The 138,262-nt window shown below is 45.5% G+C and overlaps 36 protein-coding genes across 36 annotated transcripts; 22 read left to right on the forward strand and 14 right to left on the reverse strand.

Annotated features, from left to right (window-relative positions):
- Nucleotides 1-298: 298 nt before the first annotated feature.
- On the forward strand, nt 299-1,533 carry AOL_s00215g863 (uncharacterized protein; the record flags this gene model as incomplete). Its single annotated transcript, XM_011130065.1, has 4 exons — nt 299-601; nt 664-675; nt 740-1,311; nt 1,371-1,533. 4 exons carry the CDS (start codon nt 299-301, stop codon nt 1,531-1,533), a joined length of 1,050 nt encoding a protein of 349 aa, XP_011128367.1.
- A 744-nt stretch (nt 1,534-2,277) lies between these two features.
- On the forward strand, nt 2,278-5,436 carry AOL_s00215g864 (uncharacterized protein; the record flags this gene model as incomplete). Its single annotated transcript, XM_011130066.1, has 10 exons — nt 2,278-2,308; nt 2,391-2,813; nt 2,898-2,913; nt 2,961-3,028; nt 3,083-3,101; nt 3,174-3,412; nt 3,468-4,106; nt 4,164-4,824; nt 4,890-4,989; nt 5,107-5,436. 10 exons carry the CDS (start codon nt 2,278-2,280, stop codon nt 5,434-5,436), a joined length of 2,526 nt encoding a protein of 841 aa, XP_011128368.1.
- Nucleotides 5,437-5,838: 402 nt separating this feature from the next.
- AOL_s00215g865 (uncharacterized protein) lies at nt 5,839-6,414 on the reverse strand (the record flags this gene model as incomplete). The annotated part of the gene is made up of 1 exon (XM_011130067.1): nt 5,839-6,414. One exon carries the CDS (start codon nt 6,412-6,414, stop codon nt 5,839-5,841), a length of 576 nt encoding a protein of 191 aa, XP_011128369.1.
- A 2,201-nt stretch (nt 6,415-8,615) lies between these two features.
- AOL_s00215g866 (uncharacterized protein) lies at nt 8,616-9,298 on the forward strand (the record flags this gene model as incomplete). Its single annotated transcript, XM_011130068.1, has 2 exons — nt 8,616-8,817; nt 8,913-9,298. 2 exons carry the CDS (start codon nt 8,616-8,618, stop codon nt 9,296-9,298), a joined length of 588 nt encoding a protein of 195 aa, XP_011128370.1.
- A 346-nt stretch (nt 9,299-9,644) lies between these two features.
- AOL_s00215g867 (uncharacterized protein) lies at nt 9,645-11,192 on the reverse strand (the record flags this gene model as incomplete). The annotated part of the gene is made up of 2 exons (XM_011130069.1): nt 9,645-11,052; nt 11,137-11,192. 2 exons carry the CDS (start codon nt 11,190-11,192, stop codon nt 9,645-9,647), a joined length of 1,464 nt encoding a protein of 487 aa, XP_011128371.1.
- Nucleotides 11,193-14,431: 3,239 nt separating this feature from the next.
- On the forward strand, nt 14,432-16,566 carry AOL_s00215g868 (uncharacterized protein; the record flags this gene model as incomplete). Its single annotated transcript, XM_011130070.1, has 2 exons — nt 14,432-15,066; nt 15,123-16,566. The coding sequence occupies 2 exons, from the start codon at nt 14,432-14,434 to the stop codon at nt 16,564-16,566; spliced, it is 2,079 nt and encodes a 692-aa protein (XP_011128372.1).
- Nucleotides 16,567-17,574: 1,008 nt separating this feature from the next.
- On the forward strand, nt 17,575-20,511 carry AOL_s00215g869 (uncharacterized protein; the record flags this gene model as incomplete). Its single annotated transcript, XM_011130071.1, has 1 exon — nt 17,575-20,511. One exon carries the CDS (start codon nt 17,575-17,577, stop codon nt 20,509-20,511), a length of 2,937 nt encoding a protein of 978 aa, XP_011128373.1.
- Nucleotides 20,512-21,988: 1,477 nt separating this feature from the next.
- Nucleotides 21,989-23,305, forward strand: AOL_s00215g870 (uncharacterized protein; the record flags this gene model as incomplete). The annotated part of the gene is made up of 1 exon (XM_011130072.1): nt 21,989-23,305. The coding sequence occupies one exon, from the start codon at nt 21,989-21,991 to the stop codon at nt 23,303-23,305; it is 1,317 nt and encodes a 438-aa protein (XP_011128374.1).
- Nucleotides 23,306-25,588: 2,283 nt separating this feature from the next.
- AOL_s00215g871 (uncharacterized protein) lies at nt 25,589-27,454 on the forward strand (the record flags this gene model as incomplete). The annotated part of the gene is made up of 7 exons (XM_011130073.1): nt 25,589-25,743; nt 25,811-25,821; nt 25,881-26,322; nt 26,400-26,601; nt 26,675-26,783; nt 26,851-26,988; nt 27,048-27,454. The coding sequence occupies 7 exons, from the start codon at nt 25,589-25,591 to the stop codon at nt 27,452-27,454; spliced, it is 1,464 nt and encodes a 487-aa protein (XP_011128375.1).
- Nucleotides 27,455-31,121: 3,667 nt separating this feature from the next.
- Nucleotides 31,122-32,808, forward strand: AOL_s00215g872 (uncharacterized protein; the record flags this gene model as incomplete). Its single annotated transcript, XM_011130074.1, has 3 exons — nt 31,122-31,156; nt 31,268-32,504; nt 32,560-32,808. The coding sequence occupies 3 exons, from the start codon at nt 31,122-31,124 to the stop codon at nt 32,806-32,808; spliced, it is 1,521 nt and encodes a 506-aa protein (XP_011128376.1).
- Nucleotides 32,809-36,477: 3,669 nt separating this feature from the next.
- On the forward strand, nt 36,478-38,523 carry AOL_s00215g873 (uncharacterized protein; the record flags this gene model as incomplete). Its single annotated transcript, XM_011130075.1, has 5 exons — nt 36,478-36,792; nt 36,956-37,060; nt 37,121-37,589; nt 37,655-37,828; nt 37,928-38,523. The coding sequence occupies 5 exons, from the start codon at nt 36,478-36,480 to the stop codon at nt 38,521-38,523; spliced, it is 1,659 nt and encodes a 552-aa protein (XP_011128377.1).
- A 542-nt stretch (nt 38,524-39,065) lies between these two features.
- Nucleotides 39,066-40,124, forward strand: AOL_s00215g874 (uncharacterized protein; the record flags this gene model as incomplete). The annotated part of the gene is made up of 2 exons (XM_011130076.1): nt 39,066-39,520; nt 39,719-40,124. The coding sequence occupies 2 exons, from the start codon at nt 39,066-39,068 to the stop codon at nt 40,122-40,124; spliced, it is 861 nt and encodes a 286-aa protein (XP_011128378.1).
- A 5,498-nt stretch (nt 40,125-45,622) lies between these two features.
- On the reverse strand, nt 45,623-46,441 carry AOL_s00215g875 (uncharacterized protein; the record flags this gene model as incomplete). The annotated part of the gene is made up of 1 exon (XM_011130077.1): nt 45,623-46,441. The coding sequence occupies one exon, from the start codon at nt 46,439-46,441 to the stop codon at nt 45,623-45,625; it is 819 nt and encodes a 272-aa protein (XP_011128379.1).
- Nucleotides 46,442-55,730: 9,289 nt separating this feature from the next.
- Nucleotides 55,731-56,660, forward strand: AOL_s00215g876 (uncharacterized protein; the record flags this gene model as incomplete). The annotated part of the gene is made up of 1 exon (XM_011130078.1): nt 55,731-56,660. One exon carries the CDS (start codon nt 55,731-55,733, stop codon nt 56,658-56,660), a length of 930 nt encoding a protein of 309 aa, XP_011128380.1.
- A 1,191-nt stretch (nt 56,661-57,851) lies between these two features.
- AOL_s00215g877 (uncharacterized protein) lies at nt 57,852-58,609 on the forward strand (the record flags this gene model as incomplete). Its single annotated transcript, XM_011130079.1, has 2 exons — nt 57,852-57,945; nt 58,011-58,609. The coding sequence occupies 2 exons, from the start codon at nt 57,852-57,854 to the stop codon at nt 58,607-58,609; spliced, it is 693 nt and encodes a 230-aa protein (XP_011128381.1).
- A 2,051-nt stretch (nt 58,610-60,660) lies between these two features.
- AOL_s00215g878 (uncharacterized protein) lies at nt 60,661-61,657 on the forward strand (the record flags this gene model as incomplete). The annotated part of the gene is made up of 3 exons (XM_011130080.1): nt 60,661-61,158; nt 61,252-61,531; nt 61,599-61,657. 3 exons carry the CDS (start codon nt 60,661-60,663, stop codon nt 61,655-61,657), a joined length of 837 nt encoding a protein of 278 aa, XP_011128382.1.
- Nucleotides 61,658-66,338: 4,681 nt separating this feature from the next.
- Nucleotides 66,339-68,081, reverse strand: AOL_s00215g879 (uncharacterized protein; the record flags this gene model as incomplete). Its single annotated transcript, XM_011130081.1, has 1 exon — nt 66,339-68,081. The coding sequence occupies one exon, from the start codon at nt 68,079-68,081 to the stop codon at nt 66,339-66,341; it is 1,743 nt and encodes a 580-aa protein (XP_011128383.1).
- Nucleotides 68,082-70,216: 2,135 nt separating this feature from the next.
- On the forward strand, nt 70,217-72,464 carry AOL_s00215g880 (uncharacterized protein; the record flags this gene model as incomplete). The annotated part of the gene is made up of 2 exons (XM_011130082.1): nt 70,217-71,425; nt 71,481-72,464. The coding sequence occupies 2 exons, from the start codon at nt 70,217-70,219 to the stop codon at nt 72,462-72,464; spliced, it is 2,193 nt and encodes a 730-aa protein (XP_011128384.1).
- Nucleotides 72,465-76,010: 3,546 nt separating this feature from the next.
- On the reverse strand, nt 76,011-77,392 carry AOL_s00215g881 (uncharacterized protein; the record flags this gene model as incomplete). The annotated part of the gene is made up of 2 exons (XM_011130083.1): nt 76,011-77,105; nt 77,216-77,392. The coding sequence occupies 2 exons, from the start codon at nt 77,390-77,392 to the stop codon at nt 76,011-76,013; spliced, it is 1,272 nt and encodes a 423-aa protein (XP_011128385.1).
- A 1,170-nt stretch (nt 77,393-78,562) lies between these two features.
- On the forward strand, nt 78,563-79,695 carry AOL_s00215g882 (uncharacterized protein; the record flags this gene model as incomplete). Its single annotated transcript, XM_011130084.1, has 2 exons — nt 78,563-78,627; nt 78,714-79,695. The coding sequence occupies 2 exons, from the start codon at nt 78,563-78,565 to the stop codon at nt 79,693-79,695; spliced, it is 1,047 nt and encodes a 348-aa protein (XP_011128386.1).
- Nucleotides 79,696-80,507: 812 nt separating this feature from the next.
- AOL_s00215g883 (uncharacterized protein) lies at nt 80,508-84,740 on the forward strand (the record flags this gene model as incomplete). Its single annotated transcript, XM_011130085.1, has 4 exons — nt 80,508-80,786; nt 80,880-80,969; nt 81,029-84,442; nt 84,549-84,740. The coding sequence occupies 4 exons, from the start codon at nt 80,508-80,510 to the stop codon at nt 84,738-84,740; spliced, it is 3,975 nt and encodes a 1,324-aa protein (XP_011128387.1).
- A 1,764-nt stretch (nt 84,741-86,504) lies between these two features.
- Nucleotides 86,505-92,889, reverse strand: AOL_s00215g884 (uncharacterized protein; the record flags this gene model as incomplete). The annotated part of the gene is made up of 4 exons (XM_011130086.1): nt 86,505-86,841; nt 86,909-88,379; nt 88,431-90,927; nt 90,982-92,889. The coding sequence occupies 4 exons, from the start codon at nt 92,887-92,889 to the stop codon at nt 86,505-86,507; spliced, it is 6,213 nt and encodes a 2,070-aa protein (XP_011128388.1).
- Nucleotides 92,890-94,566: 1,677 nt separating this feature from the next.
- Nucleotides 94,567-95,471, reverse strand: AOL_s00215g885 (uncharacterized protein; the record flags this gene model as incomplete). Its single annotated transcript, XM_011130087.1, has 3 exons — nt 94,567-94,753; nt 94,811-95,028; nt 95,109-95,471. 3 exons carry the CDS (start codon nt 95,469-95,471, stop codon nt 94,567-94,569), a joined length of 768 nt encoding a protein of 255 aa, XP_011128389.1.
- Nucleotides 95,472-96,430: 959 nt separating this feature from the next.
- On the reverse strand, nt 96,431-96,839 carry AOL_s00215g886 (uncharacterized protein; the record flags this gene model as incomplete). Its single annotated transcript, XM_011130088.1, has 2 exons — nt 96,431-96,595; nt 96,672-96,839. 2 exons carry the CDS (start codon nt 96,837-96,839, stop codon nt 96,431-96,433), a joined length of 333 nt encoding a protein of 110 aa, XP_011128390.1.
- A 635-nt stretch (nt 96,840-97,474) lies between these two features.
- Nucleotides 97,475-98,317, reverse strand: AOL_s00215g887 (uncharacterized protein; the record flags this gene model as incomplete). The annotated part of the gene is made up of 2 exons (XM_011130089.1): nt 97,475-97,828; nt 97,955-98,317. The coding sequence occupies 2 exons, from the start codon at nt 98,315-98,317 to the stop codon at nt 97,475-97,477; spliced, it is 717 nt and encodes a 238-aa protein (XP_011128391.1).
- A 1,038-nt stretch (nt 98,318-99,355) lies between these two features.
- Nucleotides 99,356-102,509, reverse strand: AOL_s00215g888 (uncharacterized protein; the record flags this gene model as incomplete). Its single annotated transcript, XM_011130090.1, has 3 exons — nt 99,356-101,282; nt 101,343-101,688; nt 101,747-102,509. The coding sequence occupies 3 exons, from the start codon at nt 102,507-102,509 to the stop codon at nt 99,356-99,358; spliced, it is 3,036 nt and encodes a 1,011-aa protein (XP_011128392.1).
- A 1,024-nt stretch (nt 102,510-103,533) lies between these two features.
- AOL_s00215g889 (uncharacterized protein) lies at nt 103,534-105,049 on the reverse strand (the record flags this gene model as incomplete). Its single annotated transcript, XM_011130091.1, has 2 exons — nt 103,534-104,296; nt 104,364-105,049. The coding sequence occupies 2 exons, from the start codon at nt 105,047-105,049 to the stop codon at nt 103,534-103,536; spliced, it is 1,449 nt and encodes a 482-aa protein (XP_011128393.1).
- A 4,592-nt stretch (nt 105,050-109,641) lies between these two features.
- On the forward strand, nt 109,642-114,888 carry AOL_s00215g890 (uncharacterized protein; the record flags this gene model as incomplete). The annotated part of the gene is made up of 3 exons (XM_011130092.1): nt 109,642-109,763; nt 110,016-114,514; nt 114,569-114,888. The coding sequence occupies 3 exons, from the start codon at nt 109,642-109,644 to the stop codon at nt 114,886-114,888; spliced, it is 4,941 nt and encodes a 1,646-aa protein (XP_011128394.1).
- Nucleotides 114,889-115,840: 952 nt separating this feature from the next.
- On the reverse strand, nt 115,841-116,938 carry AOL_s00215g891 (uncharacterized protein; the record flags this gene model as incomplete). The annotated part of the gene is made up of 3 exons (XM_011130093.1): nt 115,841-116,403; nt 116,517-116,752; nt 116,841-116,938. 3 exons carry the CDS (start codon nt 116,936-116,938, stop codon nt 115,841-115,843), a joined length of 897 nt encoding a protein of 298 aa, XP_011128395.1.
- Nucleotides 116,939-119,290: 2,352 nt separating this feature from the next.
- On the forward strand, nt 119,291-120,409 carry AOL_s00215g892 (uncharacterized protein; the record flags this gene model as incomplete). The annotated part of the gene is made up of 3 exons (XM_011130094.1): nt 119,291-119,625; nt 119,721-120,188; nt 120,268-120,409. The coding sequence occupies 3 exons, from the start codon at nt 119,291-119,293 to the stop codon at nt 120,407-120,409; spliced, it is 945 nt and encodes a 314-aa protein (XP_011128396.1).
- A 1,544-nt stretch (nt 120,410-121,953) lies between these two features.
- On the forward strand, nt 121,954-123,433 carry AOL_s00215g893 (uncharacterized protein; the record flags this gene model as incomplete). Its single annotated transcript, XM_011130095.1, has 3 exons — nt 121,954-122,107; nt 122,268-122,734; nt 122,795-123,433. 3 exons carry the CDS (start codon nt 121,954-121,956, stop codon nt 123,431-123,433), a joined length of 1,260 nt encoding a protein of 419 aa, XP_011128397.1.
- Nucleotides 123,434-125,151: 1,718 nt separating this feature from the next.
- On the forward strand, nt 125,152-126,420 carry AOL_s00215g894 (uncharacterized protein; the record flags this gene model as incomplete). The annotated part of the gene is made up of 4 exons (XM_011130096.1): nt 125,152-125,467; nt 125,534-125,713; nt 125,785-125,907; nt 125,966-126,420. 4 exons carry the CDS (start codon nt 125,152-125,154, stop codon nt 126,418-126,420), a joined length of 1,074 nt encoding a protein of 357 aa, XP_011128398.1.
- Nucleotides 126,421-128,599: 2,179 nt separating this feature from the next.
- AOL_s00215g895 (uncharacterized protein) lies at nt 128,600-130,153 on the forward strand (the record flags this gene model as incomplete). The annotated part of the gene is made up of 2 exons (XM_011130097.1): nt 128,600-128,746; nt 128,819-130,153. The coding sequence occupies 2 exons, from the start codon at nt 128,600-128,602 to the stop codon at nt 130,151-130,153; spliced, it is 1,482 nt and encodes a 493-aa protein (XP_011128399.1).
- A 662-nt stretch (nt 130,154-130,815) lies between these two features.
- On the reverse strand, nt 130,816-133,077 carry AOL_s00215g896 (uncharacterized protein; the record flags this gene model as incomplete). Its single annotated transcript, XM_011130098.1, has 5 exons — nt 130,816-131,207; nt 131,282-131,552; nt 131,709-132,152; nt 132,239-132,619; nt 132,721-133,077. The coding sequence occupies 5 exons, from the start codon at nt 133,075-133,077 to the stop codon at nt 130,816-130,818; spliced, it is 1,845 nt and encodes a 614-aa protein (XP_011128400.1).
- An 892-nt stretch (nt 133,078-133,969) lies between these two features.
- Nucleotides 133,970-134,844, reverse strand: AOL_s00215g897 (uncharacterized protein; the record flags this gene model as incomplete). Its single annotated transcript, XM_011130099.1, has 2 exons — nt 133,970-134,676; nt 134,742-134,844. The coding sequence occupies 2 exons, from the start codon at nt 134,842-134,844 to the stop codon at nt 133,970-133,972; spliced, it is 810 nt and encodes a 269-aa protein (XP_011128401.1).
- Nucleotides 134,845-137,202: 2,358 nt separating this feature from the next.
- On the forward strand, nt 137,203-137,927 carry AOL_s00215g898 (uncharacterized protein; the record flags this gene model as incomplete). Its single annotated transcript, XM_011130100.1, has 3 exons — nt 137,203-137,264; nt 137,333-137,626; nt 137,687-137,927. 3 exons carry the CDS (start codon nt 137,203-137,205, stop codon nt 137,925-137,927), a joined length of 597 nt encoding a protein of 198 aa, XP_011128402.1.
- Between the last annotated feature and the right edge of the window lie 335 nt (nt 137,928-138,262).

A 138,262-nucleotide genomic window follows, 5' to 3' on the forward strand; every position in this document is an offset into this window, starting at 1 on the left:
AAAGGGTTAGTTTTTATCTTTGTATGGAATTTCTATGAGATACGCCGCTTCTAATGAAAAAAAAAATGGAACAAAACTCCTCTAACCAAATCTCACTGCTGGGACGGCGGTACCCTTTAAATATCAGGAGCTTCATCGGCCTGATACTGAAGATGCTCCCGCTGCGTTGCGTTGGATTAAAGATGCATTAACTTACAAGCTCAATCAAACGTTAATTAGCCCGGATACTGGATTCTCCTCATTAACTTCGATCCAAAATTTTCAAACGTTTAAACGTGCATAATAGGTACTATCAAATATGTCCCTACCATTTGTAGATGTGTCGCCCTTTCTCAAAAAGGGTACCCCACCCTCACCCGCCAAAGATACTTCGGCCAAATCACTCTTCGACGCCTGCCACGATGTCGGTTTCTTCTATCTTAAAGGGCATGGGATTCCGAAAGAAACATGCGATTTGGTCCTCGACACTGTGCGAAACTGGATGTTGACGGCTACAGACGAAGAGAAGGCTACTATCGCTAGGAAGGATGCCGGTGTTGGAGATGGAGACGGAGCACGGGGGTATCAAAAGATTGGCGAGAATGTAACGTTAGGGAAAAGCGTATGCATGTCTTATCTCATTCGACCGTTTTAGAAACCCGATTTTCTAACATAGAGCTATAGGACTTTCACGAGGTATATATAACTCTATAGTCCGGACCGAGATTTCATGGGACGGTTCCGCTCAGAGAAAAAATAGGCTATAGACCTCTACGCCACCCACCCCTTGGCTCCACCATCCCCGCCATATCAACCGCTCCACGGCCCAAATCTTTGGCCGAATCATTTATTCTCAGATATATTCACTAGTTACATTGACCAAATCCTCCTCCTCGGCGCCGCTCTAATGCGATGCATGGCCGTGGCCCTTTCCCTCCCAGAAGATCACTTTGAACCTTTCATAAACCCTTCCTTTTGGGTATGCCGGGCAATAGGGTATCCACCGCTTACTCCTGAAGCTATCAAAGCAAACCCTGGAGGGGTCGGTTGCGGCGCCCACTCGGATTACGGGTGTTGGACCTTTTTGTTGACGGATGAGACGAGAGGGGCACTGAAGGTTGAAGGGAAGGATGGGGAATGGATTGATGCAAATCCTGTGGAGGGATGTTATGTGGTCAACGTAGGAGATATGTTGATGCAGTGGACGAATGGGTTGTTTAAGAGTACTGTTCACCAGGGTAATCATCCTCCCACCCTGGATCTTCTACAACGGTATGACGGTCTTATGCTGACTTATATGGGCATAGTGGTACATTTAGGGAGCAACTATAGGTACAATACCCAATTGATATTCTGATGACGAACAGATTGCCACTAATAAAAGAAATTAGAGTATCCGTACCAGTCTTCTTCGAACCATCCTGGGAAGCTAAAATCAGCCCGCTAGAAGGCTGTATAGTCAAGACCGGTGGAAAGGCGCTTTATGGAGGAGCCACTTATGGAGAATACCTTTTGGGCAAAGTCGCTAGTAACTTTTATACTGAGAAGCAATAGTTCATGGATTCAGCTCATGAATATATGCATATATGGTCGGATCCGGACCTCATTTAGAAATATTTTCTATAGCTATACTCGCTCAAACATGCATAACTTGGCGCACATCGGAACATTTGTGTTATAACGTTACAGCTGTTGGATTTAGTTTCCCATGGGGCAGTCCTTATGCATATGTAGTATGCATGCCCCATACTTCAGTCGGGGCAGTCGATCTCAGCTCCGGGTCTAGTCTAGATATCGCAAAGAGAGCAGAGTTAATAGATCCATCACGGGTACCAAGTAGTATATGTACTTAGTACGCATACTATCGACATCCGGGTCTACTAGGTCTAGCTCTTAGCTAAGCTCGGCCTTATGCGCAAGTCGTCTGATCGAGCTTCAAGGATGTAAAAACAAATAATGAGGGCTTCTAAACTTAATCAAAGGGCCCTGCTAGCTCTACGATGTAAAGTTCAAGTTAGGGAAAGTTTGCAGGTTCCACAGGTTACCGTTTAACGGTTTCAAATCAGATCGATCCACGCGCGATGACGTTGTTGTTGTGCTTCGCCCGGATCCCCGAATCACCGAATCAGTGCTATCCGCGACCAACACCAAGCATTCTTCACGATATGGCCTCGCACATGCTAAATAAAATCCCACCCCTTTCTTTAGCACATTCCATGGTGTGGCGTAAACACTTTGTTCTCCATCATCACTTATTATGCTTCTACCATCACCAACAAGATCTTTAACGTCGCGGTCATGCCAGACATGAATACACTCTTCGTCGCAGGTACCGTACATACATAGAATTGCCTACATCTTTAAAATATGGTATATACTTTATAGATACTGATGAGTACTTTGCTATACAGCTGCGACAACCCCAACGGTGCTCTCCGTCGGTCTCTCCCATTACCTTACCAAATCGAAACATCGTGGAAAGCCAACCTATCACCTGGGTTACCATCAAGGTCTCGAACTTGTCCGCAAGTTTCTAGTTTACGCCTCTCATCAGACCGTTGAAGAGCTCCAAGCCTTCACGGCGCAATATGTCCCGGTTCCTACGTGGGTTCATGTTGAAGAAGCTATGATTCCTGATGAACTGCTTGAAGAAGCCGCTGCCAGAATTGTTGAACAACTTGGAGCCGATGGCGTCGAACGGGTTGGTGGGAAACGATGGTGGAAGTGGAGGGTCAAGGAAGTTAAAGGCGAATGGATTGAGATGAGGCGCCATTACCATGAGAGGCTTAAGCATAAAGAATGGGCTCCTAGGACAATCTTATATGTTCATGGAGGTGAGCATTCCGAACTCTATTATCCTTATTCTAAGTCAATATGGGGCTTCTAGATAAAGTAGAATAACTAACTTGACGGGACAGGTGCTTATTTTTTTGGGTATGTCACTGTAAAACCCTGTGGCCAAGATTGAGCTGACGGGATAGCTCGGTCGACGAACATCGTTATCAGTTGCAGCGACATGCAAGAAAGATGAAAGCTAGGGTCTTCGCGCGTAAGTAGCTTTTGGTTAGGCATTCCGGGAATACGCTAATATTTGTATAGCTAGATATCGACTGGCTCCGCAGGTATGAGCAACCCTCGGAACACAAGACTGCCCTCAGAGAGTGGATGAGCATAGCTGACTATTTGATTAATAGTTTCCGTTTCCATGTGGTATGTCTTCAACCCTCGTCTCGTCTTAACTCCTCTGACAATCGTCTAGGGCTGCAAGACATACTCGCATCCTACCTTTACCTTCTGTCCCAACAGGCTGCTTCAACGATCATATTTATGGGTGACTCGGCTGGGGGTGGGGCCGTTGCTTCGCTTCTATGCATATGCAGGGACCAGGGGATTCCTCTCCCTGCAGGCTCGATCCTAATCAGTCCCTGGGTTGGTGAGTACATGTCGAATCTTTAATTCGGAAATGGACAGTTATGCTTATTTCAAAGATCTTACACATTCCTTCCCCTCTGTCATTGCGGACAACTCTGGCGATTACATCCCCGCCCATGGGTTTCTTCATAAATCTAGTCCTGCATGGCCGCCACCGACAGACGAAGATATCGAAAAGGCGGTAGCGGAAGCTAGTGTTCCATCGCCAACCGGTGAAGGAACCGAAGGGACGTCATCACTTACCGCCAATATCAAAGAACAGTTGAAGTCTAGCATTTCTAAATCCAAAGATCGGAAAGAAGAAGTTCAAGGTTTTGACATAATCCCCCCTTCAACCCCTACACTTCGCAAACAGAGTACCGCCGCAGTTCCCGCAAAAGGTGTAATATCAGTTTTGATAGAAGGCCACGAAGTTCGCATCAAAGACCAAATTCAACTTTACACTACAAATGAACTACTTAGCCACCCACTTGTATCCCCCGTTTTACAGGGAAGTCTGGGTGGGCTGCCGCCTATGATGGTGTTAGTTGGTGGATCTGAAGTTTTAAGAGACGAGCAGATTTATTTTGCACATAAGGCAGCGAATCCGAGGAAGTATCCACCGCCTGGCCATGTTTCGACGGCGCAACAGCTAGCGGCATTGAATAGGTGGAAACATGGGACGGATGTCTATTTACAGGTTTTTGATGATTGCTGTATGCATGCTTCTTCAATTCCCTTCATTATGCAAATGGTTCTAACCTTGGGATAAGGTCACGTCACCCCGACCCTTTCTTTCACAAAACCGGCGAAGTATATGTACCGCTCGATAGCTAAATTTGGCGACTGGCTGTTCGCTCGAGACGCCCTTCAAGCGGCTGCTGTACTAGGGAACACAATCCCAGATACAGTCGAACCTGCCAACGCAATCAACCCGCACGATCCAAATGGGGTTGCAGAGCCGTTGCCCTCACAGGAAGGTTTACAGATCACCAGAGCGGAAACTTTGTCTAGGCCCTCCAGCTCATCTTCATCTTCATCTTCTGAATCAGATGAAGAGGACGCCAACGACCGTAACCATATCTCTAGGAAAATGACTAACGCGCAACCAGCAGCATCAACATATAACGTCCCGACCTTTACCAATCATATGGTTAGACAGCGAGTTGACCATAAAGGTAATATTCATACTCTACCGCCAGCTTCGGAACTAGAGTGTATGCAGTTGCCGATGGAAGAGATCGGATGTATCAAGCCTGAGCCGGTGAGGCGGTGGATGGAGGGAAAAAAGGTGTGGGATGGGAAATATGCAAAAGCCAAGAAGAGGGTACAGGAGCGGCGAGCAAAGGAGATTGCCGAGGGCGGCTATCTGGAGTTTGAAGATGATGGGAGCGGAGTTGCAGAGAAACCACCTGGAAGTGCCCTAGTTGGGAGGTAGGTTGAACGTCCTCTGTTCATCAAACATTTGTTAGAGACTAACCAGTGTTATATGAGTTTAGAAGAAGGAAGGAGGGAGAGACAGTACCCGGACGAAGCTTCAAACCTAGTTATGGTTTGAAACTGTGGAGCATGATCGGAGCAAAACAAGATGTGAAAACGGTGAGGACTACCTTCATTAAAGCCCATGTTTTGGGGTGTTTTAGGATGTGTAATTGTATTTTCCCCGAAGAATATTATTGACTAATACATTACTATCTTTTCTTTTGTGTGGTTTAGATGGAAATGGAGCAAAATAAGGAGGGGAAGGAAGGATCTTTTGGTATCACTGCTACAGTCCAAGCACCGCCAACTGCCCCTGTTGCCGCAGGTCATCTTTCAGAGATGGTGAAAGGGGAAGGCAATCTTTCGAATTCTTCTTCATCATCTAATATTGCTGCCGGGGGCACGACGCAGGGTCAGACTGATAGATTGGAGAAGATTGCGAGCGTGCCAGGCGCGGTGTTGGTTGGCAGCCCGCCGGCGACTCTCGATGTAAAAGAGCCATTTGATAAGCTTGTGATAGAAAATCAGGAAACGTTGAACGGAGGAGTAGAGGTTAAAAATTAACACGGGGAGTTGGAGTATTACCATAGATTTGGCCGCGAGGCGGGGTAGTAAACAAATATATTTATTAATTTTTAATTCTTTTGATGTCAAATATATCAATTAATATCAGATCTTCTTTCGTAGAACGGATAGTTCCCTTGCTTTTAGAGGTTGCATCTTAAAAGAGCACGTGCATATCTATTGGTTGATATATTTTGAACTTGTGCGCATTTAAAAGCGGGGTATTTCAAGCATATGCGTCGTATATTGTAGCCTGGGTATAGCTACTGAGTAGGTTGAAGGACTCTACTAATAGCTTCATCTCTGTGCAGAGCTGTTCCATTTCTCGGATAAAATCGCCTACATCAATATTAATTCCGTTAACAAAACACCTCTTCCGTAAATTTATAAAGGGTCAAGGTTCTAAACTCTACCGAAACCCCTCCGCGGGTCTGCCATATTCAACCCAGAGTCGGAGTCACTACATATTTCGGTAGTTTCCGTGGTAGTACTGTCTGTGGGGCTATCTATCCCTTCGATCCTAACGACCTGGCTCGCTGGGATTCCGTATAAAATAACATATTCCTCATCTTTTACATACTCTCTTAACTCCTCCGGTAATGTTACACCTGCGCCTTCAAACGCTTGTTTAAGATTATAAGCATATAATGGGCCGCTTAAACCTCCTGTCTTGATCGTCATTAGTCTCACCGCATTCCTCGTTTCAATATCTTTATATTGGTCTAAAGATCTAGCCCAGGATATTGCGTAAGACTTTGAAGATAGAGTAGAGATGAATCTACTGGGGATGTTGATCTTCCATTGCAGATGATTTGTGAGCTGAGATATTGTGGCAGGCCCCATTGTTATTAGGTCTTTGGCGCGGAAGCCTAGGATATTTGGGGAGAAGGCTGTCCAACTACGAGGGTAGTCGATTCTATAGAGGTATTCAGGGAGAGAAGAGGGAGGTAGAGGTGGGATGATTGTATCTTCGGACATTTTTTAAATTTTGTAAGTCGATGTATATATAATTTGGGCTGACATATGTCGGGAAAATCGTATAAATTGAGGAGTTAATTCGTGGCTTGTGAGGGCTGCGAGGGTTAATGTTGTGGGATTTTGGAGGGAACGAGAGCAAGTAGTTACTTGTAGGGATTTACAGGACCGAGTTTGGGGCCGTTTGTGGGGCTTAAGGCTTACCGACTAGTTAAAATGCTATAACGACATGGATGCATTTCAAGGGGTTAAAAACGCACAAGTATGACTCGAACATTACCAACGATTCAATATGCCTCTGTTCGAAATATGTCAAGTATCGATATATATCCTTTGTGGTTGAATACGTATACACAGGTTATTTCAATCCACAAAACAATTTGCACGGCCTTGCAGGAGTATAGGTATGCTATGATGTTATATGACTTTGAGGAATCGACTTGTACTCAGCCAACCTGGGAGTTTGTTGCATTTTCCCCCCCAATCCGTGTTGGTTATTGAAAACATTACTTGTCCCGCAAACGATTACTGCTTTCTTAAGTATATAGTGAACGGAATCACCCGTTCTTTAATATAATTTTCATACGGAGATCTTTCTAAAAGCCCTCTGTAGGCCTTCAGACTAAATCCAATTTTTTCTACGGCTAACGGTATGTGTCCAGACTGTATCGGCTCGCTGGGTGTTATGACGTTCTGACTGAAGTTAAATTTGTATTCGTGCCTGAAGTCATGTAGATCGGGGTGTGTGTGATAAAATAACATTTCATTTGGCCCCGACATGCATCTAATATCAATGAATAGGTGTGCATGTGAAGGGCAGTCTAAATATTTCTTTATATAAGAGTGATTATTTCGACAACTGGGCCTATCAATTTCTCCTCCTCTCAGCCCGCTAACTTGATATTGGTATATCATACAAATATAAACCCGAACGGATCATCTGAGCTCCTGCGTTACCACCACCAATACATACCTAGGTATACTCTAGGAGATCATTTAGTTCCCAAAAACAACTACCTCCTTTTGAGAATACCAATATTAACACGCCCCCAAGCCTCGGTGTTTTCGAAAACCCCGGCCGAATTTTTAATCATGAAACCATCCACGGTCGTTAGCACCTGCGTCATGATTTCGGTAGCCTCCGCAGGACCCGTAGCATATGGCATTTGTCAGGCAGGATGTGCAGCCGTTGTAATGGCCTGCTATGGCGCCGCCGGATTCGTCTGGGGTGCTACCTTAGCCATCGCGGCTCCGCCCGCTATTATTGCTTGTAATAGTGCCTTTGGGACTTGCCAGGCTGCTTGTGTCGCAGCCGGACTTATACCTTTCTCCTAAAAGATCTTGATATGTTTTTCTCTTTGATTTGGTGAATGGTGATTCCCCTGTATCCTTTGGGCCCCTTTAAGGTATATTCTTGGTCTTGTGGTTCCGTGTGTATTCAACTTCATTGGAATGGTCGTACTAACGGTGGCTAAGGCTATTACATACTTAAGTAGTTGATCATGGAACGAAACGAACCAAAAGAGAGTGAAAGGGCAATGAAGAAATTGGAAGGTTGAATATTCTGGTTGAGGGATTCTGGGTATCAATAGTCATATCCTATCAGAATGAACTATTGCTGTCGAATTCTATGAGGTTTTGATGTACTTCCAATCCACAATATGGCCAATCCAATATATATAATACAGAGATATTTGAATTAATCGAATTCATTTTATTGACGCTCTAAAATTTAAGATGTGTGCAAATAAGGGACGGCCTTGGTGTGATATTGGCTATTCTCCTTAAAGGGATGAGGGGCAATTTGCCGGATGAACCGTCTTGTCGGCCCATGGGTAGGATTTATTTGTAAATCATGTATATATATGGTCTCGTAATATATATACGTATATGGCGGCTGTTCTAGTTTCGAGACTGGCATATGGCCATGAGGAATTGTGTTGGTAGAGAACAACACAAGGCCCTCCAAAAATACCACAGTAGTTTGCCAGTCGCAGAAACCTTAAAACAAAAAAAAAAAAAAAGTTGCTCAAGCTTTCAAGATCCTGAAGTAGCTCCATATCTTATCAACGAAATCCTCACTATCAATTATCATTATCATCATCATCCATCATAGCTACCAACCTATCTACCTACTAGTATCTACACACGTACTGGCGACTAGAAATCTATCCATACCAAACCCCGCCAATATCTCACCTACCATGGCACAGCCAGCTCCCACAGCTCCCCAGAGCACGAACGCCCCGCTAACCCCCACACAAACCCCATATTTCGAGAATGGCATGACAATCCTCCTAAATACCTGGCCTGCGCTATCAATGGCTGTTGAGAACGAGTTTGGAGGACCGGATTCGGCTGATAAGCGGGATTGGATGTGTGGAGCTGTTGCCGACCTGTTTAACTGTATGCTTTTCCTCCTTAATAAAAAGAAAAACCCAGTTTATAGATCCTTCAAGAAGACACGGGTAACTAATATTTTTTTCTGAATAATTCAACAGCGGATCCAACCACCGACGCCGAAGATTTAGAAGACTTCCTTCTCCAAATCCTATCCGATGAATTCGAAACAGCGTTGGAAGACGATAGCGCGTATACAGTTTCTCAGAGGATATTACTCTTACGACGACAAGTAGCCGCCGATGACTTTTCGGGTGCAAATGCGCTTAATGAGTTTTGGGAAAAGAATGGGGGAAGGAATAAGCCGAAGGTTAAGGTTGTGAAACAGGGTGATAGTGATGATGATGAAGAGGAGGGAGATGAGGATGGGGAAGAAGGAGGGGATGTGGAGATGGATGAAGCGCCGCAGTTGGTTGCTGTCAAGGAACGGGTCGAGAAGGTTGTTGATGAAGACGGTTTCGAGTTAGTACAGAAGAGGAGAAGGTAGACTTGGATGGCTCGGGTTCTTTGGTACAGGTTTTCTTTGTATTTGATGGCATTTGCATGGTGTTTCTCTTTCCTGGGTAAAAGCTTTTTTTCTTTTTTTTCGAAATCTATTTTATGAGATGATAGACAAGACATTATTGCTATCTATTGATGTTTGCTTATATATAAGGAGTAGTAAAGAGAGTAAAGAAATAAAGATATCCACGAGATACCTATGATTAGATATTTGGACTCTGTGTAGGGTGACTTGATGTCAAGTTCGTCTCAACTTAGACTACTGTTAATATTATCCTGGCCATATGGCCATGGGGCCGGGGCAGGGGCAGGGGCAGCGAGAGAAGGAGGAACTACTCGTAATACTCTAACTCCATTCCCATGGCCTCACACTGCTCTAACTCAGAATACGTCTTCATGACCGCTCCCTCCAATTGCATCAACCTCACATCTTTTGCTCCTGTGTTTCCCACCGCTTTCTTCCATTCACCTTCTTCTTCAACCTTTGAGATAGTATTTAAATAACCTCTTGCCTCCAAGAAGCCCTTGTCGGGATTCGGATTCCCGGTCCTGACAAAGGAGGCCCAAAGGTCAAGCATCCATTGCATGAACACCGTATCGCCGCCGTTATCACGATCAGGCATCCCCATGTACCCCATTGTTCCAAATGTGTAAGGAAGTTCTCCGGTGTGGCATTTATAGTACTCTTTTGAGAAGTCTCCTAGCGGTTTTTCTGCAGTTTGGGGAGGGTTGCAAGGTAATGGTGACCAGAAGGGCAACATATAAGTTCGATTGAATTCATACATGTAAACGCTTGGAACGACCTTATGTTTAGCAAGGGAATATCCGGTCGACCAGGTAAGGCACGTAAAGCAGTAGTCGGTCATGATACGGGTACTGATGTTGAAAGCTGCCTCGGCCGCATCGACGGTTGGAGGGGCTGAGAAAATGGGGTTTTGGGCGAGATGGGACACGTCTTCGGATAGGAGCAGGGGGCCTATCATGTCGAAATAATCTTGAATGTTGGTGGTACCGTATAGCATCGAGGTGAAGGGGCCCATATCGTCGCGAACGATACCGAGAAGAATGGGGACGGGGACAGTGTAGCCAGGACCTTTTCCAGTAGTAGAGAGGCTGCCCGTTAAGAGACGGGAATCGACGAGAGGGTAGTTCGCATAGGCACTCAAGCCGATTCGATGGGTGGAAAGTCTTCTGAGGCAGGCTAGTTTATCTAAGATATCGAGGTTACCGCATCCGAGGCGTGTGACGATGTCTCCTGCTAAAGTAGCTACAGACTTCTGAAGAGAAATGTATTCAATCTCTCCTTTCTCCGGTGGAGCACCCCAAGCTCCGGATTGAATAATAGCGCCGGATACCAATCCCTTTGACTTCTTCGATGCTAATAATGCACGAACGGCGATAGCCCCGCCTGATTCACCCATAATGGTAACTTTATTTTTATCACCTCCGAAATAATTGATATTCTCTTTGACCCATTGAAGTGCCGTCTGCATATCCCCGAGACCGTAGTTACCATTGCCCTCACCAGATGGAACAGTAACGTTGTTAATACCTAACCACCCTAGATTCCCGAGACGGTAGTGTATTGCAACAAAAACCACATCGCCGCGGGAGGAAAACATGCCGCCGTCGGCGGCGGGTTCGTTGGCTGAGCCTTGGGTGAGGCCGCCACCATGAATCCAGAAGAGAACCGGTTTGAGGTTTTTGGGGGAAGCAGATTTACCGGGGAGGTAAGGGGTCCTTTTTAAATTTTGATAAGTAAGTTATATATACCTATAAGTACCAAGCTTGCAGGATATGATATTTGCGATATTAGGCACTCACCATATATTTAAAAATAGACAATCTTCAACCCCGGAAAGGGTTCCCGCATTGTTCATGTTTTGAAGACATATTGGTGGATAGTTAAGACTAGATATCTCAGAATCGTTTGAAGTATACTTAATCACAGAGGATTGAGTGAACCGTGCGGGTTGTGGAGTGTAGCGGAGCCCAAAAAATCTAAAACCTATTTGATCTCTATAGCCTTTGATTTCCGGTCCGTTTACCCCTATTTTCCTAGTGACATGCCATTGAGGGGAAGTATTATCCGTGAAGGTACCGTTAGATAAAGGGGCTGTATTAGTACAGAGCACAGGAAGCCGTTTATGACATGATACGGTGTGTGAATGGCCGAGGGTATCAATCGCGGTGCAGGATGGGGAAGCTATCCAGAAGAGTTGGGAAGAAGGATACTTCGAAAGGAAAGTCTGGTAGGAGAGAGAAATTTTTAGACCGGAAGAAAAGGAAGCTTGGGGAGTAGGTGACCAAAGAGATTCAGATATTTGGGCACAAGCGCCAGGGGCATCGGTGTACGAGTGGGTTGATTCAATTAGGACTGCTTTACTAGAGCTATTGTTGTGTTTGCCTGTTCATGAAATTATGTTAATTGAGAGTAGAACAAAGATCTATGTAGATGTGGTCTTGGATAGGACCATACCGGTAAGGTCATTGTCCGTGAGAATCGAAAGAGTAAGATCAAAAACCGACTGCGCCTTTTGAGTAGGGCTAGCAAGAACTCCCTGGGATAAAGAGAGAACCTGACTAAAGTTGAATGCAATTATTAGTGTAGAGATGATGGCCATGCTGATAAGCGTATTTGAAAGCTGTAAGGTGAGAAGGCTCACTCTTCTGTGCATATCCAGAGGATTCGTCGGTGTAGATAACCGTTTTTATAGTCAAAATGTACGCTTTATGATGGAAACTGTAGATTCGGCATATTGCAGACATGATCAGCTGCTAATTCGCTAGTGTACATGTACGGGAAGCATCATTTCTTGTATGGTCCCGGATATCACGAATAGGGAGAAATTCTAGGACTGGTTATAGTAGACGGCATAACTTTGCCCTTGGAGGTTCCTCGTATTCGCGCATCGGCCGATATCATGTGTAGTTGATATGATATAGCTATCTAGTCAATTATGTGGACTCGTTGAATTCAAGCCGTTGTTTAATTTGTTACATCTACTGCATATGCGTATCGATATTATCAGTACCTGGGATGAAAGGGCGGATCCAACGGACCAGAATCCCTAGATCGCATTACCGTCCTCCATCGATATTCGGATTGGCGAGTGAAATGCATAGAAGATTCGGGTTTCTCCATTGTCGAGATGCTCGAGATCCTTGTTCTGTGAAATGTTGCAACAAAGGCGTTGTGTAAGGCTTTCCTGTGCAAATACAGGCAGTTACTGGCAGCTATTGGCAGAAGTTAAGTACTTAGTTAGCTCAACGTTTAGACCTGTTAAACTAGACTACCAGAGCTCATAAATTTAGCCGCACGGGTAAACCAGAACACGAGAACGTGAGGATCGATTTTTGAAAAGGTGGATTCCTTCCACGGAATCCATCTGGCCGGACGTCCCAATCTGTTGTGGATGCAGCGGAAGGCTGGTGCGCGGTACAAATCTCGGCCGCGGGCGCATTTGCATTTGCATTCCAGGAAGATAGCCAGGCCAAGATGGAGCGATTCTAGAATGCAATTTCCACTGCAGCTCGGACTTTACTCTCCAATTACTTAAGAACTAAGTACTTAAGTAAGTATTTAAGTAAGTTTAAGTAAGTACTTAAGTAATTGCTCGAGTAATGTATGCTGCAGCGCGCTGCCAACGTGGGAAAAAAAGGCTCCTGCATCCACGCGGTAGATTGCTTCTGACAATGCATTCTGACTATCGAGCATCCGGATTGTCGGTTATGTAATCGACAAGTAGTAGCTACGTGGTATCTCTAGTTAGCAGGTCTATTCTTGAAGATTAGAAGGTAATTCAGGAAAATTGATCAAACGAGTGATCTGGGACTACTTACTCCATACTGTGTAAATAGATAATGGCCCTCGCAGTTAAATTTGATTGATTGATTGATCGTTCATTTGTAGTCAGCTGCATATTCGTTCTTGTGGTCAGATTTGACATTGTTGAGGCTCTTCGACAGGGGCATATGCATGGAGTATGAAGCAGAAGCACAGCACAAGAATGGGTTCAGCTGCCAAGCCAATTTCACCTTTTTTTTTTTTTTTTTTTTTTTTTTTTTTTTTTTCCCGTCCGCGATTCGATTAATTATGTTGACAAGTTTCTAATTGCCAGACTTTGCAGTACTTAGTACTTACCTCTTATTGTTTACCATCTGTATTGATTATGAATACCTCTCTCTTCTTATACACTTCTCGGTTGATTAATATTAATTAATTCGTAATATCAACATTGCATTGGCGGTTCCAGGTCACCTTCTCAGTAGGGCCGTAATAGCTCCCCTGTTCTTCCTCGTTGCATTGCAACCTCGTGCTTACCGGGTACTAACAACCACCACCACGACATACAACCTCTAACCAACAACCGTTAACTGTACTAACCACTGACCTCACCAGGTATATAAAAAATCATACCCACGGATTTCTTCACAAGAGATCTGACCTACAGACAGTCACAGAATTACTTAGCTAACGGTATCACCATGTTCTATGCAGGAGCTTCTCGAGACAAAATTCGCTGCCCACCTGCGGCTGATTCCAAGTCTGGCAATTTTCCACGGCCAAGCATCCACAAACAATCTGGGCGCGCCGCTTGCTGGAAAACAACCACATCGCCCTTTGGTGCCCGTCTACTTTTCTGGTCCAGAAGAAATACATCCTTCGTAAACGAACGACCTCGACGTTCACCTTTTAGTTTAGAAGTTCTGCTTTTCGAAGCGTCCGCTCCTTATCTTGTTATCGCCGTCTCCATCGTCGTCTCCAAGATCGGGGTTTAAACTCGAGCTAGCTCTGCAGCCAAGACTATTACTTCGTCAGCTAGTTACTCCTTTTTCACTTCAAACAAAACCGGCACTGTGCCCTTGCCTGTCTTGCCTGTCTTGCCGTGCTGTGGACTTGATCGAATCCAAGGCCTGGGCGGAAAGCAGCGATCTCCCAAGTGTCCTCTTTATACAAGCACTTCCTGTTCGGATATCGCTGCCGAACCTCTTTATCCTCTTCGTTGTCACCTTTTTTGCCAAACCTAGTTTTCTTTTCTCGACCTCTCACAATTAACTGAAGCTTTCTTGACATTCCAGGCCTAGGGCTTGGATTGGATTGGATTGGATTGTCAAAATGGTGGTGTTAAGCACGATGCTCAACCGCCGGCTTACTATGGTCCTAGCCGTCTGCATTGTCCTCCCCTTCATACTAGTCACATTAAGCCACTTTGGCAGCTCAGATCCCATTCCTCCCTCCCTTCCGGACGTCACAAACAACCGGCCATCTACAGACCAGACGCCTCCACAGCAGCAGCAGCCCCCTCCTCCTGCAAACAACAATCACAAGCAAGAATGGTCTGACATCCAGTTCAAACAAGATCAGGACAAATCCGATGGAAAGCCAGCCGAAAAACCTACACCATCTGCGCCGCCCCGTCCTGATCCTGAATTGTCGATAGAAGACCCCGTGGGGATGGTTCGCAATGAAACATTGGGATTCGGTGCTATCTTGTTGATATCGCTGAAAACAAGGACGGATAGGCAAGATGCTGTCACGCTCATCGCTAGCGAAGCTGGCCTCAAGGTTACCCATGTAATCAATGCCGTCAGAGGGGAGGACATCCATCAGAAGGCATACCCATACGGGCTGGCCCGGACAGAGCTACCGTTGCCGTACTTAGGCAGCTGGAGATCGCACATGGATGCCTTTAAATATATCGTCGAAAATAAAATTGAAACTGCGCTGCTCCTTGAGGATGATATCGATTGGTACGTAAATTTATCGACTCACGCGCGGCACCATGTGGGCTAACTGTTGTATACAGGGATATATACGTCAAAGAACAAATGACAGCCTTTTCTAAAGCCCTCCGAAACAGTCCGCTCCGGAAACCGTTCACCACCGATGAGCTCAAGCGAGCACCCTACGGTCTTGATTGGGATGTTATGCACCTCGGGACATCCAAGAACCTAATGGCCCCACCGCCTTATAATAACCTCTTCCACCGTTACAACGACCGATATAATACCCCGCGATCCCTAACATATCGCACCACACCCTGTGGCGATCGTGATTTCTTCTGCTGGAATGATATAATTAAACAGACACAGGCAGCAGATGATCAGCGTATAATCTTCCCGTCCTACCAACCTATCGGGCTGGTGGCACTGGCTGTAAGCTACCGTGGTGCACAAAAGATGCTATACGATCTCTCGTGGAAAGGATTGGACGCCTCCATGGACTTTGGTGTACGCGATGGCTGTAGACGCGGGTTCTTGAAAGGGTGGAGTGTCACACCACCTATTATGTCGTCCTGGAGAGTTAAGGGTGCTGGTGATTCGGATTTAAGGAATGGCGGGAAAGGAAGTCCCGGCGTAGGTGTCGGGAATATGCAGGGTGAAGGAATAGGGCTCGGATGGAGCGCTAGGAAGGCCATGCAACAACGGTTTGAGGGTCATGATTATTGGAAGGATGGAACATTCGGGTGGTTTGGGAACCAGGAAAAGCCGGTGCCGGATAATACTTACGTTCGGCTTGAGCCCGCGGAGAAACAGCTATCGGAACATGAGAAGGGAAGGCTGAACAGGGATAGCAATGCCCAATCGGCCCATCAAGAACCGGCACCTCTGCAACCTCCACAAGAGCAACCTCCCCAGCAGCAGCAGCAGCAGCCTCCTCAACAGCAACAACCGCCGCAGCAGCAGCAACCCCCACAGCAGCCCCCTCAGGACCAACCTTCCCAACAACCTACCCAGCAACCCCAGCAACCCCAGCAAGAGCCTCCAAAACAGGAATCTCCCCAACAACAGCCTCCACAACAGCAGCCTCCACAACAGCAGGAACCGCCAAAGCAGGAACCGCCAAAGCAAGAACCGCCAAAGCAGGAACCACCAAAACAGGAACCACCTAAGCAGGAACCACCTAAGCAGGAACCACCTAAGCAGGAACCACCTAAGCAGGAACCGCCTAAGCAGGAACCGCCTAAGCCTGAGGAGAAGCCACAGCTCTTAGCTGAGATGCCGGACGACCAGAAACAGCGACTAGCGACGGGTGAAGGCCATTTCCAACCTTCGGAAGATGACCAGGGGTCACAGGACCCCCTCAATAAGGTTGTTCCCAGCACCGGACCACCGAGAGAAGAAAAGGTCGCAGAGCAACCAAAAGAACAGCCTCCCAAAGGAGACGAGGGCAAACCTACGAAGAGTGATAGACCAGTCAGCGAAGATGATGCCTTTGCAAAGAGACGCAAGCGAAGACGGCGGTCGTGAATATGATGAGCATAAGTTTTCTTTCGTTCTATTTTTAAATATCGAGGTTTTAGACTGTTTTGGTTGATTTCCTAAAGAGAAGCGCATGATATGAAGCATACCTGCCTCCGTATTCCCTTTTTTACCTGTTATTGTTGATGATCAAAAAAAAAGCTTTAGCTATTAGCGCTGGTTTCCTCTCTCTTTCTACCTCCATATCTCCATACATCTCCAACCTCCCCTCTATGCTGATTTTTGATTGGTGTACACACGAGCAATGCATTGCCCTGGGCTTGGTTAAATGAGATGAAGCATAAAGATAATACCAGAGGGATTGTGGCATTGTTTTTCGCTTCCTGTTTTTTACTTTTTTCCTTCCTTTTCTTCTTTTTGCTGCTTTCGGGTTTTGGTATATTTGTTTTCTTGATGGATTCTCTCTTTCAACTTCTTGTATCCTATTTAATATTCTCTATTGTTTTGGTTGATGTTTAATGTCCTATCTCCTGATGAATGGGAATGGGGAGTAAAGTATTGGTCCTGGGCCTATGGGATTAGGCAATACAAACGATGTCTTGAAAAGTGTATATACGGATACTCTTGTTTCTTGTTTATTCCAGCCTTTTTATATGGAATAGCATCGCCATTCCTCAAATGTCTTGTTTGTCATGTCACGTATACTTATACTAAACGTATTATCCTAGGACCTTCATGAGCCGCCAACATGGATAATTTGTGGGGCTAGGTACTTGAGTATATATAGGCCGCCGTTGGTTTTTTAGGTTATCTAATGCGATGTGTCGATAAGACGCATGTCGGCTCGCTCACTAGCGCCCTCTACCTTTAATTTGGCAGGCCCCTCAAAAAAAATTTAGGCTTTGAATTTTGCTGCCCCGCCAAACCTTCCCCTCCACATAAACACCCTACCGATCTGACGTCGATTCTGGGCATCGCGGTATCGATTATAGAAATCGCAACTCCACCCACTTCCTAGGCTTCATACAGCGCATAATTGGAATTTGGTCGTCCAGAATGCCAGCTACAACTCTCCCGTCGAGTCTCCCTCTCGAACTGGCCCTTCTAACCTCAACACCACTCCCCACCACCCCACTCTCAACCCTCCAGTCCCACTTAACTTCCCTCTCCAACGGCGATTACCACAAAATCCTTACCAGTCCGCTCGCAGCCTCCCTCCTCTCCCCCGCCTCACTGTCCGGCCTCTCGCCTCTCGAAATCATCAAGACCTACAAATCCCACCTAAAAACCGCTATTCTCGAATCCACATGCCACCCACTAGAGCTATTAACCGTTGGAATCGCATCATTACACGCATACCTTCAGGCTACCACAACGGGACCCCCTTTACCACTTGAAGAGACAGAAATACTTCCGCAAGTTATATGCGAGGATAGAAAAACCTTGAAGGGGTTGAAGGAAGGGTTGGTTAGAGGGTTATCAGTCGATGGGGAGTCGGCTTATCATCTACTACCATATCCCGTGGTATTTACACTTGCTAAAGAGATTTTGACGAGTGATGCATTATTTAAAAACCGGGAAAATAGTGATGGTGATGGCGGGTTGATTACAGCAAAATGGTGGAGGGTCAGGGTAAATTTTGCCCATCAGCGGATCCTGAGAGAGGTGTCTAGCTCATTACATGAACAAATCTATGCAGATTTGGGAGACCTTGAGGGTCTGATTTTTCCGGAAGAAAAAGAAGGGCTGGGTGATAACGATCTGGCGACACAGGATTTGAAGGCGAGGTACTTGGTTGAACGATCGACGATTCACAGCTTCTATGGGTACGATGCTAAAGTAAGGAAAGACCTTGAATCTGCAGCAGCGATAACTGGGTTACAATATGCCATTACCGGACGATTGGGGAAGAGGACGAAATTCCAGGTTGACGATATTTCGCAGTTGGTGGTGTTGGCGAGGTCGACAGAGGAGTATGGGGGCGGGGCGGCGCCAAAGACAGTTTCTTATGTTCAGGATGGGGAGGTAAAAGCGATGGAAAATAATGAGAGCGAGGAAAGAGGCGGGGATGGAAAAGTTATGCCAAAGCAATTCGATTTAAATGATGATACATTACTTGAGGCTATTTCGTTTACGCCAGCTACAGCAGAAATTCTCGAAGCTGCTGCGTTACCGCCATCGTTATCGACTTTGGATCCGGCATCCCAACCGATGCTTCAACCTATCGATTCTATTATATTATTACACTTGGCCGAATCGATAAAAAATACGAACCCAGCAGATGGGTTGACGCGCGAACAGATGAGCCCTTATGCAGAACGAGTACTTCAACATTCTACGAATTGGAGCATCCACACAATGGGCCTATTAGTTCGTAGCAGATTAGAGGCCTATCGTTCGAGAACGGTGGAAAGAAGTTTATTACAACTGCAAGTAGTGGTGGATCAGATTGTTGCTGCTACGGCTTCCGAGGAAAATACACCTGATGTATCAACGTTTTTACCAAAGCCGAAGGAAGAAGAGAGTGCAAGTGTATTCGAACGGCTAGAATTTGCATTCTCATTGGGATTACCAACGAGATGGGGAGTTGAGGCGGAGCTTGCGGCGAGGTGGGTTGATATGGGGGGTCTAAGGACTGCGGTAGGAATCTATGAAAGATTGGGTATGTGGGCAGAAGTTGCGCTCTGTTGGGCAGCGGTTGAAAAGGAGGAAAAGGCCGTTGGGGTTGTAAGGAGAATGCTGTTTGAAGGAGAGATGCCGAAGGGGGATGACGACGACAATGTTGAACCAGAGGCTGTGGACGAGGACGAAGAAATAATTATTACAGATGACGATGAAGTCGAACCGGTTGAACGAGATCCGCCGCCACCGGAGGCCCCTAGGTTATGGTGTATTCTTGGAGAACTCGAGAAGAATCCCGAACACTTCAAAAAGGCATGGGAAGTCTCCGGGAGACGCTACGCAAGAGCCCAGAGATCACTAGGGGTTTACCACTTAAGGAGGAAAGAGTATTCAGAGGCTATTGTAGCGTACAAACTGTCTTTGAAATGCAATCCACTAAACGGACCGGCATGGTTTCAATGTGGATGTGCAATGCTGGAGGTGGCGGATTGGGATGGAGCTGTTGAAGCTTTCATGAGGGTTATTGGGATCGATGATACCGATGCTGAAGGGTGGAGTAATCTTGCAACTGCGCTTTTACGAAGGGGGAAGGTAAAAGTTGTAGAAGGTGAGAAGAATACCATCATTTTGGACGATGAAGAGGAGGTAACGGAGGAAGAGAAGAGCGAAGAGGAGTTGATGAACGAAGGAAAGATGCAGGCTCTTATGGCTTTGAAGAAGGCTGTGGGCCTGAAAAATACGAATTGGAGAATGTGGGAGAATGTACTTGTCATTGCAGCCTCGTTGAGGCCTCCAGTATGGGGAGACATGCAGATGGCTATACGAAGGATTGTGGAGATCAGAGGGCAGAAAGGAGGGGAGACGTGTGTAGATGTTGAATTATTGGAGATGCTCGTGAAGCATGTTATCAAGAACTATGAAAAAGAAGAGCTTGGAAGGCCCGGATTGGTTAGAATGGTGGTTGACTTGGTAGATACCAAAATTGTACCGTTGATCACAGGAGATGAAAGGCTTTGGAAGATAGTCGGAAAACTAGCAGAGTGGCGGGGGAAGTTTGTGGGAGTTATTGAGACTTATGAAAAGATGTTTAGGGTTGTGAATGGACGATATGATGTTAGAACCGATAAAAAGAGCTGGGGAGAACTAGTGGACGCTACAGAGGAGATCGTGGGGGTTTATAGGAAGTTTGGGGGCATGGAGAGGAAAGACGGGCTCGCGGCGGGCAGCGGGGCAGTAGTTATGAAGGACTGGAAGTTTAAGGGGAGAAGTTTGGTCAGGAATGTTTTAGCAAAGGGTAGAAAAGCCGGGTGGGAGGAAGATACAGGACTGTGGGAACGGTTGGAGGTGTTGGCAGAAGATTTAAAAAATTGAGTAGGGTCTACCTCTGTGTAACATCTAGATACTTCTACCATTATCATTATTTTATAGAATATAGGGGTACAAAGGGAAACGGACGGAGAAGAACAGCCTTCGTTCGTGATTCTCACGATTAATTGCTTAAGAGACTAGGTACTTAAGTACTTAAATAGAAACAGAACAGAATAGAATTTTTTTTTTAGATTAACACTTGTCTCGTACCCAGCCCCACGCAAAAAAATCTGATTAACACGTTAATGTGTCTGGGCACGAGACTAGGTTGGCTAGTTGTCTGCCGGCAACAGCTGAAACTCCTGGCAGTACCTGACTCTGTGTTTTCCTCAACTCTCTGTGAGTTGACGGCGGTAACTTCTCTAAGACGCCGCGGATTATATTACTCTGTACCTCGCCCAAGGACGCGAAAAAACCCTTGGTTTCCATAACGATTTCTAGGACGACATCTCGGCCGGTTTAAGCCTTCTGCGGAGCCAGTGTCTCTGGAGAGGGACCCTCTTAGTTTGGTTCAGCTCCGTTGTCGATTTCTTTCACTTCGAATCTCCTTGCGAGGCTTGTGAGGTTGTTTTAGGCTATTAAATCCCTCTAGTTACAATTGGAGATACTGGTGGTAGTGGCGTAGGAAGCATCCTCAGCGTAACTACAAGATCCTAGGAGCAGGAGGGGGTATGACAGCATCACGGATCTGGTGATGTGCAAGATTGGTGTTGACTTTGTTGGAGAATGTGCGTTGATTTTCAAAATTGCAACAATATCCTTTTCGGGAAGAGTCTTGGCATTCAAATTCCACCAGCACTCATGCATGGATATTATAACCTTCAGCTCCTAGCTTCTAGCTACCTACGAGCCGAAGAACGAATTTTGGCTTTCTCCATCCTTTGAGTGGAGTATCGGCTCTCGATATCTCGGAGAGTCTTTTCTAGCTCAAGGCTACCGATATTTGAAATCATTTTCATTTTGGTATGGATTTTTCTCCCCATCCCTGTCCTGACATTATATTCACGCAGCCCAGTTGATAGTAGACTCTTCGCCATCCGGCCATAGACGCATCGGTACACTTAATCGAATCTTTGGATTTAACTGACTAATTTTGAGATACCCGAGCATAAAAATACACTAAATCACAAACACCACCCTCTTGGCAATCATTTACTCTGTGCGCTTGAAAATACGCTTTGAGTCACCCAGACTGTTTCGCGAATCGAAGTGACTCTTCGTATATTTATCCTGGATTCGTTTCCTTATTTGGGAGAAAGCTGCATAAATTCCAACATTCAACACGAATATTCGATCGAAACATTGGCGAGATATTGAACGCTGAGTTGGGTATAAAAGCTTGGTTTCCGCCAGGAACCGCACACTTTTATGCTCCATGGCTGAGCAGTAACAGAATAGGTATATAGGCGCCTTTAATTGTTTTTTATGATACCGTTAGTTATAGCACAGTATACTTCAGTCAAAAAGGATATCTACCTGGATGGAGCGAAATAAAGAAAGCCAAAGCAGCATACCGCTGGAATACCCTTCCACCGCCGAGGCATCGAAATTGAAAGATACTCCTACGGTTCCCTCAGAAGCACCTACTACTATTCCGCAATCACTCAAACCCCGCATCCGCCCATCTTTCGCGACCCCTCTCCTTCAATCTACTCGCTCTCAAACTTTGCAATGGACTCTTCCAAAACCCTTCCAGCAGCATAAATTGATTGGGCGTTCTCGGGCTGCATGGCACACTTCTTTTCTCGTTCCATCTCTCAATGCAGTTCTTGATGCTGGCGTCCTAATCGATGACTCTCGGCCTCAAAACGTTTTTATTACCCATGGCCACTCCGACCACTCTCTTGCTATTCTGGCGTACTGTCGGCGCATCACACCTCCAGATGTCTATGTCCCCTCAGAGACAGCAATGCATCTTGATAACTATATTATGAGCAGCAAAGCTCTCAACTTAGGATTTTCAGTCAAAAGTTATCATAATTTTGACGAAGAAGGGAATAGGCATAGTTTACCAAATACGGTCGGCGGGAGATTGATTCCCTGGGGTGAACAATTCGACCGTCTTCGTTTAAATACCCCTTCGCCGAGCCGCAGGTCTAAGACTCCGAGTCCGGTCCCGCCGACGGATACACCTGCTGAGGCGGAAGACGATGATCTTGATGACGGCGGTGGAGACCCAGCGGATTTAATCTTGCCCACGCATCATATCATCCCAGTATCTTCATCTTCATCCACTATATTTCCTCTAAAAACCCATCCTACAATTAGTGTCTCCATCCTTCCCAGATCACACACTGTTCCCTCTGTTGGTTTCTTATTCACACAGACCTCCAATCGCCTAAAATCCGAGTACCGTTCGTTACCTGGTACCGAACTGAAGAATCTCCGTCAGCAAGGCGTAGATATAACGTACCAACACCGTACGCCCATCTTCGCTTTCCTTGGCGATGGGGACCATACTTCTTTACTCGGTGATCCAGAGTGGTTAGTGGGCAATGAAGATAAGGGTATTTCGGGGTGTCCGGTGGTCATTACGGAATGTAGTTTCTTGTACGAATCTCATAGAGCGCAGGCTGTCAAGACGAAACATACTATTTGGAAGGATTTAGAACCGATTGTGAGGAGGCACAGGGACACGACATGGGTGCTAATGCATTTTAGCAAGAGGTACGGGGACGGGGAGATTGTAGGGTTTTTTGAGGGGTTGGAAGAGTGTCCGCAGAATATTGTGGTGTGGGTAGATGGGGGGAATGAGATTTTAGACATGAAAGTGAAGAAGGACACAGGAACTATTTGATGTGTCACTACACTCCGACACGGGGAATCGATGTTTCTATAAAGACCTTTTATGCACGGACGATATAGTAATGTAGATGTTAGTTAAGAGGACCTTAAGTCGGACAGACTGGAGTTTGGGAATCCGGGTCGAATGTATTCACGAGCGATAGAATTCGAATTTCTGCTAAGCATGCTGGCTGCGTTGAATCTCGATGTGTTGTCGACTCGATGCTGTGCAGCTGTGAATCAGTTTGGTTACGAAACTGAGGTTAATTGGATATGGGGATTTAAATCTCGATCATCTTCTGCAAGCCGACTGCCGTAATCGCCTGCCGGCCAAATGACACCCAGCAATACAACCTTCAAAATGGCTGGGGCCGAAGTGCGACATGCAGAACTATCCGTTGATCTTTATCCCCATCTGCTGGTCATATGCGTACTTGTACTTACATTCGCAAACCCAATTCAACATCGTTACGGCTGTATACGGGTCAACATATTAGGTATCGATATCATCATCGCCGGTCTCGCAGCACTCGATGTCGCGATGGATAGCTAGGCTAGTATCACTGCGCAAAATTCGAAAATTCGAAAATGCCTCATCGGGATTCTGGAGTTGGAGGCCTTGAACGCTTAAGCACTATTTTCTAGAAGTTCAAGGTTTTCTTTTCGTGCGCTTCGATATCGATACAACAATGATACTTTTACGCTCTTATGTTACTTTTTTACCTTCAAATAACCATAATATCCACCACCTTCAAGATCTTCCACCAGTAGACTATCTGAAACAACTTCGTAGGGAGGTTCCGTACCGCCAAAAGGAGGTATAGGAAGGTTACTATCACGACCTTATCTCCCGACCTATTCCGGTTCTCATCCGACTTTTCCCTGGTTGATTCACTTTTCCACCCCGAATCCTTGATATCCACCAGATGCCTTAGATACTTAATTTGCTTGTTCGTTGCGTACAAATCAGGTAGCCACCCGTTTCGCCGAGATTTCATGTCCTTTGTGTAGCCGAGGCCGCTCACTTGTCTCCGGACAGGGCTTGCATGGAAAAGACTGGGGTGTGTGACGAAATGCCCAGCCCGAAAGCTTGTTCCCCGCAAGCCTTTCTTGTGCAGGTCTTGGAGACGGTCTAGTCTGACGTCTACAACACGAATGGGACCCACTTTTTGTAGATATTGTTATGTATATTATATCTTTCTCAGACGACGCATGCTTGATCAATGTTCCTAGGGTGGAGTAAGTCAGTTGTCTATGTCTTCGCCTTATTCAGGAAACGGGGTGTTACTAGTGTGGTGTTACGTTTGTTGGGGATGCTTGTCGGGACTTCGTAGAATCCATCTTTTTCGATGTTAATTAACGCGGTGGTCAACCGATATCTCGGACTGATGCTAAGGGGCGGCAAGGCTTTAAGTTGTGAGGTCTTAAGAAGATACCTACTACTGCTCAAAAGTTTTGATCCGGATTTTATCGATCTATCCCGTAGTCTATCAAGACTTATCTTCTGGAGCTACATGGCATGGCAAATCGCGAGGCTAGCTAGGTAAGTAGTTATCCGCAAGAGGAACTGAAGTTTCTCCACAGAAGAAACACCCCAGATATCTCACAAGGAAAACTCCTACCCCTGGCCCTTCCCCATGGACCCTTTAGCTTGTTTAACTTACGTGAGCTCCACCCTATAGGCTCATGGTCTCATGATGACTATGCGGAGGCACCGAATACGGGGGAATTGCCCGAGAGTGAAAACCAAGTAATGGGATGTTGTAGATCATTGAGACTAATGCAGGTAAGTAAGTAGTTTCCATATGACCCCCCATTTCGCGCGACAGCAGACAGGCAACAGCCATGTATTCTCCTTGTTAGGAAGAAAAGAAGAGCCCAAAGCGGGAGCTAGACTTCCTGATTGTGATATCCGAAAAAAGGTATAAATTACCCAGCGCATCTCCGCAAGTTGATATTTGCATTCCTGGCACAATCCGCTTCCCCTTGCGTTTCTTGAGTTCATTTTTGTGGCCTTGGGTAACGTGGAGTGCATATCCTGCGCTGCTTCCGAAGAGAAAGACTCTTGTTTTTCATTTTTCATTTTTTTTTTTTTGTGTTGCTTTCTGGTTGCCACGATATCTAATTTATTATTAAGAACTGTGGGATCTGCTTTACGAGACCAGATCTGCTGCTCTGATCTTGTTTCTGTATCTCCTAAGAGCCTTTCGCTGTCGAGGGCAGGCATTTTGATTACACGATTGTTTGAGGTGCTTGCGTCGTGAATAGAAAGTTCTACAACAAGCTAGATCTCAAGATGCCGTCTAAGATGAGTATTGGCGAGTACCTGCGCACCCGGGTGACGACATTGGCGCCGCGGGTGGACCCAGCGCCGAATCCAATCAAGGTACTAGCATCATTGAGTAGGTCGAATTGGCTGAACTTTGCGGTTGCATTTTTGGGGTGGACTTGGTGAGTTCCCATGCAAATATCTCGTATTGTAGTTATAGGGTTTGTACTAATCAGATTTTGTTGATAGGGATGCTTTCGGTATGCATAGACTCGAGATCGTAAACAATCTATAAGGAGAAGCTAATTTTAGTGGCTAGATTTTTTTACCGTCTCGCTCGTCGTCACCGACCTCGCGAAAGAATTCAACAAGAAGAACTCCGACATAACATGGGGAATAACGCTTGTCCTGATGCTCCGCTCCGTCGGTGCCATAACTTTCGGCCTGGCATCTGACCGATACGGCCGTAAATGGCCATATATCATTAATAACGTTCTCTTCATCGTGTTCGAACTCGCCACAGGGTTCGTTAATACATATAGCCAGTTCCTCGGGGTTAGGGCATGCTTTGGTATTGCCATGGGAGGGCTTTACGGAAATGTTGCAGCCACGGCGTTGGAAGATTTACCACCTGCTGCACGAGGGATTGTGAGTGGCATGCTCCAGCAGGGATATGCGTTTGGATACCTGCTTGCTGTGGTTTTTGCCAGGGCATTTGTGAATACGACTAGCCATGGATGGAGGCCGCTGTTTTGGTTTGGGTATGGTAATTTCTTTATGCCCTTTGAATTTATGGGATTGAGGGTGTGACGTGTAGAGAGGCTAATTGAGAGTATAGAGCGTGTCCTCCGGTGTTGTTGATCATATTCCGGTACTTTTTACCAGAAACTGAGGCTTTCCAGAGGAGAATGGAATTGAGGAAAGCAGGAGGGGACATCGGGGTTGAGAAGGTGTTCATTCAAGAGGGCAAGGTTGCATTGAGGAAGTACTGGTTGACGCTCATCTACTTGGTTTTGTTGATGGCTGGATTCAATTTCATGGTGGGTTTGACCAATTCAGAATCGGCGTCTTTGGACTGGTATGGGATATTGCTAACGAATGTGCGTGGTGCAGTCTCATGGAAGTCAAGACCTTTACCCGACTATGCTTCAGAATCAGTTAGGATTTGGACATGATAGAGTTACCGTTACTCAGGTCGTTGCGAATTTAGGGGCGATAACGGGTACGTACCGTGATTGGAAGGCTCGCTAATGACCCGGCACTATTAACATTGCGGCGTGACGTTTTAGGTGGTACTATTGTTGGATATTCTTCTCAGATATTTGGACGACGAATATCGATCATCGCAATGTGTATTCTAGGTGGTGCATTGCTCTATCCTTATGGTTTCTTACGGTCAAATGGTATCATGGCCGCTGCGTTCTTTGGTATGTAACCTTCAGTCCTCTAGCCGAAAGTCTTCTCGTACTAACTTTAAAATTGCCAGAGCAATTTGCTGTCCAGGGCGCTTGGGGTGTCATCCCAATCCACCTCATGGAGCTCTCCCCGTCCTCATTTCGCACATTCGTAGTGGGAACGTCCTACCAACTTGGCAACCTTGTCTCATCAGCATCCTCGACAATTGAAGCTACGCTCGGTGAGAAGTGGCCGCTCCCGCCTACGAAAGATGGAACGAAGAGATATGATTATGGGAAAGTTATGGTAATTTTCATGGGGGCCGTGTTTGCGTATGTACTGCTTTTGACATTTATTGGACCTGAGAGAAAGAATAGGGATATGCTCCAGGAGGATGGGTTAGAGGATGTTGTTGGAGATGGGAAAGGAGACGATCTAGAAGAAGGTGGGGAGAAAGTTGGATTCGACGAGAAGGAGGGGATTCGGCAGAGGACATGAGGTCTTGAAGCTTCTTGCTAGTTTCCTTATTATTAACACTGTTATCTATTTATCAATTTAGTTTCTGGCCAATTGATTGACTTATAATCAAATTGCTACAAGAATCTGATATTGGAGATAATTTTCATGTTCTGAAATTAATGCAAAGACATAATGGAGGACATCTTAGATCGCGTAAAGGCGGATTATCTGGGTGTGGCGGGTCGTGAGGATTTGAATTTTGGACGTGGAATACTAACGTGGCCGCCTCGGTGCGTCTAACTTCGAGACTAACTAACTACCTAGGTATCCATCTCAATAGGATGTTGATAAGTTAATGTTGCAGCAGCCATTAGTCTAAATCGTTTGTTGTAGGCTTGGTGTGCACGCATATGTGATATTTATATTTGTGTCGCAGCTGCTTGCAAATTCGAAAATTCGGGGCACCGCATGATCATATGAGTGCATGATACCAGTTTTGGCACTGTATACTACAATATAATCGTCGGCCATACCGCAGGAAATCCTTTGGACCTTTTCAACTAAAGCGATATTTTTGATTTAGAGCCGACAATGTTCATAGCCAGCCCAAATCAAATTAATCCGTGAAGCAAGGAAGTTAGTCTAAGAAAGGAGGTGGGTACGTATTACCGTGCCACAGCTGTAACTTAGCGATTCTTTGAATTGGTGTATACATTTATTCTGCATGTTCGAACAAAGCTTGAGACTGAGCCTCTGGGCTCTTTGAATCCTATATTAGAGATCGATACCTCAGATTGACAATGATACAAGAAGAGGACATTGGCTCCCGAATTTAGGCTCAATAGGAGCGTTGGTGCCACAGACCGTTGATCAATTGAAATCAGATCTTTCGGAATAAAAAGTTCCAACACGAGCAATGCATGAAGAATTAATTACCCAAAACTTAAGTTGTTACGTCGGCATCTGATAAGTGGAGATCTAGATTTTCAGCTACACCACTCTGTACGGCATTTCATGCCGCTGGGATTTCTCCCTAGTCTTGAGTTTATCCTGAATACCTGATCAAGGGTTTTAATCCATCAAAATTTCAATGTGATACGCTGTAAAAGTTTTTCCGGAAACCTTTTGGTTCTCAGGACAGTGAATTCAACCAATCGAACCACGAAGTTACCACTAGGAAAGCTGTGACCACATCGAATATTCGGACGTGCTTTCGTACTAGGAAGCCCGTGACCTAGGTTTGAAACATCCCAGCCAATAGGCTTTGAGAATCCTTCCCCATATATTTGCACAATCTCCGTAACCGGGGCTTGCAGTTTTGGTGATAAGATACGTTAACATGGCTAGGGAAATTTGACGCGGATTACTATTTCCTCCCTCCTACATCTAGTTAGGTAGCCCGGAAAAATTTTGGTACTATGAAAATCGGTTTCCGGGAGCACTTAGATCTTGAAAGTTGCCCTATATTCCTGACGGACTGTCCTGCGGCACCTGACCCCTGATGGAATAGGGCATGACTAGCTGGCACAAGCTAAAGACGATATCCATGCAAATCAGGTCCCACTAAATACATTGTTCATAGCTGAATACCTAGGTCTCTTGCCACATCCCAAGTATGTGGGTGCCAATCAAGCGAGTTTCTCCTTCCAGATAGTACAGTTGCAATTTCCCATATATACTTGTTTACTCTAGATTTTTTCTCCCCGGCGGTTTGGTTTATACTATGCATGCATGAGGGGACTGGTCAGAGTGAGACAAATTAGCACATGGCATTACATAGCTATAGACAAAGTAACTATACCTTACCTCTGGAGCTACAAGTGACATCCGTCTAAGCCAATGCAATGCAAGTTAGGTGGCCAATGCAATAAAGAACCAGTACGGATTACTCTTGATCGTATGATTATCTCTTCACACTACCCCACAATCTAGTATTCGAAGATGGGGTATTCCGACGAACCTAGTTTTCAAGCGCAAAATGAACGGATCAAGCTCCAGACCGATTGCATTGTTCCTAGAGGAGTTCATGAGTTCATGGTCCACTCCTGCTAAAATGGCCCATTCCTCCGTGGCACTACGAGTATCATTAGACCAAGAGGCCTACTGCCAACAAAAGGTATCGACTTAACCCCCAAGACTAGGTTAAGGTGGATATCAAGATTCAAACTTTACAAACCGGGGTTATGGCATGGTGTTTGGTGCCAAATAAATGTCGTTGTGGATAACCAAGAATGGAAGAATAGATGCCGAACGGAGGCGAAGACGGCATAGTCTAGCCCATCAACAGGATCTCGTCTCTTAAGCGTCGGGTCTGCATTTTTCGTAACTTGGCTTTGGGCTTGCATGCTTAGCCTGCATGACCAATACCCACACCAGCCATTTGCGTTGTCGACGTCGAATTACGCGTATCACGTGATGCAGGCATGAAGATGTATTTGGCCTGAGCTGAGATGCATCGATGTGTCTCGTAGATCAGAAGGGTACAGGTTTGACGGTGAGTGTGCATCCGAGTAGCCTTGTAGTTATCAACTGACCAACTTACTAGTAATTACCGAACAAGCTTCAAATCGCAAATTAAGGCCTGCTCACGACTTCGCGTCGTGGGACTATCATGCTGGCCTAAGGCAAGTACATGTACCTCCCTTCCAACGAGCTGCCTGCCATGACATGGCCTAAGAAATCATCGACAAAATCCACAAACCTTTGAGTTAACATGTTCATCAACTTTGTATCGACGTCGCGGCCGACAGTGCAATGCAATGGAGGAATTTAATATTTAGCTTCGCATGTGTGAGGGCAGGGATGTTGCGGGGACGCTGCGCAACCAACCTGCGGAAGATTTCTTGTCCGCCAATCACAGGCCACCAAAGAGGACGATTCCTTGGAACCGTTTGTGCTCCCTTGCAGATGGGAAACCTGGAGTCCCCGTGGATAAGGTTTAACCTATCTGTGGAGAGTAGGGTACCGCGAGACATGGTTAGTTAGACCTTTTGGAATGCATCTCCAACGCGGGGAGCACGTCAAATGGATCGAAGGTACTAAGCTATGTACTACGCTGTGAAGTTGGAAACCACATGGCTGGAGTGGCCATCTAGCCTCCACTTCTAGCGCCGCGTGAGAACCTTCGGTGTCTCACGCTCGTATCCAAGGTTCCTTCGATTGGGCGGACTTTGGAGGCCATCGGGCCCCGTTTGCTCGGAATTTCCCTGGCCTGCTAAAGGTTTGGCTTGTCTTTTGGTTTTTCTTTGCTTTTCATCGTCCGTGGCTGCATTTTAGCCCCCATCCGCACAGAAGCTGGGGATCTGTGTCTATTCCAGTCCTCTGTTCGCTTGCAGGCAAGAAGCTGGCTCCGTCCGAGAACCTGGGGTCCCTGCAAAGTAACTTGCTCCGTCGATCCTGATTCGTGGTGTGCTATGGGAGAATTGGACCTGGAACCCGCATTGATCTTTGGGCCCGGCCATCTTGAACTTAACTTAGAGCAATGTATAAGAACTCCAGATTTTCCCCAAACTCCACGAATTTCTCTCTTCTTTCACCAGAGTAGATGTCCTAGACTCCTCCAAGGGATCTCACACACGACAATTTAGAAGGTCCTCTCGAAAAGCTTAATCAACCCTACGCGCGCAACTCGACAATATCTTTTGAAAACGGTTTTAATTCTAGTCAAAGGACTGTAGTTAGCTGATATTCAGCACCCGGATTCAAGATGCAGATGCCTTCGAAACAGAGGGTGTACAATTGGTATGTTGTATATCGACATCTCGCGATATCAGTAATCACTTAAATATCACACACCCAACGCGGGGGGTGCGCGCCAAGATGAAGAATGCAGAGGCTAACTTTGAGACATAGGTACATTTCCTTGGTTGCAGCCTCAACCATGGTGCTCTACGGTTATGACGCCTCAGTCTTCAATGCCGTGCAGGGTTCCGATAATTGGAAAAATTACTGGGGTAACCCAAATTCCAACCTCCTAGGTACCATTAATACCGCCTACACTTGTGGTGGTATCGCTGCAGGGTGGTTCGTCTCCGCTCCAATCTCGGACCGCTTCGGTCGTCGTATGTCTATCACTATCGGTTGTATCCTTGTCATCGCCTCAACTTTCATTCAAGCCTTCGCTCCGGAGGGTCATGGTGTTGGTGGTTTCTTGGCTGGGCGTACTATCATCGGTTTCGGCCAAGGTATCGCGCTCCCAGCCGGCCCCGTCTACATTGGTGAATTGGCCCCAGCAGATATCCGTGGAAAGATTATGTCTTTCTGGCAGATGTTCTACTCCGTCGGTTCCTTCCTCGCCTTTTGGATTAACTACGCCTGCACAAAGAACAAGGGATCGCTCTCTCATGATTGGGATTGGCGCATGGTCGTAATTTTCCAGGTCATGGTTCCAATTATCATCATATCCCTGATTTGGTTCTGCCCTGAGACTCCTCGTTGGTTTATTCAGAAAGGAAGAATCGAAGAAGCCAAAGCTGCGCTCCGCCGAGTTAGAGACACCGAAGAAGAAATTGAGGAGGAAGTCGCCCAAGTCCAACAAGCTCTCCAATTCGAAAGGGAAACACTCGATGGTTCTTATCTCCCGCTCTGGAAGGACAAATCTCTCCGAAAGCGTCTTTTACTCGCCTTCGTTATCAACTTTGGTCAACAGGTCACCGGCCAGGGTTCTCTTAATTCTTATTCTACCCTTATCTACAAGAAGATCTTCAAAAGCAACAGCACTATTCAACTCATCAATGCTCTCAACGGCACCTTCGGTATCCTGTTCACTCTCACAGCTACCTTCACCGTCGATACTTGGGGTCGTAAGATGGTTCTCTTCATCGGAGCCCTCGGTATGTCCCTCTGCATGGTTATATCCGCCTCAGTTTACGTCGCAACTCCAACATACGCGGAGGATACCAAATCTACACAAGTCGGCGCTGGAATTGTGGTTATGATGTTTATGTTCGCCTTCTTCTACAAACCATCCTGGGGCGCTGTCGTCTGGATCTGGACTGGTGAAGTTTTCTCCATGAATGTCAGAGCGCAGGCTGTTGGTATGTCTTCTCAGATGCAGAACGTCGGCAATCTCATTGTCAACCAGATTTTCGTAAGTATTTTTTAAAGCCCCACGTCTTAGAAACGTTGTTCTAACTTTGTTTTAGCCCCTTATTCTTGAGAAGATTGGATTCAAGGCTATGTACATGTTTGCCGGTATCAACATTATCCTTGCCGCTTTCACATGGTTTTTCCTACCAGAAACAAAGAATGTTAGGCTCGAAGAGATGGACGCCCTGTTCGGTGGTGTCAATCATATCGAAAAGGGTGCTACTCTGGTTGAAGGCCACTCCACCCACATCACTGACGAGAAGGGACAGGATCTCACTATCGAAGAAGTCAGCCGCAAGGTTTAAACAAGATTCCGATCATGTTACGGAAGCACCTGTGTAGCGTTTTGGCTTCGTAGATAATATATATTTTCTTTATATTTTTGCATGATACCTTTTTTTTCCCTCTCGTAATTAATGTCCAGCGATGTCTGACCTTGGGTACCTGCAGCTAGTGTTGATACTTGGCATATTCTTTACCATATTTGTGAAATAAATACCACTGAAGTTGTAATGATTGAAGTAACTATATTTTGATACATAGATCTTTTGCGCAATTGTATTTTAAACTATCAATATGGTTTGGCGTTTGTCGGTGCCATTAGCCCCGTTGATATGGTTCGTCATGATCTAGCAAGTTCGCACCTACCAAATCCATACCGATACCCGCATCCCGAAATTTCGAAAACTATAACTTAACTACTCCCATATAACCCCGTCCAAGACGGGTCTTCTGACCGCATACGCCGGCATATTTCACAACCATTGGCGGAACCAAAATACCCCGTGCCTCAAGACTCCTGGGGAGCCGGCCTTAGCCTTAAGAATGGGTTAATATAGAGGACATCAATGTGTGTGTGCGCGCAATTCAGAGTGTCTCCACGACTTTATCCACGGTTCAAAAAGTTTGTCAACCATAGGAAAATAACTTTTCTTTCCGCAAAGGCTTGGTGGAAGGTAGGGTAAACGGATTAGAGGGGCTATGATTAGCGAAAAAAGACATGTCGCCTGTTTCGGCTATGTCGCAGAGCAGGTTTTATCCAGAATCGAATCCCTGAGAATTCCATCGGCCGGGGACATAAATACAACATCTACAACACAGGTATGAGATTTGCTGATCTTACCAAATATCTCCGGTAAGACTTGCAGGATACACAACTTCAGATACTTAGATGTATTCATAGTACCCCGAAGATTATGGTTGATGTTCTAGCTTCAGTTTTTACGTCTTACAAAAATACCGATATCAATCATTAGTCTCGAGTTTGTATGTTAGGGCGCAGCGAACGCGAACGTTCTATGGGAACTGACAAGGAGTGTACCCCTAGTCTAGAAAAGATTCTATGGGGTACCGCGCATTTCCCTTACCACTAAAAATTAGTGTACCGTGGTAACTTACCTTGCTTAATTATGTAGTTACATAATTATATCACTCGGGCATAGGGACAGAACCAAGTCCTGTCAGTCCTATCATACACAACATGAAGACTTCCCTACTACGGAGTTCCGAACCGCGAATTGACAATCCGTGTGGATATTCTTCGTTCGCTTTTCGTCTTTTGGGTTAAAATCTTTACTATATTATCGGTTATATAATAGCGGTAGTGCTAGATCGCTACTATATCCGGTTGGTTCTGGAGCACGGATTAATCAATGGCAGCACAATCTTTTCGTATGACGTCTAACAACAGAATCTCACACTATATGGTCCCTTAGTGCGGGATATTGCGTTCTTATTTTTAGTTATTAAATATTTCTACATGCCGAGTCTGTTTAAATTTTGTGTACTAGTTATGGCAAGATAATATTAACCAGATTAATCTAACAAGACTACCTTTATTTCAATCAATGTAATAGGATTATTGTCGCGTTGTATTATCGAAAAGTTGGAGCGGCTTACGGAGGATCATAACCCGCCAATCAACGGTTTCTATGGCACCGCACTGAACCTAATTCACGTGCCACCAGCCGATAATCATTTTATTCCACTCCGCTTTGGCAAAAATAGTATATTCGTAGAGCTAATTGCATTTATGCATGGAGTGCTACGATCTAGGTCTATTCTCAGTATATATACTGGACAATATGAGCTTGAGCACGCCAGCATTGGTTTTACGTTATTGACGGGGCTTATGCACCTCTTGTCCAGCAGTACCGTGTTATCGTAGAAGCCTAGACGTATTCATTCAAGCATTAGATCTTAATAGCTTTGTTACTGGGGAATAAGGTAAGACTTTAGCTTGCGCATGTAAGTATATTAACATGTTTAGGCTCGAAGTTGTATTTGGGGACCTTCAAGGTTGCAGTTGCCACTCGGTGGGCAAAAGAAAGGAGACGAAAGAAAATTGCAGTCTCACTACATGCAGCGGGGCGTCTCGAGATCTAGGTGTTGCACCCTCGCATCCGCCCCATAGGCCTATTGTCGTCGTGCGTACGAATTGAATTTTCGTGCGCATATATATGAATTAAATGCTTCAGAGATTATGACCATAGATTCCGCCACGGGCTGAAAGTCTGAATTGGAATCTGTATGTTATTAGGCCACTCGGCTTTAAGGGTTTGAGACGTCCCGACCTCGTATTACAATACCTATTTACGCATTTACTCTTTAACATTCATTCCAAACTATGATATTATTCCTATTAAATTATAGCAAGAAGTTGATCCATCGGGCTAAGGACGACCGGCCCAAAAACGGATTAATGGTTCGCTAGGTATACATAAAATATCCTCATTCCCACTAAGTAATGCCTCGTATTATACTAGCTGTCTTGGGTCGATTCTAGAGGAGCAGTACAGATCTTTAACTCAAGCTTGACATGCGATGAGCTGCATAATATTTATTTTGCATACTGATGGACAAACATATGCATTCGACGTGTTCGAGTATCAAAGTTAGATTTAATCACGGGGCCATGACATGACCAGATGGCCAGTGGCGTAGTTTATACGTTTCGTTAGTTAAGATACGCAAAGATTTTAAATATTGAGAAATATACTTAGAAACTGGAGGGGAACGAAAATAAATGGCTCTATTACATACATGCATACCTGTAGCTAGGTTAACACGGAAATATCGCGAAGTTGTAAGCCGGGGAATCCTTTCTCACATCATACTTGATTTTTTCGGACTCACATGGGCACCCGTCAAATTTATTGGCTTTAGGAAAATATCTGCAGATTTTGGTATGGACTTGTTTAAATTTAACGTTTACCTATACTTGTATATCTATAACGGTATACACCATATAACCAAAAAGGGAACGACCACGCTGCTGTGGTGTCGGTGGGCCCATCTGTATACTTGGTCATGACCAAAACTTCGGAATCATGTAAATAGCCTAATGGTCATAGTGGCGTCATTGTGGAAACCGGAGGTTCGATGCCATGCCCAAATAGCTAGCACTGGCCAGCTGCAGCACAGGTATTATGTATTGCATTGCAAATGAAATTCTGCCAGCTCGAGATGATCTGATCTGATCGCCTTGACTGAGTTGTGTTGCAGTTTCAAGCTCGCTGCACCGTTTATCCACCAATCATGTTCGCAGCTTCGGAGGGCAAAAGATGTTCCGACAGACCAGACGTAGCGACTCAGCTCCCAATTTGCAGCTTGCAACTTCTCCACAATAAAAATCACGGCAAACTAAGTGGCAGAAACGCGACCTTGGGACTCGAAGCTTATCCTTATACATCATCGAGAAATCGGCCAAATGTTTTTTTATAATCTTTCCCCGCATTTTGTTGGATTTAGCCTAAACCTGAGCGGAAGCTTAAGCTTGCAGTACAATGATTCGACTCCAAACTTCTCATTATTAACTTTTGACGTTGTATAAAATACAGTAAATGTATGCTGTGAAAGTTAACGGGGGTAGTATTCGAAAGGCCATTCAAGCTCGAACTAGTAAATTAAACAAATAACAATCAATTCAAGTGCTTTTTCGCTTAGTCTCCCGATACTCCGAAAGCTTTCCCAAGATGTCGGAAACTGGCTCCTATCAAAACCCCATTTTGAGGGGTTTCAACCCAGACCCTACCATTTGTAGGGATCCCAGGACCAATGATTTTTTTATCGCAACATCGACATTCGAATACTTCCCTGGAGTTTCAATATATCACAGCAAGGATCTTATCAGTTGGAAACTGATCGGCCATGCGCTCACCAGACGTAGTCAGCTCGATATGCGAACAGTTGAGCCTGGCGGCGGGATTTGGGCACCAACTCTCCGGTTTGTCAATGGGAGATTTTACATGACAACAGCAAAGTGGGACAGGTATCGCCCCGCGCAAAATGTACGTACTTTAATAGTGGGTTTTTCATATGAGAGTGAGGCGTTTTTAAATCTCTGAGGGTTTTAAACGTTTCTAAAATTATATTTAACGCATAAAACACCCCTGTTAGGAGAATAATTAATATCTCCGGTAAAATAGAGATCTAAAACTGACTTGGGTTTAGGAAAGAGTCTGGCCCAGGGGTTTCTATGTTGAAACCGACAACATATGGGATGAGAACAGCTGGTCTGATCCAGTCTATTTCGACCTTCCGGGGTTCGATCAAGATGTATAAAAAGTCCTTCGTCTCCCTTCATCTTTTCAGTTATAGTACTAATATATATTTTAGTTATTCTGGGATGATGACGGAAAGGTCTATTTGTCGACAACCTATAGGTTGGTGGATAGGGATCCGAAGAGTACGAAGAAGGACTTTGCAATTCATCTATGCGAGGTAGATTTAAGGACAGGGACATCATTGACTCCTCCGACTGTCATTCGCGTTGCGCCATCTGGACTAGCTGAAGGGTCCCATATCATCAAAAGAAACAATTATTACTATCTGTTCACCGCAGAGGGTGGTACGGAAGAAGGTCATACTGAGTGGGTATCTCGCAGTAGCGTTGGTCCACTGGGTCCCTGGGAGCTTGGAACAAGGAACCCTTTATGGAGGAACACAACTTCAGATGAGGTTCAAAATACTGGGCATGCCGACCTGATTGAAGATGCTGTAGGGAATTGGTGGGGTGTTTTCTTGGGAGTAAGGCCCTGGAGGCAAGAGGTCAATGGGGAAGTGACTTGGGAGATCTCTCAATATGGTATAGTCTCCCCGGTAGTCTGTTGTAATCACTACCTCCTAACCACTCATGACATACGATTTTAGGCCGCGAGAGTTTCTTAGTCCCAGTAAGCTGGGAAGACGACTGGCCAGTCTTCAATTACGGCAGCAAAATAACACTCCTCGGGAAGGCACCCGATACCTATCATGTACGAGATGCTGAGACCTGGTTCGACGATTTTGGTAAAAGTAACCTCGAACCAGGTTGGTATCACAAACGTAAGCGACCTCTTCCGACAAAGGGACCCGAGCATATAAATTATAAAGGTCTCGTATCGAAATAGATCTTTAAGCCTGGCACTAATACACCTCCTCTAGATACGCCTTTGAAGCAAGAATACAGTCTCACTTCTCGACGGGGATTCCTTCGACTTCACGGTGGCCCATACAACCTTACCGTGCCTGAATGTCCAACCATGCTTCTCCAACGGCAAACTCGTGCCAATATCGTTTGGACAACCGAGCTAGAGTTTTATCCCGACCGCAAGACTTATGAAGCTGGAACTGTGGTATGGTGGAATAGCTACACCTTTTCTAGCATTGGCATCCGTGTCACCGAATCAGGTCAACGATATATCGCCGTCAAACAGGCCTTGGATGGTAAAGGTGGATTCGAGGAATTTCAACATGAGCTCCCTGAAGGTAAATTCCCAGTTCAGTTGCATATAAAAGCTTTACCGTTAGAGTATCACCTTGGTTTCTCCTTCCCAACGGGTAGTGAGCCGGATCATCACCTCAAGCGGACCAAAACCGATATCACCTGGCTCTCAAGTGTTTCGACTAGAACCATGACACTTCTCCCACCTATCGGAAATGCCTTTGCTGGGATGATGTTCGGTGTTTACTCTTTTGGGGAGCTAGAGCGGTGTCTTGTGCCAGCCGACTTCAGTTACGTTAGGTGGGATGGACTGTAGATTCAATCTCATATGATCACGACCGTAATCAAAAATTTGATACAGTTGAGGCTCGGGTTGCGCGCCTCCTGGAGTTCTGAGTGCATTATTCACTCATAAAGAAGCACTTTGATAGTTAAACCATCATAATATCGGCCGTGTAGCATTTGTAAAGAATAATGTTTTCTATTTTACTTTCTATACAATGCCTACTTAAATACTTTCTGTACCTAAAACGAGGCCTTTTGAGAGAATATGAGAAATTCTCAAAATCAATTCTGGCACCGAGACTAGTTTAACCATTAAGGCAGGCTAAGTTAACCCTCCCCGAGTTTTCACGTTGGGGGAAAGCAATACCCCGAAAATACATACGGTACTTAGCTTATACAATATCAAGCCGGTCTATGCGTTGGAGAGTTGTGTTATTTTAAATGGGTTCGGAAGCGGAGGTTCGAACGTTCGTGACATTCGCGTTCATATGTCGAGTATACATATGATTATACACAAAGGACCTCGATTAACGTCTCGAAACTCATACATCATCAAAATCTCATCTTTACACGATGGCACCGAGCAACTCCGTCAAAGACCTCGTTCCTCTTATGGGATCTGATGCCAAAATCCCTCGCATAGGATACGGTGTCTATAGGTCCAATGATTGTAAAGCGGCTGTCCTTGCCGCACTTTCCACCGGTTATAGGCACATAGACACTGCTCAGTTCTATAAAAATGAGGCTGATGTCGGAGAAGCAATCAAGTCATCCGGGATTCCCAGAAAAGAACTTTATATCGTCACAAAAATTCAACAACCCGTCGAAAACAGTGTTGAGAGAACACTAGAAAGCATTAGAGAAAGCGTCCAAAGGATCGATTCTGGTGAAGGCGATAGAAAAGGATATGTGGATCTCTTTCTTGTTCATACACCCGCTAGCGGGAGAGAAGGCCGTGAGATTCTCTGGAGAGCCCTTGAGCTACTGAAAAAGGAAGGGGGTACCATCGACATTGGCGTCAGCAATTAGTAGGTACACTTTCATTGCCAGAGTTCGGGTTCGAGGCTTGTCAGACTCCTGAGCTGTAACGTACACCACTTAATGGTATACACCATGACTCAACCATATCCTCTCGGGCTTCGTATTTCCATTAAGATTTCCCCTCCTCTTCTCGGCCCCCCCTCCATGGAATCCCTAAAATGACTAACCCTTGTGCTGTTGCGCAGTGGCACAGAACACCTTTTCCAGATGGAAACTTATGCCTCTATCACACCTGTGTGCAACCAAATAGAAGTCCATCCTTTCTGCCAGCAAAAGGAAGTTATCAGTCTTTGTAAATCAAAGGGTATGGTTATCACTGCGTATGCACCCATCGTGCGGAACAGACGATCAGACGACCCAGTCTTAATCACAATAGGCCATAACCACGGCAGACATCCAACGCAGGTTATGATCAAATGGAGTTTGCAGAAGGGATACCTCCCACTTCCCAAGAGTGACAACCCTGAAAGAATGAAAGCGAATATGGATATGGAGGGTTGGGAGCTCTCGGAGGAAGATATGACCAAAATCGAACAGCTTGACGAGGGCCAGGATGGTGCCATCTGCCCGTATCCCCTGAACTGCCCGTAACCTCCTCGATCCCACCTTCAGGAGCTTTATCAGGATGATAGGTTACATAAACTGTTAATAAAAGTCCTCCATTGTATCTCTTGATTGTATTGAATCTTGCCGTCTATGCGGGGTCGAATCCAAGAAATTTAGTTTGCATATCAGAAGCGAAACGGCACTGTTGTATGTTATGTCCCAAGTGCATAGTCCCTCCGACACGGGAAGTGTATCCCCCGGCCTTTTCCATATGTGAGATTTTTATGTCATTTTCTTGATTCTGCACCAATGTCAACTTGCGGACGCGATCCCAAAGTTATGAATAGTCTTGAGCTAGGAAGTCATGAGCCCGGCAATTTTGCTTCCGAGTTAATTTTTCAACATGGTTAAAATACCTGGAGCGCGCTGTCGTGGTTTGAGTCAGCTTAGTTCTAAAATTCGAGAGGTTAGGTAACGTTAACTGTTGATGGGACTTCGCGATTAGAAAGAATTTTTTGACTAACCTCTATAAAAAAAAACTGTTGGGTTTGAAAACCAAAAAAAATTACGAATCGATCTCAAATCGTCGATCGGGGCAAATCGGTGGGGACTACGACTAGTTTCGATACCAACAGTTCGAAACGAGATCAGGGATAGGAAAATTTACTCGGTAGGATAACGAATCGCGTAGGTCTGTGAGATGTGCTAGGCATGAGAATGGCCATTGCACTGTGGCATTGATGAGCATGGGAGGAAGACTTCACATCTGTGGTTGACACGAGCTGATGGCTCCAGGGAGATGACAGGCAGCCTTGAAGCAATTACCGATTCACAAACGATAGCGTGAAAAATAATAACGCTTAAGGGGCCCTGTCCCTGGCTATAGAAGACTGAAGTTATATGGGGTAAACCATTTGCGTTAACGTTCTTTGAAAAAAAATTTTTTCTTCAACCGTCAATGACACTTACAAACTCCGGTGGCTAAGAGACTGACGCATAATAGCTGCAATATATATTCCCTTGGCGATAATGAGAATCGACAATACAACTAGGTCTCTTGGAGGCACTGTTGTCGAAAACGGGGCGGCTGGGTTGGTAATATAGTAAGCTTTGGCACAAAGGCTATATAGAGAGAATTCATCCCCACCTCCTACGTCCGATAATTTCAGGCCAAACCCTTGCTTTTCAGTCATGAGGACTGCTGCAAGTCATGAAAAGGACCCACATGGTGGTCTGCTAGATCGCATTTGGTGGCTTTTTTGATCGACGCAGGCTTGAAACTGCTTACCTCCCTAGTCGCTGCGGAGAAACTCCGGTAAATCACTCAAGTACAATCTTTTCGTGAATTCAGAATTAGTTCGTGTCCGAATCCTATGGCCAAAGGTTGGCTAGGCAAATATTATGAAATGAAGCGCTGGGGAAATATCTGAGTCTCGATCTCTACCTTGTGCGTAAAAGAAGCATATTTGCTTTTAGGAATCTTGTCAGGTGGCTCGCTTCGAATCCTCGTACTCGTGTGTTCCCGCTCTGGAGAAGTAGGACACAGGACCCATCGCGGCTGACTAGGTTAATGTTATGTCGTCGCCATTGTCGAATATGAGAAATAGCAGAGGCTAGACCTTGGTATGCTCCGCCATTATATTAATTGCAACATGAGAATTCGTTATCTTCGGTCATCGTGTCACATAGCCACGTACTCAAATCTTAAGACTAGTATTCCAGCAAGAAAATAGGCCTGTCAAAATTTTTACTCTTGGATTTGCCACTTGCAGACAAGGTGATCTCGTGTTCATAATCTTTACAGAGGCAAAATTTACTCCGCCCGGGGCTAGCCGGACTGTCAACTGATATTAGAATTAAAAACACGCTGCATACTCGATAGGTCGCTCTTTCTGGCTAAAGATATTATTAATTTCTCGAGACGAATATCAGCTGTGAGTTCAACTACATCGATGGGGTACATACATGCACCCAGGATAGAAAATAACCTAGCCGGAAACTAGCCACTGCTCGGGGATGGTTTTTTCTCACAAACAGTTGCTATTTGGAAAAGTAAACGACTACCTAGACTATATTAGTCAACTTGGCCAGTGCTTCAAACATTGACCAACCAGGCTTGAGTGTTAAACCCACATGAAGGGTTAATCACTAGCTCCACAATCCAAAATCATCTAATTAATATTTATGTACTTAGTTAAATCAGTCTTAGGCTGCCGGTGGTGGTGGAAATCTTTGCGGACTGCATGGAAGCGGTTTGCCGGAAGGTCTATAGACGCTAACCTAACCCTACGTCGAACAACGTGTGGCCAGGCTAAAGGACGGCAAAAAAAAAAAGGAAAGCAAAGGAAAAGGAGAAAGAAGACTCCTTAATTTCTTAGCGAAGATTCAAGCACCGAGGCCGATTTCCTTGGTCTAAAAAGTTAAGACGAACGGGCTTTATTACCCCGCTGAACCACTTGGCTGCGGGTAACACAAGCCCCGTAAATAGGAGCCGTACTTACATGTTCTTTACCCCTCACTATAATACCTGAGATATCAGATGATTTGGCATGCGATTTAAATGTACATATGTATGTAAACTCGTCCGAGGTTTCCTCAGTTATGCATTGGCGGCGCCTCCCAGTCCCTTTGTTATTTTAGGTGTGCTGCTCTCTCAAATGTTTTATTCAGCCGGGAATGGTTATTTCTGTGTTTGTTGCATTTTCACCAAGCATCCCTGTCAACTAGTGACTTCCACCACCTCCAATATCCGAACTTCTATCCCATGATTTCTTTTTCTTTTGCTGGTCGTTTCCTGCACCTGATCTCGCCTTAAGCTTCATTTTGCCTAGTGCACGGATAAGTTAGAAACCGCGCTAGCAGGGCCCCATTCTACATATCGAGGCCCGACCTCAGCATACTACGCATGAATTTCGTGACTTTTCCCTCCTCGGTCAACTTTTTCGATTATCTTCCTTCTCCGCATTGCACTGACCAAGCGCGATGTACCGGATTGCGACTATGGGAGAAATTTCCGTACCCCACCGCCTGCGCAGCTGCAAGGCACCGTTGTAAGGGCAAGGGTAGGCGTCCACACCATCTTGGTGAGCCTTTGCATTGCAAGTGCTCGAGCACAGATCTACAGTAGAGTCGTGCACTGAAGGGAGGCGGCAATGTGAAGACATACTGGTACCAGTGGTTACTCAAGCCACCAATCCACCAAGTTATCTTCAAAAGTCACGCATACCATGACACTACGATGACAACATCGTCAACAATCCACCTCCCGGGAAGGCGTTCGGACCCAGGATACCTGCCTGCACTAATACGTTTCTACCTCAGCCGCGCATAGAAGACTCGGAAAGTTCGAATTTCAAATAGATTTTTCAAGGCACACCTTTGTATGCCGGCCTTGTTTGTTACACTTCAACAAGTATTTTTGGGAGTTTGTGACCCATCTCTCCCGTTTGTCAACTCCGCTTATTACCCCAGACCAGACTATTCTTTCTTTTGTGGTCGGTGAGTGAGGTGGGGTAGGTCTTAGCACCTAGGCCTAAATCCTCATCCGAAAATTTACTCCTAGCCACGTCGGCAATTTTTGTGGATTCGTCCTTCTAGGTTTCCCCATATCAGAAATATTTGAGAACAACAGATGATATGATCCTAGATATCCTCTCTGTTATTGCTCAACCACCATACCAGGAATAAAAGAGAAGAAGAAGAAGAAAACACCAATTCAGTAGGTTAACTTTATTTTCAGTCACCTAGACATAGATCTCTAGCGATATTCAGGGTTTCAAAAAAAACTAGAGACTGAACGTACCCTGACAAAGGAGGAGAGATAAGACGTTGACCAACATGTCTTGGAACTCCTGCGCAACTGTATTGAGCGCAGCGAGGGTTTGGCCACTGACGAGGTTTATCAGAGGCGCAATTATTATATCCGAGCAGCCCTTAAAGCAGAGTGCTATTGCTGTAGTGCAGAAACCGGGATGTTGCTGGGGCGGCTCGTCCGATAGTGAATATCGACAAACCCCTTCGTCATATTATATTTATTCAGGAAAGTAGGAAGGTTGTGGAAGTGTGTGTATGGCAATTTTTTGGCCACGGCACCTGGAAATATGAGTTCTTCTGAGCTTTGCAAAGAAATAGCTCGAGCTCGCGCGAAGCGACCTATATGCGCCTACAGGACGAACTACCTAATTCTAGGGTTTGTGTTTAGCCAGCACAGATGCCGTGCATTATCCTCCGCTGGACCTTTTTAATTCCTTCTGCATAGAAGTATGGGGAAGAGCAGGGGTCATACCCCGGAAGATCTGGGGCTGGTCATCCACACAACCCCAAAAATATCAAACCATCTACATATCGGAGCTTTCTTCTACGGAAACTTGACTTTATACATTCAAATCAGTGCACAATCACTGCCTTCGGCCCCTTCTGCAGGCGAAATTTCGGAATGATTTTTGCGAATTATCGGAGATGGAGGGTGAATATCAAAATCTTTACTAACGTTATTACTAAAAATTTACTCGAGCGGGAATCGGTTCTGTGCAGCTGTGAGTGATTTCGGTGCAATCCGTGAAATTGATTAGAGCCATAAATTTTCAGCTTAAAATACTTTATACCAGACTGTTGACGCTAATGTATCGGCTTTGCCCTATCCCGAAAATTTTCTAGTTTAAGATCTGGAGAGGGACGTCCTAGGCAGTTCTATCAAAAAATGAGCAATATTTGGTGATTTGAATCAGCTATGCCGTAAAAGCTGGAGTCGCGATATGATGCGCCTCTTACAAGTTAAATTCAAGCCAAGTCATGAGTACAGAAATAATAACAAATTCAGCAGCCGCGGGGTCGATCCTATCGTCCTTGCCCAGGTATTTTGTCGGCTGTGTAATTATTTATATTATCGAAGAAAACGGGAACAGTTGAGACTTTCAAATAATTGATTTGTATTTATTTTCCTAAATTAGGAAACTAGAATTGACACTAGAAAGCTCAACTCTCTTAGTTATCGTACATACAGGCGGTAAACCCAAAATATGATCAAGATGCCTTCCAAAATGCCGTCTGACTTTTTGTGCCATAAATTCAATGCAGTAATTGAGAACTTTTATCGGTCCGCGAGAAACCTCAAAGTTCCTATGGTAGATATCGGTATTTCCGGGTTTTTGTTTTAGTAGAATATCGGTGAATGTAACGCCTCCCCCATTGAAATGCCTGATTGAACACCGCCCGGTATCCAAAAACAAATATGAAAAAAAAAAGATGCAAAAAAAGGAACGAAGAAAAGATAGACTTTCCAGAAATAATAACTCCTAGGGATATTTTGGATGGGGATATCAGCTGTACAAAAAAGGAAAGGCTAAGGTCTGACAAAAACAAAATAATAAAAAAAAGCTTGCAAGCTCTGAGTCGACGATATGTCGTGGGTATGTACAAATTAAGGCTTCAAAAGAAATTCGTGTCTCCAAGATCATCCAGTTCTCATGATAACTGGGAAGGGTATACGAACAATAAGAAAATTGTATCGTGAGAGAGGCATGATCGTCTGGCGGGCTGTCCATTTAGTAAGCAAAAGCGTTGTTGTAGACAGGATAAACTGGCATTTGAGGTGCGCCATAGAAATTTCCGAATGGCTGCACGGTATTCGCAAAAGAAATGCTTTGCTGGATGACCTCTGCCTCTCGCATTCGCTGATGCTGCTGTAGGACGGCCTGCATTGCCTTTTCCAATTTCATATTCTGTTGCCATGTTCGGTGGTCAAATCCATTGCCACCAACTGGAGGAGGGAGTTCGAGGGACTGTTGCTGTTGAATTTCAGGTTCAACAGCTGCAACATGGGGATTGCAGTATCGGCATGCGCAGTGTCCTTCAATTCCCTTTCCTTTTGGCTGTGTAGGTAGGGCGAAGTAGTCCCCATTTTTGCTTCCCCACATCGGGGCTGAATATCCGGATTGGTCTTCGTTGTTGAGTTCGAGATCGAATTCAACAGGGTGATTAACATGGCTGCCAGAGGCGACATGCTGCTCAAGTTCAGCACCAGAGTTTAACCCGATGATACTGTAGGAGCAGTTTGGCTCAGGGCAGAGAAATCTGCCGTGGTGCATTTGCTGTGGGGTTGGAGGCATGAAAGAATCAGCGCTGACAGTAGACGATGGAGAGTCGATAAATTCCGGAGTAGATGGAGACATAGTTTCGTGCTGGTTAAACGAGGCGGTCATGGAGTCAATGAAAGTCTTGCTTGACAAAAGAGACCCGTCAACGCGGACTCCATTCATCTGTAGGTCTGATGGGTTGACAAGCATGAGAGGAGGGATCATTCCCGCAAATCTATTGTTGCTCATGCTGCGGGAGTGTTGTGGGTGGCTGCGTGGAGAAGACATCTTGGAGTTTTTAGATATTATGATCTGGTGGTATGAAGAAGGTGCAGGGTATGATATACAAGGCGTTATGAAGTCGTAAAATCTTCGATTATCTTTATGAATATGTGGTTCGTACGCCGGGATCTTATGATCTACCAGTCGATATAGATTTCTGGGAAGAAGAATGAGTGTATAGAAAAGATATATCTTGTCAATGAGCAGTAGATATCGTCAATGAAGCGATAGCTGATGGTGAAAGAAGGACTCGGACACAGATGGTGGGGATTGCTCCAAGATTAAATAGTGACAGTCGAGAAATCTGCGATGCATGGTCCGTCCCTTGTTCTGAGTGATCGCACAGGACAATCAGCCACAAGCAAAGATGCATGCACAGGAATAAAAGAAAATATGGAGAAGATGCGAGTAAGTCGCAAAGGTAGGGATTTTCCGGAGAGCTCTAACCCTCCTTGGACTGAGGGAACGAACCGGTACTACACAGTAGTATGTAGTGGACGACCAGGTCATCAGCTGTCCAATCCAATCAATCGAAGACAAGGGTGGAGTCCTGCGTCTAGAGTTGCACTCTGGTAAGCAGAACAAACAAGAAGTACGATGTAAGAATAATATTTGGCAAGCACGGTACCGTCGCAGCGCCAGAGAGGCATCCTTTTCGAGTTCCTGGTCATAGCCTGGTCTGGTCTGGTCGATACTCCGTAAGAATAAAAGTTAGGTACGCGGTCGAATTCTTGCAATTGCCCCACAATTTACATCGGCCCCTTGTTTGGAGTACATAAATCTTGCACGGGGCAGTCAGGAGATGATCTTTTGTTAGAACAAGCTACAAATTAACTTCACACCGAGGAAAAAGGAACTCACAGACATACAACATACCCAGACCAGGCTAGGCCGGGGGTCCTTGGACAGGGAGGTCAAGCACCGGCTGGGGTTCTGGCACCCTGTCCACCGCAGCAAGATGGTGGGGATAAAAAGCAACCTTCAACTGAAAAGACCGGACCAATATGGTGGCGGGTGAATCGAACAAACACGCCAACTGCCAAAAAAAAAAAAAAAAAAAAGAAAAGAAAAGGAAGCAAAGGGAAAAAAGGAATACTGATATTGACCCCCTGTTCGATACTGCAGCATGTTGACAAAATAAAATTTTGAGCAGGACAGCGACAGCTAAATCAGGCGGTAGACACGACACAGCAAAGAAAATGTGACTTGACCTGATCTGAAGTCCTGGCCCCAGGCCATTTCGTCCAAATTCCGTATCGTCACAAAAGCTGATCCCTTCCAGCCGAGGGTCAGAGCCTGGCAGACTGTTCCCACACCTTTCTCGCCTACACCAAAAGTTGAACAAACGAAGAGCGAGCCACAAGGACGTCCTTCTCAGTATGGCTAGGGATATATCAGAAATATTATTATTCCTCTCCTCACTTGCTAAGACCGTTGCTTTGTCGCTCGAACTAAGTCCAATTCCCGTCAGTCTGGGATATAGCTCATGTATGCTCACTTTGCATCTGTACGCGCTTTACTGCCCAAAAGATACCCTGAAGTCGTTTAGCAGTACGCAATATTGTCCTACAAAATCCCAGCGGTATCGGAGTATCGACAACTGATGGTTTCTTCATGTAGAATACTGGTACATACATACATGTATGTACACCAAAACCACATGACGCCTTGGATGTCTTCTATCGGCCAGGGACGAGTCTGTGCTCTCGCTGAAGCACTCTGAAACCTTCTTTAGCAATTCTAGAAGAAGCACTGATGATCTTTACGAAATGACAGGGCTGAAAGGCTTTGTTGTGTGTACGGCTCTTGTGGATTAGACAGTTAGAGTCTGTGCCCCGCACCGACCGAACGATTTTGAAGAAGAGCAACCGGCTAGCGCGAGGTACTAGTACATAGGTATGGTGGAGAACGAACGAAGATAACTTGTATAGGCAAGGAAGTTTCCCCACACCGTCGCCAACATCGATCGATTTTACCCCATCAATGAATTTTGTGAATGGTGGCATCTTCCGTCCAGAAAAACTCCTGTAGTATGCGCGTACGGTACAATAGTGTCGAAGGATTGAGGGGCCTTTTTCGATTCCAGTGTCAAGACATGGATGGTGCGGTCCGGGTATTTGGGGTACAGTAGCAGGCCAGCGAACCGCGTGATCATATCCATCGTCCGAAGACTTCATTGGCTGGGTTAACATCAAGTGTGGGTCCTGCTAACTCGGCTAATCCTTAAAGAAAAAACCGGTGCAATCAGATGCCCGGCCCATAAGCTATGGAATCTCACAAAATACTTTTTTCTAACTTTAGTGATGTACGTACCATGAATTACAGGATAAAGTCATCTCACCACGATACTCCGTTGAGGGTTATTAACAGGATTTCAATATATCATTTGTTCTCGTAGATGATACATCCTGCTAGTGTATACTTGCATGTCTCCGGAACCAGGAATTTCCCCTTCGACCATCTCTCACCACTCCCAAACTCCCTTATCCTTCCCGATGAGAATCCTGAGATGAGACTCTTAGTTAGGACCCTCTTCAGGCCCTTCCCGGTTCCGCAAAATTATTTGGCCGTCATTGAGGATCGAATAGTGTGTAAGGAGCTCAACACGTTCTCAAACCCATTTTTGCTACTACCGCGCGGGCCATATGTATATTGGGCAACTTAGTATGAAACCGGGAAGACTGGGTTTCTCGTAAAGTCACTTATCAGATTGTCTACAATACATTGCTGCAACTGGGAAAAATATCCCTCACCGATTCCGCCTATTGACGTAATGCAGATGAAGCGAGTCGCTTCGCGGGCCTTGAAAGGGGTCAAAAAACATCGAATGAGGCCTTTCAATGTATGAAAGTAGGTACTCAGCAAAACTCTTATCTCCCAGAAACGTATGAGAGTTCATTCATTGAAGAGGGCCATTCTGAGATCGCATTTATCGAAACACTCAATTTAAGATCCAGCCGTAACCAGCCAGAGGTTTCCTGATAGTTCGTTTGCATTGGAAGATCCACACTCAAACCTCCTTTTCAATGAATGCAACCGCCTTCCACTGGCCGCAATTGAGGCGCTAATCGCTTGGCCTAGTTGTGAAGCACGAAGTGGGCCAACTTCATTCATAAGATTACAGGTGTCTCGCCACTCGGTCCCGCAACAACGTTAATCCGATTTAAGTCACGACCGCAGGGTGTGAGAACGCTCACGGCTTATTTGAATCAGCTTTTGTATTGATTTGATCCAGGGTGAAGCTAATTTTTGGAAGCGCCACTCAGGCTGTTGCATAAAGCTTTAAAGCTTCAAGGATTCTCCAATTGAGAGAATTCGTCTGATCTGAATTAGGTAGTGTTTGAGAGTACATGTTCCCGACGCCGGACACGCAAAACTAGACTGGCTAACTATGTATGACCTGATAGCTAGCACGCCAAATGTTCTACATAGTAGTCGTTGTATACACATTCAAGTCTTATCATCTATCAAAGTGAAACCGATGATCCCGGATACCCTACTGCCAGACGGAGTACCGAAATTGGTTGTTATGAGACTATCAACTCGATATAACTCAGTGTGGCAGTAATAGCCGAACCATTTGTTTGGGTGTTAGCAAGAGCCAGTTTCTCCAGCATAGGACCGGAAAAACTCTACGGGTTCAACAACAAACTCCGTTGTCCTACGGCCAATGCAACTGTTCATGTGCAGTCGTGCATATTCTCTGTATGCAGCCTCGAAAATTTTTCTTAGTCGATGACTGGTGCTGCTTGTGCCGGCGTGGCATGGCCACAATAGTGGCTTCGAATCCATATCCAAGTGGTCATCTGAAGCGTTGGAATTCCAACGCGCATAGGCCTCCATTGCATTGTTCGTACAAGGATAGTCCGGCCGGGGCTCTCTATTTTTCCGAAGTTCTCCGTCATTTGTGTTTGTGGAACCCAGACACTTTGTCCTCGTGATGTTTGGCCAGTCCCCTTTCGGCCGCCAAACCCTTCTAGAAAATAAAATGAAGGTGGCTAGAAATCCGTTTGAGCAAATGCAGCTTGATCACATCGTTATTATGCACCCCAGAGTATCGATCGTGGAGGGATACGACGTTATTGTGATACTCTGTCGCATGAGCTCGCAGAATTTCATCTCGTCACGGAAGTCGGTTATGAGTTCACACCGGGGACAACCCCGCTCACAGGATAATAATGCCCATTCAGGGATTGTGCTTGACGAGAGGTTATAATAAATTTTTTTTTTTTTTTTTGAGGCGGATGCCTGGCCTGGATGTCCTGAGTTCAGGTCTTATCTGAATTTTTATAATATAGTGAAATTTATATAAACTCGGCATTTGATATCCAGTCATATTTTATGTGATATTGCTAAGCAAGTACAATATCTGGTCGTCACCTGATCCGGAAACTATAACTATTATATGTCCCTAGGTATATATATAAGTTATATAGTTCTGAATGATATGGGATGGTTCTCAGATCGCTAAATTTATAGGGTCCGAACCTTTTAATACTATTTCATATTGATATCAGTAATATATGGTTGCCAGAGCCAAGCACGCCCCTTCTCCCTCAAAGTATTCGAAATTGATACTGTCTTCCTGTTTAATTGATAATAGATATACCGATATAAGTATAGGCATGAATATATACGTTATTTGGACGTGACAGCAAGACTTAATTAAGCTATATGTGCACATACTATGTAGTATGAGGTGCCAAAGCGTCCCCGTATATCAAAGAATTGAAAAGTAATATCAGACAGCCTCTTAAGAACCACCGTTTCGAAACTTGACTAGCTCGGTCGAATATGAGTTCTGGACCAAGGCGTGCACATACTCCTACATACATACATACTACCACTACCTAGCCACTTCATGGGAAAGGCGTTTCTCCACTTTCAACATCCCGCCAACGCTCTAAAAGCACTCGGCAAAAAACATCCAGGACTATCCTTGTCTGGTCGAATGATACTAACCTAGGATAAAATTTCCTTCCCAAATCGATATCTATCTGACATTTTCTTTGTACCATCTATGCAGCTGTAGCGGCTGAATTGGCTCGGTGCAACAAATTATTTTGTAGAAATTACGGGACTAAGGTTTTTACCCAGACCTTCTCTTCCCAAAGGTACGTTAACCAGAAAGCCTTTTGTTTCCTCCTTAATTTAAAACGTAGACACTCATTCGATCGATCACTTCCCAAAATTTCGGCCATTCTCGGTATAATGCACACACCGTTTCTACCTCCCAATACAATGTGACGTGCAAGCATACCCCGTCGGATGGGATCCACATATGTCCCACCATCGAAGGGTATAGCCGTGTTGCTAACAGAAGCTATAGCGCTGACTTGTAAAGCTCTATACCCTTGAAAAACTCGATGGTCATCCTCACCAACGGTTGAGGGATCGAAAGAGCTCTGTATCCGATATCGTCTGTCACCCAAGCTAGCTAAAAAACGCTTAAATATGAATTCGCCGACACTTCTCCGGATTTTCAACAAGGTATAGAGACAAGGGTCCCACCAAAGGTTCCTCATTAGTGTTCGGAAAGACTCCATATCACCACCTAGCTGTACTAAAGGACGGCAAAAGTGGCGAAGATCAGTTGACAGGTTGCGTTCTCCACATTTCTTCTCCGCATTAACCAGCATAGACACAGGATTTTACTCAACAGCCCAGCTCGTCGCCTTCCTTGGGCTTGGGTTCGCATCGAGCCTTAGCTACGGCCGAGAATATTCATTGACTGTAGGCATGTGCATGTGCATATATAGGTACTGGGTATGTTGGATCTTGTCAACAACGCATGTCCATGGCCTGGTTGGCTTTGCCTTCGAATTCCACTTGACTAAATACCTAGGTACCCTCTATGCTGGGTCCGACGTGTGGATGTGTGGCCATGGGATGCCTCAAGTACACACAATCGAATATGTTTGTAAACCGGGAACTTTTGTTACCACGCGTGATGCAAGCTGAATGTACACATGTACATACATTTAATATATACGAGTATATACAAAAACCCCGATGTTGACAAGGATGGCATCGATATATACGGCGGCAAAAGATTTTCTCCATCCCGTGGATTTACAGAGTTTTGGCATGGAACAGGCTTAACCAACTGACCAATTCCATTTGCCCGCCGCCAATGATATTGCGCTACCAATAACAGCCTTACTTTGGACAAGTCAGGCTTGAAGCCATGATATCATATCATATTATCCTCTGTTACGATAATACTTGCTATGAGGCCGTGATTTGTGAAAATTGTACCTGTGCATATGACACTCTTAGAATTTTTTGAAATTTAATCTAGGAAGGAAACCGACTACTAGCGTAGCATATCATTCGTCCTTTTTTATTTCGAAAAAAAAAAAGAAGAAGAAAAAGAACTACGATGTAGAAGACGACCATAAAAGACCCGAACTAGACAAGACATCCAGAAGCACTGTCATAAGGCTTCTTAAACGATCCAAAAGTTGAAATTATTCCCGACATCTCAAATCACTTGCACTGAAGCTATCATGCATCTATATCATCGCCTCAAGTTTGGCCTAGCTATCCATGTTTCGGCTTATGTTCGTCGTCCGTGCTCATGTTAGAATTTTCAATGATGTGCAGAGCTAGGAATCCTGGACTGTTAGCTTGGACTTTAACCCGAAGAACTATGGTAAAATTCTTCCTCGGGACCTCCATTTAATCAAGACAATTTGGTAAACAGTACTACGTACGACCAAGTCTGTGGTTCCTCTACTCGCGATGAAGAGGCCTCCCTAGATTTAGTCCCCTGTGTACGTCGGTCAGCCCATTCAGAACGATTTGACTTCCGACTACTCAATATGATGCAGGATCTGTTACAACCATGACATTATAACGACTCTTACGAACTTTGATGGGCTCGAGAACTGACAGGGGTTGTCTACGAAAATTCCCGACAGATAGGCCTGTGGATGAATTGTTAGGCATCGACTGATGACATGGTGCTGATGACGAGACCATGACCAACATAGCAAACCATATCGATGTGATTTATACGATAATTGATGTAAAAAAAGCTTTCGAGGAGCCTAGCCTTACTACAAAGCATTTATCTGTCTGGGACGTCGCATGTATCAAGTATTGGAGGGGGGCAATATGATGTCCGCCGAAGTTGCAAACTCTATAGCTGTGCGGAAGTATCACATAACTTCTCGAACGCGGACGCACTCTAGCATTGACCATTCTTGGGTCTTTGTCCGATCGAAGACAAAAAATTTCGAACCGCGGTATAACCAAAGCGCCACAGTGCCAATGTGGAGCGCAGTTCCACTATGTTAGTGGGTCAAAGTTCATCTATTTCTCACATGTGCGCCTGGAATTCAAATTCCTGTACACAATATCAGAAAACACTCTGATCGAAAGATTCAGGGCAACAAAGACCGAGACAAATTGCGGAACGTCCCAGATGACGAGAGAATCGTACAATAATCTGTCGCTCGGAAAAACCAGGGGCGGCGAGATGATACTTTGGGGATTTTCTAGAAGAGACGGGGATGTTAATCTAGAGCTCTAAAATCCTTCCCTGCCCTTTCTGATCATCAATTTTCAAGTTTGAAACCAGTAAACTCAACGTCAGCAATGAGCAAGGCTCTTCTGTTGCTGTACTTAGAGTTTCGTTTCAGAAAAATAAGGGGCACCGATCCTGCAGGTACATCCGAAGAATCGACCTACTGGATCATTGGTTTATTGAGGAATGGTGGCCTAAGCTGTGACCAATCTTTTGTGTGAAAAATTCTCCACCAAAGACCACAGAGTATTATCCTCATGGGGTCGTCTGTGCAGGTAGCCAAAAAGGAAGGAGCTTTGGTATTCTTTTTACAGAGCACATACATTCTTTTGATCTTCCAATGATCTTTCCATTCCTAGAAATGTGATATTAACTTGCATTCTTGTTCCCGCACAGACGCTCGAAGGAACATTCGAAGAATACCGACGCTCAACAGCCGAGGAGTTTCACCGAGGTTGTGGGGCTCTTTAGTGCCGCTCGGACCCTAGACCCTCATTTGATCCGACACACAGGTTGTCACAGCTTCATTGTATATACTGTGTGGCGATACCATTTTAAGGTAACCTGGAACTGATACAGAACTGGAAAGAAAAAAAAAGGGGATGAAGACATCAGATGAATTCAGACGAAAAGAATGGAAGGCTGATTCACCGAAAACCAAGCTCTCGGTATTGGTATCTTTTACCGGCTTGAGATCTCGTTTGAATGAAGAGCCGAAAGCTAAGAGCTGGTAATTAAAATGGCTACTAAGCCCCATTGGTTAGGACTGACGCAAATCAGTTGAGGAGCTATATGTACACATTAATATCCGTATATCATGAACAGTCCGCGGCCCGGCTAAGTGCTTAGATACCTAAGTACCATATGAATTTAAGTACCTTATTATAATATTACTTCTAGTATGTAAGTACTTAGTTATCTCAGTACCGTAAGTAGGCAGCGAGGCAGAGGTACGTATCGTTTAACATCTCACAACACGTCAACAATCACCAGGCTAACATGCATCTGCGCGGACAAACACAATCGAGCGAGCGCGCTGTATGGTAGAGAGGCGAGTATTGTCTATTCACTCAGAAGGTCATTTAATGCACTTTAAGAACACGTCTTCGGATGGTCGCCTGGTGCTTACAGTTCAGGCTACCTGAGACGCTTATTAATATTAATATTGGATGGGGCCCATTAGCTCTTTTTCAGGCTGGTTGCTGACGTTAGAAGCTTTCGCGGCCCGGGAGAATACACACCGAAATGACTTCCGAGGTCCGGCGCTTTTCCCAAAGCGGGATCAAGATGTGTTGGATTATGTGTGTTGTAATGGCAGTTCAATTCGTTATGCATTATGCATTGCACTATGCAATGGGACACCGGAAGCAGATGGGCTGCCAGCGGATACTTCCCCTTCCGATCATTAGTGATTAATGATTGCGGGGTCGATGACGAGCGAGGAATAGCGTTATGGAACTTCTGCGATCGTAAGACTTTCAATTCGGTCTGGCTCTGTATAAAGGTTCTTGTCTGGCCAACCTATATACGATAATTATAACTATACCAATCGTATAACTTCAGCAAATACCATATATTATATATCTCGTCGACGGTTAGCTCTTCAATTGTACAATTGTCAATTGTGTAGTATACTTTAAGTACGCAAGTTTTCAAAGCTATATCGATCTCCTTGCAAGACCCCACAATATAAATACCGCAGTGCCAGGCCTTCTACCTCGATCCAACACCTTCTGATATACCGGTTCAGACAACTTAGCTGCAATGAAGGTTCTCGTCCTCTCCGCTACCGGATGTATGGGTTCTGGCCTTGTCGAGGCACTAAAGGACGACCCGAATCACCAAATCTCTGCCTTTACCCGTAACCCCGATTCCGACGCCGCAAAACCAATCAGGGACGCTGGAATCACAATCTTTAAGGGTGATTTTAGTGATAAAGAGGCACTCGATAAAGCCTTCTCCTCTGGATTTGATGCCGTATTCTTTACTATCTTCCCCGACCTTACGGGCGGCGACAATGATATCGAACAGGCAGAAAATATCATCGATGCAGTCAAACGCTACAAGGTCAAGCAAGTTCTTTATGGCTCGGTTGCAAGAACCGGAACTCAAGAAAGTTTCGATCGAGCTTACGCCAATCTCCCAGAGAGTAGCTTCCTGAAGGTCTACTGGTCTAAGAAATGGAGAATTGAGGATCTGATTCGTTCCTCCGGGGCTGACTGGACTATTATCAAACCTCCAAACTTTATCCAGAACCTCGTTTTTCCACACTATGTGGCCATGATGTTTCCGGAACTCCCAACCACTCTGACTATCAAGGACGCTACGGATCCTAACCATCCCCAATGGTGGGTTGACGGTAGTGACACTGGAAGGTTTGCGGCCGAGGCCGTTAAGAATCCTGGGAAGTTTCGTAACAAGGACATTACCATTGGCACGGAGCTTCTGACTATGAATGATGTAGTTGAAAAGTTGAGAAAGGCAACTGGAAAAGACGTCCAGCTGTACAAATGGCCGGCTGACGAATGGGAGGCTACAAAGACGCACCCTATGCACAGCATCAAACGTGGATTTTCCGAGTTTGGATACGACCCAGAAGGAGGAAACCCCACAGAATATGGATTCGAGTTCACACCAATATCTAAATGGCTGGAAGATGACAAGAATAAGAGAGGAACTTGGTTAGCGACCTAGTTAAGGGGTATAGATATGCATAACAAAAACACCCTGGGAATACACCCATGATCAATTGAGGGATCTGAAGGGCATCAAAGTCCTAGGTGCACCTCAAGTTAGTTCTACTAGCTAATCGGGTTGTTTTGGTTTATTGTTATGGAGTCTGGTGATGATAGTGGTATTGATCTAAGCCTGCTATCTGCGTGCACATCTGATATCAAATTATAGATATCCTTTCCTCTTTCTTTCCCCCTTGTCCCTAAATTTCTTACACTCATTTATTTTCCATGGCATCTGATTTAGGTTTCGGATATCCGATTACCTAGAATCATTCTATTGCTATATTTTGTATTTGTTAGCTTCTCATTCACTTCTTAATAATAAGCCTATTATAGCTCGTCGATTTCCGTCGATTTGATGTAAGCCATTGTTTTTTTTCATGGTAAGTTCTCTTGAGGAAGTTACGACAAGGCATAGATATCTTCGTCGCATTAGATAGGTCCAGTAGATGAGGGCGTTGCGGAGCTAGCAATAATGTAACGAAACTCGAGGATATTCCAGTTGCATTCTTAACTATGGCAAGTCGGGTACTCAGACCCTTGAAAACTTGGTGTATTATCATTTACTATGTATGCTATGTTTGTCATATGATCATGTGTCTATCAGTGGAAACCAATAAACCCAAACCCATATCTATACTTAGGTAGGCACCTATATATATACTTAATTACTTAGTATATATTACGTATGGCACATTTAGTTAGCTATAGTACCTAGATAGTTAGTTCCACGTGTAGGCATTCTGAGCCTACATGATAATCTAGACTCGTGGATCTTCAATAAGTGAATGACATGAAGATCTTTGATCGCTCTAAATGAATATACGCTCTAAATCAACTGTTCTTTGGTGTTACTCGAACATAGTATTATATTGATATCATGATCCGTCGCAACCAATATCCTAACTTGTTTCGCCTGCTCCTTTTTTTCAATACCGCATTGGGTCTAGATCTCTCATTTGAAAGAAGCCTAGGGGGCTTAATTCGGCTCTATTGCATCTTTACTATCGCTGCGAACGAGTACCTAGGGTTTAGTGAATCGTATCATAGGAAGTTGCGACTCATTCGCTCGTTTAGGCTTATTGAGCCTGCACCTGTAAGCGCAGGGGATAGAGTCTCAACCGACAATCCTATTTGTGTGTAATCGATCATGGTCTTCGATGGACCCTACCCGACTTATAGTGGTTCTATGGAGCGCGTCATCAATGATGCCCTCTCTTCCCCAAGCCACGAAGACGTAGACGGTATGTCTCTTACATCCCACTGAACGCTTGCAAGGGATACAGAACTAAACCTCTATTGAGGACAGATATTTTATCCACCTCGACTTCTATCCACAGAACCAGCTTCAAGTTTCCGCGCTATATCAGAACTTGGCTGTTCTCACGACCCATCTTAAGGCGACTTAGATCTTTTGGAATCCAACAAGAGAATGGTTCGGTTGATTCGTCTTCTTCAATCTCTATCCAGTCGGTTGCAGGAGATGATATTCTAGATCGATTGCCCGAGGGTGGCGCTTCGATTGGAAAACTTGTTCAATCGATCCAAAATATGGATAAATGTCGGACGCCATTAGAAGCTAGCGACACTGCCACTGAAATCACTTGTATTAGTCCATGTGGAAGTTTAATGAGCTCGCCCGGGGGCGAAGGTGTTCAAAATATACAGATGACATCAGAAATGTCCCCCAGTGGGGTACGTGGCCTGAGTGTGGGAATGGAGATATATTCGAGAACCGGGGAGCGAGAGAAGAAACGCATGATATTGAAGAAACGATACTTAGAAATTCATGATGGGATATGGGACTCAGCCGTGGGCACATTTATACCGAACGCTTGGCCATTACCCGGGTCTGGAGTTAAGACTGCTATTAGCAGACCAAAGGTTTCGAGAAAGGGCAAGGGATGAAATACTCATATAGTGGGAATGCGGGAATGTGGTTTCTTGGATCGAATAGTGTATATGTAATATACGAGATCAGACGTTGCTCCTAGTATCATAGAAGTCTTCTTTTCGCTACTGGACTGATTGAGTTACGGGCATTTTGCGGGCGGAAACTGTGCTGCAGTTTCTAATGCATTAATGACAAGAGTTCATCAAAAAAGCTCTGGTGCTTAAAACGAAACCAAGATCTACTAGACTATTTTTACCCTTGATTAAAACAGTTAACAGCTATACCTTCGGTTATAGAGACACCTGTACATGTCTATACTTGCATTTGCATAAAACAGAGAGCTGTCCCGGCCACTCGAATTCCGAATCATAATTCTGGCCCTCGCTATTTTCGGAAAAAGGGAAGCCCGAGTTGAACAACATACCAAGGAAATTGTTGTGCATGTATCATGTTATGCAGTTTCCACAATAGAAAAAGCTAGTGCTCAGATAAGAGGGACATCTGTGGGTCAGATGCAGGCAAAATATCAAAGTAGCTAGATTGATTGTCATTAGGTAGCATATATTCGATATATTAAGAGAATTGGGGCTGCATATTATGATACTAGTGTCGAAGATATTTTAACTACGCCGAAGCGGGTATCCATAACCCAAGGTGGCTTGATAGGAGTTAAGAAACTTGCAATGTTACCAGAGGCAACAGATGCGATTATCGTATCAGGACTCTTTGTTCATCCGCTTTTTCCCAGCCCAGACAGCCTAGAACTAGGAGCAGCCCGTTACTTAACGGCCATGCCTTTCAGCTCACAGTTTTCTTTCTTTCTTTGTCCTGTACATACAAACAACCGAACAAAGAACAGAACAAAATAGAGAGAGAAAAAAAGAAAAATTTCAAAAAAAAACTAGAATGAAATAAAGACTAAAGCAGAGGTGAGCAAACCCAGACTATGATTAGTCTGGGGGTCACTTCCTGGCGTTCACAGACTATGATCCTGATCTTGGTAGCGTAAAAAAGGATGGCGCACTCGCTTCTTCACGGAAATGCAGCAGTCCAGCGGCCCATCAAGGGGACTAGGTTCTGTACGGGCGGGCACCAAGAAAATTCGGTACCTTTCGGGCTTAGTTGGGATATATGCAGAGTTTGCAGGTTTTACCGAATCCGATACGAGATCTTGAGCGGCAAGAAATATTCCGAGTCTGTGTGACGTGACAAAATAACACAATTTGGTACCGAAGGCTGAATCATAGATGCTACCTATACGCGTACGGCCTGTCGGCGTATCCTATAGATATATTTGTAAAGATATGGAATAGATTATTATCTAGGTCTATAAGGTATCAAAAGCTCTTTAAAAATTTTTCTCATAAGGTGAAAAAGAAAAAGAGATTATCATAGCTCCCACGATTAATCGGGGCGTTTGCTGTCACGAGTGAGCCTATGTTTCAACTGGTACAATTGGGATCTCCGCCTCTGACCGGGCGCTACTAAATTTGTTAGTGTCTAGCATACCTGCAATATGTATACTTGGGAAGCATTATACCTGAGTTACGGACACTAATGCTCGAGAGGAGCGCGTCTGTTCCCTATCGATATTGGGATTCTAGCAAAAGAAATTTCGTAAAAATGCGGACGAGGCGGGCGAGGGTGAAAAAAACTATATCTTTTGCCTCATTCCTGCAGCGGCCGCTGGACCGTTGCTGAGTACGTATTGATACTGCATTGTGCGAATACTTCTACAAGTTTTTATTTTGTTTCGAACTTTTTTTGGGGACCAGTTAGCTGTCCGTAGTGCGGGAATACGACCTCGCCAGAACTTCTCCAAGGGTGGTGTGTGGAAACATTTAAATTGGCGAATAAGAGCATTCGACGAAACCTAGGATCCACATCACATTGGTCATCCGAATTTAGCTCTTAAAACGGTTTCGATATACCTTTCTATATAAACACCCTAAGGTGCCCCTCATAAAATGGCTGCAAGTAAAGTTAAACCCGCAACTCTCAGGGAAAAGACTAACCGTGGTATTATTATTTCGTCAAGCAGAACAGATCCAGATCGTGCAGTCCGATGGGTACCGTTCGAGCACCAGAAGTCGATCTCGAGAAGGGTGTGGAACCCGAGGAAGAAGTGAACCCTACACAAGCATTCTTTAACGAAGTCGCTGTTCTCCGGCAAGAAAACAAAGATATCCAAGCCAAAATTCAGATTATCCGCGAACTTCAGGCGGAATCCCTCTCTAAAGTTACAGATGAAGAAACGGCAGCTGTCAACAACCAGATTAGTGCCCAAGTGGCAGAACTATCGAAGATGAACGCGGAGATGACAAGGCGAATTAAATTTCTGGCATCCAAAACAAAGGAAGACTCCGACCATGCGAACCATGTCAAACTTATAGAAAAGGAATTCAAGCAAGCGATCCATCGATATCAGGAAGTAGAAGTCGAATATAAGAAGAAGATGAGAGAGCAACTGGCTAGACAGTACTTAATCGTCAACCCCGATGCAACCGAGGAAGACATTAAGAAAGTGCAAGAAGAGGGCAACCAACCAATTTTTCTGACTGCTGTAGGTTTTCATTTGGTTTCCGGGCACTATCGCTAAGCTCATAGAGCTCTATTTAATGAAAGAATGCGCGACTGACTAACATAATGAATTTAGATAATGGATTCTCGGAGAGAACAAGGAAGCTCGGCATTAAATGAAGTTCGCAACCGTTATAAAGAGATCCAGAAGATTGAGCAAACCATGGAGGAGCTAGCGGACCTCTTTACCCAATTGAACCAACTTGTTTATCAACAAGATGAAGCAATCCAGGAGAGTGAAGACAAGGCCAGAAAAACCGCGGAGGACGTTGAAGCTGGTGCCAATACGCTCGGTGTTGCGATTGAACATGCAAAACGGGCTCGTAAAAACAAGTGGTGGCTGTTGATAATTGTTTGTAAGTGGGAAAATCCGCGGCCCGCGATCGATTCTGATATCTTGCTAACTTGATCGGCTTCCTCCAGTTATCATAATCATTATTATCTTATTTGCGGTTCTCTTTACGATAAAGCCGTGGGAGTAATTGCACCACGCACAACTCGCCGCAACGCCACACTAATCATTGCATTCCCTTTTATATTTATCAACTGGCTTTTATGATGCCGCTACTCTCATTTGGCGTCGACCCTTTCAAGAGTTATTATATCCTGAGGATCATACTTTTTTTTTTTGCCAAAAATTTAGTAATGTTTGGTGCGCATTGATATCGATGGGAATTTGGGGAAAATATGAATGATACCGCGGGCGTTTTTACTTCGATTTCAGCTATGATACGCATTTCTATGTTTTCGTTTTTGAAGCCTGCAACCTTTCTTTTTTCGCTTTTATCTTGATGAATAATGTATCTGCCCACGACCTCAAACACGGGCTGTCGCTCCTTTCATGGCTAATACATTAAATTTACTTTCCTCGCAGGAATTCGTTCCAGAATGTTCTCAGCCATTCGTGCGACCAGGTACCTAAAATCAAATATGAGCCAGCATAGAGTTCAGTATAGAAATCCTAGGGCGCCAACTCATCGACAACATTGAGTCCAACCAGCCCACCAAGGAAAACGGTGACCCTCACAGACGGCTGTCTGTGGGGATCACCGTATTCTTCAGCAGCTCGTTGACTCTTTGAATCTGGGTTTCAAGTTTACCCACTCGCATAAGTATCGATACTGTTTTGTATACTTATATCTAACCAGAAAACAGATGAAAACGGTGACCCCCACAGACGGCTGTCTGTGAGGATCACCGTATTCTTCTGCCGCTCGTTGATACTGATACATCTGATTCGAGATCTCTTGGGACTTCAAGAACGACTGATCTACCTAACCAGCAAACCAAGGCATACGGTGGCCACCACAAAATTTTGAGTATATATTTTATGGAAAAGATATACCTCTACTCCTGTGGGGACCACCGTATGCTTCGGCTGCTCGTTGGCTTTACAATTCATCGATCGAAAGAGAGAGAGAAAAGACTTCAAGCCTGGTCTCGTCTTAGGATTAGGAGGAAGAGAAATGGAATATGGTTAAGGGTTGAGAAGTGGAAATGCTATAGAGGATGGGATTCTGTGTGATGAATGGAGAGTTTCTGGAGCTAGGACGGCTATGAAGGTGGTATTTATACATTTTGATACACTACTAAATATCCATTGCATACGATAGCTAGTCAAATTACACAAAATCGGTAACTATCCACGAAATGACTGCTGTTGTTGCTATGTCATCTCCCATAGGATATGGCCCACCGTCATTCTACTACAAAAGAGCTTCACAAAACCGCAGGCAGACGACGAAGTTCCTTCACTAGTGTAGGACAGTGTACATTCAAAGATCCACATAGCGATCATTATCGCGAGAAGGTACCTCTAGCGTCGACGTGCCACAGCTAAGCCAATGGGAATGACCCTAATACTGCCGGCGAGCTATTATTCACTGGTTTTCTCATTATTACCAACCCATGGACGAGTTACTAGGCCTCCAGATGCGAAACGGTTTTGTTTTCGCAATTTTTCTTCGAGAGGCAGGAATAATGGATCACAAGCCTATGACCGGTCGTTAACATGCTAGTTTCATTTAGGAACAATTAAACTCGGAGATGAGCTCCCGACTGAAAATAACATCCAGACGACTTCCATTGGGTAGCCTGCGGTGGGGGCTCTGTCAGGCAAACCCGCTTTAGCCCAGGCCCGCGCCCGCATTCTGCAGATTGCATATGCACGATGGGTTGACTTTTTGTATTTGCGAGGTTTTGAACATGTTCCGAGTGGATAAAAGCCTTCTACGCTAGTTTCTTATGCATTTTTTGCTGAGGACGAAGCTTGTGCTACCGAGTATGGGTTCTTTTTGGTCCGTTTGGTCTTTTGATACTACGGAATAGCAGCGCGTGCTATGAACACGGCGCATGATAACTCTGGAATTTATAGGATCTATCTAACGTTTCCTATACAAGTTTGAGATTCGTGTTACCGAGGAATATTGGATAGCGCCGGAAAGTTGGACATAGAAATTTATTGTTGGACTGTGCCTTACTTTAGCAACCCGCCTCACAGCTCGGTTCATGCTTTGCCGCACGAAAGAACCATCACAGCTGCACAGCCATAATTCTCCTGGGCTGAACCTCTCATCATGGATAAAAAATCCGCATCCCGAACCTCTCTCGCCAATCCGATTTCTAGAAAACATGAAAATCCCAAGGAAAGCCTCGCCCTTCCCCTATTATCTGCATAGAGATAATCAATGCATTGTCGAGGACAATTGCAGACATGTATACTTGACAAAAAGCAATGTGCATGTGAGAATTCCATGAAGCCGGCAAATAGAGCTTTGGTACAACCTCTTTGTTCAGTTTTTTTTTATAAGGAAAAATAAAAAAATAAAAAAATTCGCGTTGCACTTTTGGAGAGGAGCTAGGATCTTGCAGGCACCGGAGTAAAAAGCGTGATGATGCTACGAAACACGGTGACTCACGGATGCATCCTACTCTTTGTTAAACCGTATGTTTTTGAGGCGAACGTGGATTTGGTATATTTTTGAATGCCAGAAGCGGGGTTGGATCCTGAGCTAGTCTGGCACAGCAGGGAGATGAGAGTACCCTAAGCTTCGTCAAGTTGAATCATGATTGTTTGTGAATATTGATACGTTACCGACGCATACGAGTTTCGTAGATTTGTTGAAGGAAAGGATTTTGTGTTGTCACGTACAAAATTACCACAAGTCAATGCCTCGCAAGCTCTGAACACGAACGGGTTGTCTCTTGACGTCGCGTTTCGGGAAATGGTTTATCCGCTTTATTATTATTTCGCCTTTGTCCAAGATAGCGGTTCGGTAGTCTCGGTCCCATGGCCCATGTACGGAGTATTTGGTGTGGTTTCTATTTTGGCCTAATCATGGGATGCCGCTAGTCATGGCGGTCTGGTACGTACGTATACGTGTCCATGGATTACAGAGTATTTGATACCTCGCCCTAGTTAGCGTCGTTGATTGTTGTCTTTATCCCGGTTTCTCAGCCTCTTTCAGTATCTGGGACTTGAGTCGCAGACCACTCAGGCCAGATCCGCTATAGTATCTTTGTTTACCGGGATATGAAACGTCGGTGTCTTGTCAAAGAAGGGCGAGGATTTGGTATGCAACGTATGTCAGCCACGTTGCCGCTAAGATTAGACAATACCAGCTTCTTTCGCATCCGCACGGACGTTGACTGCAGAGTACCACTAATCGGGCAGAATAGGTGGATACTAGGCTCTTCTATAAAATTCTAGACTTAGAGGATTGATTGATGACGATGGTGGTGATGATGATGATGATGAGGAGGAGGAGGAGGAGGAGGAGGAGGAGGAGTTCAGGGTTGCATATTTCTCTCGGAAGTGTGGGGATGTCGAACCGCTAGACTCTACATACCTCTATCTTAGTATCTCTAATAATAATTAGAATAGTAATTTTCTAGGATAGATTAAACGACAGATTCAAAGCTAATTACAAGATCAGGGCACAAATCATCTGCAAATGTAACTCGCTCAAGTACTTCGCGCTTCGTTAGTTATGCACCTCGATAGCTATTGATATTTCGCTAAGGTAATGTATATGTATATGCAATGCAAAAGCACTTCAGATGCAATAGAGACTCATTTCATGTCCCCCACTCTTCGCTGAACCTATAAAGTGAATAAAACCAGGTCTGCTCTCGGAATGAGGGGTAATGATCAACGTGAATGAGGGTATATATCGCTTATGGTTGTACAAAGCAGTCAGACGACGGTATAATTGGTTCGCGAACTTAGTCCGCGTGGGATGGGCCGGCCTCAGGCCATTATCTTGAGTATTGATTGTGGCCAATCGTTTCATTTAATTTAAAGATTGAGTCATTTAGATAATGGTGATTGTAGCGGTACTAGCTTACGTTCATGGGCTCCGAGTAGTGCTTATTTAGAATGAATCAATAATTATGCGGTGGACGTCACGCTCTTGAAGTCTTTTATGTGGCGTTTTTTCTTTTTACGCAATTCGGCCAGCAGAAGGCTCCAGAGCTCATATATGGTAGTGACCCTTTAATTTTTCGTGTTCACTGGGGTATTGTATGTAATTTTAGTTGATCGATCGGATTTACGAATTGGATAGCTGGATTTACTGGATCAGTGCGAGTTCCTGCGCGGTATGTGTCAGTATCGCCAGATGTCTTTCAGTACTAGAATTTATTTATATCTAAAACATAGAGTGTGTATTTAAGGGGCTCGTTAGGCATAGCTAGGTCACTACGATTCCGTATATTCTCAAGAGTACGAGATCAAGAAATTGAAATTGCGCGTGCCGTAAAATTTTGCTAGCAGTGCTATGATCAAATCATGGCGCCATGGCGTGTGGATCTATAGCTATCGACAGCCTGATTTCATACGATAATGAGGGTACCCGGGTGTTAATTAATAGAAAGAAAAAGCCCTCTGGTATATCGTAATTTGTCTATATGGCTAACGGAAGGGACAGTTAACACGCAAGGAAACTTGAGGCTGTATTAAAAAGTTATAATTTCCTAAGCCTGAGGACGCACCTGAGGTAATAGCAGGCTCGGGATACCGAGACTTAGGCACAAAAATGACAACTTAGTTTACAAAACTCAGATCAAATCAAAGCAATCAAAGGACTATGATGAGGATAAAGAAATTTGGCAGCAGAATACCGGAGAGGAAAGAAGAAAAAAGCGGCTGACTGCAGTACTGACTCATCTATACCCCTCCCCAGTGGTGTATCCAATCAACTTTTGCCCATTTGCGGGCCCATTCCTCTGCCATGGCATCACATAATCCCTCTTCTTCTCCTCCCTTACAGCCTGTGCCATCATTCTTGCCACCATAGTCTGCACATCAAACCCATGGCCCATCACCCCATCTCTTCCTAACCCATCGAACCTACCACCGTCAATGCTTAACCCGATTCCTAGATCGTCAGGGCCTCCTGGCATCCGTCGGCCGCGGAACCGATCATCTTTATTGAACCGTCTATGCTCGCCATCAAAATCATCACGGCTGGGACGAGCAGTTGCTGGGAAGCCATAGTCGTCCAGGGTGTGGAATGTGTTATTTCTATTTATGCCCGATCTACCGCCTATTCCAATACCAGTATGTGCGCCGTTAACCATATTATTTGGTTTAGGGAAACTGTGGTGGTCTTGATGTGGGCCAAAAAAGTATTCTGATGGAGCTGGTGAGCCACGTCGGGACGGGATGGGGGTGTGGGATGGGGTTATACGGTCGCTTTGCATCCCCAAAGAATGCTTTGAGGGGGTTTGGAACATGCGAAGTTGGATTACTACATGATCATGATTGTAGTCCTTATGATTATTGCCACTGCTGGTAATCTGGAGCTGTGGGCCGGCTAAATTCTCCTGCGAAATTATATGGTAGGTAGATTGCGCTGGATCTACGGTTACCGGTGAGCTTTCGATGATTTTTTGAAGAATCTGCGGACTAAGGGTTATAAAAACACTATTTTCGAGAGGCTGAGATTCATCATATGTCGCCATTGGGAGAGCCTCTTCAAGACCTATGTGCGGGCGGGGAGTTTCAGCAAGGATAGCGACTTCACGAGCCTTCTTTCTTTTTTGGAACTCATTGTGCTCAAGTTCGAGATAGTCGCACAAACGGCGGGAGAGGTTCCAGTGTCGTTCGCCGTATTGTGCGAATGTTATATTGTGAGAGTTAGTATTGTAGTGTTTGAACAATGTGTCATAGGACGACAGGACAGGAAAGGTGAAGTCTTGCATCATCTGCGTGTGAGCTAAAAGATCGCCAAGACGAAGAAAGCGGAGAGACTCTTCGATATTAGAGAGATTATGCTTGATATTTTTACGATATTTGAGGTATGAGTTTTCTATATGCTCGCGGGTGGGGTTTTGGCCGTTTTCAAGGCACTCGAGGGTGATAGAAACCTCGACAAAGGATTCTAGAAGTGTAAGGTAGGCGGAGATATCGCGAAGGCCAAGATCTTCGTCGGTAATGTATTGAGACATGTGGCGAGGCTGAAGCTCGTGTTCCCGGTCTCTTGGGCCAAACTCATGGCGAAAGGGGTATCCGGCGGTAAAGGCTTCAGTTAAGGCTGCACGCACATTGTATGTCTGACCATTTTTTATACGGCGGAATAAGGTGAAGACTACAATTCTTAGCGCTTCACTACCGCCAAAGCGAGTGGGAGACACCAGCCGAGCTTCGTCTGCCTGTGGCTCTGGGGGCCGGGCCCAGAGAACTACATCTCGGAGGGGGGCAAGATCATAGACTATGGTAACTTGCCCGAGGCTACGGGAGTGGCGGTCACCTCTCGGGTCAAAGTTATGGAAGCCACGCCGGAGACGAGGGAAGTTGCGGTGCAATTCGGAGAGGGTGCAAGAGCCGATGAGTTCGTCATTCCAGCATAGAGTGACAGGCTGCATCGAACTTGAATGGTATTGTTTGGAGTTTGCATTTCCCATGGCGGCGGTTAATACTTGTTAAAACGAAGAAGGTAATTGGTAGGTTCAAATAATGGATGAGCTTATGAGCGATCAAGTCGAGACCAAGAAAGGCAACAGGTACTGTAGCATGTGGTTAAACTAGAAAAGAGGATTGGAATAGATGCAATGCATAAGAAGTAAGCTTATAAGCCGGCGAGTTAGAGTTGAGTTTTGGTTTGTTGTATGGTAGTATCTCGCTTTTTTATAGACATTGACAGCATATTTTGTGAATGGCCACGGATGCCATTCCTAGAGCGGAGTGCGTCTAGAGAAGTTAGGTGACACGAAAGAAGATATTTTATGTTTGCTCTTTGGAGTATTGCAAATCGCCTATGAATGAAACCTAATGGATAGTTGGACAGGCATGTGTGCGTTCGAATGTTCTCTAAGCCTCGAAACAATCGCGGGTATAGGCAATGTCCTTTGTGTAAACTTATAAGACAAGTAAAATCAATGGGTAGAACTAAAGCTTAAGTGTGGACCGCGTCTGCAATACGAGACTAGGGTAGAACAAGGAATAGAGACTTGCTTTTGCAAGGTAGCACAAGAACAGCTGTCAGTGCAGCAAGTTCGTGAGTCTCATATGTTCGAAATTGATATCCATCAAATTATTTGGGCGCGTGCATAGGATACTATCACCTCACATAGACCGGTGTTACGGAGGAGCGGTTTGTTAATTGTTTTGGGAGTGAAGCAATAGAACATAGGTAATTAGTAGGTAGTCCAGTTGTTCAATAAAGGTATTATTCTAGAAGACTGGCATACAACAGGGATTTTATTATTTTAAAAGATCTAGTCCAGAACTAGTGGACCTATGTATGCACCTATGTCGGCAAGGCCTGCTTTTCTGGTGCATTCTCCACATAATATTTAATGCCTTACCTCGTAGCCAAAGCGTTGCTGCATTCCCGAAGGTATGTTTGTATTTAGGTAGGCACATAAAGTATAGTAAGTAGTAATTCCTACATATGATTAGTAATATACTCTCAAGACTAGACGATCGCGCGGGGATCTAGATCAGCGCGCAGCCGATGGCTAAAATCTGTGTTGAAGTCTTCAAAAATACAACAAAGTGTCTCCCAACTAGGAATGCAATGGTTCTAAGAAGAGCTTAGTAAATGAGATGGTATACCTTATAGAGGAGTGGGGGGGATAGAAACAATGTGGATATATGGGGTAGTCTGTCAAAAGTACCACACAGCGATCGATTGAGCTTTGCTTTTCTTAGTGGCGTCGCCCAGAAAGAGTGGAATGCATACTTGCACTTGTATGCAAGTACCTTTAAGCTTTGCTGCGAAACCCGTACAGCGCGCGCAGTGGATTGAACAGAACCAGGTACTACATACTTGCTCCCAGACCCACGCTTAAAGTACCTAAGTAAGTAAGTACCCCCTCCTCTTAAGTGAGCGCTAGCATAAGCTACCTACTAAGTACTTAGTAAGTAAGCAGGTAAGTATTGGAGAGAGCTCCACACAGATACTGGGGAGTGACCCTGACGGTAACGTTGCACAGCAGCCTCGGGATGCTGCATGCATTCATTCGTGCATAACGACGCAGAGGACACCCGGTTGACAGATTGTTTGATCGATTGATTGCTTAAGTCGTAGTAACGTGTTTCTTCCGCTTCCCCTTCCTCCGCTTCTTTTCTCCCCTCTTCCTTCTCCCTCATTCACACTTCCTCCTTCTCCCCTTCTTCTTCTTCAATACCTACCTACCTACCTAGGTAGTTACCAGCTAGGAAGGTATTCATTCATCAAGTAGATACTATCACACCCATCGTCATCATCACCATAAGTCCATCAAGGTTGCCATCATCATCGAGGAAGAAGAAACTGCAGGTTTGCCCTTTCACTCGAATGAATCAGCCACCCTGTCATACCAAGCGACCACGATCAGAGTTACCTCTCAGGATACCCCCCGGCAAGTGTCAAGCCCACCCCCACTATTCCTAACCTCCATAAATCAACGACGTCATCTCAATATAGATTCCACTCGACCTTCCCTCTTCTTCACTTTATCGGGGCTAGTCCATCAGTAAAAAATCCGAGTTAGTTGAAGTTTGATTTGCTATCAACTGGTCCTCTCGAACTATGCTAGTTCGGTTTCTCTGAATAATGCCAGTTCCTAAGAGAAGACATCAGAGGGAATCACCGTCCGGAGAACCAATCCGACCTGAAGATTCGCCGGAGCCAAAGCGTCACCAGCGAGAGACCACAAGTCCAGGTTCTCCAGTTACACAAGACCAGCCCTCAACAGCTGTCACCTCTGATCCTTCATTCACATCGCCCGTTCCTTCCCAAGTGGTACGACCAGAGCATTCTCGTCGCACCTACCAGGAAATGTCGTCAAATGGAAGGATCACACGTGAAGCTCCCCATAGCGGCGAAGGGTCGCCACCACCTGCCCGAGGCATCGACAGACATGCACCTTTGGACAATAGCCACCAGTTGCGTGATGGAACGCCAACTGAACCCCGCCGAAACCGTATAGAGGATATGGAGACATTCTCTTCCGCCTCTCCTGATGGGAGTACAGGGTATCTATCTCCTTATCCACCACCTCCGGCTCGCCCCCCTCCCCCCCCTCCTCCAGCCGAACCAACAAATCTTAGAAGTCATCCTCTTCCACGAGAAGGACCTTCCTCCCAGTCGCCTCTACCGGGCCCTCCAGTTACGCCGTCGCCTGTGGAAGATTTTGCTCTTTGGGGTGGACTTTCTGAAGCTGAGATACGCAGACAAAAGAGTATGCTAGAAGCGTTGGAGAGAAGGCGCCGTGCATCATTGTCCCCTTCCCCAGGGCCATTGTCACCTTCAATGATCTCGCCTCTCACATCCCCACCACCTAGCCCACCACTTGTGGCCTCAAGGCCAAATAGACTAGGTCCACCTCCACTCCCTCCAGGCTCTAGCCCAATCAGTCAGCCTGACCGTCGCTTAAGCCATCCAGCTCCAATGTATTCACCTGCCCTGTCGACACCCCCACCAGGGATTTCGCGTCTCGGGCCGCCACCCCTCCCATCTTCTTTACAAACTAGAGAAATTCTCACTGGGCCACAACAGCCACGATCGAGGCATACGATCCGATCAGAGGTTGTTAGCGCATCGTCTTCAACACGCCACTCTGAACGTGCCAGCTCGTTGGAGGGCACTCGTCCACGCCGTGGGGCCATGAGCATTCATTTTGATGACTCAGAAATCGCGGAACCTGAGACTCAAGGATCGTTCGCGGCTATGCGGAGAAGCCCAAACCAGGCTTCTGTAGACTTGATTCGAGACTTGGAAGCTGCTCGCACTACAGGGGCTTCGTTTTCCCAACAGGAATTCGTAAGCATATACCCCGAGATAGATGACAAGGAGCATTGGACTTACTAAAAGATAGAGACATACCCCATTTGACAGCACCAGTGATGACAGCATCGGGTTCCTACAAAGATCCATCCAACAAACGACAACTAAACGTGCCAGCTCTGAGCATAAGAAAGGATTTGCCACTTCCTGCAAAGGGAAACAGCGCCAGGATTGTGATAGATCTCCTGACCCCACCGAGGGGAGACCCAAGATTCAACATATTCGTCGTCTCCGCGAGCTTCATGATCCACACGGCGTGGCACCTAGCCGCTCAAGCCCCTCTGCTCAAGACCCGACCTTTCGCTTTTCAGCGTCCAAAGGCTATTACGAAGCAGTTGTTCCCATTGCATATGTCATGAACAATCCCAACACTCGACCTTTAAGCACCACCGACCCCTTTTTCCGATGCTTTCCATCAGATCCGGACGAGATTCCTTTCCTACGAGGCACTAGACTTGCCACCAGGCCACCCACTCCTGAAATTCACCTGGATGAGACGCCACAGCAAAAGAAGGAGCATCTGAAGCAAGTCAAGAAGGCACAACGAAAGGAGGACTGGACGCTAAGAAAAGATGTATCGTTGTCTCGGTCTTGGCACCTGCAGTATTCCGCCCGCTCGCGCACTGTGGTCTCTAGAGAGCACATGTTATCTAGTTTGTCCGGCGGAAGTAGCATTTCTATCGGCAGCCCTACAGACGAGGCTGAATTCCAGGCCCACCTTGCCAAAATTAAAAAGGAATACTACAAGAGGACGCGGGCCCTCGGATTAGAAGGAGAAGCCACCGATAGCATGCTAGGATACATTCCAATCAGCGAACTAGCTATCGACCCGTTGATTTCATCACGCAGTAGGAGAACCGCCCAACCGGAGGAAGCTCAGCCTTTGGAGGTTGGTCGGGAGCCCGAACATGTGCATGAACCATCGTCAGAAGCCGGACCGTCATCATCAAGGAATGTTCCAGATGCCGGCGAACCTTCCCAAGGAAAAAAGAAGGAATCCAGAAGACGCAAGTAGTTAAGGAAGTTCTTCTAGAGAGCCTTCTCTTTTTTGACATTTGCATACTTTTAGAAATTTCTTCCCCAGCCTTAGCCTAGACCAAAGAAATCCTTGTCTTGGAGGCTATTTCCATATTATTCCTTCTCCTCGAATGTTTCTCCTATTGTATCCAAACCCGATGTTAGTACGCGGTGTTATCACTTGAAGGTGTTCTTACCCTCTTGTCGCTATGCCCTAATTCGATTTCTAGTAACGAATCCATAGCGCGTGTAAAATAGCCGAGGATGCTTTCGTGCTGCTTGCATGTATCAGAGCAGATACCCAAGAAGTAGTTACGGGAGCTGCATCCAAACACGAAATCAAAACTGGGAGAACTTGGCAGACGCCAAGCGAGAATACCGGTTTTAGCTCTTGGTGCTGTGTAACAACTCAAATACAGCCACAGCCATCTACAAACATGTGGCGCTGAAGCAACGCCTTTTAATGGGTTATTTTATTAATCTTAATTTGGCAGCGAAAATGCAGGCCACTGCAACAAAGATCACGAATGAAACCTCTATGTTTTTACCTCCGTTGCACAAACAAAGTATAAAATTAATGGATTGCGTTTTTTTTTGAGAGATTCCTAGCATATACGCATATAACCGACATGAGCTTCAAAGGCCGATTATCAATTCTTGTATCCACAAAGTATACGTAATTGCAGCAAAGCACGGTACGGAATTATCTGAGCAGTGGATAAATTAATTATAGATGAGGTGGCTGGGTAAAAAATTAAATGGGGAAATAATGATGAAATGAGTAGGCATTTGGTAGTAAGGAACATATCATTTACTATAGCATCTGAAGATAAAAGTAACAAAGATTTCACCATCACTACGAAGATTCATTTAGAATACATTGATGTAATATCCATGATTACCATTCATATATGTGATGTGCATACAGATGCTTCAAAAGTTCGAAGGGATGTCAAAGCTAACAAACAGGTTCTACAAAGTGAGACCAGGTCTCAGCTTGCAAAAATTTGCGGAACTATGTACGGAGTTTACCCATCATTAAAAGGCATTATCCTCGAAAGGAATTGCTCGCCGCCTTTAATATAGATCCGAAATACTGCGGATTCGTAGGCAAAGAGGAGAGAGTGATAATGATGGTTATCCTTTCCCTCGCAGATTCCGAGGACCCTTTTCTAACAAGGTTTCGGTGTAGCGTGCAATCCCGGGGATCCCTCGGGCGGTCAAGATATCAATTGAAGGCTCAATAAACTCACGCCGGAGGAAGCCAAATGACGGTGGTTTTTCCCCGATACAAAGCAGGCCAGTTTTGGACCAACCTATTGCTTTTGAATAGTCCTCCATTTGCGACTTTTATCTTCGTAGCCGTGCCGGCATGCATTGAGGTTGATTGGCGTCTAAGTACTGACCGAGCAAGGTGGAAATATGTTTTTCGATTGGGTTTAAACTTGCGGTAGCAAGTGCAAGACCAGGACAACCGATGCAAATCTGGCAGTTCATAATACCTAGGACCACTCGGGTTTCAAAATGATCTCCTCCGACCTATATAGACTGAATTTTCTTTACGGATGCACTGGCATGACTGCCAAATTTGTGTAAAGTTTTCTTAATTACAGCTAAGTTGAACAAGATATCCCCCGTAGAATTAACTCCCCCTTACAATAGAATTGTAGATATTTGTAAGTTGCATTGCGGCGTTTATTGTGGAAAAGGTGCGCTTGAATAACGTCCGCGTAGTTACATGTTATAAAATATGGACTGGCAACCAATTTTCGGAATACTGTACGAGAGCGCTAGCGCCGATTGAATACGATCTCTTCATTAAGATTCCGAAATGTAACAGATTATATCTAGAATCCGTGAACATTCTTCTATTGAGGATTGAACATATTGTATACATAGTTTATTCTCACAGAATGATTGAATTCGGCTTTTGCTAAGGCCGGTGTCAGCCCGTGCATCTCAGATTCAGAGATTAGCCCTGAGCACTTCAGCCTTAGGTCGCTTTGTTGAAACCTCACTACCAATAGGATCATGAATGCCCAGGGTTTCCCTACAATATATATAGCTAACGTCGCACTTTGATTCTGACAGCAACTTAACTAGGTGTCATCTCCTAATATAAAAGAGCTCTCAGATATTTAGTGAACTTGTGTAATGAAAATTATCAGCATCAGTTTGAAATATAAGGTTTTTCTACGGAGATACAATTTCCAACAACGAAAAAGAAAAGGAAAAAATACATTCTGATCACCAGAGCTGTCTCTATAGCCTCATTATGAGGCTTGCTGTTACCATAGCCAGAAAGCTGGATTTCAATGCTGTACAACAAAAGTCGGGTCAGGGGGCATCTAAAGGGGATTGTTGCTGCAAGGTTTGTCGTCACATATATCAGCTTCGAGCATCCAGACAGATTTGAGGACTTTTGAATAACCAATCAACTTGGAAGAAAAGCTTATTTAGAAATATAAGCCAATCATCGGGCCGAAAAAGTCCGTTATGAGGTTGAGCATACTGTTTGCTGGTATGATGGTCTTTAATCGAGTTTCCTGCAGGAAGAACATTGCAATTGTGCATACGTCTCATTACGCTGCACGCACTGTGAACCTGCGCTGAAGCCGAATTCGCGAACTTGGATTACAAATATTCGATACTAGCTACTACATAACACTATAGTATAGCTCAAGTGTTCAGGAGATACTCGAATGTCTCCCTTTTCTGGATCGATTGAAAAATAAGTTGAGGATGGGATGGCTATAGTCGTGTAGGGCTTTAATGCCTTGTACCTACCTAATTATAACCACCATACTACTACCACGACAAAACTAATACATTTATAATCAAGAATTAAGTTCCGGGGAAAGATTTAGCTAAGATAAAATATAATATAATCTTTAACTTAAACGAAGAGGTGCTTCAAAATTATATTATCAGCAACCAGCCTGAGTCTAGCCTAACTAGACCGGTCTGGGCATCTGAATAGTTTCGCGAATTTTCAACCTCGGACGAATGGCTCGGAATTGCATATGAAAGTCAAGCGGAACAAACCTTCAAGAGTATTTAAAACTCGGAGGCAAAGCAATTTGTAATTACTAACCACATCATTGGCATTTTACCCGTACTGCTAGGTCTTTAAATTTTCATTTTTCATATATGTCTGTATGTATGTGCTCGGGGGCTTTAGAAGATTGTACAGGAGAAGAACATATCGGGGCGAATTTTGTTGAGAGCGAAGTGAACAAGGACTTTCTCAGCTCAGGGCCTGAAATATTAATATTATCCACCATGATAATCAGGCCACTGTTTCTGACTGTCAATATAAGGAACAGTAGGGAATAAAAAGAGGTAGGACCTTTGGGGGAGCAAAGAGAATTCTCTAGCTAATAAATACCGAATAGTTACAACCTACAGATTTCATCGTCGTTCATCATAAAAGAAAAGGAGAAAAAGGATGTGAAGGAAAAAAAAACTTCTGGTCCTTTTTCTTTTGGGCGTCTTCTAATCCAGTCTCAAAAAAATATTTCGCAAGAAAAGAAAAGAAGATTATTTACAACAACAATTCCATCGGGTTCTCCACCACCCTCTTCAAAGTCTTCATAAACTCAGCTCCGACAACTCCATCAACAATTCTATGATCAAAGCTTCCCGTAAAAGTAATCTTATCATCCCATTCAATACCCCCATCTCTTCCGGGAACCGCCACTTTTGAGGGAGCAGAAACGGACAAGATGCCTGCGTGAGGAGGGTTGATAATCGCTGTAAACCGCGATACAGCGTCGTTCATTCCCATATTTGAGATGGTAAAAGTACCACCTTGGTATTCCTCCGGCTTGAGCTTTCCGTCCTTGGCGCGAGTTGCAAGTTCTTTGATTTCGTTGGAAATGGTTTGAAGACCCTTCGCGTGGGCGGCTTTTACGATTGGGGTGATAAGACCTACAGGGGTGGCTACGGCGACTGAGATATCGACAGAAGCGTATTGACGGATAACACTCTCGGAATCGACCCAGGAGGCGTTTACGTTGGGGTGTCTCTTAAGCGCTACAGCAACGGCCTTGACGATTAGATCGTTGACAGAAAGCTTGTATTCTCCTGCTTGGGCTGATGCGTTGAGAGCGGTACGGAGTTTAAGAAGTTTGGAGACAGAGATGTCGGAGCCGATATAGAAGTGAGGAGAGGTTTGCATGGAAGATTGGAGGCGTGTGGCAATTGATTTGCGCATGCCAGATAGGGGGATGTCGACATCAGATAGACCTGTTGCTCCGCCAATTGCTGCCGAGGAGGAGCCGCCGGCCGAACCGGAGTATTTTTCGACATCGGCTTTGACAATTCTTCCGTTGGGGCCGGTACCCTTAACATTTTTGAGGGGGATGCCCTTCTCTAGGGCGAGGACTTTTGCGGCGGGGGAGGCAGCATATTCAAGACCTTCGAGGCGTTCGAGGGAGGTTTGGAGGCGAGAACCAGTGGAGGTGGATTCTTCGGCTGATGGGGCTGGAGCTGGTTGAGATTCGGATGCGGACTTAGAGGGCTCTGGAGAGGAGGACTTGGATTCTGGTGTGGAGGAGGCTTTGCCGCCTGCGTCGTCTATTGTGAAGTCTTTGAAGGCTTCGACGTCACCTGCGTCATCGACCATAACCGCGATAGGCTATTTTCTCTTAAGTTAGCCTCTTAAGGTAATCTTTTTGTTTAACAAAAAAAAGAAGAGAGAAAAAAAGCGGGGGGGAAAGGATGAAAGAGGTATCGAAGAGAACCTACACTTCCAACGCCAACATCCTTCTCACCAGTTTGTAGAAGAATTTTTGCAAGGACTCCTTCTTCTTGGTACTCAAAATCCATCTGAGCCTTATCGGTCTCAATCTCGACGAGGACATCACCGGGAACGATTTTATCGCCTGCCTGCTTCTGCCAGCCGCCAATGTTGCCAGCCGTCATGGTGGGAGAGAGGGCGGGCATGTTGACGACGGTATGGCGGGGTAGTGCTTCATTTTTTTGAAAAAAGTAAGATATCAGCGATATAGCTACTTGAAAAGAGACACAGACAGAGAGAAGTACAAGACTTATCGGCATAGTATCTAGTGAAGGTAGGGAAGGCGGCTCTTGGGATGCTAGTAAGGTAAAGAAAAGAAGTTAGCGTGGGTAATTACGTATTTGGGAGGTAGTGTCTGTCTCGTCTGTCCTCTAACCCCCTCTCCAAGATTTAAATAGCAATTTATATCGGACGAGTCCTGAGGTTATAAATAACCGGAATAATCGGTATTGACGCGATAGAGACCAATTGAATGGAGAGAGTAGAGATAAAGAGATAAAGAGAGAGAATAGGGTATAGTAGATACCTTCGGAGACATGTTGTGCTGTTGACCCTTCCGACGGCTCTGGACGCCAGCAGCGCTGTTCGGGAGGAAAATACCGCAGCGACCATAGCTACGGTATTGTATATGAGGGTAGAGATAGAGTAAGTGAGTGAGTGAGTGAAGTTGGCGGGTGAATTGATGGTGGTTGAAGTGTGAGGGAGACGGTGATGAGGATGACAAGGTGAGAGGGAGAGGGAGAGGGAGAGGTTGGCGATTCGAGAGGAAGCAGTGGAAGTGAATGATAATTATCGGCGACGTCGCTGTTCCTTCCTGACAATTGTTTGTTGGGGGAAATTTCGAAAGCAATTTTAGCGTCCGGCAAAATTCACGGCGGGAAATTCGGCATGCCGATTCTGGCGGCCAACAGTTTTTCGGCCCGGTTTTCTGCAACACCAACTCATTTCGATTTACACTGCAGATATCATATATTAAATTCCAGACCAGTATATACCAGTACGCTGTTAGCCTCGAGACGTATACTGTATACTGTATACTGTAGTATATTAAAAGTCGAAGAAAGCGTAAGCGATAATGTGTGTGGAGACCACAAGGTTTAACGTTTCTACTGAGGCTATTTCTGAGTGGTATTGAGGTGGCTGCCACGCACAATATAATACAATACAATCGATGATAATTAATTGATAAGGCCGTTCACTCTTTCCTGCATTCTATCTTTCGAATTCCCGCGATACCTACAATCTGATTGGGAGTTATCTATTATATATAGTATGTATATATATGTATATACAGAATGTGGCCCTTAAACATCTCCCTGGCCGTGGTCATATTTTGGATCTGGATCCAATTGATACCCAAGTAGGTGCCTTTGCAATTAATCTATGCAGCTAATCATGATGATACATCCAGTGTTAATGCGTATATATCGGGAATTCTCGATCTAGAGTAGCAGCTCCATGGCCAAACCGGGCACCCGGCTGTGGAGAACAACCTGCAACAATCCGCCGTCAGGAGTTCGAAGATTACGTCGGCGAAGAGAGAGAAACCCTTCGAGATTTGGCAAAGGCAATTGAGGAAATCGACTACCTCCAAGAAGAAGGACGGTGTCCATCAGACATTTCATATATAACTGTCTCCAATAGAGATACCGGCTTTCACATACAGCCGCTGATTGACCAATTGTTGGGTATAAAGATACAAGTGAGCCAATTGATAAAAGAATCTGTGGAAGATGAAGCGGAGGGATACGGTACCTTTGTCGACGAAGCAGAATTGGAACTGATAAATGCTACGATCCGGAACCTACAAGCTATAGCTGAAGCTGAGAAGGATGCTGTCGACGCGTTTCTAGCTGAGATTGCTAATCTCCCCAGGCTGCGATATATATATCCAAACAAGGACGGCGACGGCGACGATAGTGATGATAACGACGAGGATAAAAATATATTCAATCTTGCCATGGGAATCGATGATGGTCACCCGGATGGGCAATACCTGGTGGAATACATACTGGGAGCAAGGCAAAACTATCAGGCAAGATTTGATGGTCTCGTGGAAACGATGGAATTGATAGTCAGTGATTACGATAGTGAACTGGCGGTGCATGATTACAGAGATCAGGGACAATTAGATGAATGGTTCCCGAAGGGAACTACCTATCGGGATATCGTCGGGGCACTGATCAGGTGGTCCATGTGCTGGGAAGAAGGCGCCAGAAGGGCGGCAAAGGCTCTGAGAGCTGTTGCCCCTGCACCCAAACCTGAGGACCCAAAACCGGGGAGGTGGGGAGCCGTAGGGAGGGGATTGAGCCAGATTGGAAGGTCTCTGTCCGGGATTAGGGGATGTCGGGGCCGGTCACGGACTCCTCCTCCTCCGGCTCCTGGTACGGAGGAGAACAAGAAGAACATGAACAAGAAGAACAACTAGTAACTAGTAGTAATTATTATTAATTGAGGGGCATGGTGTAAATCATATATACTATCTAGAAGTACTAGTATCGATACCCACTAGTATACCTATAAGTGGTACCAGTTGTGTAAATGATTTGCGTGTTAATGAAGGCTCCCCGAGAGTACCTCCCGGGAACGACCCCGAGAGCGTGGGGTGTTCCCCTCCCCGGGATGATTCTTCCCGGGCAGGGTTAAACGTTCTCAAAGAAGCCAGTTTGCAGGAGAATCAACGACGGATAGAAACTTAACTGGCGGCGACGACGACATCAACTTCCTTTTCGCCTGCCTTTGTTTCATTCGATTCTCAACCTCCTTTTTTTCTTCCCTTTCTTTCCCTGTGCTTCCATGGCGAGATCATATATTTTCAACTAGAACTGCAGCCAACTGGCGCGTAGATGAATTACTTAAAATCCACCTACCAGCACCGGCGGATCCAACAGTGTCTTTTGAGTCTAATCTAATCTAATCCGTATCCAACTCTCGGCTTTGTCGGTTCTTCAACCAAAACTCAACTCTGCTTTCTCCCAATACCTTGAATATCACCATCCAAATCCATTCATCCTTCGACCCTCAACCGCCACCCCAGTCTGGTAGACCCTTCGACTTCAACTTAACCGCAGGCGACATTCCTCGTCCCTGCTGGGTTTCTCATCCTCCTCTTCCCTCTTACCATGTACGCGATCCTCCCCAACTTCCATGACCAACCGATTTGCTAGCTAGCTAGGTAGCTAGCTTATAATAGCCGGAATCCCACTCGGCCATGCTTTTTACTTTGCTAATATAGAAACAATGCTTGTTTTTAGGGCACCCCTCGTTGACCATCCCCAGATCGCTCGCGCGACATTGCATAATCCCCTTCCAACATACCTCAAATTCTACGTCTGGCCTTTCTTCTCGTTATACCCACTGTTTGGCGCAATTTACTTTCCTGAAGAAAACTACGATAAATACATCCATGGCTCTGAATTTACTTTCCTATACCTTGGTGGTATCATCTGTCTCCAGGCTCTGCTCTGGCTCAGTTGTCAATGGAACGTCAATATCAAAACTCTCTTCACTACTCGGAAGGTATTTTTTCTTCTTCTTCTTCTTCTTCCTCCCCCTCTTCTTATTTTAGGACACTCTCTTCACACATCTTTATGCTAACTGGTTGGGAAATAGGCATCTGATATCTTCTCAGCTAAGCTGATCAAGGTTATTCCTGTCGAAAACTCTGGAAAATCTGAAATATGCGAGATCATTCACGATAGAGTACGTCTTCCTTCGAACCTGCTTCTCCCTTCTGTTTTTAACTGTTCCTTCAAATATAGTCCGGCCCGAAAGAAGAACTGTTCTTCCTCTTCCAGAAACGTCGCTTCCTCTTCTACACCGAAACTGCCTCCTTCTCCCCGGTCTCATACCCACTCAGTTCGGACCCCAAGCCGAGGATTGAGTCCTTCCAACACACTTTGGGAATTACATCTGCTACAGAGGAAGTTCACCTGAAGCACCACTATGGCCCAAACACCTTCGATATCCCGGTACCCACCTTCACAGAACTCTTCAAAGAACACGCTGTGGCGCCCTTCTTTGTTTTCCAGATCTTTTGTGTTGGTCTTTGGTGTCTCGATGAGTACTGGTACTACAGCTTGTTCACTCTCTTCATGCTTGTCGCCTTCGAGTCCACCGTCGTATGGCAACGTCAACGAACTCTCACAGAGTTCCGTGGAATGTCCATCAAGCCATACCCAATCTTCGTACACCGTCTTGGTCATTGGGTGGAAGTTCAGAGTGATGAGTTACTTCCAGGTGATCTTGTCAGTGTCGGGCGTACAAAAGAAGATTCCGGTGTAGCTTGTGACATGATTCTTATTGAAGGGACTGCCATTGTTAACGAGGCCATGTTGTCTGGCGAGTCTACACCACTCCTAAAGGACTCCATCGCTTTGCGACCTGGAGATGCGCTTATTGAGCCTGAAGGTCTCGACAAAAATGCCATTCTGTATGGTGGCACCAAGGTCTTGCAAGTTACCCATGCGGCTGGTGGCGAAGAAAACCCGGAGACGAACGTCAAGGTCCCCCTCGCGCCTGATAATGGTGCTTTAGCCGTCGTTACCAAGACAGGTTTTGAGACCAGTCAGGGCCAGCTCGTCCGAACCATGATCTACTCAACGGAGCCAGTTTCTGCGAACAATGTCGAGGCGCTCTTGTTTATTCTGTTCCTTCTCATGTTCGCTATCGCTGCTAGTTGGTATGTCTGGACTGAAGGTGTTTTGCAGGACAGGAAGCGTTCAAAGTTATTACTAGACTGCGTCCTCATCATCACAAGTGTCGTCCCACCCGAGTTGCCCATGGAGCTTTCCTTGGCTGTCAATACCTCCCTAGCTGCTTTGAGCAAGTATGCGATCTATTGCACCGAGCCTTTCAGAATTCCCTTCGCCGGCCGCGTTGATGTTTGTTGTTTTGACAAGACCGGTACCCTTACTGGTGAAGATCTCGTGGTTGAAGGTGTTGCTGGATTGAATGGTCAAGAACATGGTCCTAGCGGGAAGGTAACTCCTAGCCTGCAGAGAGTCGCGGAGGTTGGAGCTGAAACTACATTGGTTCTCGCTACGGCTCATGCACTCGTCCGTCTCGACGAAGGAGAAATTGTTGGCGACCCTATGGAAAAAGCTACATTGGAAGCTCTTGGCTGGTCGCTCGGAAAGAATGATACCCTGACATCCAACAAACTTTCTGCTGCACCCGGAAAAGCGTATTCCCAAACCTCTAGCATTGTTACCATCCGTCGACGATTCCAGTTCTCTTCTACGCTCAAGAGGCAGAGTTCCGTCGCCACCGTTATTCACAATTCTTCTGGCCAACGTATCCGTGGATCTTTCGTCGCTGTCAAGGGCGCCCCCGAGACTATTCGAAAGATGTTGGTTTCCGTCCCTGCTGACTATGAGGCTACCTTTAAGTACTATACTCGGCGTGGATCGCGTGTTTTGGCTTTGGGATACAAGTATCTCTCAACTGATCAGGAGCTTGGCGCTGCACGAATTAACGCTTTAACAAGAGAGGATGTTGAATGTGACCTCCACTTTGCTGGTTTCCTAGTTTTGCACACCCCACTCAAGGATGATGCCAAAAAGACCGTTAGAATGTTGAATGAGAGCAGCCACAGAGTCATTATGATTACCGGTGATAATCCATTAACTGCTGTTCACGTCGCAAATGAAGTTGAAATTGTGGATCGGGATTGTTGGATTTTGGATGCCCCTGAGGACGAGAACAGCCCACATGAGCTGATCTGGAGATCCGTGGATGAGACCACTATGATCCCTGTTCAGCCAGGAGACCCAATCGATCCCAAGATCATCGCTGAAAAGGATATCTGTGTCACCGGGTACGCTCTCAACAAACTTACAGAAAACGCCACCGCCATCTCTGTCTTGTTGCGCCACACTTGGGTTTACGCTCGTGTGTCTCCCTTACAGAAAGAGGTTATTTTGACTGGACTCAAGGCCGCCGGATATACTACTCTTATGTGCGGTGATGGTACTAATGATGTTGGCGCTCTCAAGCAAGCTCATGTTGGTGTCGCTCTTCTTAATGGTACCGAGCAGGATCTTCAACGTATCAGCGAACATTTCAAGGTTACCAAGATGAAGGAGATTTATGAAAAGCAAGTTGCGCTCACAAAGCGATTCAATGCGCCAGCTCCACCCCCACCCCCTATCATTGCCCATTTGTACCCACCCGGCCCTAAGAATCCCAACTTCGACAAGGCAGTTGAGCATCAGGCTAGAATTCGTGGTGTGGATGTATCTCAGATTCCCATCCCCAAAGCACTAGAAGGCGAACTCGAAACAGTAACCACACCCGGCGCCGCGGCAGCATTGCAGTCCCAAAATAATGCCCATACTTCCGCCAACAAGGCCGCTGGTTTCGCGGATCAAATGACTAGCATGATGATGGACCAAGAAATGAACGACGATGAACCTCCAAGTATCAAACTTGGAGACGCCTCTGTTGCCGCTCCCTTCACCTCTAAACTCGGAAACGTCATCGCCATCGCCAATATCATTCGCCAAGGTCGTTGTACATTAGTTGCCACCATCCAAATGTACAAGATTCTCGCCTTAAACTGTCTCATTTCTGCCTACAGCTTGTCGGTCCTTTACCTCGATGGTATTAAATTTGGCGATGGGCAAGTCACTATCAGCGGCATGATGATGTCAGTCTGCTTCCTTTCTATCTCTCGTGCTAAACCCGTTGAAAAACTGTCGCGGGAAAGGCCACAACCCAACATCTTCAACCCATACATTATCGGTAGCGTCCTCGGTCAATTCGCCGTTCATATTGTCAGTCTGATCTACATCTCAAATTATGTCAAGGCAATTGAGCCACATGAACGCCCCAAGGACCTCGAAAAGGAATTCCAACCTTCTCTTCTTAACAGTGCCATCTACCTTATCTCTCTCATCCAACAGATCTCCACATTCGCCATCAATTACCAGGGTCGTCCGTTCCGTGAGAGTATCAGGGAAAACCGAGCAATGTATTGGGGTTTAGTTTCCGTGGGCGCAATTGCGTTCATGTGTAGTACGGAGTTCATACCGGAGCTGAATGAAAAACTTAAGCTCGTCAAGTTTTCGGATGAGTTTAAGACTATTTTGACGACAAGCATGCTGTTGGATTATGTGGTTTGTTGGTTGATCGAGAAGAGTTTGAAGTGGGCATTCAGTGACTACAGACCGAAGGTATACTCTCTCCTTCCCTTTGCTCAATATTCCTTTTTTTCTTAATTCTGTATCATATTTAATGTGCCGGGGCTAATATGTCAAAATCTTTGAATTTTTGTTTTAGGATATCGCGGTAAGAAGAAAGGATCAATTAGAAAGAGAAGCCAATCGAGCAGAAGAAAAGGTGATTATCCCGCCACCGGCTCTCCATAAGCCCGCAGGTGTTAGACCCGGGGTTAATGTGCCTGTAGCGACAACGTCGGGAGCTAAGGCGGCAGCGTCGGAAAAAGGAGGATTGAAGAGACTGAATCGGTGAAAAGGACGTTGGTGGCTTTCTTCTTCTTTCGGCTCTCTTCTTTATAGGGAAGAATTTGGGAGGTAAAGTGATGGTCAAGTAATTATAAAAGGGTGTGATAGATAGGTGGGGCGGCCCAGGGCGCCGAAGAATAATCATGTATAAAGAGGATGTGTGTATAGATTTGGGGTTGAAAGAGGGGGGTGTTACATACACCAAATTTTAGTAATGAGGAGAGTTTCTGTTGAGATACCAAACGCCTGAAAACTTGGAGATAGTGCACAGCGGATGCGGTTTTCTTAACTAATTAGCCTAGTGGTCCACGAGGTTTTATTATTACTACTACTACTACTATTATTATTATTATTATTAGTGCGCTAATAGATGATTGTTTCTTTACTCTCTTTCTTGGCTGGGTCCGTTCTGTTAACTTCGCGTTATCCGGTACCAACGAAGCCAGTCCTTTCACTACCTTTAGCATTATTTCAAATCGTCCTCATCTCGACCCTCGCTTCTTGATGGGTTAAGAGTCCCGTGGTCCGAAACAACACGATCATCCACCAATATCCAACAAACCAGCGGAGCACGTGACCATTTTTGGCCGACAAAACATATTTTCCGCTGTCTGCGGAGACTTTAATACATTCTTTAAAAGATGCGCTAGCTTTAGGCGACTCCGTCAATGCTAAAATTAAGTAATTTCGAGCTGAGTTGATCAATACGGGGCCGATTTTGTGATTTTGAAGGCGTTGTTGCGTGTAATTTTTTTCGGGCGGTTGTTGTCATATATGGTGACTCACGTGACACTTTTGGAAGGTAAATCAGTTTTCACGCCATCTGCGGAGTCGATAAAATATCTTTAAAAAAGTGCGCTGGATTCATGCGATTCTATTGATACCAAAATCAGTTGATCTGAAGCGGAATTGGTGGATGCGGGGTTGGTTTTGTAAATCTTATGTTACATGCTGTCATGTCTTCGAGGGCTCGAATCTAAGCTTGTGTACATACGATTGGGAAAATGGACATGGACTGTGCTGAGCTCTTTAAGAAAATTATTAATGTATAATTGGTATAGTATTCTTTCCTCGATGTCGACAAAACGACTATGCAATTACTAGTTATGGAGTCCTGATTTGCTATCCTTGGCCGTCGGGTTTCCGTCCTTTTCATCCTTCTATAGCTATTAATATAAGACTATGTAATTAGTTGACCTGTTCGAACTTTTAGAGGATATTGAGGTCCAACTCTAGCCGTCCATTTCGAGGTCTCAACACTAAACGCTCTCCGAAACGATCGATCGAGCTTTCTCTAGGGGTACCCGGACCCTTCTGGTTCCTTTGGCGATTATGAAAAAAAAATTTTGGGTCGATTAATTGATGGAGATAGGCGAGCGTATTCTATAAAAACGCATAATTAGAGAGGTAACGTCGCCAAACCCGTATCCAAATGCTCTTACAAATTACTATTTATTATGTACACATAAAAGGCAAAAAGTCGAGAGAAAAGGATCCAACAGGCTGACGCAGGAGGAATTCGGAAGAAAAGTCAGTGTTTCGTCCCTTCCCTAATCCCTCCAGAATACTAATGACAAAAAGGCTAGTGATAAACTTTACCATCAATGAAACAAAACCTTGAAAAGGAGAAAAGAGAAGCAGAAAAAGGGGGAAGGAAAGACACAATCATTAGTCCAAAATCTAGTTCTTTTGTTCAAAAACAGAAAAGGCAGTGAAATAAACCAAAACCTCAATCCAGCTCAGCTTCCGACTGATAGGTAAAGCGCCCCGTCTACCGACTCATTACACTTCCTGCTCTTCTCCTCCCTTTCACAGCCGTCCCACCTCCACCATTGACCACAGATTCTACAGTTTTCGCTCCCAACTTCATTTCCCCAACTCTTCTCAAAATTCCCATTAATGAACGCCTCATATCTTCGCTAAGGTCTTGTCGTAACAATTCAACGACAACTGGGTAGAACGCCGTGATGTTCCTTTCAAAGTCTGCATCGGGGAATGCGAGATAACCGTCCATCACATCTACTACAACTGGTTGCCAGGCAAGGATGTTTCTGTGCTGTGTTTCTCGGTCTAGGACTACATAGCCGTGGATTATGTCGATGCACAGTCTATACACATATATTGTTAATATTGATTAAAACGAGGTGGGTCTTGGATGGGGTTTAGAGGACATACGGTACCAAAGCTTCTTCAACATCCCGTCTACTCTCCCGTCTTTCAGACTTATCATCTGCAAACATCCTGAACAGGATCGAAATATACGTTGCAGCGCTCGTGCTTTCTTGTTTCAAAAGATTCGGGGGCTGCTTCATAAATCCGTCTCGGAATAGTTTCATCCTCAACTCCTTATCATTGTTGAACCTTCGTGCAAATGCGAAGCTTTTCTTGAGCAGTGACATCAGCCGTAGAAGCTCCGGGGATGGAATGAGGTTATAGACATCGTCGTTTGAGAAAAGTTCTGAGACTGTTTCGATCATTAAACCTTGTAGGACGCATTTGGTAATTATTCGGGCGAAGTAGCGTTTTCTAGCGGCGCTAACGGAGACAGCTATTTGCGGAGCTTGTTGAGAGGGACGATAATCCTCTAACTGTTGCTCTTGTGGCGTCTCCGGATTAGAATTGGTGTTTTCAGGCTCGGGCTCCGTTTCACTACCGAGGGTTGCAGCTGCTTCTTTCTGCTCCAAAGTTTCCAAGCCGTCGATTTTTAGCCCCCCGGTGTCCACGGTTGTGTCGTTGAAGTCAGCCTCCTCTTCCATCGAACCTGCGCTCAATATGCCTTGGGCGCCACCCGGCACCGCCGTAGAGACGTTGTTAACGGCGCTGAATAACTGATGTGCCGTTGTCCTTTCAAACAGCACCACGAAGGCACCTACAACCTTGCCCCAGTGCTCCTTTTGGAGTTTTTTCACATTTTGTAAGATCAATTGCTGCAAACAAGAACTACCTATTCGTGCAATTGTGTCATTCTCCTGACAGATACACGTAATCAAAAGCTCCAAGAATCCGTCTAACATTCGTGATAGGTTGTAAAAAAAATGCGTGAACAACTGTATCAGATTTCTTAGAGCTTGAATCATGGTAGTCGACAACCACACTGTCATGTCTTCGTGATTATTGAACCGCGACATCTCGCTCTTGCTCTTCAAAACCATGAAGATCGGGAAGAGCAATTGGCGACAAACAAGATCCCAGAATGCTTCGGGGTATGCGGCCCCATACGAGACAAGGGTGTCGAATAGATGATTCAAAGCTCGGCTTCGGACTTCGAGATCTTCGCCGGTCATAAGAACATCATGGAAAGCGAAGAGAACCGGGAACCAGAATTTGACCATCGGATCCTCCTTTGCTGTCTTAACTTTGCCGCCTCCCATGACGCTTTCGATACCGTTCCCGTTCTCAAGACCGTTTGTATGTTGAAAGTCAGCTGATTTCGGAGACAGAGGACACTCTGGTGTATCAAGCATTCTGGGAACGATCGTCTTCAGAATTTCAATCGCCTGTAGCGAAATCCGCTGGAATCTGAGATTCTTTGCAAACTCAGTAAGGCAAACAACCAAATCGGAAAATGCACCCTGTGCAACAATTACACCAAACCTCTCCTTATAAATCGACTGTACCGATTTAAAGGCAAATTCAACAATATTGTCTATTTAATGTTAGCGCTTTAGTCAACCCTCGCGCGACTCGATATACGTACCATACTGCTCCTTTGCTGCGAAGCTATAAGTCCCAAACATTGTTCTCCAACCAGATTTGATCATATTGCCCCTTGCCTGTAGCATCTGATTCAAGCATTGTAACACCATATCTTTCACCTTCGCATGTGAGCTATTTGCCATAACATGCTCGAAAGGTTTTAAAAAATCTTTTTGGAATCTGAAATGTGGGAGCTCCTGGATCTCCAAGAAACGCATACTCAACTGTCGTAGTGAATCCAAGGCGAAGAAGACTATGCTAGTGTTGGGCAAACATCCGACGTTGTTGAAGTGTTCTCCGAGAATGGCCCAGATATTAGACCATTCGAATCTGATACGGTTCATGTTGTAGAAACTGATTTCTACAAGCTTCTGCAAACTGAACATTCGGGGACTTTCACTTGATCCAGAGGACTGTACTTCCTGCCACGAGACCTCACACAGAGCACGCACAAAATGAACGATAGCATCACCATTAAGCTTAGAGCTGTTGGCGAAGATCTTGTCTACGGCAATGACAACCTCTCGACTTCGCGATTCCTCGGCCACATCAGCGGAGTAGTTGGACATTTTGTGTCGTATTGACTTGGAAGAGCGGGTGGAATGGAACGAAGTGCGCCGGTCGTCGCCCGTGGTCGTCGCCCTTAGAGACTTATTCATATCTGGCAACGAGCCTTCGTCAACACCTTGTGAGATCAGCTGGAACCGCTCAAGCTGGCTGACAGCTAACAAAACGTCCTTCCAGGAAGACTTGAGGAGATTCCCTTCTGTCTGCGCGACATCAAGGAGAACCTTTAATGCTTCCACGTTCTTCGGCTTCATCTCGCTCAAGTTGCTCAACTGCGTAAATCGTGTTAATGCTCCAACGAAAGATATCCTCGGTAGCTCCAAATCGAACAGGCAACTGATCTTGATCGCAAGTTTAAAGCCTTCCATGCAGAGTCTGATACTTTCTACGTCTTGGGAATCCTGTGTGGGACCGCTCAGACCGCTCAAGAACGACATCCAAACAGTCTCAAACATCGGCCCAATATGCTTGAAGCTTGATGCATTGACAAAGCGTATCGTGGTGTTGGTTTTCTTCGAACTTGTTCTTTGAGACCGTAATAGCGTCTTGAACAGCTGCTCCGTTTTGTTCGCCATCTCTTCAGACGCTTGCATGTATGCTTCCCTTTGCAAGTCCCTTCCGACGGTGGCCAAGGCTTGCCCGATTCCAGCAGCTAGCCCAGCGTTTTTCTGGGTTGCCTCTTTGCTTTCCCGAATAGCATCCTTTTCATCTTCGAGGATAATTTCATTCTGCGAAATTTCTTCAAAAATACCATGCAGATACTCCTCGGGTAAGTCTGCGCCATCATTGATACCACGATTGTTTTTGACGAAATCCTCCTTTTTCATTCTCCTCTTGATTTTCGATGAGTGTTGGTCCACGTTCAACATAATTACTGAATACGCTAATACGTATGCTGTATCGGCGTTGGCAAATGCGTTCGGATTCCCAGAAATATAGCGTTCCGCAAATTTTAACATCAATCTATCAATCTTTTGACTTTCACCTGGTAATCTGAAGGTCTGCAGAAAGCGACGCAGGGCATCGACATAGCGCATTCGATTGAAGTCAAGTAGATCAACGAAAGAGTGCATGATATTGATGTTCTCTTCATCACCTTCACCGAGATACTCACCGATTTTGCCTTTATCAAGGATGCTGTTGTAACTCAACAAGAATTCAGCAACATCGCGAGGCTCTTTACTCTTGATGAAGCCCAGCTCTATCAGCGCCTTGACGCCATGTTTTGGTTTGGTGTTGAACTTGCGGACGCATTCGCTTAGGGCATTCTTTCGAAGTTTCGACTTCTCAAATTGACTTGGATCATCAAAGACCGTGAGGTTGTTCAGGTCGGAGTTAGAGGAAACTCTGCGATCGACTTCGAGCTGTGGAGTCCCCGGACCACTAAGACCTCGTGACGGCGTGTGTTCGAAGGAATCGCGATTGTCCAAAGACTCACGGGAAGTCTCCTGCGCACTAGTGGCTTCGATTCCTTTTTGAGCCCATGATACGAGCGATCGAAGCGCTTCCACTAGGCACTCTATGCTATGGCGTTTCAAGATGTACTCTTGTGGGTATAGACCATCGGTTTGGTGCCCTGGGGGTGGCGCTGCCCCGATAGAAGCTGCGGCAAACGAGGGTGGGATGTGAGTCAAATGATAGTGCCCATCCGTTCCGCGTCTTGGGTGGTTATCAATGTATGCTTGTTGCTGCACATTATTCATGTAAACCGGCAAGGCGGCCACCTTCGCTATGTGCTCCATGATACGCTGGAATAGGTTGTCGAGGGCAGCGCGGTCACAATCATAGTTTAGGTAGATCTCCACCAGCGCCTTTGGGTCGGAAGAAATGCGCTCGAATAGTCCTAAGATGGAATGTTTTTGATTTAAACTGGAGTTCTTGTTTTCAATAATGGCGAGATAAATTTCCTTCATGAACACCTCGAGTTCTTTCTAGGGGGCTGTTAGCATCAACGAGCTCTGCAATTTGCGGTTTCAGAACCATACCTTCAGCGCACTTCGCATATCCCTCACGACTAACCAAAATATCTCACCGCACATTTCGAATACCCATGGTACTGAGCTAGCCGCATTTCTGCTCAGAGAGAGACAAAGATACTGTTTAATAGCTTGGACAAATTGCGTCGGTTGCTCAGTTCCGCTCCCACGGATTGTGACAAGTGGATTTGTGAACACGACACAATGCTGCTTAAGAATCGTTAAGATTAGGTGCAGAGACAACAGTTTACTCCTCATCCCATGGCATTTGAGATCGGCGATTTGTTCTGGGGGTAGAACTTTGATTGAAAGCTTGCACATGGCTCGGAAAACAAGAAAAATATCCTTCGTAAAAATTTCATCCTCAAGATCCTGCTCGGATACTTCTGGCTGTGCGTCTATTTGATTTCCGACGCCACTGCTACTTTGCGGGCGGCCTATCGTGACTGTTGTCGGGGCATTATCCATGATCTTTTCGTCATCGAAACTCTTTCGGTGCTCGAAACTCTGAAGTGTAATCTTTTCTCCTGGCGTCGCTAACTGTGTAGAGGATCCGTTCACTTGGGATTGTGTGTCTCCGGTGCTGCTTTCCTCGTCCCCCTCCCCACCATCGACTGTACTCATCGCAGCACCAACAGTGGTGGTACTACCTCCAACATCTTGGTGTTGCAGCCCTCCTAATTCGGCCCTTGCCTCCCTAGAAGCAATTCTCGTCTTCATTCGTTCGAAAACAACATTCACCATCTGAGTCAGGGCGCCTTGTGCCACCGTCTGATTCGCCGCATTACGGCTTAATAGGAAGATGTTGTAAATCTGTCTAATAGACTTCAACAAACCGGCACCATGGACGATGAACTTGTCATTTAGAACGGCGGAGAGCAGAGCTTTGATGATTTGCATCTGTACTTTATCGTCCGTAACATCGCCAATGAAACAACTAGCTATCGTGTCAATTGCACGTTCTATAAGCGGGGTTGAGCTTATGGAGGAGTGATTGGTCGTAAAGTAGCCATAAGATATGAGTTTGTCAATACTATCTAAGGCGGCGACAACGAGAGTTGTAGTATGGGTCATGCATGCTAGCCTTAAGGGTTCGAAGACAACTTCCGGATCTGGGGCGTATGGCGCTAGGTCTTTGAGGGCCTCGAGCGCACGCCGTGCGGCTTCTGCTAGGTCGGCGCGGCGCCTAGCGTCGCGGCTAGCAGAGATCGTCTCAAGGGACTGAACAATGAAGACTGTGTTCGGAAGGTTATAACGAATGGGTTGGGCTTGTACGGGTGTCGGATTCGGGGGTCTTGCCGGGAGCGAGGAAGCTGAAGAACCAGGTCTAGCCGCTGGAGAGGATGGCTGAGACGACGATGGCTCCGACGACGTGACAATCTGCGGTGGGGGACTTGACGGAATTTCCGGAGGATTTGTCGGCTCGCCTTGAGCATCTTCGTCCTGTAGTACTTCCGTCGGCTTTTCTTCAATATCTGAGTCCTTAATCTCTGCAGGTTTTGGCGCTGACTCTGCCAGTCCGCCCTGAGCAGCAATAGCTTCTTCTACATCGATTCGAGGGACTTCCACATCATTGGTCTCCAACAGCGGCTCTGGCTCCACAACTGTCAACTCGGATTCTTCTACACTGACGACATTTGGAGTACTTGAGGTTTCCGGTATCGTATTAATTTCAGATACGGACGTTGCAGGGGTTTCTCCGGCGTCCGATATTGGAGTAACCTCCTTAGCTATCACCTGCTCCTGTTGAATATGTTCGCTGCGTGGCAGCTCATCCACAACATCACGGTCGATGGATACCTCCTCATAGTCATCTATAGGCTCCAACGGGCCTTCTTCCTCCGACGAAGCTTTGCCAATGGGGAGGTTGATGCTCTCGCCCTCTGGGAGAGCTGGCTTGCCATCTGGATTCGACATGAGAAGGAATGGCTGTCCCGCCGGTTCCAGGTGGTTTAACGAAAGGACAAAACGCAGGCCGGCGCAAGTTGTATGAAAAGATGTAACGGGGCCGGCACCTAAACTGTCAAAAGCCGCAGCATCAATACAAATAGCTTAAATATCCGGTTCGTGATAGGTAGGGAAGCCGTTATCTTTGTTGTAGTCGTGGTCGTCGTGGGAGGCAGCGAAGGAAGGGAGATAATAAGCCAGGTGTCTTGTGCGCTGAAGTGAAGCCCAGCTATTGCCCAGGGCCAAAGTGCTAAGCAGGTAGATAGAAACCAAACCCAATTCCCCGTTCGTGTTCTGTTACGCAAGCAAGCTGGGAAGGGGAACAGGATGCCGTTCCAAGAACTAAGAAATATAAAAAATCAGAAAGTATGCCGAAGCCCTCAGCTTGAAACGGGCCGGATGGCTGCACTTGTGGTCTGGTATGGGGGATGATGTCGTTAGTGTTCGAAGGGCCCGGGGAGCGTTCGGACTGGTTAATTTCCGGTGTCGCGGGGAGCTTCTCTCAGGGGTTCCTTCGTTGGTGCCGTGCCGTGCCGGGTTGTCCATCAACACATTCAACAATTCAACCTCACATTCAACCTCAGCTTGCCCCGAACACAAACGAGCATATACCAAAGCAACTGATCTTCAGGTCAACTTCAAAGCGTTAGGATGTAAAGGGCGGATATAAATTATGCCTTCTCCTTTAGGGGTCCTTTAGGGGTCCTTTAGGGGTCCTTTAGGGGTCCTTTAGGAGTAAGGAACGCCAACGTTGACCCCTCGCTCTGCAGCTCTGAGAACGAACAGTGAGACGCTCACGGGCAGTGTCAACGACGCGTATGCATTCATCATCCCACGCATCTCAATCAACTCTCCCAGGATGGAAGCCACGTTCTTCAATTTCAAATCATCGTTTCAGCTCCTTAAAATTTCAAACTATGACGATGTTTAGTCGTAGACATTCAGCAATACTTACGAAACATACGATATCACCACTTATCCTACTGTATACTGGCCCGGGCACTTATTTACCCACTACCTACTACCTACCCACGACAGCTGAATAGATAAAGTCTTCAGCCAATATTGGCCAATATTACCTTGCAATGCCCAATTTTTGTGGGGTACAAAGAGTATAAATAGCCAGTATTCGACCAGAATTACGACACAACAACAATAACAACAACACATAAAAGATTATATACTCAAGTATATGAGAACTAACCTAGGCGGATATGATTGAGATATATACTTGCGGTATAGACAATTAAAAAAAGGCTTCTCTTTTTGAGTATGGCCGTGTATTCGACCTTTCATAGCGCTATATACCTGTCAATCTTTCTAAAGTCAGGTCTGGTCTATGCGTCATCTGTTCGTTGACCAGAATAGGAACTACGAATAATATATATACTATGGCAACCATGACTCAGCAGCAATAAATAATATTTGGCTACCACTTAAGCTCGATCTAGACAGTGAGGATTCTGAACTGGGATGAGTGGAAACTTAAAATATTAATATCGCATTCGAAACAATTGGTCAAAATTAGACAGTGCCGGACGCCCGCGCAGAATCGATCATGAGTGGTCGTACTGTGAAGGTTTAAATTCAAACAGCTTGAAATAAATATACAGAGTTCTACGGGCTCCGCCCGTTGCACTATACTGCTTATTGGTCGCCGTCGCCATCGTCTTCGCTCTTTTCGTCGTCTTCGTCGAACTGTACAGCCAAGTCGGCTTTACAGGTACAAAGGCATCCAAACCAAACATATCTGTCATTCCATTGTTCGTCATGTTTCCCATGTCGGAAACCAAGGAGTAGATGGGTAACCAACCCGCAAGCAAAGCCCCAGTAGCTATTGAACAGCCAAAATCCCCAATTCAACTTTGGTTCGCCCCCCTAGACGGCGGACCAGAAGTCAACCGTCATCAGGAGGACTGCGAAGACGACGAAACTTTTGGTAATATTCATCGGATGGAAATACCAGGGCAGTGTCAATTGGAGGTAAACGCTGATAGCGCCTCCAAATTGGTCGCCAATCACTTCAATTTCGTTTTCATAATGATTGACATACGGTGTACTGGGGTGCTGGATACGATACATCAAGATGTTGCCGGCTAGGTCTTCGACCTACAAACATCCACATATACGTTAGACTACGACTACATGGCTATATATAGTACTCAAACTTTTAGGCAGGGAAATCTTACCGTTGTCCAGATATTTCCCCGCATTTTGTTCGTCTCTTGGAAGAAGTTGCCTACAACAGAGTCTGCAGCATCTGCAACTTTAGAATTGAAAAAAGGGGCGGTCAAGAAGACCTCGACGGTTTCATAGCAACAATCAAAGAACCTTGGGATTAGACCCGGAATCTTAGGATAAAAGCGGACGAATTTAATTTGGCGCTCGTTGCAAGTTATATCAGAATGGTCTTCTGAAACTTTGGAGAAGATGCTTTCTGTCTCACTATAAGCTGGAGAGGGGCGTCGGACGCGTTTATCACTAGGAACAACGAGCAAACCGCCATGATTGGCGTTTAAATTGCTTTTGGTAGCATTCATGATTGCAGACATTAGGGTATGTATTGAAAGTAGGGGCAACACAAGTGGAGGCAGCTAGAGGAGGGTGGGATCGAGGAAAGGAATGTCGAGGAAGGTTGGAGAGCGGGAGCTTCGAAGTCGACACCTTATCTTTCTTATCATATCGTAGCTGTCACAGAGCAGCCAATATTGCAATGCAATAGCATCTAAATTCGCGACTACTGACGCCGAGACCACTCCGAGACCATATATTATGTCGACCATATACTGCCATTTCAAGAATGTAATATATCATCAATTCAGACATGTAAATAGAATTCGGGATGGCTAGCCGGCCTCGCCGACTTCGAATTTTTAGTATGGACTAAGCGATATCAGTCTGCTTCCTTTTATATAAACTGGGATAACTCAATTCCCCACATGCTTGATAGTTAGGTATCTATAATTTTAAGTTTCTGTACACACCTGGAAATATTCCCCCTCAATAATGCAATCCGGATTTCCGTTAAAATTTTGATTGCGGAATGTAATTCGCTCTTTTCTCTAGTAGACAGTTCGAATACTAGAAATTGATTATTTATGGAAGAAAGGAAATTAAAAGCAGTTGTGAATAGATAAATTTTGGCGGCTCCGTTTAAATGACTCCTAGAATCGGTGCCGATAGGAGTCCATATGATACTTTGATGCTAAAATATATTAATACCATTCCCAGAGATTTTAAGATTCCACCACCCTATATATTGTCCACTAAACCCATGCAGGTGCAATAAAAGGTACCACAGAATATGAATTCATCTTGTATACCAACGAAATGTCTGCCGTGATGGATTCTAACTATCAAACAGCAAATGTGTGCGAGGATGACAGCACAGAGCGGCCAGGCCACAATAACTTCCATCACCACCATACGAGGCCCCTTTCTAAGAAGCATCATAAACACGCACAATAACGCATCGCTAAAGAGCAAGATCGCAATGATCGTGATAACACCCTCATAAATTCCTTGGTTGGGTGTACCAAGGGAAAACAACCTGTACTTCGAATCTCACACTGCCGTGATCTACGGCTATTTGCTCGATTAATCGGCCGCCCTGAAAAAGAAGTAGTGGATGATGGATGAAATGGATGCCATGTGTACCAACTCCATGTTCCCGGTACTATATCCCGCCCCAAATTCATCAATTAATATAACAATAAATTTACGATAAATAATCGGGAAGTTTAGCGACTTACGTGGAGGCACATACGGCCAAGTCTCGCATGCGCATCTTCGAAAAACCATCCAATCATTGGGTTGAAGAGGTAGACGACTTCTGTGTCCAAGAATGGTGCAGATAGCCTAATTCGGTGAAGCGATTGGGCCTGCCCGATGAATGGGATGCTAGGGTAGCAAAGCGTCATGGTGATAGTATAAAATTCAACTGTGATATCAGTGTCGTTCCTGCCGCTAGAGAGAATTTAATCTTTGTCGGATTCAGACTCTGTTTCGTCGACAGTTGGCTTAGGAGGAGGAGGAGGAGGAAGAGGAGGAGGGTCGATGCCTCCGACCGGGATTGGCCCGCTGGTAAAAACAAATGGTATTCCGATCGAAGAAATTTTATAGCAGCTTCGGGGATGATGGTGGCAATAAGAATGGAGAGTATGGAGATAGGGTATGCATATGAAAAGATCTAAAGAACTGTCAAAGTGGTTTTAAATTAACATTTTGAGATGAAAATTTAAATAGTTACGATATGCATCTCGGCGTGTGCAGTAATGAATTCAACAGAAGAATCTTAAGATTACAGCACCCACACTTAAGCACTTCTAAAAATGGTCAATTGACAGCATACTATTACAAAGACCGTCAGTAATAAGCATCATTTAAATTGTATCAGTGTTAATGTTTGGGGTTTATAAAGTCCTAAACAGTAACAACGTTTACGCTTAGTTTGGAATACATCCATTTGCACACCCCAAACATGCTTTATTTTCCCCTTTAGAAGATGGGAGGGCAAAGATCAGCATCAAATAAAAGTAGTATGTATTATCAAACTTCAGGAAAGTAAAGTTATGTACAGCTTCCAGAGCGTGAGTGTACCTACTACAATGAGGATATAGGCAATGACCTCAATCAGTCGGCATCTCAAAAAAACACCCAGAATACCAAAGTAAATATAGGCAATGATGCCCGTTATAGCTTTTCGAGCCCGTTTAATAGGGGAATGCAGCTCAACAAGGATCACCACCGGGTTATGATGGTAGCCCAGCTCCTCGATCCTGCTGACTGCACGGCCTCCGTCGGAGTTTTCTATGGCAAGTTGATGTACCGTACTAACAATGTCAACCAGTTCCATTCTACCGGTGGCTATAACGCCACCTGGGCCTGGCGGTTGTTGAATAGTGAAGGACTAGATATTCAGACATTATCATCAGTCTAGGCACCTGCGACGAGTATAATTGACAGGTAATACCCGATTGATCTTTTCTGTTTTTCTTTCTCTCTTTTGCTCAAAACCGGATTCAATGTAACATACCAAAACTTTCACAAAACGGCCCTCAATTAGCGTAACCCGAGAGAAACCAGCCCTCCTTCTGAGTTCATGGTAGAATAAGTTGTCGGTGAATGGAGTCATTAGGGAAACGCGTTCAATGGGTGCCATGTCTTCCCAGAATGATGGTTGATTAGGATACATCCAGTAGATAAGTATGCCGTGCCTTTCGGGGTCAACTGAGTATTGACTTGAACTGGATACACGGGAAAATACTGACTCCACAATAGAAGCTGGTGGAGAGATAGAGCTCCCGGATTTGGACTCGACCCCTGATGCATTCGAGGGTTCGGTAACCATTACATCTCGATTATCTACCAAGGATCCACCGATTCCGTCCATGTTCATGATTGTTAATTTGCCGTTTAGTTCAGTTAAAGCGCTTCCTTTGATAAGTATCCAATACCAATGCAGCGCCTAATCGACCCTTCTTCGTCAAATTTAGGACATGTTCTTCAAAGGCTTTATTCTTGGGCAAGGAATTGATACTTACCAAATTATCCAGACTGACCTGTTTTCCAAATTGCATCCTGACATTGGTATCTTGGGAAGCTGTGCGATGGTGCTACTTCTGTATAGCTATGATTGGAGACTAATGGGATTTGGAATGTCTTTAGAGCAATTACATAATTGTATCGGGCTGCCATTACGTTTATATATCTCTTACGCAATTAATTGGGGTGCCAGAAAGTTCCGGCGAGTTTCGTTGATACGGTTACAGCTACGCCCGGTGACGGATGTTGCCTCTACTCTATACTTTATACTATATTATGATTTAACATGCATACTAACAGGTAGTATGTGAATAAGACTATAGGAACATAGGAACAATACATAGCTTCCTAACTTCAGTATATTACCTAGGTAAATACTTAGGTATTTAAGCCCTAGGCCTTCTAGGTAATGTACTTACTGCAGACGCTAGAGCCTACAGGTTACCTCTTTGAGTTGCTCTAAAACTCAGGAACGTTAACCAGTGCTTTTGCTGGCCATAATATTCTGCAGCCTCGTGATCACCAGGCCCTTTCCCTCTCATCCTAAGTATCTTGTTATTTGTAAAAGGTCTGTGTCTTGAATATAACGGTATGGTTTTCTATTCGAGAGTTAATATTCAAATATATCGATTTCATCATTGGTTCGTCTAAATATTTTATGCAGACGCCATAATCCTAGATTCGGTGCCCTACAGCTCTAGGAGGCAAAGGAGGCTAGATTCCCATTTGGTTTGGGAGATACCGTTTCCAAACCTAAGTAATAATTTGTATCGTACCAAGTATCTATCATATACATAAGTACGTAAGTAAGTACTAAGTAGGTAATTCTTACATATAGTTACTTAAGTAGGTACTGACCTGATACATTCGATTACCACGACTGAAGCTAAATTCAGCTTTGAACCCAAATAACAACCTTTTGTTTGAGCTCTCGTGCACAGTTAACTGTACAGGTGAGGCATGGTCCCGCTCTCCTTCGAATAACCGCTGCCTTTCCCCTTTCAGCGCACCATGCCCTTGCTACGACTTCAGCTCCCTCCCCCGTAGCGTTGATAACCACCATCTCTTCATCTCCCGGCGTGTAATCCTTCAATTTTTCAGCATCCACAATGTTACTGAAGTTCTTCAATTCTCTCTTATGGATTTCGTGAGCACCTCTTGTTTCCGGCGTACATGACGGCGGGGTGACAAAAACTGGATTGGTGAATAGGGAATATGAAACCTCTTGCCCATCGATAATGAAGCTGATACTTGCTCGGTACTCCGTATTTCTTTCAACGGTATCTAGATTGCTTGTGTTGACTCCAGCTTCAAGTGGTAGTGCCTTTAAGAGTATCCCTTGCAACTTGGATATGGAATAGCTCGTCTTCGGCACCGCTGGTAGGACCCAATTAGCTGGATCTCTAATTTCCGCCACAAACTGATCGAGATTCTTGATATCCTCAGCCTTTGGTCTGAGTTCCATATGTGATCCTCCGCCGGTAATTCGAATAACATTATCAAGCGGATCTGGAGGATCCACTAACCCCACCCTCCTTGCCTTAACCCTGATATGCATGCCTTTTTTCTCGTCCCCAAAGGGCTTCGCCAATGGCGGGTCAAAAGTCACTGGCGGACAAGGTCCAATCCATCCACACAGTGAAGTCACACCTGGTAGGCACCCCAGAACCCTTCCTAGCACATTTCTAATTCTATGGTAACTCTTCTGTGGAGTTACAAATCCACAATCGTAGAATGCTGCAACTCCCTGATTTTTCACACTCTCCGTCAAAAGCACCATAGAACTCATAATCTTCAATGACATCCACTCTCCCGGCAAAGTCAACCCAAATACCCAATCTACAATATGAAATGGGGTTACAGCTCCGCCCCTGATCTTGGAGTAAACATCCTCGGCTGCCTCACGGACTTCGTGGACCCAAGGCCACTTCATCCTTTCGGCGAACATAATAAGGCCTTCTACTTGCCTTTCGTGGATTTTGGAATGGAACTCTACGGAACGACCGTTGATATCGTATTTCTCGTCATTATGTTGTTTTTCGAGGGTAATTGCGAGGGATGTGTCAGTTTGTTTGTTTATTAATTCGATACGGGCGTTCAATTTTGCGGCAACATCGTCAAGTTTCTCCTTTATTTGATCATCCTTTCCCCCTGAGAGGTTGAAGGCTGTTTGATATGCTTCCTTCGCCCGTGTCAAGTTTCCAAGACCGACATTTGCGTCGCCCAGCGCTGACCATCCGAGTTTATCTTCAGGGTTCAATCTTGTGGCCGCGGTGGCATCGTCGTGTGCAAAGGCCGGTTTGCCTAGGGCCATATACGCTAGGGCGCGAAAAGTGCTATTCATTGCAATTGAATTATCGATTGCCATAGCTTCGGTAAAATCATCCACAGCCATCTGCCATTCGCCCAGTTTGGCAGCTTTATGTCCATTTTCAATTTTCTCCTCCATTTTTGCAGTTTCTTCGGGAGTCATGGCTTTATGCAAAACTTCGGCAGGTATTGGGGGCTCTGAAAGCTCCATCTTGACATGAGATAGCCATAGATCCGCAACGGTCAGTGATGCGAGTACTCGAGCGGTGAATCCAGAATAAGATCCATCCGCAATTGATATGAGACGAAGATGGAGCTCCCTAGCGAGAATCAGCTGGTAGAGGAAATTCCAAACTCCCATTATACCTTCGGCGCGGGGTTGGGACCATTGGGTTGCTATGCTGGATATCGAAGTGAAGTCGGTGAAAATGTCGCGGCGGTTTAATTGTTGATAGAAGTCGCCAATCCGAAGTGGAGAATTGTCGGGGACGTTTGCTATATAGGTTGTTCTATAATTTATATTTATCTGTTAGCAAGCACCTACTATAGCTTAAGATGGCCAGACAGACCCCATATTTCCGTAGAATTCTTCAAGATCATGCTTATCCTTCTTTGGCGTCCAACCGAACTTACTACCAATTGCATTTTGCAATTCACCGATTCTTCGGATCAGTTGTTTAGCTGATACATCCGGCAAAGTAGCATATGACACAAAGACGGTATTATCCCTCGGTCTACCAAAAGCAAGTTCATAGTCCCAAGCTTCCATCCCAAAACCTTCGATTGTGCAGGTTCCTGGGTAAACATGTTCGTACTTTGGGTTACTTTCAACATCGAAAAGGATGCCGTCTTCGTCGGTATCGGTGCTGTACTTTGAGGTGGAGGGCTTCATATATTTGCGCCGGTGGTAGAGCTCTATAATGCATTCATGTGAGTTAATTAAGGGTTATCCAGAGAGGCTTAGGATATTTACCAAAACTTCCGTGCCCTAACTTGACGTAACCCATGACCTCGTCGTGCCATATCTGGGACATAGGGTCATTCTCATCGTAGTAGACACTAGCTCGGACTCGAGGAGAATAATTTGTCGACGGAGAAAGCATGATATTTAGTACGCCTTGATCTTTGGGCTTAATAAACTCTTCTAGCTTTTCGAGTTCATTATAGATTCGCTCCTGCTCAGCTTCGGACGGTTCCGCAAATGTAGTGACGGGAGCAGGTGGGACTACCGATGCCTGCTGGTTTGAAGTCGTCATCCCGCCCTTTCCTTGAGTTATCGCGCCTACCCCATCAACTGGAATCAATTTACTCAGTAAACTAATCTCTTTCGTCACATCTGCCAACTTCGCCATCCATATTTCTGGAAACTGTACCACCCATTCCTGGGTGGGATCAAAGTTCCCAGCCGTGGACGGCAAATGCCCGGAACCCTTCCCCGTTAACTTCTTGAACCCTTTTTTGAACGCCCCTCCAACACTACTCTTTTTGCGCATTAATCCGCATCTTATGGCGACTTGGCTTTCATCCGCAAATGATTCTTCGAGCCTATACAATGCGACTAATACTTCTTTATGCACTTCATTTGAGAACAGAGAGTTTGGGAATGTAGTTAGGCCGGCGCTAGTGCCCCAGTTTTGAAAACGGGCGCGCTCCGATGGCCATGGCGGTGGGGCGTCGATGTTAGCGAAGATCGTAGAGAGGGTCGCAAAGGATTTTGTTAGGGGAGTGGTGTCCATTTTGAGACTTATTAAAAATTAATACCTAGTATAGGTATATCGAGATGGATCTAGATATATATTAAGAGCACTCTTGACAAGTACGTATATCAATAATTGGAGGAGCAATGCCTCCCTTTGTGACGTCTGGGAACGAGGCCAGAAGAGTATACGAGGATATCGTGTACAAATTTTCTTAGATAACTAATACCCAGGTATCTGCTACGCGTATACGGTGATACAAAATAGTGATAGGTAAATAGAATCACGCACTCTCCAAGTTCCGATTGAAAGGATTGTATTATATACATTCGGGCAGGTTGCATCGGGAGGTACCATAGCAATCTGGTTTTTTTTCTTGTCATAAACTGCGCCGCTCTAGGCGTCCAAGGCCTGAGCACAGAATAGCGTGATTCATCATAACGTGAAAGGGTAAAGATGGGGATGCTGTGCATGTGGGCCCGAAGGTGCTTGGGTAGCTGTACAAGGACTAACGTTAAGGCTGTTACTAACGAAGTCATATCTGGTTGCAATTGCTTGGCAGTGTTGTATTTTTGGGGAAAGGGTGTCAAGGTAGCCAGAAGTTTTCATGGCTACCTAAGTAGGTACCTAAGTACTTAAGTAGATATTTGGAATTTGGGTTGAAGATAATGTTATATATCAATTATTATGCAGTTGCAGTTGTATGGATGTGTTCGCTATATATCCACGCCGATTTGGCTTATAACCCGGAAAGGCCACATGAGGTCGATCACGACTATATTTTAAAGTGCTACAACATGCATTATTTGGGGGCAGAGGTGCCAATGGATGTAAGAAAAGAAACGGGTCTATGAATAACTATAATGATGCGTAAACCGTCGAGTATGATCCAAGGCTACCAAAATCCAAATGATCGAATACAAGATATATATTCCCTTGGACACTTGACATGACCTAATCCTCAACAAACTAATGAAAAAAAATACAGGGTTTGTATTATACTTACTCGTCACGGTCATGGTGAACGCTAGGCGCCCCCTCTATCGAGCCCTCATTTACAGGTCTAACCTTTAACGGTCACAGTCTCCCCTTCTGCTTCGCTAACTTTGAGATCCCCCATCCCGCTTACTACTTTTTTGGCGCTTCGAACCTCTTCAACATGCACATCTGCACCGTTAGCCACATCTGCCTTTTCGCCTGTAGCGGCAGCAATAGTAGCTAAGCTCTTAATCCTCTCATTTATCTTCTCACATTCCTTTTTTAATACTCCGGCAATCCACACAAAATCTTTCATCTCAAGGTATACCTGTGCACTGATTCTAACCCACCAACGAGCATTATGAACATAAACTTGAACGAAGGTGTTCTCCCTGATCCCCACTTCCTTTGTAAATGTATTATAAACAGGTTCAACCTCCGTCTTGGGGACCGATAAAAGTGGAAGGCGGATATTGACCATGGGACAGCGGCCACCATCCACAGCTGCCGGATCAGGTGCCATGATTTCAGTACCTAAAATTTTTGCTACGGCTTCACCACCCTCGAAAGCTAGAGTGTTGCAGTAGTTTATTATGGCATCTTCACCGCCGATTTCTTGTCGGAATTTGAGGGCGGCGGGGACGCAGAGGTAAGGAGTTGCGTCAATGGTGCCGTTAAATTCGAATTGCAGGATAAAATTGGATTTAGTGCCTGGGCTAAGAGGCGACCAATATTGAGCTGCAGATTTAGGGATATAGTAGTGAGAAGTTGGGACCGAGGTTGTGATCAAAGGCTGATTACGAATTGGAACGAAGAGAACGGCTGCGGGTCGAGGCGTGTATAGCCATCTTTCCATATTTTGTAAGTTTGTACGTACACGCTGTTACGCGAAGGACGATTTGGGGGGGGACATACTTGTGACAATTACTGACGAAGAAGTCGGGTTGGTTAGCACCCAGATCAATTTTGATGTTGCCAACGCCATGGGCACCATCAATGAGGCTGAGAACACCGGCTTCCTTAGCTGCTACAATCATTTTCTCCCACGGGAAGCGCATTCCCGGCATGCTGCTGACGGTATCGAAAATTACGAGTTTGGGCTTTTTCCCGGCAGCCTTGATTTCTTGAACTGTGGTGTTAAATGATGAGAGGATGGATGCATCTGAGACCGGATAAGCCAGCGGAATGGAGATACAAGTCGCAGGTGTCGTATCTGCTATGTACTGTACAGTTCGCCCGCAGGCACCGTAGATAGTTCCGAAATGAAGAATAACATCCCCTTCCTCGTAAACTAGATTTCTGAGAACGATGTTAACGCCGGTAGTGGCGTTGGTGACAAAAACTACCTCTTCACTAGGGGCGTTGAGGACTTTTGCGACCGCCGCACGAGATTCGTCCAAGAGAGATATAGAATGATAGCGCATGAAGTTATCGGGATGTTGTTCAGAAAGAATATGAAGTTTTTGGCGGTGTGTTAGGACGGGAGCCGGGATCGCACCGAAGGAACCGTGGTTAAGATTTGTGTAGTTTTCAGGGAAAAGAAACTGTCGGCGGAGAGAATGACCGAAAGTCGGAGTCTTTGGAGGGTTTGAGGCTGCCATGGTGAGATCTCAAGAACTATGATGATACACAGCTGAATTGCCCAGGAAAATTACAGCTTTCGTACGGTATAATGATAGACGAGGTACTCTTTGAAGAAATGCCTGCAATACAGAGATTCGACAAAATACCTAGAGAACCACAAAAGGGTATATACCTAAGTAGGTGTATATGACCTGGTCCCGGATTCGAGCGCTGACAATGGAGTGTTGTTGGGGATTGTGTGTTGCGTTCCTCGATGGTTACACGCGGGGTTAGCGCGGGGGAGGTCCAAAAGGGAAGACAGCCAGAAATGGAACACGATTCGATTCGAAGTTGGGATGTGATATGTGATTTCAAATGGTGAATCAATGCAGCTGGACAAAAAGAAAACTTTTATATGTTCAGAGGATACGCCTCGAGTACACTACACTTTATTCGAATTTGTGACTCACGAAAGGGCGATATCGGGCAGTTTAAATATCGCCTTCTAGCTCTTCCCTTAGACTTCTTCGGTTTCGGTTTGCTTATATAATGGCATGAAATCGATCGGGTTAACTTACGATTGGGTGGAGGATCAGCGCTGGGTATTCTCGGGTATTGATTATCTGAGGAAACCCGGATGGGAAAAGCAAACTATGTACTATGTAATATAATTATGTGAAGAGATTGCTAGCGGCGGCTGGTGACTAAAAAGAGAGAATCCGAAAGAGAGAGAGGGGAAAAAAAAGGTAGCTAGGCAGCAGAAGGTCGGCAGGGCTTTGTGATTGTTTAAATCTAATGAAAATGAATGGGGGCCGGCCGCGGATTGGAGAGGAACATATCCGGACGAGGGGGGATTAAGAAATTGGCAGCAAGTAAAGTAAAGTAGATCGGCGTCATGATGGTGCAAGCTGCAGTCCATATGGCTCAGGTCGTACAAGTATACATACAACCTCGTTCGTATCAGAACCTATCATGATATCACATTATAATACATTGATTATGAGCGGGTCACATTCTAGCTTCTGCGCAATTGATCCGTTGCAGCAAACCGGATTAATTAACTAGGTTCTATATATACGAACCGGAGTGGATCTTAACTGATTGCCGAAGCCCTGTTTAAAGGCATGGCGGTGGCAGATATCGATGTTTGAAGAAGTGGGGATGCAGGATGTTTGATAGGGACTTTTTTTGAGACCGATTGATGCATTGGAATGTAGTATTAATACGATACTGCAGGAACTGGAATTCGAACCCATCCTGTCAGGCCCAAAGGAGCTCTCCAATGCAAATAGCTCAAAATTTAAAATGGGCAAACACCGGTCGTGTCGGATATAAAGACTGGTCATTTGAGCGTTCGGGATTAAGATAGTTGGTCTCACTAACGTTAACAAGCATCATAATAAACGAGTGCTTGCTAAACGATCGATTGGCCGCCGCACGTGGCTGATCATGGTACCATACTAAGTACTTAAGTAATTAGATACATATAGTACGTTCTTACTTACCTGTTACCGTCCAAGTTCCTTATCGACTTGGTTAAACCACAACGAGGGTGGGGTGAACATATCCTATAACTACTTACTTACTTACTTATCTATATATGGTGGACTTAAGCTTGTCAATCACCCGTCACATGCACACAGCAAATGTAACTCATGGTAAACGAAGCTTCAGGACGTAAAATTCGATACTCTAGCTTTATATTTAGTCGCCTCTACTTCAAATCTAACTGAAAGCCCCAGCAGGAAGTGGCACGTATCCCCAGGCGTTTTATTTATAAAGTATCGGCGGCTCAATTGAATTCTATCAGTCGGGTCGGAATGACAGCGAGCCCTTTTATTCAAACTCGAAACCAATATGCAATCTTTCGAACCTGATAAATTTAAATCTCTCATCCGCCATGTATCCCACGACCGCACCATGTATCATGATATCAAAATTGAAATAATCATCATACATTATATGACGACCGATCGAAGTACTAGTAAGTGGAACTTCAAAGAAATGCCATAGGTCTTTTTGGCTTTTTATTTTTTACGAATTGGCTGTTTATGAGAAGGTTTTTTTTTCTTCTTTGCTTCTCCTTGAACCTTTTTTCCTTAAAAAAAAAAAAAAATTCGACGGTTGGCACCATTGGACTCACCCTGTGGAAACCCAAAGTAGAAACCTTGCTGGCCTTTCTCTCGAAAGAGGGGGAAAAAAAAAATTTTCCTTTTCCTCTACACACTTTTTTTTTTTATAAAAAAAAAGAGAGAGAGAGAGAGAGAGAGAGAGGTGATAGAAAATTAGAAGTTAATAGAAGAAAACGAAGGATTCTCGCCGGCCGGAAAACTCGTGCGACAGGCTCGACGGCGTGGAGGAATTCCCTTCTAACTTGATTCTCATCTCGAGGACAATTATAATACCATCCTTTCTAGGGCTCGATACCTGCCCATTCCTCTTCCTTAGCCTGGTTTTAAGCATCGTGCACTTGGACTTGTTCTCTTGGCCTGCTGCTAGTTTCGTTAGCCGACTCAACAGACTAGACGTGCGTGCTTGTGTGCGACCATTGCTGGCTGGCTGCATCATTGCACTGCACCGTACTGCACCGCACTTAACTCCAATTGCAAGTACCTGCGAGGCTTAAGCTTGTCTGATCTCCCCCGTCGAGACTATTTGTCTTTTCGTCCCTTCTTTCTCCAGTCCAGTCCAGTCCAGTCCAGGCAGTACGGTGTGAATGCAAGTACTTAAGTAAGCAGTACTTACAAGCCAAAGTCTGTCCCTTTGTTTTTCCGTGCTGGCTGCAGGCCTTAAAAATCCCCGGCAAGGAAAAACGTTAAAACGGCATCGACCTGTTCGCTCGTCAATTTAATTAATTAACGAGAGCCCGCTTCTGATCTGAATCTTTCGCTTTTCCATCAAATCCCACACGACCACCCGGAACCCCCCCCCTCCCCCCTCATCCTCTCCCTCAGGCTTAAATTCATCCCGAATCCGCTGCCCACTCCTACTCGTCTTTTGTTCTTTTGATTCTTGACGCCCTCCCTCGTTCGTTTTTCTGGTTGTTTCGTTCATCTGCGCCGACTCAGGTACCCTGTTACGTTGCTGCTTTTTTACTGACTGACTAGGTCAATCCAACGGTTATAAAGGCCCTGTCCATTTGCCCTGTCCACGTTCGATCTGCCACCAACCGACTAATTATATGTTAAGCCGACCTAATATTATAATAACCTCGACGTGTCAACGAATTTCTTTATTCAATAACCATCCAGCAAAAAGGTCAAAAATAGCACAAGCAAATAAATATAAAAAAACATTTCAGGGAAGACAAAACAAAATTTATATTTTTTTTTTAAAAAAAAGCCAAATCAAAGATAGCTAAGTGCTCTCTGTTTAATATTCCTTTCGCATAGCGCTGGAGTCTGTTTGCTTGTGCTGTCCTCCTGTGTTCCCTCTCCATTTTCGAACTTAGACCATCTAACTGTTCGCTGGATCTCTCTCACATAACGCGTGACTTCGACACTATAACTCTGCTGCATTTAGCTGTCTCCGCTCTGCTCTGCTCTACTCTGCTCTGCTCTGATCTTCTGGATTCTCATTCCGGATTAATCTTTGAGGCTCTTGGTCCTCATAATAACGCCGTTCGATCTCGGGACCGTTTGCAAGCGAACGCCTTGGAACGATATTATATAGATATTACTGCATATCCATATTCTCTCTCACATACACTCTCTCTGCTGCTGCTGCTGCATCGTTACTGCCGGTCTTCAGTGACCCATTCGGCTACACTGTCTATTCTATTTTGGAGGAAAAGAGCTAGTTTCCCAGGTTCCAGACCAGCGTAACTAGTTCTTTTTATAGCGAGAACATCAGTTACAGCTCTTTTTCTGTAACAAGTTGTTCGGTGTTGGAAGAGCGTGTTGCGGTGTTTGATCCTCAAAGGGCTACCCGATTTGGCCGTCCGGTGAAAAAAAAGGAATTTTACTTCTTTCTTTTCGTTGACTGGATTTTTCTCTCCTCAATTTTCACACTCGAATTAATTCCACACACTGCTCTTCGATCATCCAATCCATCCGCAAGACATCGTCACTCTAAGCATCATCGCTCTCTCCTACTATCGGTTTCCCTCAGCGTCATCGCCTACTCTCTCGCAATCCTTTAAGATACCGTCTTTCTCTTTCTAGCCTTTCTATCGCGATCAATCAGACGGAACTTTTTCCTGCCCGCCAATCGAGAGGATTTCCTTCCCCGGATATCTCCCACTCTTCAACAGGTCATAAGTGGTCTCTTCCCGTCGGCTGCCCTCGTTCACAAGCATCCCACAGGAACCACCTGGAGCACCCCGGCTACAGCTCTCATCTCCGACTTCCATCTACTTCAAACTCGTCTTGGCCTGCATTCCGTCTGCCCGGCTAACTCGGTAGTGATCTTCATCTGGTTATTGTTTGTGCTTTGACATTCAAGTTCAGGCACAAGACACTTTTCGGCTGCTCCATCTCTTCCTAAATTTGCAGGATATCCATCTTTCTTTCTTTTCTTCTTCTCTTCTTCTTCACGTCACATTCGGCCGTATCTTTCGTCCGAAATATAATATTAGGTATCCGTAGCCTACCTTGGGCTCTTGCATAATTACAAATTTCACTATCAAAAAATGTCTGCACAATCATCAGCGATGTCTTCTTCAAATATTACGTCCAAAGACGCCGGCTCGATAGGTAACGGCGTATCCTCCACCGGAGGGCCAGCCGCCTCCGGGAGCCAACAGACAGAATGGTAAGTTCTTCCTGTCAATTTGCACCCCACTACCCCACACCGGCCCCTCCATTCCATCTCACTGGACCAGTACCTGCAGCCTCTATAGGCAAACTATCTTAGGGACAGCCTGGTAGCTAGATCTGGATTCTCCAATTAGCAATGAAAATTTTTGTTCCTCTTTCGCGTGACGTCGCTATGGATCAAATTGGCGAATCATATCATCGTTTTCATCCTCAATTGCAAGATCTAATTTCATGTCTCTCTGTCTAGGGGCCGTCGAACCAATGGCATTTCGTTATCGAACACACCCATCAACAACTCCACATCTAATCAATCTGGCCCTCGACGTCCCTCCCTATCTACGACCCTCACTCACCATCCTAGAGAGTACCCTTCATCCATATCATTACCAGGAAATGTCTCTGGAACCGCTACACCGTCATCGGTTGCATACCAACCTCCCCATTCTGTAGGCAGGGATGCCTCGAATCCTTATAAATATTCAAAAGAGTACATGTTAGGCAAATTCGAGGGCCTCGAGCTGACTGGAGCGCTTTCCGATATCAACAAGGTCAACAAGCTTTTGTTAGGGGAAAGCGAAAAGGAGGGTTTGTTTGGGGGCGGGTCCAAAGAACGTAGTGGGAACGGTACTGAGGCCTGTTGGGATTCATCTGGCCAGCAGCGGCCTGTTTCTTTTGAGGCCATGACATCCGAGGAGAAGGAACTTTTCCAAAGTGTAAATTCTATTCAAAAACCCCATCAGACACCAAATACACCTGGTGGCCCCAACAGCACTTCAATTCCTCCTGGGCAGGTCAATCAACCGCGCATGTCAACGTCATCAACCAATTTGAACAGCAATTTCCATAAGTCAAGCATTTCTGTCTCTTCTACTGGAACAACAGCACCCCCTGGAACTGCTTCTCCGACTACTCGGAATCGCCCTCGACGTGATACTGGAGACGCTAATCCTTTGGCCCGTCGAAGAACTGACCGAGATGATTCTGGGAATCCCTTTGACAGGTTCAGTGGCCGGCCACCCTTCACTCAGCCAGGTGATGATGCACGCGATACCGAGGACTCTGGACCCAGCCGTGGCGTTTTTAAGCGACAGGCAAGTGGCGGACCTTGGGGTGTTTCTAGCCCAATTACTCCGGGGGGTTCAGCGTTTGGGGCCTTTTCCAACGGTGCATTTGGTGGTGTTGGTGGCAGTAGTTTTGTCCTCAACTCAGGAGTTCCAGCTGCAAAAACCGAAGGGGATAGAAAGTTTGGTAGTCTCGGAAAATCCGCCGGAAGGAGCCTTGTCGGCGATCGAGTTGAAGAGGAAAGCGAAGAGACTGACGACATCTCTAAAGGCCACGCTAAAGATACTGAAATTCGGTCATCCTTGCAAGAACTTGCAAGGGAATCCGAGGCTGAGCCTGAATTTGGGCGTGATGGATATGGCCGTCGTTCCGATAGCACAGACACGGACCCTTACAATCCCCGAAAATCGCTCCAGCCTGGTGACCTTGATATTGAAAACCCTTTAGATGACGGAATTCGCAATCCTCACAGCCAATTAGTACAGGACTCCTATTTCAACGAAGCTGCTGTCGGAGCTATCGGACGCAATATGATGAGCTCCCCAACAAGAAACATTGGCAGTGCTTTCAATGCCTTTGGAAGTAGTGTTGCTAGTCCTTCATCATCACGACAAGGCCAGCATACCCCACTGTCGGGATTTCACCATATACAGACTCAAATGGGCGGCCCTGGCTCTGGATCCCAAGAACCGGAAAATCCATCCCCGTCTTCAACTAACCCTTACCAGAGCCCTATCCCGGAGACTGAGGAGGGTGGTGGTGAGGAGGGTAGCGGCCTCAGAAATTTCAGACCTCCTGGTGGAAGTGACCGAAGCCAGACATCAAGCGCGGGTATTCTTGGTACTGGCGCTGGTATGCCTGGCTTCGGGGGTCTAGGTGGAGGTTTCAATAATGCACTTGGAAACCCCGGGCTCTGGTCTAACCCAGGACCTTCTGGCGCTCTTGGGACTGGAACTCCTCAGAATACGGGACCTGCAGGCTTCTTTGGCCCTTCAGGGGACTCCTCCGGTGTTGGAACCCCGGGTGGAACATCTGGAGTCTTCGGGGCCACTAGAGCTAGTCGACTCGGTGCACTGTTCCCTGCTGAGCAACAGCAGCAGCTAATCCAAGAACAACAGCGCCAACAAAGCCGTAATATATATGACGAAGACAGCGCCTTTGACCCGACCGAACCTTTCCGCGGTTTGAGTATGGCTGATCGGCCGAAGACTGAAAACAGGAATTCCGCTGATAGTATGTTTGGTGGTCCTCCACGGGTTGACAATGCATATTTTGGCGAGGCCGAAGGTCAAGCCCCCGGTCAACAGATCCAAAATAAAGCCTCATTTCCGGCTCTATCCCATTCCAACTCGGTATCCTCTTTGCAACAATTCGGCAGCGCCCCTACCCCAGGCGCGGCTCCAGGGAGTTCAACTCAACCAGGTTCTCAGCGCAATTCGGGCGGTCACATTATGATAATGCCTGATAAGATCACCTGGGTGTATAAGGATCCTACCAATAAAATTCAAGGTCCGTTCTCGGGTCTTGAGATGCATGATTGGTATAAGGCTGGTTTCTTCCAGCCTGATCTTCTCATTAGACGCCAAGAAGAGACTGAGTTTGAACTCCTTGGCCACTTCATACGCCGCGTAGGCAATTCTCGGGAGCCTTTTCTTATTCCGATGCAGGGACCTGCTTTTCCTCCCGGAGCTGGGTGGACTGCACCGAATCCTTGGGGACAGAACACAATCGATGCAGCTAATGGAATCGTGCAACCTCCGTTCCCTGGCGCATTCCCTACTTTTGGCACAACCTTGACAGCGGAACAACAAAACGCTCTTGAGCGACGCAAGCAAGAGGAGCAGTACCTCATGGCCCGTCAGCGCGAATATCTTGTACAGCAGCAGGTAATCGCTAAGCAAGTTGCCGCTGCCCAGCACATGACCAGGATGAGCCAGGAGTCCTTGCAACATCATCCCTCTCAGGCAAGCCTTCACAGTCAGCCCAGCCTGACAAATATCCAAAGCCCCAGTACTTTCCCACCCCAAACCGGGCCTTTCAGCGAATTAAGGCACACAACCTCGAATCCATCTATTGATGGGTTCACTAACGGACCCAGGGAGGAATTTGCAGGATTCCCTCAAGGGTATAATGCACCTGCGTCGCAACCACAACAGACGAGCAGAGAGCAAGCACAGATACTTGAGCGGCAGAGAGCTCAAATGGCCAGGCAATACCAAGGCCAGCATCAAGTGCTAGAAAGACAACAGCAGCAGAGAACACAGCTATTTCAGCAAGCTATAGTGCAGCCACCAAGAGAGCAGCAGCAGCACGGAAATCAGGGTCCAGTCCAAGGACAGCAAGCCGGAGGCCTAGGCGCTATGTCCTCTTATCAGGTAGCCGCCGGCGATGATGCTATAGATATCACGCAAGATGTAGGTTTTGACAACGATGCTAGGTCCGATATGACCGGTACGGCCCTCGCCGATGAATACGAACTCTTCCAAAAGCAACACCAACTGCAAATCCAACAGCACGATGAGGATTTGCTCAATCAGCATTACGACCAAGGACAATCTTTTTTTCCCGGAGACATTGATTACACCGCAATCCCTCCGCACAACATACCCCTCAATAACGAAATTAATGAGATAACTGCTCCCTCAATCACTTCCATCTCCGCTGGCCCGGGACCTCAATTAGAACCAGGTACCTATACTGACGAAGCGAATGCAAATGAAGCCAGTATTGGCGATGAATCTTTTATTACTCATGATGATGACCAAATGCACATTTCCGACCCTCAAGAACTATCTCCTCTCCTCTCCTCTATTAGCCCTGAACCCCCGAAGAACCCATGGGGCATTGTTCCTCCATCTGGCATGCCTCTACCATTCCCCGCTCCCAAATCTGTCGCTTCCCCACGTCCCTCTACAGCTCAATCAGTGGCCAAATCCCCCGCCGTCAGTACCGCAGAGCTTCAAACTATTCCTATCGCCCCATGGGCTAAGGATCCCGAAGCTTCCCCGCACCAGAAGGGACCATCCCTCAAGGAGATCCAGGAAAACCAGGCCAAGCAGGTTGCTAAGGCTGAGGCAGCAGCTCAGGAAGCTCGCCGTCAAGAACAGGCTCAGCAAGCTGCGCTTGCCGCTGCGAGTGCCCCCGCTCCTCCGACTTCAGGTCTCCCATCCACATCGACATGGGCTGCCCCTACACCATCACCAGTAGCCACCACTAGTGTCTGGGCTAAACCGCTGGCCAAGGCTTCCACCACACCTTCAAAACAGAAAACCCTCACACAAATCCAAAAGGAAGAGGAAGCACGTAAGCACAAAGCTGTCACAAACTCTCCTTCAACTACTACACCTGCCCCAGCAGTCGCACCAGCGGCAACGCCAACTCGCCGCTCTGAATGGGCTTCCAAAGCGGCAGCAGCTCCATCAAATCCCGTTGCTCCAACCACTAACACAGTTGGTGGAGCTTGGACGACCGTTGGTGCTGGCGGGAAGAAACTCGGCGGTGCAACAACCATTTCGAGTCCGACCCCTGCTCAGGCAAGGATCATAACAAGTGCTCCAACCCCAAAGATCGTTAAGAAACCGACTACAGTCCAGCTAGCTGCTGCTACCCCACAAAAGACCGCCAACGATGAGTTTATGAAATGGTGCAAGATCAATCTGAAAGGGTTGAATTCGGGGGTTAATGGTACGTACATCTGATTAATATATTCCGTTGAACTGAACGCTAATATGAAAATAGTGGACGAATTTGTTACAATGATTATGTCATTCCCCCCTGAGATCGACCTGATTAGTGATAGTGTGTACCAGCAGTCGACGACGATTGACGGCCGTAGGTTCGCCGAAGAGTTTATCCGACGTCGCAAGTTGGCGCAGCAAGGAGTTGTTGTGGATCATGGGCATCACAGCGATGAAAACAAGACCGGCGGTGGGTGGAGCGAAGTCGCGAAGAAGAGCAGGGAGCCCCCTACGAATAATAGCTCTTCTGCGGCTGCGGCAGATAGCGGATTGGGTAACGGGAGCTTCAAAGTTGTCCAGGGGAAGAAGAAGAGGAGGTAGATGGCTACATTTTGTTATATTAGTGTTTTTTGTTCTCCTTTTCACTCTTTGCCCGCCCCGCTGTGTAGGCCTATCGAAATTTTAGAAAGAAAGAAAACACCTCACAGATCGAAGGAAATAGTAGGTGGAGCAAAAATGATAGCAGCCTCGCACCTTATATCTCTTCTTTTTTGTTAGGGTTTACTTTTTCGTCTTCGTCCAGACCAAGAAAACTGAGAGGAAGAACAAAGCGAGTTCGAATGATCCGTTCCTCCCTCTTTGACATTTTATACCTTCTAGTTTCTCTCCCTAGATCCATGCTGTGAGCTAGTTAGTACAATTCTTTACCTTTCCACCTTCACTATCTTTTTTTTTCTTTTTTCCTTTTCTCCTTTCCCTTTATCTCTCCCTTCAAGGCGTAATAAAAGGGACCATGGTATGATATGAGAAGGCGCAAGTGTGGTGAGAAAGAGATGAATACATATAAACCTCAAAGTTTACAAATATCGATATATCAATATCGTGAGCTAAAAAAACATTTGACCGGTTCGATCCAACTGTAGTATATGCTTGATAGTTGGAGTTAGAGCTCATGTAAGGTCTAGTTTTGCAATTCAGTTGAAGCATACAAGGTAAAATTAGGATTATTCACTGTACGTACAACCAAAGGGGATTAGGCAGTCAAAGGAAACTATCATCTCGTCGCCAGGCTCCTCAACGGCGACGAGAAAAGGGAAATAAGCTTAAGGATACACGCATTCATTCATTCATTCATTCACGACAATAGTTCTTGATTATTCCTCTCCTGATTTCGTCGTACTATCCTAATTCTCCCCTCTCTTTCTTTTTTTTTGAAAAAAAAACAACCCCGCTACGGACTTCTCAACAGACCCCTCCCATTTTAGTTGTTTTTGCGAGCTTTTGGGCTTTTACATGAATTTTTGATCAGATCTCCTAAGTTGGTTTTATATATCTACTGGGCTTTTCGCTGCGGGATCTTATTTGGGTCAAACTCAGTCAAATCTCCAAACTTCCTAACTCCATCCTTGGCACTAGCCCAGACATTCCTCAATGCCGGTGGAGCCCTCGGATCGGCTACTAAACCATCGATAATAGCTTCAGCTTGGTGTAAAGCCTGTCTAACAAACGGAGATTGAGAGACTCTGATTCTGAGAAAAGCGGTGTAAATAATCAATAGAATCCAGGAGTTCGCGAAGATAAGACAGCCGAAGAGTAAACGAATCCATAATGCCAATTCGAGGTTTGCGACAACGGCCATGGAGGTGTCGTAGTGAGTTTTAACAAATTTGGAGATTATCTCGGAGACAACGTTGGCGGTTTGTTTCTTTGGAGCTTGTGGGGCGGTGGAACCGGAGGATGGCGATGAGGCCGGAGGGGCTGGGGTTGCTGGGGTGGGGAGGAGGGTGGGGATGAGGGCAGTGCGGAGGTAGGTTAGGAAGTGGAAGGTGGAATAGATTGTGAAGGGGAGGAGTGCGAGGTAGATTGGGCTGGTGAAGAGCCAGATTAGGGCCATGACTAGGAAAATATGTTAGTATTCGATCTCTGACCATGATTCATATTTTTGGGGGTGTATATATTTGTTGTTTTGTTACATAACAGAAAGAGGAAGGAGGGAAAGAGAAACATACCGAGATACTGAACATTTTCGTCACCAGTCATAGCGAGAAGGTGTTGTTGGAGGGCGGGACGGTTGGTACCGGCCTGCTTGATTCTAGCCCTATAGGCCTTGTAGACGACGATTCCATAGGTTACAGCACAGGAGAGAAAACCGAGACGGTATGAGACCTGAGCAGCTGTTGTGGCGGTGTTGAATTTGATGAAGGAGACAGTGTAGCGGAGGGTCGACAGAAGGAGGAGGAAATGTCTGTCATCATCGTCCCGCCGATGATTAGTATGATGTTACCAGCACATCGACTTGTAGGAAGGATTAGCTTGAAGAAAGGGAGTTATACCCGACGAACCAGCCAAACTGAAGAGTTTGAGCGAGAACTAGGAATCTCTGTGCGAGTGGCTGAGGCCCACCGGCGGGCTGGGTTGTCGGGGGTGCCATTGTGGTGGTCCTGGTTGCTCGTCTACGTGACGGCTGTAGGCGAGATGGGTTTTGTTAGTAGATGAGAGGAATTGTTTTATCTCTCAGGACGTCTTCTTATTTTGGTGATGATATTGATGGTGATGGCGGTGGTCTGGCGGAAGCTGAGGATGGGGAAGGAAGAGAGTTATTATATTTTCTTCTTTGTGATGGAAACGGTGTTCTTCTGTGAGAGGTTGGAGGGTAAATAAAGTATGACGAAGTGTGGTGTGGGGCTGTCTGGGCTGCTGCAAACGTGTTTGGCTAGTGTTGGGGGGAGTCTGCTTTCGAGCACAATATCGGATGTGGCATGCACTTAAGCTAGGTGCTAAGTATGAAGCAGTAGGTATGCTATAAAATGCAAGGATGCAAGTAAGTATGTACGTCAGCTCGATGAAGCCAGAGAGTAAAGTACATGTAGTATCTTTATTATAAGCATCTGGTGATGGTGATGATGGTGCATGATGGTGTGGTTTGCTCGTGTGCCCACTCCAGCGCTGCCAGAGCTTTGGTACCGGTACTGACAGACAAAGCAAAGACATATGCACCAATTTCTTTTTGATAAATTTAGAGAGGGAATAATTTGAAGGAAAAAAAAGGGTTTTCAACATGTACTTACTTACGATATTAGTGATTCGATTAAAGATGAGAGATGGCAGATGAGAGATGGAAGATGAGAGATGGAGATGGATGTTGTCATATAAAGGACATTCGTACTGTCAAAGAACTCGAAGCTTGTGACGTTTCAAACAGGGAATAGAAACAAACGTCATAGGACACTGCGGCATGTATATTTTTTAATTAGCTTAGTCTAGCCCTCCTTCTTATGTTAGTATTGACTTTCTAAGTAGCATACCCTTGAGTAGTACTTAATTACCAGCATGCAGAAGCTACTAAGTACATGTATGTGGTCAGCGGAAGAAATACGGCATAGGGATCGTACGACGCCACGCCGGTATTTGTGGCGGTGCAGCTGTCTGTGCCACCCACATCTCAACCCAGAATTTAAAATATTATAAGCTAAGGAAGGTAGTATATAAGTAAGTACCTATACACTTACTCTCATATCCAGCTACAGGCTTCGGGTGAGACAAAAAGATACCTAGTTTCTATGTATCTAATTGATTAATTTTAATCATGTGGCTTCCTTGACACTTTCATTTCTAGATTGTGCGGCACTGCGGTCGAAAACAGCCGTCATATACTACCCACGAATGTAATCAATAGACGAAGATGTTGTTACCGGTGTACCCCTTGATATATATTTATATTCCGTGGGGAATGAGCGTTTGGTTTGAACTCTACAGCCCACTAGTAGCTACAAGGCTTATCAAGGGTTCCAGAGTTATCTTGGGCAATTGAGGCACGAAGCTTCGGATATATATCCTTAAATAGTAGTTTCGCCTAGTTACAATTAGCGCCTGTACTTCGAGTTTTGAGATTTTGTCCCTGGTAATCCCTAAGTTCTACAATTGCAAGATTCGTTTTGCAATTTGACTGTTGTAACGTTTAGAATGGCTTGAAGGGCAATGCAAAGACAATATCTAGGTCTGTTCGTTTTAGAAGCTCTTAGGAAACTGCTAGCGGTCATCGGCTATTATGAATATCCAGACTACATCTATAGGTAAGTACTTAGTATCTGGACCAAGCTAACACTACTATAGGCCTTGAGCAACGAGACCAACCTAAGCTTGAGGCTCCGGACGGCCAGTGCTGGGAATTCGAACAACACACTTTCTACAACAAACCACCATTTCATTGAGCCACCGACACGAATACCTTCTAGTAAGTACTTAGTAATTATAATGGATTTAATCTGGGACTAGATTCGTATTGAAGCCATGACTGACCGCTCCTCTGCAATGAGGCATGATTAGTCGGGCCCCTTCTATTTAATGCAGTCTTAGCCGAGCCGAGGCAAAAGACATCGAGCTTTGAGCTATGCGTCGTGTGTTGCATGTTACATTGCCTCGGCCTAAGCTGAGTGAGTGTGGAGTGAGTACTCTGACTTCCCCAGACCGGTAATTATAACCCAGTTTCATAGGGAAACGGCGATTCTATTCTCCCGTCAGAAGTAGCCCCAATTCTTCCCGCGATTTAAGTCTCGCCTGGGCCGGGCTTGAGGCCGGTTAAGCCGCCTATCCTATCATCTCTAGCAGCTATATCAAGGGGGTATATCCTATTCGAACCTAACTTCCGTACATATGCATAAGTATGTTACCTTATTGAATTCCCAAGACCGTTCAGTATTTTGAAGATATCTTCATAGCTGGACTTAAATTAAGTTTAGCACTTCTTCCTCCTGAGAACTTGTTACACAAATAAAGGGTAATCATGGCCCCGTCAAGCTATGCCTCTGATAAAACGGCTTTTACGCCACCTTCGTCTTACGCTACACTGCCGTTCCAACAAATTCGCGTTTCGCATTACCCGGAATCTTCACCAACTCCTACTCCTATCGTCATCCTAACGCTTCACCGACCCGGGAAACATAATGCGTTTACACCTACTATGAGAAGCGAATTGATTGAGGCCTTTGGCCTTTTCGACGCCGATGACCGTGTTAAGTGCATTGTAATGACTGGTCACGGCAAAATATTCTGTGCTGGCGCGGATTTGGAAATTGGATTCAGAGGCGGCGAGGAACGAGTGAATGATCACAGAGATGGGTACGTCTATCTGAAATTCCCTGCCTTATGTCTGATCTACGAGTATCGAAGAAGGTTGAAAGCCTGAATACTAACACCTGCCAATCGGAATATAGAGGTGGTCAGACCGTTCTCGCAATCCACCAATGCCGAAAACCGGTTATTGGCGCTATTCAAGGGTCTGCTGTTGGTGTAGGGATTACGATGACCCTCCCGATGACAATCCGTGTAGCTTACCGGGCCGCAAAGATTGGATTTGTGTTCTCTCGACGTGGGTTGGTAATGGAGGCATGTTCATCCTTCTTCCTCCCTCGGCTTATTGGCATGGCGAAGGCTTTACACATGGTCACTACGGGTGCAACTTATAGAGCAGATGACCCTTTGGTTGAAGGGTTATTCACAGCTCTGGCGGATTCACCTGAAGAGGTGCTTCCCAAGGCGTTGGGCTTGGCAGAGGATATTGTGAAGAATACTAGCACCCTAGCAGCATATTTGATGAAAGAGATGATGTATAGGGATACTGGCAGTGCGGAAGCCCAGCATTTGTTGGATTCTAGGTTGATATATGAGATGTTTTCTAGCTCGTAAGTTTCCTTGCCTTTTCGTTCTTATTTGGGATCCTAGGGAGTTAGTACTAAGACTGAGCAATGATGATGGGTTTAGTGATAATAAGGAAGGTGTCAAGTCGTTTTTGGAGAAGCGGCCGCCGAATTTTACAGGGACTATACAGAAAGATGCCCCCTCAGCTTATCCCTGGTGGCAACCAGTCTCCGTTCTTGGCTGGCCGAAGTTATCGAGGTTGTAAACGTAAGATAATATATTGGACGAGACTGGGATTTACCAAAAATTGAAGCGCTCGGGTGTGAATATCGCTACCAAGCAACTATATATAAAGTCAAATTTCTTTTTTTAAAGATTTTGGTAGATTATGAATCTCCTAGCCATGGGTACTCATAGATTGCCACGTGACGGATTGGATACCATTTACGGACCGCCTAAGATTCGAAGAGAAAATTAGCGCGAAGGCGCAGAAGATCCATTGATCGAATGGATCTAAATCCCTCGGTGTATCGGGGTATTCCCCAAAGAATTGATGCAACGATGTAACATGCGTACGTAAGGTACCCGTATCCTGTCACATATCGCGATTATGTGATATCTGTGCAGACGGAGCCCCATACATCGGCACTTGCCGGTGGACCGATTGCTTCTCGATTCTTCCGAAACTTCCTATCCGGTCAAAGAAGAGACGGAGATATCGTTCGCTTATCAGATCAGTCGCTTGGAATGCAAATGCTGGGGTTCTCCTTTCGGAAACCTTCTTGGCGAATGCTCGCTTGTGCAAATTATTGGGTCAGGGACGAAAAGGAAAGGGCCTTGGTCAGGGCCATGGTCAGGGCCACTCAACTGGCTGCACGTCCGTTTGTGGGTTGAAATTGGCTTGCGACCCCTTTTTCGAGAGGGCGTTTCATGGTCGATGGATTCTCGAATTCTCTCTATTGGGGTTGCGAAATCCAACAAAGATCGGGATCAAAGCATTATGTATGACCTCGTGGGGACAGTGCAATCAATGTATTCTCAAGCGGTGCAACCGGCGGTCTCATAGTTCGTATACGTGTAGCTCATAGTCACAGTCCGTGCTGGATACCTCATGATAACCGTTCCGTAGTCCTCGTTAGCGCGAGTGTAATAAACCTAAATGGTCGTGGTCGGTGGTCAGTGAGACGTCGCACTGTCGTCGCCGGTTGGTGGTGTTGTTGGACGCATGCCACAAATTTTGCGGTGTTGAATTTCACCCTGACCCAAATTAGCAGCAGCTCTGATTGTCACTCACCTCCCCTTCTTCTCCCTCTCGTCTACCACTCCCCAGCTTTCTTTCCTCCATCGCCATCATCACCACCATCCGTTCTTGATACCCCCACCGCTTCTCTACTATCGGCATCGCAAGCGATCCCTCCTTCCCTATAACCATTGCTATACACCGGCCTGTTTACCATTGTTAGCTGGAACTTGGGGTATACCACGACACAATGTGTAAGCTACTTGCCCTCTACGATACATCTTCCATCTACCCCCTGTTATGACGGCGCGAATTCACCGCTTGCTTCGCCCTTCGGTGTCAAATGGGCGTTCTTTCGATGAATTTACGCGACCTAGAGTCATATTCGCCCCGTCATCATCTCCAATTGCTTCCCAGAACCTCCCCTTTCCCTCTGGAATCGTGACGTGTTTGACTGACTACTGACGATATCTCGCATCTGCCCACTTCGAGGAGCTGCAGCCGAATCAAGCTACTACCAACAGGATAATACCAGCGGCTACTCTTCGCCGCCGGCCAAGTCTGAATCGATGACTCTTCCCATCGGCTTCCCGCCATCGACCACAGATCCAAAGAATATTGTCAGGAGAAAGTTGACTGGCTACGTTGGTTTCGCCAATCTGCCGAACCAATGGCATCGAAAGAGTGTCCGTAAAGGCTTCAACTTCAATGTTATGGTTGTTGGTATGTAATCTTCCGCCCTACTCCGCTGAAATTAATAGTATCGGTGGGAAGGATGCTGTCGGTATGGTGTTAAACCGAGAGACAATATCAACCTTAACCATCGACGTGACTTTAAGCTCGATTCAGGGGGGCATTTAAAAAGCTAATTCCGGAATAACAGGTGAATCCGGTCTCGGAAAGTCTACTCTCGTAAATACCCTCTTCAACACATCTCTCTATCCTCCAAAGGAGCGCAAGGGACCATCTTTGGAGATCATCCCCAAGACTGTTTCCATTCAGTCCATTTCTGCGGATATTGAGGAAAACGGTGTCAGACTTCGCCTTACCGTTGTCGACACTCCCGGGTTTGGAGACTTCGTTAACAATGATGAGTCCTGGCGCCCAATCATCGACAACATCGAGCAACGTTTCGACGCGTACCTTGATGCTGAAAACAAGGTCAACCGTATCAATATTGTTGATAACAGAATCCACGCGTGTGTCTACTTCATCCAGCCAACTGGCCACTCCTTGAAGCCATTGGATATCGAAGTTATGCGCCGATTGCATACCAAGGTCAACCTCATTCCCGTCATTGCCAAGGCGGACACCCTCACCGATGAGGAAGTCGCCCTTTTCAAGAAGAGGGTAAGTGCATTTTGAAGCGCAGTCCCATCCCAGACAGGAAAAGCTGCTAACTAGACCTAGATCTTGGCCGACATCCAACACCACTCCATCCAGATCTTTGAAGGGCCCCGCTACGAACTTGATGACGACGAGACCATTGCCGAAAACAATGAGATCATGTCCAAGGTCCCCTTCGCGGTTGTCGGAGCCAACACAGAAGTGACTGATAACAATGGTCGCCTGGTTCGTGGCAGACGCTACCCGTGGGGTGTCATCGAGGTCGATAACGAAGAGCACTGCGACTTCGTTAAGCTTCGACAAATGCTTATCCGCACCCACATGGAGGAATTGAAGGAGCATACCGCCAACACCCTCTACGAGAACTACAGAAGCGAGAAGCTCGAGACTATGGGTGTCATCCAAGACCCGAGCGTTTTCAAGGAGGTCAACCCCGCTGTCAAGCAAGAAGAGGAAAGAGCTCTTCACGAGGCCAAGCTCGCCAAGATGGAGGCCGAGATGAAGATGGTTTTCAGCCAGAAGGTCGCCGAAAAGGAGAGCAAGTTGATGCAAAGCGAAGAAGAATTATACGCCCGACATCGCGAGATGAAGGAGCAATTGGAAAAGCAGAGACTCGACCTCGAGGACAAAAAGAGCAGAGTCGAAAGCGGACGACCTCTCGAAGAGAAGGGCAAAAGAAAGGGTTTCTCGCTACGAAACTAGTCGGACGTTGCGAGCACATACCGAACCCTTTGAAAGGAACCACCTCCTCTTCGTATTGGACACCTTCTTGCTGCGACATCGCCTTTCTTTTGCAATGCTCCTCACGTACGACCTCGAACGCCCTCCAATATCCTTTTCTCCTTGTGTCACATTTTTTTCTATGTTTTGTGAGCGGGTTGTGTGTTGTTTCTCTCCATATAATCTAACCTCCCCGACCAATCCTCCCCCCCCACCATTCACAGACTCTACGTCAAGCAAATATCTCCTTATTGTCAATTTCTCTTCTTATTCTAACCCTTTTAACAGACACTTTTTTTTTGTGGAGCTTGGGAATAACCGTGTGCGACACAGAGCAAACACATGAATACAGAACTACTACTTTTCCTTGACTACTGTTCGAAGAACCGATAGAATGGAGAGCTACCGAAAGAAATAGAGAGAGAGAGAGAGAGAGAGAGAAAGAGAGAAAGAGAGAAGAGAGGAGGGGAAGTCTAATGTCTTGTCACATCGAACCCGTTTCATTTGTATGGTTTCCTTCATCGCGTGCCTATTCTGTTGCTTCGACACCTCTAAAACGAGGAAGTGGTCTTGTTTCTTTGTATCCTTTTCGCTTTCTTCATATTCACTTCTCCAAACCCTTCGCCCTCCCGTTACACCTGCCTCTATTCCCCTTCCCTTTTTTTTATTTTTTATTCAACAAAATCAACCGTAGTAGTATATATTTGTAGTACGCTTACATCCTTTTTTTTACATCTTTGTATTTCTTTTTTTTTCCTTAATGAAGCTCAAAAAATTGACAAAAAAGAAGGATACGTTGGTATCCTTGGCGCCTTTCGTGAAGCTTTACAGTGTAAGACCAAAAATACGCACTTTCCTACAGGCAAGTTAATCCATAATCTGGCTGGGACAAATATTAATAGTTTCACACGCCTGCCGCATGCCATCATCCTTGATTCCCACAAGTATTCCGAATCCGCCTTAGCTATATGACTACCCCTGTCATGAAAATGTAGCACCGATTGATAGTAGCTTGAGGAATTGGCGACATGGACAAGCTTTCTTCTAGGATCGCAAGACCGTCGGAGGTCGGAACGTAAATAGGCGCCGAATCCTGACTTTGCTCCACTTTTTAACAGGCGAAAGGTCTCACATTTTTATGAATTCTGGAAAATTCCGCGTAAGCATGCTGCTAAACTAGAAACAGTCGGTCTCGGCAGCCTTGATATCCGGGTTGGAATTGGAATTATTCGCAGACGGTTTAGCCGAAGAGAATATTGTGCAATTGTGATGGAGAGCTGAGATCAGTTATTTTAGATCTATTTTGTTTGCGTGCGAGTCCTGGCGGCTGAGAAGTATAAAATGCCAATGGCCTGCCAGTGGCTGGTCACTAGACTCAAAGTTACTCACAATGCAAGTTTAGGCATCATCAAAGTGTTACTTTAGATACACGATATTAATATTTACCGACAACTATCGATATCGTGCGCCCGCCCAATTAGAAACCATAGGTATCCTTTCGTCGATACATTCTATCTCGACATTCATGGTATTTTTTGGCATTTACCTTTAGGGATATTCTCCAAAACTACTACGCCAACAAATTATTGACGTCATCGAACTTAGATCACAAAGAAGAAACAACGGTACTACGTCACGATCTTTTGATATTCATCAGGACTTTTGGCCTCCTTCAAACAAGAGTGTAAAAATACAACAAAATGACGGCAACAATGCGTTCTTTCTTTCTTCCTGCGGGGTACGGGAAACCTTCTACATACAAGCTGGGGGAGCTCCCTAAACCAGCAGTCTCAACGCCGGATAATGTGTTAATAAAGGTTCATGCTGCAAGCCTAAACCCCATTGACATGAGGTATGCGGAAGGAACCATGAAGCCAATGCTTCCTGCACAAGAGTTTCCTTCGAAGATTGGGTATGATGCCAGTGGTGTTATTGAACAAGTAGGGGACGAAGCGAAGAATCAGGGGTGGAATGTTGGAGATGAAGTTTTTGTGAGATTGCCGCATGAGCATAGGGGTACGTAGAAATGATCTCCAACGCAAGGGATTATTACTGATGATTTCTCTGAGGGCGGGTTAAAAGGGAGTTTGAGTGAATACGCCCTTACGACAAGTTCCTATGTGGCTCGGAAGCCGAAGAATATATCTCATGTGGAAGCGGCGAGCTTACCATTGGTTTCTATGACTGCCTACCAGGCTTTGGGAAGAATTGAAGGCGGGAGAGAGGGGTTAAAGGATAAGAATGTACTAGTTACTGCCGGGAGTATGGTTCCGACCCAATTGTGGATGTGGATTATGATTTGTTCCTGGGAGTGAAGGCTAATGTTACGACAGTGGGTGGAGCCGGAAGCATTGGTATTCAGATAGCGAAGGCATTTGGAGCACGTGTCACCACGACGATGTCTGGATCGAAAATGGCAAGAGCAAAGGAGTTATTGCCCGGGGTTGTGGATCAATGTGAGTTGCGGAATGGGTTTATACTCTGCTCTCTATCCATACACTAACAATTGAGAAGACATCGATTACAAAAACGAGGATCCAGCTCAAGTCATAAAGCCCCGGTCACTCGACTTTATCTTCGACACTGCTGGAGGAAATGTATCATCGCTTTTCCCCTTGCTAAAAGAAAAGCACAAAATGATCTCTATAGCCGCCATGCCGAATGGTGATGGTATGAGATCTCATTTCCCAGATACACCGTGGTATGTTTCATCCGGATTGGATTTATACGCTTGGTGGAGGACCACTGGACCAGCTGAAAAACGGGGGGTCGAGTATGATTACCACTGGTTGAAACCAAACGGGGAGGATTTGGCAGCAGTGGGAAAGTTAGTGGAGGAAGGGAAAGTTAAGCCGGTTGTTGGAGAGGTCCATAAGTTTGACCAAGCCGGTTGTAGGCAAGCTGCTGAGGTAGTTATGGGGAGGGGCAGTAGTAATGGGGGGAAAGTTGTGATAAAGATCGTAGAGTAATGTGATTAGGCTATTAATTGTTACAGTGTTTAAAAATTCGAAACCAATCGAGAATAAGACACGAAAAGGTCAAGGGATTGCTGGGATAGTCATCGGAGGTACAAGAGATCTAGCGTCATGGAAAAATCCTGCGGCTAGAGCTTCCATGGATAGCAAGGTATATATATACGTCCAAGCTGCGGCCGCCAGCCCAAGGTTATGCTTAATTAAGGTCTTGAGACCGAATTATAGATTTTTTTGGATCGATTCCGTATTACATATATTTTAATATTACAACACGCACTTGCTCCTCATCGCCTGGCAGGCTTAACTTCATGGAAAGGCTGCCATAGCTATAGGTTGTCTCAGCTAATTGATTTTAGGCGAACAGTTTGGACCGACAGTCTTATCCGTGATGGACATGGCCAACATGCTTCGGTCTGAAAACGTGAAACGAAGCCTAGTTCGAAGATCAAATTATCACTTGGCTTTCCCTTACAATTGCCTGCAATTTCAGACTCCAAGTTCGCAAAATATATCCATTACAAGATAAACGCGAGTACTCTACATGCATTGCACATGAATACCTGGACATATATGTTTATGTTGATGCATGCGTATGCCCCCGTCCTCATCCGTGCCTGATCAAGGCTAGATACAGTTGCATGCGAAAAGCCACATGCTCCTTCGCATCTAAATAATTCACCAAACTAGGACCCGGGTATTCTTTTGACAGCGTACATAGACTGGCCTCGATCCCGGAAAAAAAAGAAAAAGGGGAAAAAAAAGAAGAGATCAAGGATACAATTCCTTGCTTTGTGGAACGGGGAACTACCAGACCCTTCTAAGTTGGGTGGACCTGTACTACCATCCCAACATTGCTTAAGAATCGATCTATTCTCATTAACATGCCCTTAGAGGCCCTCGGTAAATCTGGGAGAAGTTACTGCAGCTGGGTCATAGATAGGCGGAAACCTTCACAAGGAAATGACTTGGAAGATGTGGACATAGGATACACTCCGTTGCAAGGAAATGACGTATTCGATGCTGAGCCCTATGATCTTGAATAATTGAATGATGGCTGATCCATTTGTCTTGAATTTGAATCGGAAGCCGGAGGGGAAATGCATCTGTACCTGCACCGAAATACAACAATGTCCCAGTCAACAAGCTTTTTCAGGCAGTTCTGGGAATTGGCAAGGGCCTGCTGACCAATGAACGCCGGACTGAACTACCCAAATCGGTTAGCAGGGTACTCTGCCGTTAGCTTGTGTAACTTGAGTGATGGTTTCGTCGGGATGCTGTATTTCTCGGGAACGGACGTCTCGTTTTATGTATATTACGATGTCTCTGGCTGAACTGCGAGCTGAACTTCGAACTGTCTTTGTGCATACCTTCGGACCAGGAACAGCGCCATGATTGGGCAAATTTTTGGTTTTTGGACTCGGCGAGCTCTTTGTTCAAGCAACACTAATATCCAGAGCCTTGGGTGAATTGGAGAGTCTTGGTTCAATGATCGAGATCGAGATCAAGACTGTAGGTCCATACTTACATCGGTAAAGACCTAGATGCTTGGTCACTTGAGTAGCAGTGAATTGATAACCCGGGTTGAACAACCAAGTTTGAAGATGTGGTGTCACAGGCTGCAGGTACTTGTTCCCATCAATCGAGTCGAGTCCAACGTCCAGCTGCGAAATAAGTTTTTCCCCGACTCAAGCCCGATCTAACAATATCGCACCTCTCACCAGCTACCACCTTCCCTCATCACAATCGTCATCACCACCGCTATAACCCAACTGGTACCACCCCTTCTCTTTAACATCTGATCCAACATCCAACACCATTCTAGATACCTTTCGGGGCTCTGGCTAGTACCCCTTACCCTCCTACCCTCCTTCGTCCCATTCTTCAATGTAGGTTATCACTTTGCCTTCACCAACCTATGGCCACAGCCACCGACCTTTCCTCTGATATGGTAAATGCTGACTGCTTGCTTAATTATCCGCCCTGGAGAACAGTTGCTAGCATCCCTTCTTTTGATCTCTTACTTTTCTGTTTCAGATGGTAATCATCCTGGGGAGATCACCTAAGACACAGGGTGGATTTTCAGATACTTTTTGCTCGTTCTGGTAAATTAACCTTCCATAAGCACCACTGATATAACTTCTAGCATCAGCTTGCCTCTTCTGCAGCCTCTAAGATGCTCGCTGCTGCTTGTACTGGCGGCAGTCTCCCGATGGAGCCTGCAGCTACCCTTAGCAAACGAGTCAGTATCAAACCATGGGGTCACGATTGCAGGGAGCACCGATCTTGGAGATGTGTCTGGTGCGAATCGCTGTTCTGTTTCGTAAGTTCCTTCCCTTCATCGACCATTATTAATAGTCTTCGTTCTCCCTGACATTCTTTTCTTATCACCTAGGAATGCGACACTGGCACCACAGCCTTCATCGACCAGTTCCCTTATCATCGGCTCTGCGAGAATCACCTCTCTGAGCTTCCTGGGTCCTATGCTTCCGTTATTGAACCCGACACCAGTCCTTCAGCTCCATCCACAGTTGGCTTTGTCTACCTTTCCAACAACCAACTTAGTGTCACGAATCTCAGCGGTGATACTAAGTGCCCGGACAAGGACTTCTGCCACTGTCTTATCTCTAAGACTATGCTTTGCAGTGACTGTGCTAGCGATGCTAAGATCTGGCAGGAGGAACAAGCAAAGATGTTCGAGCGTTCTGGAGTTGTTGAGTGTGCCTATGGTCGGTTCCCCGGAGGGTGCAAAGCTGATATTAACACAAAATGCGGCTGCGGTGGGCGTGGAATCGACTGCAATTTCTTCTCTGATAAGGACTGGGAAAAATTTGAGGCTACTGACTTTTACTGGATCGGACGAACGGGTCTTGCTGACGATCAGTTCGAGAAGAAGGAGAAAAAGGACCTTCGCCATGTTTTTGGCGACAACTTCCCAGTTCGTGCTGCCGACTCTTTTGATGGGACCGAGCGGCCGTTCAACCCTCTTGCTCCCATCACTACTACCACTCCTCCACCGACTTCCAAGAAGTTGAGTTGGGTTTCCGGACTCGGGGGCCTCCGTCGCACTAAATCTATCACTCTACTTGGCCGACCCAAGAAGCCTATGCCAGGGATGTGTGATACTGCCTGCAATGGAAGCTCCAGCTCTACTGATCAGCATCCAAAGCCTATCACCGCGGATATCATCACCAAAACCTTCCTGAAAAATCCTCAAATGCGCAAGCCTTACAGCAATTTCCGCGTCAATCCAGACCAAATGAAGCCGCCGACTCCAATGCGAGGCGCTGAGGGGTCCTACCTTGATTCCGAGACTGAAGATGAAGACGAAATTATCGTCCACGAACTCGACGAGGGCGAAGATTTCGAGAGCGATTATGCCTCCATTGCTGACTCGATTAGCACTCTTGGCAGTGAATATGACCTTGAGGATGCCCTTGAAGCTAAGAGCGAAACCCAGAAGGGCCTTCATCCTACTCCACCAACTATTATCCACATCGGAACAGCTTCGTTGGCTACTCGTCATCTCTCTCCTCGTCTTATCCAGATGCGTTCTAGCCCTAACCTAAAGGCTGATCTTACGGATGCGGCTGCCATCAAGAAGGTCAAAGATAAGAAAAAATGGGGATGTCGCAACGAGATTAATTGCTCGAAAGTTGACCTCAAGAGTATCCATTCCCATGGCTTCTGGAGGTGCTCTTTCTGCAGCGGCAGAATCCGCGGGATTTAGCGGTTTACCTCTCGCAAGGCTCATCGACAACCACTCGGAAGGATACTCTTTTATAATGATATAGATATATATGTATAAAGCGTTTTCTTTATTTTCTTCTTCTACCTATTATAATGCCTCTGTCCCACCGTAAACCGACTGAGATGGTTCAGTCGGCTTCTCTTCTTGTTCTTTTCCTTCTTCTTTTTTCTCGCGTCCATGTATTCTATATGGTACGTGTGATATGTGTTACTCTACCATATTCTGGAGAGGATTCTCTTCACGCTTTCTTTTACCATGAGCGATTGTTGGCGTCCTCTGTGAGACATTCTGTCTATGCATCCTCTCTACCCTCTCTACCAACTTGAATTGTCCTTCAAGTACTCTTCTGCACCTTCTATCTTCTACGCCCTCATCCTCTGTCCTCGAAAATGCTTGTGGTCTTTTGAAAAACCCAAAGCAATAATTTATACAATCCCTTCATCATATTCTGCAGTCGCTCGCTTCTCTGTCATTCCTTCCTACAATGGTACGCCAAAAGCATTCATTTTAAACTGGCAAACATCCTTACTAACGTGGGAATAGCCAATAAAAACAAAACAGTTATAAAAATGTATATTCACGTAAATATAACTAAGTACCTGTAGATACCACTAGCTAGTACTTTTGTACTTACTTGGATATCAAAGTGCCACGGTGGGTATTGAAGGTAGTGTCGGTTTTGTTTCACGCTTCCAGTAGCTGGTGTACAAGGTCTTTCTGGCTGATCCATGAACGGATATTGTCTTGGTACCGATTCTGGACCTCTCTTCTAAGAATGTCGCATACTTTGTTTTTAATGCTGAACCATGCATGGTGATTGTTGAAACAGGTTTGGTGTGTGTGGCCAAAGTTTTAGCATACCAACTTGGCCATAGGCTTTGAGGCCACCGATGAATCTTAATGCCGTTGTAAACTACGTTCGGCCCGTTTTTCACCCTTGGGTAAGCTAGACTATAGAGATATGGAACGACTTCGACCAGTGGTACCCCAGCCCCTAGCAGTGTTGCAATCACTCCTGCTACAGTCGGACAAGCTATGGATTTTCAAGCCTATGTTAGTGGATCAGCTGTTATAGAATTTCTTTCGCGAATGGACCCTAGTACTTACCGAATGACGTTCCATCTGCATTCTCTAGTTGGAGTTTCTTTTGCAATTCGGTCGGTGGTTGCAAATATCCTTTCGGTGGTATGGCTAATTCTCCGTCAATGTAGAAGCCGGCAACGTTAACGGAAACAGACGGAGCGACGACCCTGATATAGTCTGCCCAAGAGTTTGCAACGAGGCCTGATTCAGGATCATAACCCCCTACTACAACAAATCTATCTTGAAGCTCCGGAATGCCCCCAAACATTGCAGGATATATGTCGACGGGCGTTCCCTAGGCACACCATTTTTTGTGGAGGAGTTAGGGTATGCTTTGTTTTATTATCGTACTCCGACAAGCTCGAAGGGGAAATTTTGAAGAGTTTGGGCAGGCTTGAATTGAAATTCAATATAGTTTCTTCTCTTGAGCTTCTGGGGAATAGATACTTACTGCTTCGCCGTTCCCTGCTGCCGCCACTAGTATTGCATTTTCGAGCTTAGCGATACCCGATAGGATCTCATATGCCAGCGCGTGAAATCTCAGGCCAAACTCTTTTAACACCGATTCACTACCATAAAGTTTCTTAGGTGGGTTATACCATCCCGCTGAATAATTCACGATACAGTTTCTTGGGTGGTTTTTCTGTATATCACTGTAGACTTTTAATAAGGCGTCTATCGTCGTATCGTAAACGAGAGAGCCCCTTCCGTCCGAAGTCTTGACGATGACTATTTCAGCATCTTGTGCAACACCAGTATGTTTTCCAGCTACGCGACCAGTTACTGCTGTACCGTGCTTATAATTGAAAGCGCTATGAGAGTCTATCTTCTCGTCCGATGGGAAGGCAGCCCCTGCAAATATCCAATCCTTTCGGAACCGGATATCGCTGACTTCCTGTATTATCATCAATTTAAACGATGGATTAACTGCTTGTATATAATTACTTTGTAGCAAAGGTTTGAATGAGTGGGTCCACTCACGGGATGGTCCATGTCGCACCCAGTATCGACGACATATACGAGTTGCTCATCTCCCCGGTTTTTGAAATTCCAGAAATTTCCTTGAAGATCTTCGATGCCGGTGCCCGGCGGCTGGGAAATAACTTGCAAATCAAGGAATATCTCATCAACTATACTACCTTCAACTGGCGATTGCGAAACACGTTTGGAATTTCTTTTCAAGTCTTCGGCGTCTGAAACCATGCCCTCAACCTTCTTCTTCAACCATACCCTTTTTGGTCTATCAAGATAATACCCGTCATGATCAGCCGGCCCGAACCGTAACCAGGGGGGTGGGTCTTCGTGGAACGGCTCGCCTTGTGGGTGCACTGCGTCTCCGAATATTCGTTGATAACCTGTTAACTAGAATATGGCGGATAAGATTAGACAAGTTAACATCTTTACAATTGGCAGCAACCTGCCTATAAAATATGTCTCTTTATTGAATTGGGTAGTGCGCTTACACCAGCTTTAATCTCGAGGGGCAGTTTTCCCTTGGTACTTGTGGCGGTCTGATTAGGGCCCACTGATATACTCATAGCCAGGAGGCCGAAAGATTCGTGTTCTGTTGCATATATGTTTTTTTGTCGAGGCTCCAGCGCGTAATGCTCCGCCCATTCTAATAACAATTTTTTGTATTCCATGTCCATTCTATATTCCTTTTTCAAGATGGCGTAGTATATTTCAATGTATTGATCGAGAGTGCCGATTTTCGATGTGTAGTTGACAGCGGGCTCCCATGGCCGAGCGTGTGCATTGTTGATGATTGAATCAAGGAATACTACCAAGAAAAACCGGGGGGTCAAGGTCCTTATCCTCATAGTTGGAGAAAACCAACTCGATTGATGTAGGTAACAATGAAGATATGCTATTTTACCAGAAGACCGAAACAAATCTTAATAAAAATGCAAATAGATTTAAATAACGTGGTCCATATAAAGTTCAAAGATCGATATTGCAAGAGAGTTTATACATATAGGGAGCCTCATGTGGCCTAAAACTCCGCAACGTTAACGAAAAAAAAAAAACGAGTTGAAATTCTGATCGACTCTGATGAGACGGCACCTTTCCATCGGAGTGATACTATAACTGCTAACGTGACCACATTGTGCTGACCTTCTCGCGGATCGAAAACAGCGCACAATGTAATATATTGTTGGTCTAGAATGGGCTAATATCTAGGCGGATCATTTCTTGGTAGATGTTGGTGGATTAGGAATCCCAGGTACATTTAAGTGTGCCGAAGCGTTTTAATACGGGACTAGGCAAACCCATTTTTCGAATCATGATTGGTCTTGTATAAAGTAGTAGTACTCGTATTGGTATCAAAGTTACCAGGCAGAAGAGTTTTAAGCCTTAGAACGCCGCCACAAATCTGCCAAATTTATCATCAGTTTTAGTTACAAACAGTTAGCTGCTAGGCCACATCAACCCAACCGTAACTAATGGGAACGTCACCCCTATTTTACGACTTTTATACATGTAAGTACGTGGCGATCGCATTCCTATGCAGTAGAAGCACACAAATATTGAATTATTGCTAGCATAAAACCGCAGGAAAAATTATTCCCGACAAAACGCCCCATTTCCTCAAACTCCAACTCTAACTACTACATGAAAATAGGGACATAATTGAAGTAAACCCAGAGGGCTTTGCGCAATTGCGCCGTATGGTTTGCGAGGCCTTGACCGGATATTTCGGGGGCTTTTATCTTACCAGTGGCTCAAGGTAACCGTTTTCCGGCTAAACCTGCTGCCGCCGTTAACAACCACCTCTTCAAATATGAACGCGCCGACGTCCTTTCGTGAAATCATATACCCGATAGCATTACCATTCACGCTCCTCCAACCGCTTCCACCATTAGCGAGGCTTAATTGTCCTCCAAAATCTTTGGTTTTTTCCATTCCTTCATATCCGGCTTTGATTTGTCCATGTGTTGCTTCCCCGTCTGAAAGTAATGTTGGGCGAATAAGGATCCAGTCTCGGAATGTGCCGTTTGTGCCACCACCTTTAACCAACTCTTCCATTTTACCCTTGTCGTCATGGGGGGTCTTGAGCATCCAGTGGTAGAAAGGACCATAGAAGAATGGAACATCGTTCGATCCGCTCACACCAGTCGTTGATACGGAACAGATGAGTGGTGATGTCGCGGGCCGGAAAGATTCAAGGACTGATAAGATAACCTTTGTGGTATCTTCGCAGATATGTGGGAAAAGGAATTTTGCGGTGAGAGGGTTGAGGCTAGTGGGGCGCCCGCCAAGACCATATATGATAGTGTCCACAACTGTTCCTGTGGAGGGGTCAACAAGGACTTCGCGAACAGGTTCCGGTTGCAGAGCGTCTCCTTGAACGATGCGGAGATTGGCTGTTGGAGTATCATTTGAGAGCATTTCTTTGAGTTTCTCGGCTGAGCGGACGACTGCAGGTAGGTATGTATGTTAGTAATGAGACGATAACTTAACTACGGGTTTCACATGAGCTTACTGGCAGAGCACTGGTAGCCTGCTCGGAGGGACAGCTCGAGAGCTGCGAGTGCAGTGCCACCTGTGGCGCCGAAGAAAGCGACTGTCTTTGTTGCTTGTGCCATTGTCTTGGTATAACTACTATATTAATATATTGTTTTATGATTTTGAGGAGAGGGAGAGAGGGAGAAAGAGATCTGTTGTATTGTTGAGGATATTTTTAGATTTCGTGCTTTGGGATGAAGTGTTTGATTCTTGTGAACTGATGTTTTAAGAAAGCGTCGATGATAGCTTCAAGGTCTCTATATTTATAAACTTCAATGGTGGCGCACAAGACCTACCAGTTCTCACACTAAGCTTTGACTAAAACGGAATCGGGAGCATTAAGTTACACCGTAGCTTAGATCATCAAGCAAGAATAGACCCCACCGGTGGGTTCTGTTCCTACAGCTACAGGTGACGAAATGGCTAACGAAAGCAGTACCCCTGCATCTGCCATCCATGGTTCCGCCGACGCAATGAAGTCTCTTGGCAGATATTAAGTCCGCTGGCGTGTGATTGGCTCGCTTGGAAACAGGCTTCGTTCAGTCGGGCCGACTTGTATTTGGGTCAGATATTCGGTAGTTTTTGCGGCTCGCACGACGAGCCGGCTTACGTTCATGGCGCTCTAAGAAGATCCTCTGTCCGAATTCTGGTATTGTCTGCCCCAAGTTAAACTATGATCATATTTTTTCTCGTATCTTTGTGCGCAAAGATGACCTTTCGGAGGGATTATTCATCAAGTTGTAATATTACGTAACGGGTTTGCCTTGGAGGATTGGTTCTGATGGCTGTATACGTGATTGCATAATATCGATCGTATCTACCAGCCGGATAGTTATTTTTGAGCCAAGAGTAGAGAGTTTTATGTGTTAACTACACCAATCTATGGAATTCTGTTGAAAATCTTTGTCATTGACGCTTTGCTTTGAGCAGTTTGCTGACAGAAGGTGATGCTTAGCTAGGGTAGGTAGTCTTGTGTTACGTTGGAGGTGACTCTGCAGCTCTGGTGCGTAGTGACGGGCCGCGTGGTCGTTTATCAAGCTGGACCGGACGACGATACGTTACTGAAGGGTCGCCTTTCAGCATAAAATTTTGCCTGGTACATTTACATGTCCGCGCAGAAGACAATGTGCAAAATCTAGGTGCAGACGTTCCGGCTGGGGCCCGTGGAGGTTCGCGTTCGGCGTAATCTGATTCGTAATGAGTGTCAGCAGGTCCGCCAAGGTCCGACAAGCGAAAGCTTCTTTAATAGCTAACATCAATTAGGCTAGATATCGAAACCTTACTTAAGTCTTAGGACCCTTTCGAAACCAAGGTTTCATCTGTGAACGTCGACTTTGGATTCAGCCTATAAAGACACAGCACATGCCTAACACCACAGGCTGACTAATCTTAACCTCCCTCCCCGATTGATACTTTATAGATTATCTATATCTATGATGCATCTATTATATTAGACTCCGGATTCTCTTCTCTCAGAACTGTGTATGCAGATGTATGTTATAACATAAATAACTACTTACCTAGGTTTGTAGGCTTTATCTTTCTTCAAGACTTCAAAGTCGGGACCACTCCGGCATTCTGGATTCCTAGGACAGCTTAGAGCCTTTGGGAGTATACATATATTTTCATCAACTGGAGCTCACCTGATAAAGATTTGAAACCCCCATCAATATCTCCCAGTGGAGGCAAAAACCAGTTGTGAGGTTGCAGTTTTGCCAGACAGCACATGTAGAGTCTAGAAAGTCAGAGGTTGAGATGGATGTAATATCACGCAAACATTACTTAGCTACCTAAGTAGCTACCTACTCGTCAATATTTATCTCCCAGCGACGGGGATACAAGGCGACGATGCAATTCTACCGACCTGAGGACTCGGTATCCAAGACACTTGCGTCTGTGGGAAGTGTTCAATATTTTCTGTTCAGATATCGATATATCTGTAAAAATTAACTCTCATGTCCATCCCATCAACCATTCTCTTACCTACCTTTTACCTCGCTTAGGGCTCCTCATCTCAGTGCCATCTGGCTTCCCAGGATGGATCTTTCGTCTACCGACACAAAGTTGCAGAGTATATACCTTTCATCGAGCCCCCATCTGCTGCTTTACAAATGGAGTATTCAGGTACAGCTAACCGGTATCACCAAACTTTAGACACGTCTCAAAATCCCCGCGACCGGCGTTACGGTCATCCGAATATTCACTTGGGCACCTCTATCGGGCACCACAATCGAAACCACCAAAATACGGCCCAATCTAACCCTAATGAAAATCCCCAGCTCCCACAGATTCAAAACCCTTCCCAACATTCTACCATCCAGAACCGATGGAAAAGATGGTGCCCAGAAAATAGGCAATACTTTTTTCTAGACAATGCAACCTACCAAAGACACATAGCACAAGCAATAGAGGATGGTTGTTCTGTGTACATTGGCAATATGGAGTGGTCTATAGAAGCATCGGACGTTGCGATTTGGCTTGAGGGCGGCGGCTTTACTATGTAGGTTCTATCCAATAGCTGGAAGCCATTAGAAAACCTAGTGTACTAATTATAATTATCAACACCAGTAAAGCAATAAGCATGCCAGAAATCAAAAAAAGGGGACACTTTTGCCAAGTTGAGTTCGACTCACATGAAGACGCCAATGCTGCTGTCACCAACCTCGACCTGCGAAAAATGCGAGGGCGCCACGTCAAGATGAATTTAAACGAGCTAGAAACCTACTCTAAAAAGAGGGATGCATTGAAAGGTAGCAGCCTTAAATCGGCATCCACCCGACTTTGGGTTAGTGGTCTCCCACACGTTACCAATATCAACCAACTCGAGGATTTTATAAGAGAGCTTTTTCATGGCTTTCATATGTAAGCCATCCCTGATTGCATATCCGTCATAAATGAGAAAGTGGAGCTAAAAATATTTAGTGAATCTTTGAGCAACATTCACGCCTCCAAAGCTCCTCCAAGTGATAGTGACCCCAATACCTACTACTGTTTCGTTGATCTCCCCAATACTGTGGAAGCCAGAACTGCCATCCGCATACTGAATAATCGTGAAACTTCTTGGGGCATCGCGCGTGTGCGATGGGCTTCTGAAGGGTTACATGGGACACTTGAGTATCGTGGAATCAACGACGAAAACCGAGCACTCTGCGAGACGGAGTAAGGTTCTTTGATCTCGTTTTCTTTAATTTCAATATTATTGGGGCCTTCGATTTTACCCTTATCGTACAAAAGAGAGAGAGAGAGAGAGAGAGAGCAACTCTACGCTATCGTTTCTGAATGGCCACCACTTCGGTCCATCTATCACAGTATTACCTTGTTGACGCCTTCACCAACACAGACAGTACACAGTTAGAATTTCATTTTTAAGCAAGTCTGAGTTGTGGCGAAAGCTTATGGTAGTCATGATTTAATCATATTTGCTGTAAGGGAAAATAGCGTAGCCTATGGAACATCAATACGCGTCGTTCCGTACAGAACTATAAAGCGGGGCTTTTA

This window comes from Orbilia oligospora (genome assembly GCF_000225545.1).
Source record: "Orbilia oligospora ATCC 24927 unplaced genomic scaffold scaffold00215, whole genome shotgun sequence".
Classification (NCBI taxonomy): domain Eukaryota; kingdom Fungi; phylum Ascomycota; class Orbiliomycetes; order Orbiliales; family Orbiliaceae; genus Orbilia; species Orbilia oligospora.